The following is a 120,986-nucleotide window of genomic DNA, read 5'->3' as shown; positions in this document are numbered from 1 at the left end:
TGTTGGTCAAAGTGAATCATTTATCCTTCAACCAAACAACAAATTCTGAAGTTTTGGGGCTTATATTAGACTAATGGCGCTTTGAAGGCTTATATTTGCTTCTTTATGTTTGGCAATCAGGTCACACCTAACCGCAGACAATTTGCTCCAAGCAAAGTTCCATCTGGAGTTCCACGAAGGCTTTATACTCTTTTTCCATGGGAATCTGCATCATTATATCAACAGTTAGCAAGGTAATTACTTAGATCAACCTACTTGCACAAATTATAATCATTACTTATCGTATATGGATGAAATGTTTTATCGAAACTGCAGGATATGGGAAAAGTCTCACTGGCTTACGTTTTTGTTGTCATTATAACCCAGACCAGAGAAGAAAAACTACAACTATAATTTCTGTATTTTAGAAAGACTAATAAATAAATCACATATCAATATCTCTATATACGCATTTCATCTAAGAATCCCTTGTCAATGCTCTATTTCTGGTCACCGCTTAGAAGTCTTGTGAAATCTGTTGTTGCAAACATATGATGTATGCTTGGTGTCTTCAACATGATGTCATGCTTTTGTTTGAACCACTTACAATCTAAGTGCCTTGTGAGTACACATATATAAACTTGTGAGAACACATATATCAAAACCTGCACAAATTTGGTTGTTCTTATGTTTCTCAGGGTCTTTATTCAAGTACTATGTAGCCATAGTACCATGCTTTTCTTTATGCCATCGTAACACAGGGACAGTATCTTGTCTATATATGTGAGTTCTTAAGTTATTTTTCATAACAGAGCTAAGTTTACAAGCTCTTCTGATTTGCAGTCAATCATCATGGCATTATCTCATTTCGAAGCCGACATTGCTTTTATGTATTTATTCTCATATCAAAACTGAGCAGCATAATCTATAATCCCTTTAAGCTATATTCTCATAGAAAAACTGAGCAGTATAATATTTAATCCCTTACAGCTATATTCTCAATTTAAGCGAGTTTGTAGTATACTTATCAAGTTAATTTTGGTTAATTGATGTTGAAAACTTATTCTGCTGCATGTGTAAAATTCGCTACGACATATATTGGTTTGTATTAAGTTGTTGAGATGCCCTATATTGGGATGCAAGGGATGTCTTTGGCTTCTTAAACCATCATTACTAAAATAGTTATGTGAGTGATAACTTATATTATGACAAAGAATATGAAGAGTATGATAATATATTTTTATATTTTTATTGAAGAGGTCTTATTTGTAGATCCATAAAGAACTTTATGCATCAATAATGAAGTTTCTATGCTTAGGGCCTGCAGTGGTGTACTATGATTTGACATGGAAAGTGGCGAAAAATGTTGTTAGGTTGTTTCCTTAACTGCAGAGTAAGTTGTTCATCTTTGCAGCTTGTATTATTCATGACTGTTACGCATCCTTAACAGATTATGAATTGTTGTGATTTGATATGTAGGTTCATTGATATCCTGGTTACTTTGGATCTTACACCTTAATGAGAGGCATGGTAGTCTCAAAGCATTTCTTATATGTTTATTTTGGTTTGGCATCAACTCTGTAGTTGTAACATTTCGATTCTTTCCTGTCACATGTTGTCGGAACACCGTCTATTGGTTTTATCGATCAGTTTAGCATGTTGTTTGAACTTACTATACAACTTGTGGATTCTTCAGGTTTTATCTTAGGGTTTGATATTTTTGTACATATATATTCTCTGGATTTTACACAGCTTGTGGTAGTGAACTGTGGTAGTCATTGTGTTGTTGTTGATTTTCTTTGCAGGAAAGACATTCTTTGTCGCATGCGAACCAGGGACACATCACATGGATGCACTACTTGATATCATTTATGAAGTATTGGCTAAGTTCATCGTCATCAAAGAAGCTTATCGTTTTGTTGTTTAACATGTTGTTTTTAGATTATTGTCTATTAGTTTAGCATCTTGTTGTTAGAACTTACTAGTTAGCTAGCTTGGACATGTATTGTCTTGAACCAGAATTTCATCTTTTTTGTGCAATTTTAAACCCAGTGAATGAATGAATGTGGAATTCTCAAGTTTGAGTTTAAATTTGAATTTCAATTTGGATTTAATTTGAGTTCTATTTGACTTGACTTTTTTTGAGTTCCTTTGGCCTTGACTTTGAATTGACTTCCATTTGACTTGACTTGACCTTAATGCAGTCGGATTATTTCAGATTTAGCCATTTAGGCATTTCCGTAAATCTGAATTAATATATTTTAAATCTGAGACTCACGGCCTAGGGTCTGTACCTCGTTACCCTTAAAATCAGACGTTATTTTGAGACACACAGCTAAGGGTCGTACAAAACAGCTACGCTTTATCAGAGACCCCAACAGACACGGTTAGAATTAATCGTATAACTCGTATATATGACTTGTCCTGACGGTCGCGGAACTTCTGTTTTCCACTAGTGGAAGTGATGAATACCATGCCGGAAATGATGAATATCATACAGGAAATGATGAAGACCATGCCGGAAGTGATGAATACCATGCCGGAAACCTGTTTTTTTACATCACCGGAAGTGATGAAGACCATGCCGGAATTGATGAATACCATGCTGGAAAATGGTGTCAGCATGCTTTGTAACTAACATTCAATGACGTAACTAAGATACGGCATGCTCGATAGAAATCTATCAATGCCGGTACTCAAGTGAAAAAAATTCAAGTTTCTAGATACTTTACATCATGTGCCAGCAAAGAAATTCAAGCAACATACCATGCCGGTAGCAGTACCGGCATGCTAGATAATTATGAAACTGTGCCGGAAGTGGACTCAAAACCAGAAAAAAAACTCAAAACGAAACCAGTCAGCGAACCGGCGAAGTTCTCATCCCGAGAATTTCTGCTGGAATTTGTAAACTCTATCCGGTGTCTTAAGTACGCGAACCTAGTCTTCGAACTTGATAAGGTTATATATCTAAAGATGATTTCTGAACTTAATCTTAAAAGACTAAGGAATGCATTTGCAAACCGTGGCTATTAAAGTTCATGAACCGATTCGAGTGAATCAAATCATCTTTGTTTCAATTGTATCTTGTGTAGTTACATAAGATTTCCTTGCAATTGAACAACTCTCTAACTAGTTCATTTGAGTCATTTAAACTAGTTATGGTGAAGAAGAACATGGTTAGTATGAAATGCTCATATGGTTAACCTCTCGGTTAAACTATTGTTGAACCAAAAATGCACACGTTTGGGTACGGTTAACAAACCTAGAAGCGTGCAGTTCATTTGTGTATAACAAGCTAAGTTTTCGATCTAACGGTTAAGAAATATTAGCTTGAATCTCAATCAGGTTTTCATCTAACGATGAATATTGATTTCTTTGTTACCAAGGCAAAACCCCGATTTGAAAGACTATATAAGGGGACATCTAGGAACTCTGCAAAACTAATCCCCACACCTTACGTGTGATACTTGTTTGCGTGCTAGAGTCGATTCTCCTTTAACATTTGGTTTTCTTCTTCTAAAACCAGGTCAATGACTTAAAGACTTCATTGGAATTGTGAAGCCAGACCGATATTACTTTTATCGTAGTTGTGTGATCTGATCTTTCATCTTCTATCGTAATAGTACAATCATATTGATTGGCTTGAGATTGTTTGATTTCTCCGATAGGCAAGATATAAAAAGTAATCACAAACATCTTCATATCATTCTTGTTTCGCTACCATACGATTAAGATTGTTGTGAGGTGATTGATTAATATAGGATGTTCTTCGGGAATATAAGATCGGATTATCAATTGGTTCCTGTTCGCCTTGATTATTATCAAAAGACGGAACAAAAACTTTAGGTTTTTTTTTGTGGGAGACGGATTGATCCTTTGATAGACTTGTCTGTGTGAGACATTTTTGTTTATTGTTAAAGCCTGCGATTTTGGGTCGTAGCAACTCTTAGTTGTGGGTGAGATCAGCTAAGGGAATCAAGTGCGCAGTATCCTGCTGGGATCAGAGGCGTAGGAGTACAAATGTACCTTGGATCAGTGGGAGACTGATTGGGGTTCAACTATAGTCCATTCCGAAGTTATCTTGGGGTAGGATAGTGTGTGTAGCGGCTTAATACAGTGTGTATTCAATCTGGACTAGGTCCCAGGGTTTTCTGCATCTGCGGTTTCCTCGTTAACAAAATTTTCGGTGTCTGTGTTATTTCTGTTTCCGCATTATATGTTTATCTTTATAATTGAAATAATACAGGTTGTGCGTTTGGAACATCAATTAGATTAATCCAACCTTTGGTTGATTATCATTGATTGATCGTTGGACATTGGTCTTTGGTACCGTCCAAGTTATTCCTTGTATTTGATTAGAACTCGCAGGATCTGCTTGAGTAAATCAAATCAAGAGAGAGATATAAACTCGTTGATATACTTTCAATTGATTGACTCTTATTGATTCTCTTGAAAGTATATTTGAGTTTGTCCATACAGATTGCTAAGCAAAATATTGGGTGGTGTTGTTAGACTCCCGCTTTTTCAATTGGTATCAGAGTAGGCAAACACGTTTAAGACCTTACAAGTATGTGTTTGTATCGATCTGACTCTATGTACAGAGGTGTTATCTCTATTAACGTACCACCAGTCTCGATGGCTCTAATTACTTATGGTAGAAAATTGCTATGAGAGCTTTTCTTCAAGCACGTGATTTTCAATCATGGGTATATGTTGTTAATGACTACGATGCTCCCATTGTGGTAGTTGGAGATGTAAACTTTCCCAAACCTATTGGTGAATACATCCCTGCTGAGATAAATGTCGCAAAGCAAAATTCCGACGGTTTGAATGCCATCATACTTACCATTACCCCAAATCTTCATCACCATGTTTCTAATTGCACTCGGTCTAAAGATGCTTGGGATATATTAGAAACCTATTTTCGAAGGAAACTCCAGTGAACAGGAATCTAGGCTTCAAAACCTTAATTCCAATTGGGAGAACATTCGTATGGCAGATGAAGATACATTTGATGAGTTTAATCACAGAGTGTCTGAAATTGTTAATGCATATTTTGCATTGGGTAAGACTATTCTTGAAAAGGACATTGTGATGAAAATTCTCAGATTGTTGCCATACAGATACGAGTCTAAGAACCATGCCATCGTTGAGGGAAATAACCTTGATAATCTTTCCAGAAATACATTGGTTGGAAATCTAAAGATCTTTGATCATGAGAATAAATCGAAAATCGGAAAGGATGTTGCATTTAAAGCACAAAAGAACACTAAATTACTTGATAAGAGTAAAAGTGTTTATGTCTCTGAGGATGATCAGTCTGAGGTTGATTTTTCAGATGATGATTTTGACAAATCAGTCTCCTTGATCACAAGACAATTTAGGGATCTTCTATTGAAGAGAAGTAAATGGTTTTAAAGAGACAAACCTAAGTCATCAGATAAACCTCACAATTGTGTTCCTCCTAAAAACAGGAATGCCGAAGAGGATGATTACGAGGATATGCCACGGTGCTTTAAGTGTAAAGGTTTTGGTCATTTTGCAAACGAGTGCCCAAATCGTTGAAAATACACTGGGAACAAAAGTCTTGCTGTAGCACTTGATGAGATGTCTGAAATCTATGATTCTGATGAAGATAGGAAATCAAGTGTCGGTCTTCTATGTGAAAACATTGATTTTGATAATTGTAGCAATACATATATCAAACTTGATGGTTTCGGTAAAGAAGAGAACCCAATCAAGATGGAAAAATCAATTGACCTATCTTTTGGAAACTCTGTTTGTAATATTTCAGGATCTACCTTGTGTCTAGCTGCTATCACACCACAGATGCCTGATTATTATTCAAGATTGACGTGCTCGTTTTTTTCTCGGAAGGGTCATGAACTTTCAAGATGTTACAATTACAAACATCAAGTGAGGCACGCCAAAAACTTCAACGAAGAGAAAATAAACTAGCAAGGAAGCTTAAACTTGCTCAGAAAACCGTTGAGGTATGTAGGATTTTATCTTCTTCTAAGAAGTTAGTTTCCAAAGACAAGACAAGACCATTTGAGAAGAAAACATGGTCAAATCGTTTTGATAGACAAAGGTCAGAAGATTCCTCTCAAGAGGAAATTGGTGGACAAATTGTTGTTCATCATAGCACAAATTAATTGTGTTGTTTGGGAAATATTGTCTCATGTGCCTGATCAAAAGAGACAAGGTTGTGAACGCACAAGCTTTAAGAAAAGTTTTTTTCTTAGGTTTATTCTTTTTTGTCTATCAAATAAAAGGAAGGGTTATTTTCGACAATTCTACTTTTTATAGGGTTTAGAGTTGGACGTCCTCGAACTTGTATAAAGGTTGCGAACCCTACATTCCTTTTTCCTCTCTGATATCCTTTATATCTTAAGACTGCTTGTTGAGGTTGTGTATTCCACTCACAAAAATCAGTTGTTTATAACTGTTCTCTAAAGCATCATGTCTTTGGATGGAAAGGATGTCAACATGATTGTTAAGCCATCAATTAAGGAAAAAGAGATATCTCTAGTAACTCCGTCCTTGAAAAGAAAAAGGAGGAATACAAGAAAGCCAATGGCTATCCTTTCTAACTCTCAGAAGTTTTACGATGTTCTTGATGAGTTGAAGGAAGTAAGAAAGGAGATTCGTGATATTAAGGCTTGCATTTTAAGATCTTTGGAAATTCAGAAAGCACTGGTTCGAAATCACCAGCCAAGACGGTTTGTTGATATTAACTTCTATCTTCACGAACCTTATGTACCAATGGATGCTGACGACAAGGAGTTCGGAATGATAAAGAATTTCTCAAAGACATTGTAGCCTAGTATGTCTTCTTTTTGGCTTAGTTGGAAGAATAACTAGTGCTTTGAATAGCGATGATTGTGATTACACATAGCTATTATTTTCATCTTCTTGTTTTTAGGTTTTTGGTTTAAATTTTAAAACTATTTGGAGGATGATGTTTTGCAGAATTTAATCTTTATGATTTAATAATATTGCAACTTGTTATGGGATATTGGTGTTTACGTCCGTGAACTATGTTGTCCCATATTTTGTCAAAAGTAAAGTCGTTCATGATCGGTATTCATGTATTGATTTAAGGATGAATATACTTTTGACAAATACAAAGTTAAGCCTATATTGTCAATTTTTGATGGAAGATAGGTTAAAATCTTTTGTATCCAAGGATTATTGCTATTGTATATGCTTGTGCAAATGAATGAATCCTTGTGTTTTCCTAGTATTGATCTTCATTGATCCATATTTTATGTAATATTGTGAGGCTCCGTAATGTATCTTATGTTGAGAACGAAACAACTAAGTTGATTATTTTTTATTAGATTGGTTGGTTGTTCCGTAAGGTACGTTATTTTGAGCGTTTAGAACTAAATTAATCATCTTCTTGGTTATTTAGTTATTGCTCCACAAGTTCTCTTGTGTTGAGTATATGAACGATTAAGCCAATCACTCTCTTGTATGGTTAACTTAGTCGTTGCTCCGTAAGTTTACTTATGTTGAGCACAATCAATTAAATTGGTCACTTTTTTTGTTTAATTTGATTATGTATTCCGATTAAATGAATCATGGAATTACTTGTGGTTAATTTGATTGAGTTTTGGATATAAAAATCATTCATATGGTTTTGGTGTCCAATAAAAATCCTTCTTTTCTCTTGAAATTAAGGTCGCTCGTTGTTGTTCCTTCAGGAATGACATCAAATGGGGGAGAGTTCTTTTGAACTTGTGCTTAATGGTCATATCTTGAGGGGTGTGCGGCTGTGGAATTTTAGAGGGGTTATCTTGTATCTTTAAACTCCTTGATGAATGTTGTTAGCTTCGGCTATATGATTGCATCTAAACAAGATGATGTGTGTTTCTTTCTCTCTGTCATGAAATGTCTCTTACGGAAATTTCATTATGATCTCGTTCTTGTACCTTTGCCAATTTTATTGACAAAAAGAGGGAGAATTAATATGTAGTTCACACTACGAATACATATGGTTTTCGGATAATTGTGTTAGGGGGAGTCGTTTCCATGTGAGATAGAGTATTGACTAAGGGGGAGTGATACATACCACCATAGTATTATTTTTGAAGTTGTGATACAATTGAACTTTGACACTATGTAATAATACTATGACACTGTATAACAATGATCGATATCGATGCTTTCTCATTGTTATAGCTACGGATCTTCAACAACGGTGATGTTAGACTTACAACCTTTGGAATCATTGGAGTACTTGGAAGTGACGAAGATTTCGAGGAATGTTGAAGATTAGACATTTGGTATAGGAGCTACTAAAGTTTCATTATCTTTTTGTATTCCATATGTATTGATAGTTTTGTCGCTAAAATTGACAAAGGGGGAGATTGTTAGAGAACTGCTCGGTTAAACTCGCATGCGTTGCTATCTCAAGCATGTTTGTCAATGTTAGTGATCAAAACTATAAGTCTTGATTTCTAGTCTAGTATAGCTAAATATCGGACTAGGGTAGTAAGTGTAGTTGGGCTCAAGGACTCCATGGCGATTCATCATACAAGACTAAGATCTACTCAAGGAACCGGTGGAACTTCTCGACAAAAAGTTATGTGGAGACTTGAAGTTATCTGTCACTCAAAAGTCTATCTATTTTATCTCCTATTCTTTGAGACAAAAGTCGTATGCTATATATATAAACTATGATTATACACATTTGGTATTTCGAGCCGAGTATACCTCGCCTATCTATATCTCGAAATATGTGTTGGTAAACTTTTCGCTTCGACCAAGTTTATCTTTACCTAGTGACGAAAGTCATGATATGTTTCAATCACTTTGAAAATTGATTTGAAGAGAAGTGGACTCAAAACAAGAAAGAAATTGTGCCGGAAGTGGACTCAAAACCAGAAAAAAAAACTCAAAACGAGTCCAGTCCGCGAACCGGCGAAGTTCTCATCCCGAGAAATTCTGCTGGAGTTTGTAAACTCTATCCGGTGTCTTAAGTCCGCGAACCTAGTCTGCGAACTTGAGAAGGTGATATATCTAAAGATGATTTCTGAACTTAATCTTAAAATACTAAGGAATGCATTTGCAATCCGTGGCTATTAAAGTTCATGAACCGATTCGAGTGAATCAAATCATCTTTGCTTCAATTGTATCTTGTGTAGTTACATAAGATTTCCTTGCAATTGAACAACTCTCTAACTAGTTCATTTGAGTCATTTAAACTAGTTATGGTGAAGAAGAACATGGTTACTATGAAATGCTCATATGGTTAACCTTTCGGTTAAACTATTGTTGAACCAACAATGCACACGTTTGGGTACGGTTAACAAACTTAGAAGCGTGCAGTTCATTTGTGTATAACAAGTTAGGTTTTCGATCTAACGGTTGAGAAATATTAGCTTGAATCTAAATCAGGTTTTCATCTAACGGTGAATATTGATTTCCTTGTTACCAAGGCCAAACCCTGATTTGAAAGACTATATAAGGGGACATCTAGCAACTCTGCAAAACTAATCCCCACACCTTACGTGTAATACTAGTGTGTGTGATAGAGTCGATTCTCCTTTAACCTTTGGTTTTCTTCTTATAAAACCAGGTTAACGACTTAAAGACTTCATTGGGATTGTGAAGCCATACCGATACTACTTTTATCGTAGTTGTGTGATCTGATCTTGCATCTTCTATCGTAACAGTACAATCATATTGATTGGCTTGAGATTGTTTGATTTCTCCGATACGCAAGATATAAAAAGTAATCACAAACATCTTCGTCTCATTGTTTGTGATTCCGCAACATCTTGTTTCGCTACTACACGATTAAGATTGTTGTGAGGTGATTCATTAATCTAGGCTGTTCTTCGGGAATATAAGACCGGATTATCAATTGGTTCCTGTTTGCCTTGATTATTATCAAAAGACGGAACAAAAACTTTAGGGTTTTTCTGTGGGAGACATATTGATCCTTTGATAGACTTGTCTGTGTGAGATAGATTTGTTTAATGTTAAAACCTGCAATTTTGGGTCATAGCAACTCTTAGTTGTGGGTGAGATCATCTAAGGGAATCAAGTGCGCAGTATCCTGCTGGTATCAGAGGCGTAGGAGTACAACTGTACCTTGGATCAGTGGGAGACTGATTGGGGTTCAACTATAGTCTTGTCCGAAGTTAGCTTAGAGTAGGCTAGTGTCTGTAGCGGCTTAATACGGTGTGTATTCAATCTGGACTAAGTCCCGGGGTTTTTCTGCATTTGCGGTTTCCTCGTTAACAAAATTTTCGGTGTCTGTGTTATTTCAGTTTCCGCATTATATTGTTTATCTTTATAATTGAAATAATACAGGTTGTGCTTTTAGATCATAAATTAGATTAATCCAACCTTTGGTTTATTATCATTAATTGATCCTTGGACATTGGTCTTTGGTACCGTCCAAGTTATTCCTTGTATTTGATTAGAACTCGCAGGAGGTGATTGAGTAAATCAAATCAAGAGAGAGATATAAACTCGTTGATATACTTTCAATTGATTGAGTCTTATTGATTCTCTTGAAAGTATATTCGAGTTGTCCATACAGATTGCTAAGAGAAATATTGGGTGGTGTTGTTAGACCCCTTCTTTTTCACATTCCATATATGTTTGTAAGGTAAAGAAAGATATCCATATATATATCTAAAGTAGAATAACAATTCACAACTGAAAATCCTTCGCAGATTTCCACTGCCACTGATCAGGATCTGCAGACAAATATAGCTCACCAATGAGTTGAAGTAACTGCGCGACTTCCCCCACTTTTTCCTCTTTCATATTTCTTGTCAAATCTAAACGCAAAGTTCCATTAGCATTAATCATTTGAGAGACAATAGCATTTTTTTTCTTAGACAACTTTAATAATAGATGGAAACCTAATCTAAAACGTCTGATTACCATTCCACGGGTCTGTCCAGAAAAGAATGCTTTCCCCATTTTTAAATATGAACTTAGTATGTTGCTTAACATGGTTTATAGCTTTTAAGATTCCATCCCATAAACTAGATCCAACAATTTTAGAGGAAGAATTAAGAATCAGTGGATATTCAATATTCGTATCCTTGTCAAGTGTCAACCATATATTGAACTTTGAAGCATCAATAGGTAAATCAATGACACGAGACCTCTTATTCTGGGAGACCGGTACTAAATTTCAATTAAAGTTTGAAACCCACCAAATATTTTCACAGTGGTGTTTTACTTGTGTGAATGGCTTGAGACCGAATTCAAGGCATTCAACATGTGAAGTCAAGAGGTTCAGGACTCACAAAATAGAGAGGTAAAAGTTTATTTTTGTTTTTATTTTTTTGCTCAGAGCTTTTCTTAGTTTCTCTTCATTTTCTTATCTGATTTAAGTTATTCTAGCCATAACAACTAAAAAAGAAATTTAAATTGAGGAGGATGTGAAGATAGTCATAAGGTATAAAAGAGTTTATATACAAGAAAAAATAAAGTGGTGTAAACTGAAAGTAGAACATTGGGTATGAGATATTGATTAAATATATAAGACCGAATAAAAGATAATCACCCAGTGGATATATTTGAAACATAGGAACTTATATTGGTACTGTAATTGATTAGAAAGCCAGATATGATAAGAATCAATATCCATGCCATGAGACATAATGATACCTAGAAATTGATGCACCACTGCAATAAAATTAGGCTAATTGCATACATGCCAACTTTGAAGATGTCTAACTTGAATACTGCCAATTGATATAGTATATGACATAACTGCAACATCGATTGACTAAAAAAGAGATGAAAAACAAAAAAATAAAAAAAAATAAAAATTGATTGACTAAGTCGACTTTTCGCTTGACTTCTTGTTTGACCTTGTCTCCGTGCTAGAAAATCTAAGTTAAAGTGGGCTTGTCAAGTTTTTCCAAAAAAACAAAAACAAAAGACTACCAGAATTTGGCATCCATCTCCCAGAGGAAATTCAAACATTCAACCTAAATGTCAGCAAACCATTACCAATTCCATAGTTAGATACAACTTCTTCTTTTAACACTGCGGACAAAGAAAAGTTGTTATTGGGCAAAGCTGTTTCTCCACCACGTGTAACATTTCCGAAACATATTTGCAACCGCTGTATTTATATTCATAGAAAAATTAATTAGACCTCTTTCGTGTTTCCACCATACATGATCTTCCTATCTCTCTTTTAGGGTTTTTAAGTTTGTTTGTTAGGGCATAACTGGAGGAGATCGATCTTTGTGCTGCAAAACATAGGTGATTCTGTAAATCAATTGCAGCAAAAACTGTAAGTTTAATCTCATACCCACTACAAATCTTGACTCCATGTTTTCTGAAGCTTTATATTATCAAATTTTCGTTCGTACATAATTGTAAGTTAGAACTATTTCTTATTAGAATATATAGCAAGTACAAACAAGTAGCCGAGGTGCAGAAAAGGACCGAGGCAACCGTATGGTGAAGTGAAGATTAAATCAGTAACCGTGTAGTCAGGCATGTGAAGTGAAAGTTAAGTCAAGTGACCGTGATATACATGGCACGTGAAGTGAAGACCATACAATATACAAACTGAAGTCAAAGTTCAGATGAAGTGATCAAGACTCAAGATACCAGAAGATCGACGGAGATTAAACAACACAAAATATCGACGGAGATCAGTTAAGTTTCCAAGAATAAAAAGATCTTGTGTAATTTAGGTAGTTTTCTAGATAAGTCAAATATCTAGCTAATTTAGTTAGTGGTGATACTAAGAACAATAGCAATACCAGTGTTATTTGTCTGATTCCAAGGATGGATAAGTGTATAATTAGTGGTGATAATAAAAATACTTATGTTGTTGTTGATGATGAAGATATAATAAAATGTGAGATACTGAGCCGACTACCTAAAAAGTCACTTATGCGTTTCAAATTTGTTTCTAAAACCTGGCTGTCCTTAATTCAAGAAGATCCATACTTTGCTGATTTACATTTTGAACGGTCTAAAGCACGCCCAACACTCCTTTTGGTAATTCCACTCCCGCATACGTATTCAGATGACCCGTTCAGGATCAACAATGAGTTAGCTTTAACAGCCAGTCTAAGTAGAGATAAAAGCAAAACAGAAATATAAAGTATACTGAACAAAAAATCATTTAGTTGTGCTGAGATTCGTGGACCTGCGAATGATTTGTTCTGTTTTGTTGACATATTAAGGTCTAATGCTCGTGTATACAACATCAACACTAGAGAGGTCACTTGTGTTAGATCAACATTTATGCCAAATGTATGTTTTTCTTTTGGCTGGACCAATTGGTATGGATATGAAATTGGATTTGATCCGGTCAGTAGAAAACACAAGGTATTGTGTGTTTCCCGAAAGAATCAGCAACCAGGTCAGAACCTTGGTGATCAACATATAATTTGCGAGGTCTTGACTGTAGGAGATAATGCATTGAGAAGGATTGATGAGGTCCCGCCTTGCGAGTTTAGCTTCTTTTGTCTTTCTGTTTGCAGGTGTAAATAATCCACAGACCTAGGTGGAGCAATCCCAAGCGAGGTCGTAGCAATGACAAGGAAGGAGCGAGGCACCGAATCATGTTCTTCAAGTATGGCACAAAGAAAGATATACCAGAAGAACCCGTGAACCCAGCACGTGTAAAGGTAAATCTTGGATGTGATGGAAGAAACGTCTGTCGGACGCTAGAGTAATAAATGCTCTGACAAGGTAGCTGGGAAGATAAGAACAATCTGGTCAAAGTAGGACCCTAGGCTAATAACATCGGGCCAGGATAAAGGGCGGCATCAGATCGAACTACACCGAGCAACCAACGTCGGGTATAAGAATATCGGGAGCCACTCTGACCAAGCTCGGTTCAACATCTCGGGAGGAACGACACTCACCACCTGAGAAGAACATCAAGGAGGATACGCTATGACTTACACTGTAACTTGAATGTATCATCATGTACGCCTATAAATAGAGAGCTTTTGTAAAGAGTTAAGGGCACGTAATTCAGTAAGAGGGAGAGAACACTAAGAGCTTTGTGGAGAGAATAGAGAGTTTGTTAGTAAGAACCACCATTTGTAACCTTGAATCAAGTATTAAGATCATCCTTTCACCCCCGTGGACGTAGGTAATCATGCCGAACCACGTATATCTTGTGTTCATGTTCTCTTGTTGTTTACTTTCAATATGTGTGTTTGAGATCTATTGGATGTAGCAGTAGGATTTTCCACATCTACATTCTGGCGCCGACTAAGGGGACCGTATAACATCTTCGGATACCTTTAAATCAGTCGTAAAATAGGGGAATCCACAACTCCTAAATCACCTTGTGTGTTAGTTGAAGCTAAGGGAAGAACTCTTTTGGTTAGACATGCTAGTAGATAGAACTTACGAATTGCTATTATTTACAAAAAAATGGACTTTTTACTTAAACTTTTTGAGTTAGATATAGTAGAACTTCTTTCTCGGTGTTGATTTTTATTTGAGGATATCGTTCTTTTCTATTTGCCTTACTAAGTCGAGTTGTTAAAAAGACTCAAAATCTCCCAGAATAACATCTTTGATGTTGGTAGTAGCTGAAATGAAACTTCATCTTGATGGCTGTTCTTTATATCCTTTTAATCTCGGTATTGAGTTTTGCTTGGTAGTATCGTTCTTTTGTATCTCCTTTGCTAAGACGAGTTGTTAGAAAGAATCAAAAGATCCCAGAATAACATCTTTGATGTTTGGTTGTAGCTGAAGTGAAACTTCATCTCGCTGGATGTTTTCACTTCAAATTGTAGGGTTTACTAAAACTATGAACACAACGATAACACCGGTAGTTCAGCTCAAGATCATTGAGTTAGGATTATCAAAACTATGTACGGACAGGATCTAATGAGCACTTTGGTGACAATCTCGTTCTGATCTCCTGATGAGAGCCTAACAGCGTAGTTAAAACGAAAAATCTAGAACAATCTCAAGGTGGTGACACCAGCAAAACAATTGAAGGAAGTCACCACATCAAAACTTGACCACGAGAGAAACTTTCCGACCAAGATGCAGGGACAGTTAATGAATTCTGGTACAAGGAATGTTAGGAAAAATAATGATTAATGCATGGTGGGAGTACCGAGAGTGACGTAATAATACATTTTTTCAAAAATTGTCCTTTTAGCCAAAAGCCACCAGATTTGCTGAGTTCAGTATAGAAAAGTAAAAGGAATCGTACTTAGTTGAATTTTTCCTGAGTGTTAGAGTTCTTCTTTTTTGTATTTCATCCATAAACCTTTTCGAAAACAGGTCAAAGTGAGGTGTTGTGTGTTTTGCTGACGTAGGTGGGGACGAATCTCGGAAGAAAAGGCATACCCGAGCAAGATCGTCCCGCTTCTTTTCAATATATTTCTTCACACCTTTCTTGATCTTCAGGGAAAGCTAGACATGATGCGTCTCCCTTTCCTCGGTTAGTTGGCGAGTCAATGCAGTAGATGAAGCTTCAAAAACAACAACTCTCTCGTTCAACTGGCCCTCACCCTTTTTCAACTAACGACCTATTTCTCCAGAGCTTGGACCTTACCTTGCTCAACTAAAAAACACGAAAACAAATAAGTATCATGATAGACATCGGATCAAATAATTCTCGGATGGCTCAGAATAACTGTAGAGACCTGATAATGTAGGTAAAACTACGTTTAAAGATTCTTCGGACGTAAAAAGGTCAATCTCGAGTTTGGATATTTTCGAGGTCAGCTCGTTATAGCGTTTTTCATTGAACTCATTAGTAGGACAATACTTCTTGTGACTGCTCCAATCAGCCTTTTTTCGGTTATGCGCCAATTGAAGACCAGACAATTGAGCTTGCGTCCGTTCCAATTCTTGGGACACCCAATTGAATTCCCGAATTTTTTCCCCTAATTCTTGATTGGACCTCGCGGCAGAGTCTTTTTCTTGCAGGAGCCGTTTGTGATCAACATGCAAAACTCTGTTCTGAAGTCTCAACCTGTCACACTGACTTTGCAAGGAATCGGCTAATAATCCCTTGTCGGCGGCAGCACTCTGGGCCGGAGACAAATCAGCCCGAAGATTATATATCTCCTCGGGCACATACTCAAACCTTTGATAACGGAGCAACTCGGCTTGAAGTTGTTCGATTTTGGCGGCCTGACGATCAATCTTATCATCCTTGTTATGAATCTTTTGTTGAAGGGTGGTAACATGGCCTTTTTCAATGTTCAATTTCTTATTCATCCGATGATATTCCGAAGCACCTTCACTATCTAGACTTGACATCTCGGCTAGGAAGACAATACTGAACTCAGGATATTGACACGACACGCTCAATCAATAACAACAAGGTTTTGGTAAAGTACCTTTAGCATCAGAAAGCTGCCTCTCCATCCCTGAAGCCCGCTCCTGCTCTTGCTGCAGATGGATATGAAGGTTCTCAATGGCCTCTAACTCCTTTTGGCGGATGGCAGCCTCCATCAATGACCGATTTGCAATCTAGAGCAGTTCGATCTCAGTCATTAAACAACAACCATGTCATTTTTCACATCGATTATACAATTAAGAAGAAACAACTTACCATGGAACTAAATGTATTCCTCAAACCGGCATAAAGGGCCACAACCGCAATCATCTGGTCAGCAGAATACGAGCTAAAGTATGGAGAAGTAAGAGACCCCAGTGAATTGCAAACAGGGCCTGAGAAGGTGAAAAAAGTATTTCCACCCGAGATCGGAAAAGGGGAAAGATGGGGAATATTCCCCAACACTTCATTCTCAGGGACAACACCCTTTCCACAGGAAGACCCATATGTCTGCTTCCGCTCATCCCCTCCGTCCATGCCATCAATGTCTTCTTCCATACCAAAGATTTCTTCATCGTCAAACATTACTACGACTACCTGAGATCCAGGAAGAACAACTCCCTTTCCAGCAGATGGACCAGTGGATTGCCGGGGCATATTCTTTCTCGAGGAAGCCTCCTCGCCCATTTATTTCTTGCCCTTCCCGTCAGACTTACCACCTATGATAATAGACGAAACATCAAAAGGTATATGGGGCGATCTCCTAAGAAAATGAGATAAGGGTAGCCGATCATCGGGATCCTCACCATCTTTTGCAGACGAACCTTCCAGACCTCCGTCATCGGCCTTGGACCTTTGCACAAATATTCATCGTCAGACCCATTGAAGGCAACAAATAGGGGAAGTACATGTACTGAGGGTAGAGTAGTATATTTGTTACCTTCACTGACTCCTCCTCAATCCTTGTGCTAGTACCTATCTTTCGCGTAGTAGGAACCTTGCCACCATAGGACTTGGGATACAAAAGAAAAAATGGACCGAGCCTAATAATAAATAGCCGAGCAAAACAAATAGAATAACTTACCCGATCAAAATTAACAACCCAGAATGGATAGGGCTTGGCAGGAAAATCGGGAGGTGGAATTTTCCAGTTAGAAGAGGACCACGAATAGCAAGAGGAACCCGATCCCAGGCGGTGTCACTAGTATGAAGGGCGTGCTTGTTAGAGTTCGTTCCTCCCTCGGGGTCCTCATCCAACATCAATTTCTTAAAGCCACTAGTTGGAAACTTATTGCGATGAGGACTAGCAGCAAAGCCGGCGAGATCACTATTGGTAGTAGTCCCGCTTCGATAATTACCAACGAAGCTGGCAGAAGTATACTCACTTGCTCGGGAAGGATCATATGTCGACTAAGGGGTCGGAGAGCACTCACCTCTTCCACGCCTTTCCCACCCAGCCAGGAGACGAAAAGTATTACCATTCCATTGAGCCAAAGCACGAGATAGACAAATCTGAGACACGACCTCATACATGAAAGGGTGACTCGGGTCGTACAATGGGAAGTGCAACCCGAGCTCGAGCTGACCCTTGGTGATGATAGTCGCCTCAGGATAATGAGAGAATCTCTCAACCTCCTCCTTCTTCAAAGTTCCTTTATGGCCCGATACGAGACTAACGTCATAACCATGGAGATTGTAATCTTCCTTCAGTTGATCGATGAACTGCTCATCAGACAAGTCCTTAGCGACTTTCTTGTCATTCCTACATGAAAAGGGAGGAGAATCATTAGAAAAGATAGAGTTAAGAGAACGATGGTCATGATGTGAAGGACTGTCTACAATAAACAAGGAATCAAGGGAAACACCATCCTCATCGGAAAAAGTATAACTCACACACCTTTTTCAGTCATGGAAGAAGTTGATGAAGCCATGAAAAAATTGGAGAAGTGACGGGAAGCGGAAGATGAAGAAAGAAGACGACGAAGATCGAAAGCCACAACAATAACAGTGGAAGTAGCGGAAGCGCGGTATCAAGACCTGAGAAGAACTAGGGTTTTGAAGGAGAAACTTAACGGCGAAATGGACGAATGAAGGGATAACAGAAGAAAAATGAGGGAGACAAGGAAGGAGAGAGTTTTTGATCTTGAAAAAGGATGAATAAATAGTCGAGGGTTTAACTGATGGATTTATATGACAAACAGCGGCCACCGGTTAGACAGATAGCAGGTCAAAAAGGTGAAGTTAGTGGGGAACTGCATGGCGGGAAATGCGGCATGGCCAGTATCGTGGGAGCCGAAGCGGCTTCTTCCCCTCGTGTCGAGCACACGAGTGAAAGAAGGGGCATAAATGTAGATGTAAATAATCCACATACCTAGGTGGAGGAATCCCAAGCGAGGTCGTACCAATAATAAGGAAGGAGTGAGGCAACGAATCATCTTCTTCAAGCCTGGCTCAAAGAAAGAGATACCATAAGAACACGTGAAGGCAACACGTGTAAAGATAAAGCTCGGATGTGATGGAAGAGACGTCTGTCGGATGCGAGAGTAATAAATGCTCTGATAAGGTAGCTGGGAAGATAAGAAGAATCTGGTCAAAGTAGGACCCGAGGCTAATAACATCGGGCCAGGATAAAGGGCGACATCGGATCGAACTATACCGATCAACCAACGTCGGGTAGAACAATATCAGGAGGCACTCTTACCAAGCTCGAGTCAACATCTCGGGAGGAACGACACTCACCACCCAAGAAGAACATCAAGGAGGATACGCTATGACTTACACTGTAACTTGGATGTATCATCATGTACGCCTATAAATAGAGAGCTTTTGTAAAGAGCTGGGGGCATGTAATTCACTGAGAGGGAGAGAACACTAAGAGCTTTGTGGAGAGAATAGAGAGTTTGTTAGTAAGAACCACCATTCGTAACCTTGAATCAAGTAATAAGATCATCCTTTCACCCCGTGGACGTAGGTAATCATGCTGAACCACGTATATCTTGTGTTCATGTTCTTCTCTTGTTGTTTACTTTCAATATATGTGTTTGTGATCTATTGGATAGAGTAGTAGGATTTTCCACATCGACACTGTTTATGTGAATGATTTTATATATTATTGCATGTCTAAGTTTCTGAGTAGCGATTGGGATAATGGTGATGCTGTCTTTGTTGCATTTGATGTCGGTAACGAGAAGTTCAGAATGATTACAATGCCTAATCTCATCCTCAATGGTCTTCTGATCGTTATCAATGTGTCAACCTTTTAGAAGTGGATGGGCATGCAGCTATAGCTAGTAAAGAGAGTGATTACATTGTCAAACTTTGGGTATATAGAGAATATACTGAGTATGATAATAAGTTGAAGAAGACTAAAACTAGAAGTTCTAGTAATCTTGAGCAGAACTGGACTGAAGATACTATCACATTACCTTCTGCTTGGGACTATAATCTACTCTGGGATTTCTATACTGGTGCGGGAATGCACCAATTACTCATACAATCTGTTCAACGGTTAGATAGAGGAATAAACTCCGCCACTCTTTATTCTTACGACCTGAAGAAGAAGACGTTCACCGAAATTGAAGTCAGTGGGATCCCCTCTTCTATTCCAAATGGCCGTTGTATTCAATCGGCTTCAACTTTTGTAGAAAGCCTTTTTCCCAATCAGAAGCGGGGAATCAGCAGTGAGGCTCCTCACTCAAATATTCAACAAGAGACCGAGTGATTCTCTAAAAATCTGACATTGACATTCTGGTAAGCGTTCTTTAAAGTAGATGCAGGGGTGCTGCGGAGCTGATCGGAACCGTGTAAGAATCTGTATTCTTTCTGGTAACTTATTTTCCATAATAATGCATATTGATCATGTTTTGATTTCATTTTCTTGTTGGTAACTCAATGTGACAGAATGATGCTATTAAATGATACCATGCTTGGGGAATGTTTTGTTTATGTTTTTCTTATTTTAACGAATTGATATCTCTCAGTAAACTGTAATAAAGTACATTTTTATCCTGGCATCATCTATCTTTTGGTCTTGACATAATGCCTATATGTGTAGATCGAATGCGTATCAAACTCCTCCATCCAAATCAAGTGTAGAAGTGGTGGGCTTTATCAAGTTTATCTCAAAAGACTACCCGAATGTGGCTTACATCCAACACAAAATTTGAAATGCATTAGCTATGACGTTTGACCTGCTCCAGAAGGACCAGAACCCTAAACTCGGGTTTCCACTAGAATATATGCTGCTGTAGAAATAGAACCAAATGGCACCTCAGTATGAATCAATAAGCACGGCCCTTGTCTGTTAAAATTAGTATATAAAGAGACCCTAATCTCATTTTCTGAAATTGTTTTAGTACCAAATAAGAAAAATAGAAATAAATTCGTTCCTTATAAAGAATCACAAATCTGATTTGACCGCCCAGCTGTTAGAATACGGACATCCAACTCAAAATCAATCGGTAATGAGTGGAGAGGCCGCAGGATCTAAGATTGCCCAACAATGTGGGACTAATAATCTCAACACGCCCCCTCACGTGTAGTCTCTGGTCTAACACGTGGACAATTAAATCGGGTGACGCGGAGTAAACGCGCGGTCAAAGACTCGTCGAAAATAGCCTGTAGTCTCTGGTCTAACACGTGGACAATTAAATCGGGTAACGCGGAGTAAACGCGCGGTCAAAGACTCGTCGAAAATAACATGCTCTGATACCATGTTAGAATACGGACATCCAACTCAAAATCAATTGAGAATGAGTGGAGAGGCCCAAAAAATTATAAACCGCGGGATCTTAGAATGCCCAACAACGTGGGACTAATAACTTCAACACGAGCTAAGCAACGTTAGCTTGTAATCCAAGTGGGGGCTAAAAGACGGTTGGACATTTAATTAAGAGATAGTTGATACCCGGGGAATGACAGTGACAGGACTAGGAAGTAGAGTTATGGAGTGAATCTGGCGGATGCCTTTGGAATCACGTTAGTTCCCGACCCGAAACCCCAGGAAAGGTTCGCCTGCCGTTAATGGCTCTTTGGCGAAGAGTGGCGTATAGTAGTTTAGGCTGGATAACAGCATAGACGAGAATTACATCGCTTCTGAAGCTTGTCCTGGCACATTCACTCTCTGTCTCTGTTGAATTAAACAACCAATCTTTTCTCTATTAAAGAGTGCATACGTAGAGGCTGCACCTTAACCGATAACAAGCACGTCAGTCAGGGTCTCTTTATCACCTTACGCTTACGAATGGAGCATCACAGGATAGGATGTAAGAATCGGTTCATGATAGCTCAGTTGTTGAGAGGATATTCACACTCTGGGGGAGTTGCGTTTATACTCCAATAGTCATATCACCTTATAAATAGGAAGAGGAAAGAAATTTACATCGCCAACCATGTGCTTCAAACTTGTTTATAATGCCTATAGCTATTGAAAATACTCTTTTGCAAAAAATGCCTATAGCTATTGAAAAGGGACTACAGTAGGACATAAGACTCCTCCATTCAGGACCAGAGTGGCCAAAATGCCTATAGCTATTGAAAATACTCAGTTGCACTATTTTAGAATGCAAAATGCACACGTCACTTACCATTTTATCCCTTTCCTTTTTGTCAGTGCTATCTGTTTTTATTAGAACATCTTGCTTGTCTATTCAGTTTAACAATCTCAAAGATTGGTTGTTGTTTTTTCATGGTTTGGGAGACCAAAGTGTAATAAAAAAAGCGCAGTTACTTGTCAAATCTGGAATTGCAGATGTTCTGCACTCTTCGACAATGAAGGCTTGGCTGTTAAGTTTCTGAAATGTGCAGCTCTGACGTTAAAACTAAGGAAAACAAAAAATCACTATCCTATAACCACTGATATTGTTGCCTCTACGCTTTCACTGATGCTTCTTCGCCTCTCGATACTGACGAGTTGGGTATTGTCAATGTTGGATACGGCAGGCAATGTCTATGGAGCATTGACAACTGGCTGGAAGGTGAAACAGAGCAAACAGCTAAAACTATAGCCATTTATGTAGCTCTGCAAAGTTCTCTTTTTTGGGCGACTGTAAAATGACAGATTTTGATAGTATTAAGTCTAATTGGCGATGGAACTCAGTAACGCCTTTTTCGACTGTAAATATGAGGGATCAGTTTCCTAATTAGCATGTAAGTAGATAACCAGTTCTCGCAACAATTTAGGCGACAGAATGACTACAAATGCATCTCTTAGGAGGGGCACAAAAATTTAGATGAATTGATGACCTCTTTGGGCCTTTGGCTGTATACTCATACTCTTTAGGTACCTACTGTTTATTTCCACTTAAAACACCACTTTGACGCCTTTAAGGTTATATCCCAATATTAGACTGACAAATTCTATTTGCTACTGCGATATTGCCAGGATGAGATTTTAGAAATGCAAACTGCAGCAGTATCTAATGCATTGTACATTAATTCATTCCATATGGTTATACTAAGAGAGTATTTGGACACCATAAGAGAGTATTTGGACACCACATTAGAAATAACTTTTCGTAATTTAAAAAGTCAAAAATTAGTTTGAGAATTAAGCTTCGTAATGCCAAACAGGCTACAAGGGAGGAAAAAAAAGGGAACATTATCTATATACCCCTACTGTGAGGTCCATTGTAAAATACCCTTATGAATTTTACAAATATCCCTAAACTTACATTACTAAAATACTCTCTTTTGTATATTGTATACAAACCACTATTCAAAAAATGAAAGAAAATAAATAAAACCTCTACTGTCCACCACTCCAACAACCACCACCACTGTCCACCGCCAACCACCACCATTGTTCACCGCCGCCGCCACTCACCACCACCACCAAAGACCACCACTAGCCACCATCACCGCCACCACTTCCCACCACCACCACCACCACTGTCCACCACCGCCAACAACCACCAACATTGTCCATCACCGCCGCCTCCTACCACCACCGACCACCACCGACGACCACCACCAACATTGTCCATCACCGCCGCCTCCTACCGCCGTCGCCCACCACCGCCAACCATCACCTACGACACCACCACCACTGTCCACCACCACAAACCACCACCACCGCCAACTACCACAACCGCTACCAACCACCACCATCGACACCCACCGCCACCAATTACCACCACCGACAACCACTACTACTACCCACCGTCGCCACCAACCACCACCACTTTCATCCACAGTCGCCGCCAATCACCACCAGCAACCACCAATTCCACCACCACCATGTGAAGTCAACTTGTTGAAGTTGTCTCCAAATCTGGAGGCAACTTGTTGAAGTTGTTACCAAAAACGGAGGCAACTAGCTCAAGTTGTCTCCAATAAATAGTGTGTATGAACAAATTGCAAAACAAAAATGGAGCCAACTAGCTCAAGTTGACTTTAAAGTGAAAGCAACTAGCATAAAATTGTCTCTGAATCTTGAGCCAACTAGCCCGAGTTGTTTCCGTATTTGAAAGCAACTTGTTCAAGTTATCTCCAAATATGAAGGCAACTAGATCAAGTTGTCTCCACATATGGAAATAACTAGGACAAGTTATCTACAAAGGAACCCGACATGAGTCAAACACACATCATCTGACATGGAGTGAGTTGTGCTACCTTTGCACCACAGGTTCGTTAATACAAAATGACATATCAAAATCTACACCTACTCATGTATTAAACTATACAGATATTCATGATATGTAACACATACATACCTAATAGTTAGCACGCATCCAACATAATTTCATATTGTCTCCCCCAGCACAGCTGCAACATCCACTACCATGATAAAAATCTAATTTAGTCAACCAATCATAGTATGCGTATTGGAGGTCATCATCATGACACAGACAATATTCTCCACTTCGTGTATAATCACACTCAAAATGAAGTGACAATACTAATAATTCAAGCAATTAAAAAATAGATCAGATACACGTTACAATTGAGAATTTGACAAAAACCCAATCAAAACGGAAAGAGATTTGATTAATTTGTAGGTGATTAATTTGATCGAGAATTAAGGTTGAAATTGGAGACATACAGACTTACTTGGTTCAATTTTGAACACAAAAGCATCCCAGGAAATCACCACCACCACCACCATCATTTCTATATTCTTCTTCTTTCCAAATATAAACTGGTTAGCTTTCATGATTCTCCTATATAGCTGCAATACACACTGAAAAACAATAAGAACCAAAACAATAACACAAGTCCAATTATTAGTCTCAACTGTGTAGACTACTGTATTCATAATAATTCAACCAGAATGGTGTCAATAGTTGGTTAATAATACCAAGAGCAATCCACCTTCTCGCTTCACCACCAATATTAACAACAAACCATCAGTTCCAAACAGCACCACCACTATCACCATTCCAACACCACTATCATCTGGAACCAATTAATCAACAAATTTCAACATTTCCATCAATACAACATCACCACTACTGCCAACAGTACACAAACCACTGCCATACCCATTAACCAAAATTTTCAGAAACCACAAAAATACCCTAATTTCTCTGTAACTCTTCAATGAAAACCCCGAACTGAACAATCACAAGCCATTATTCTTCATTGAAATTAGCCACTATCAAACCCTAATTTCCATCAACAGCAGCAATCATCTTCCTTGTCTAGTCAAAATAAATTACAAACCAAACCCATTCTTCTCGACTTCAACAGACTCCCATCTAGCTATTTCATTATGTTTCTCTAAAATTGGGATCTCACCTGAATCTTCAACGAAGAAGAAGATGGACCGCTGCTCCTGATGATTTTTATATTCAGATTTCGGGATTTGATTCACAAATAGGTGACAAAAAGGGAGAATTGTTGATGGATCTGGTGAAAGAATTGGTGGATTTTGAGGCGGTGGTGGAATTGCAGGTGGATCGATCGGGGTGTTGTTGTTGGTGGTGGTGATTGCCGGAAAGAAAGAGAAGAGAGATACATGATAACTCACTGAGACGATGGTGGTGCTGGTGGCGTTGGTTGTGGCGGCGACGGAGATGGAGATGGAGATTGCGACGGAGATGGAGATGGAGTTCGGATGGTTTTTCTCGAGTGAGAAACAAAGAAGAAGCTGGAGTATAAGATGTAAAGGTCAAAAATGGGATTAGGTGAATTATTTTGTTGTTTATAATTTCAATTATGTCATTAGGGATATTTGTAAGGACTCTAAGGATACTTACCAATGACGCATGGATAGTAGGGGTGTTTATCCCTGGTCCCACCTCAAGGAAGGCCTTATACTCCGATATAGAAGTAATAGAATATATTTTCCCTTATTTACCGGTCACAGGATATTCTCATTGATTGACCGTAATCATAATAATATATATTGCCTAACATCCCTCTAAGGAGATTAAGGCGTGTTTTACCAAAACCAACATGGTATCATCCTAACTACACGATCCTCTTCTTCCTCTTCCATTTTCTTTTCTTCTTCAACAACATCAATCATGGCAGGAGATAAAAAGACCCTACACCCGGCGTTTACCATCAACAACATCAAAACCCTCATCCCTATTCTCCTAGATATCAAACAGGATGAATACTCTTCTTGGGTTTTTCTGTTCGAGCTCCATCTTCAGGCTCATCGTCTTCTCTTTCTCATTGATGGATCCACACCACCACCGGATGTCGACGCTCCCACCGTGCTTCAACTTGACGCTCTCTTTCGTCAATGGATGTTCTCCACCATGACCAAGGATTTAATGCTCACCGTCCTCAAATCTGGCGAAACTGCTCAAGAGATTTGGGATCATCTCAAGAAACTTTTTCAAGACAACAAAGGTAACCGTGCTGCGACTCTTGAACGTCAGTTTGTTAACCTTAAGTTTGTTGATTGCACTAGTATTGATGATTACTGTGATAAACTTAAATCCCTATCGGATCGATTACGTGATCTTGATTTTCCTATGAATGATAAACGACTTGTGATTCAACTCGTCAACGGCCTTCCGGAGGAATACAACACGGTGGCCTCCTTTATCCAACAAGCTATGCCTACATTCGATGCCGCTCGCTCACAGCTGCGAACCGAAGAGATCCGCCGCTCTCAACAGACCTGTACGTCTTCACCTACAGCACTTGCATCTACAGCCTCGACCACAGATCGTGGTACTCAGCGCCCACAGCGCTCAGGCTCAGCCAAACGCAGTGGCAGTCGATCGTCCTCCTCCACTGCGGCTTCACCACTGCTACCAACTCCACCACTGCTGCCAACTCCACCACATCTTTACCAGCTGTATCGTGCACCACATCCGGCTTACAGCAATCACTGGACACCACAGTGGGCAACGCCACCTTGTCCGTATCCCACAGCACCTCCGGAAACAGCATGGCAGCAACCTTTCGGTCACAGCTCCAACCGAGGCCGTGGACGCGGTGGACAGTCACGCGGTCGACCTTCCAGTATTGGACGTGGACAGGCATATCTCACTCCATCCACGGAATACCTTCATCCCAGTGACATTGCCGAAGCGTACAGTTCCATGAGTTTACACTCTCCTGACGACGCTTTCTATATGGATACCGGTGCCACATCGCATCTCACCGCAGACTCAGGTACCCTAAACACTGTTTTTAATACTAGCAATGTTCGTTCCATCTTAGTTGGCAATGGTAACAGTATTCCAGTCATTGCTTCCGGTACCAAGTTCATCGACATTCCATCTCGCACCCTAAAGCTAAAAGACACTCTTGTTGCTCCTGACATTATAAAAAATTTGGTTTCCGTTCGTAAATTCACCACTGATAATCATGTGTCTGTTGAATTTGACCCATCTGGTTTTTCTGTGAAGGATTTGAGATCGAGGAAGATTCTTCTTCGATGTAATAGTTCCGGGGAGCTCTACCCTATTACTCCTTCTGCCGTGCCACCTTCAACTTCGATCTTGCCTCATCCAATATCCCTTCTCACGTGCTCCTATGATGTTTGGCACAGTCGTCTTGGACACCCAGGGAAAGCTATCTTAGATAATTTACGTGCAAACTCTTCAATTCTATGTAATAAAAATCAGTCTACTAAACTTTGTCATTCCTGTCAAGTTAGTAAACATATTCGTCTGCCATTTTCTGATTCAAACTCTGTCACTTTTGCCCCATTTGATATAATTCATAGCGACTTATGGACATCTCCATTGCATGTCGAGACTGGTTTCAATTACTATCTTATATTGCTAGATGACTTCACAAATTATCTATGGATCTTTCCTCTCAAATTAAAATCCCAGGTTTATACCAAGTTCTTAGAATTTCGCTCTTTCGTTAAAACACAGTTTGAACGTGAAATCAAATCTTTTCAATGTGACATGGGTCGTGAATTCGACAACTCCTCATTTCACGATTTTGCTCACCAAAATGGGTTAGTTTTCCGTTTATCATGTCCTCATACCTCCTCTCAAAACGGCAAGGCTGAGCGAATGATTCGTCGTGTCAATGACATCACTCGCACAATTATGTCTCATGCCTCAATCCCTCCCACCTATTGGGCCGACTCCCTTCATATGGCCGTCTACCTTCACAACATACTCCCTTCCAAAATTCTCGATTACGCTTCTCCAGTTTCAATCCTTTATCAACGACAACCAACGTACTCTCATATTCGTATTTTTGGTTGTCTTTGCTATCCAAACCTATCCGCCACCACTCCTCATAAGCTTTCTCCTCGTTCTACTAGGTGTGTTTTTCTTGGTTTCCCAACACATCATCGTGGCTATCGTTATCTCGACTTAGCCACTCACAAGATCATCTTATCTCGACATGTAACGTTCGATGAAAACGTTTTTCCTTTCAAAGAAAAACTTCCCATCGCATCCCACAGTCCAGAATCTTCGTCCACATCAACTCTCCCTCTTCTTCCCATTCGTCTTCTCTACCCAACAGCTCTTAACCCTCAGACCAGCCTCCCTCCTGCCCTGCCATCTTCCGCAGTTTCTACACAACCTATTTCCGCTGCACAGAAACTACCAGCTACTCAGCACAATCCTGTCACTTCCCCACCAGTTCCTGCTGCACAGGAACTACCATCTACACAGCACAATCCCATCATTTCCCCACCAGATTCCGCTCCACAGCAACTCTATACTCCTCCCCATCGTCGTTCCCCTACAGCTACTCGACTCCACTCCACTGCACACCCAGATCCCAGCCCTGCAGTTTCTGCACACTGCGATCCAGCAGGGTCTGTCACTACCACGACCCCTGCCTGCCCTGCCCGGGCAGATCCACCATCATCTCCCACTCCGTCTGTTCCTGACACTTCAGTCACCTCTTCTCGACCTGTCACCCGCGCCTCTCGTGGCATATTTCGTCCCACCCATCGTCTGAATCTTAATGTGCAAGCACCACAACTTCTATCCAATCTTCCAAAATCTCACCTGTCTGCTCTTCGTGATCCCAACTGGACCAAGGCCATGCTAGATGAGTTCATTGCTATGTTAAAAACACACACTTGGGACCTAGTACCACGACCTATTGGTGCTCATGTTATTCGCTCCATGTGGTTATTTCGTCACAAGTTTAATGCAGATGGTACATTGCAGCGACACAAAGCCCGTCTTGTTGCCAACGGTAAGTCACAACAGGTTGGGGTTGATTGTTTTGAGACTTTTAGTCCGGTTGTTAAGCCAGCCACTATTCGTACCGTTCTCAGCATTGCCACGTCCAGATCCTGGCCGATTCATCAGTTGGATGTCAAGAATGCCTTTCTTCATGGGGACTTGTCCGAGACAGTTTATATGTTTCAACCTCCAGGTTTTGTTGACCCTACTCGCCCTGATTATGTCTGTCGTCTTCGTCGATCCCTTTATGGTCTCAAACAGGCGCCTCGGGCGTGGTTTCAGAGGTTTGCAACTTTCATTACAGGTTGTGGTTTTCGGGGTAGTGTTTGTGATCCATCTCTTTTCATTTACCGGTCCGGTCAGGATACTGCATACTTATTATTGTATGTTGATGATATCATACTCACTGCCTCTACTGATGCTCTACTGTCCCGTTTTATTGACCTGATGAAACGGGAATTTTCTATGACTGATCTTGGCCCGTTGCATCATTTTTTGGGTATTACTGCCACTCGTTCTTCATCAGGGTTGTTTTTATCTCAGTCGCTCTATACAAAGGATATTATTGCTCGTGCATCCATGACAAACTGCAATCCAGTGGCAACTCCGGTTGACACAAATTCTAAGCTGAGCGCTACTTCTGGTCCAGCAATTTCGGATCCTACTTTATACAGAAGTCTGGCCGGGGCGCTACAATACCTTACTTTCACTCGACCGGATATCTCGTATGCAGTCCAGCAGGTATGTTTATTTATGCATGATCCTCGAGAGCCTCACATGCAAGCCATCAAGCGCATTATTCGATATCTTCAGGGCACTATTGATCACGGTTTGTCACTATCGGTTTCGAATATTTCTGCCCTAACCGCCTACTCTGATGCTGATTGGGCGGGTTGTCCTGACTCACGACGCTCAACCTCTGGTTATTGCATATTTCTTGGGGACAATCTTGTATCATGGTCCTCAAAACGTCAAGCAACTGTGTCCCGTTCCAGTGCCGAAGCAGAATACAGAGGTGTCGCTAATGCGGTGGCTGAAACAACCTGGCTACGGAATCTACTTCTTGAGTTACATATACCATTACGGCGTGCTACTATGGTATATTGTGACAATGTGAGTGCTATCTACATGTCTGGTGATCCGGTTCAACATCAACGCACTAAGCATGTAGAGATTGATATCCACTTCGTTCGTGAAAGAGTTCGTATTGGTGACATTCGCGTCTTGCACATCCCTTCAGAAAATCAGTATGCTGATATCTTCACGAAGGGTCTTCCACGTCAGTTGTTTCTTAGTTTTCGTTCTAGTCTTAGCGTTTGTTCCTCTCCCGCTCAGACTAAGGGGGTGTAATAGAATATATTTTCCCTTATTTACCGGTCACAGAATATTCTCATTGATTGACCGTAATCATAATAATATATATTGCCTAACATCCCTCTAAGGAGATTAAGGCGTGTTTTACCAAAACCAACAAGAAGTTCTTCACTTCCTCAAAGTGAACAGCAAACCCTTTTAAATATGAAACTTTTTTCTTGATCTGGATTGCACACATTGTTTGTTAATCAACCCTGCTAATTCCCCTGTAATCTCCAAGGTGGAAGAATGGTGGACATCCCAGTTCCTGCTTCGGTATGAGTCATAAACCCTAGTTTTCATGTTTTCGATTTTGGTTTTTTGTTCTTTTTGTTTTTTGTTTTTGTAGTGTCTTAATACGACGGCATCTCAGTAACTTTTTACCTCCACATGAATCAAACCAAGAAAAACCTCACAGCTGTTAAAACTTAAAGGAGGTTGAATCTCTGTTTCATATTGTTTTTTTTGAGCATAGGAAGAAAAGCCAATAGTGGTTTACATGGGGCATGGACGGTGCAAGAGTGCGAAGACGATTAGAAATAATGATACAATAATATGCGAGATACTAAGCCGACTTCCAGTGAAGTTTCTTATGCGACTCAAGTGCATATGTAAACGCTGACGTTCATTAATTGAAGAGGACGCGTATTTTATAAAATTGCACCTTAACCGATCAAGAGCACGTCCTGCTCTTTTTATCACCTTACGGTTGCACTTAGAGCGTTACATACTAGGATGTGAAAATTGGTCCTTGAAAGCTCAGTTGTTGGATGGCATAGCGGATATACACACAATGAGGGAGTTGGGTTTACACTCTTATGGTCAAGTTCTTAAACCTGTGAATGGTTTGATGTGTGTTGTTGATAAGGATAATAATGCTATATGCGTACGCAATATCACTACTGGTGAAGCAACATCATGGATTCAAACAACTATAGATGTCGAACGGACTGAAGGGTACAAGCTGCTACAGAAATTTAAAATTTATGAATTTGGATGTGATCCGACCACAATGGAACACAAAGTCATATGCATCTTGAGTATGTGTAAAACACAAAGTTGCACTCAGTACGAAGTTTGTGAGGTCTTGACGGTATGCGATAATACGTGGACAAGGATCAATGCTGTTCCCGGCCTACCTTATGATTATAACCTTAAAGAGTCTGTTAATGTGAATGGTGTTATATATTGGTTCACTTGTAAATATCTGGGCAACTCCAACAAGCATGAATATCCATCTTTCATACTGGCATTCGATGTTGGAAAAGAGAAGTTCAGAAAGATTACATTACCTAATTCCTACCTGGATAAGCCGTGTGATCATATCTTGTACTTCTGTTGTTCTACCTTATTACAAGTGGATGGGCATGTTGCCCTAATGCGTAGACAGAGTGATCGAACTGTCAAGTTATGGCTATTAAATGATAAAAACAAGGAGAGTGGAACTAAATCTGGTACTGACACCAATTGGTATGCGGATACTATCACATTACCGTCGGATATAAGTTGGGATGAAAAGAGCAGACCTCAATTTTACAGTGTTGAGGGAACAGACCGTATAATAATAGAGACCAATAAAGATTATTATAGACATGTTTGTCATGCTTCTCTGCATTCTTATAATTGGAAGAAAAGGAGTTTCGGTGAGGTTAAATTCAATGGGATGCCCTACTCAGTTCCATGTTGCTCCAGTATTAATCATTTCAGAACATTCAGCGAAAGCCTTTTGCCTGTTCAGAAGAAGCTAAGACAAAGTACCACCTTGCAACTTGGATAGATGTTTCATTCCGTATCTGGTAATTCTTCACACTCGCTTATCTGTACCATATATTCCAAATTTGATACTCTTTAGACAATGGAGTTGGATAATTTTTACTACAGGTCTCGTAAAAATGCACGTCAAGAATAATTGAAATAAAATAAAAAACTACATAAGTTCTGATTATTGACCAAGCACTTGGAAAGTGAGTGAAACCACATCAAAACAGTAGTATGTAATGCCGAAAAGTTCTGTTCTCATGGCTATAAAGTAAAAATTATATGTTGCACAACATGGTTACGACGATTTTGTGATTGATTAGTAACTGAAACTTAATTTGTTCATGAATTGTTGATTGATTAGTCGGAAGCTGTTTCAAAATACATTAGGAGGGTCATATTGTGCTTTAGGACCCTTAATCTTTCTTTTAAAAGCTTTTCCATTGTTTCTTCTTGTATAGAGTTACGACAAAGTCTGGTCAGGTATATAATGAGTGAAAACATGTCAGTGACAGAGGAATTCACTTTGATACTCCCAATTAAAATAAACAATTTGCTTTTATCATTATCATAATTCATAATAATATTTTGTTGAGTGTCGAAGTTGCTTAACTTTTGGTGTGATGTGAGACAGAACCATAAAAAGTAGATACTGTTTCGTGGAAACAATAAATAAACTCTGCTCGGTTGCCACTTCCATCCACAAACCAGAAGGCTCCAACGTAAAAGCATATGTTGCGTAGGCTTCATGGATCATGGACCTACGTATGTGTATGCACCACATGTGTCCGCTGAACACTGATACCACCATCCACATGTTGTAATTCACGACACGTGGATGGGCCCAGTTCCCAATACACGTTTGCTTAGCAAGAAACTCAGATGTAGTGTAAATAGTAGAAATTAGAAAATTCACAAAAAATTATAGTTGATTATTACGGAGTATATATCAAGGTTCTCTTCTACTACTGACCCAAGCAATCACTATAACTCTAACTTCAATATTCTCATTTTTCCTGCATATATTTTGCAACATTTTTCTCAATCATGCAGATCTCTCTCACTAGTGATGATAATGAGGATACATATGTTTCAGACACTGCTGGTAGTGGTGGTACTACTACTAGTAGTAACAGTACAAGTAGAGGTGTTGTTAATGAGGATGTAATAAAGCGTGAGATACTGAGCCGACTTCCTGTCAAGTCACTTATGCGTTTCAAATGTGTTTCTAAAACCTGGCTGTCTCTCATTGAAGAAGATCCACAGTTTGCTGCTTTGCATTATGCACATGCAAAAGCACGTCCAGGTATCCTTTTCGTGATTCCGCGTGCTCGGCCAACGGATCCAAATAATCCGCACCAGAACAAACATGATCGGTTGATTTTAACAGCCAATCTAATTAAAGATCAAGGAAGCAAAGCAGAAGCTCACAAGATAAGGAAGGTAAAATCGTCTCGTTATAATCAGATTCTTGGACCTGTAAACGGTTTAGTCTGTTTTGTTGACAAACTCAAGTCTGATGTTTGTGTATACAACCTCAGCACTAGAGAGAAAACTCCAGGTATTAGATCGACATTGCTAATGCCAATAGAAGAACAGTGGAGCAATTCTTTTAATAAAATCTATGAGTTCGGATTTGATCCTACTACAAGAAAACACAAAGTACTGTGTATTTGTCATCGTACAACTCAACAACCAGGTGAATTCTACATCGATGGCCCCTATCAAGTTTGCTACGTCTTGACCATAGGAGACAATGCGTGGAGAAGGTTAGATGAGGTCCTGCCTTGTGACATTGACTACATCCTGCCTTCTTCTGTTCATGTGAACGGTACTATCTATTATTGCACTGCTCGGTTTTTGTTTGGCAGTTGGGCTGGTGGTTGGAAAAATGGTGATGCCGTATTGGTTGCATTTGATGTCGGTATTGAGAAGTTTAGAACGATTCTAATTCCTAATGTAATCCTCAGTAGCCCGCCTTCTGATTATTGGTTTAATCAACATGCCTACTTGTTAGAAGTGAATGGGCATGTAGCTATAGCTTGCAGATTTGGTGCTTATATTGCCAAGATTTGGGTATACATAGAAGATACCGAGAATGATAACAACGGAACTTGTGAGGAGAAATGGGCTGAGCATACCATCAAATTTCCTTTCTGTTGGGATAGAAATACATATTGGGGTTTTTATACAGGTGCAGGAATGGACCAAATACTCGTACAATCTGATCGATGGGTTGTTAGTGGAATTGACCCTGCCTGCACTCTTTATTCTTACGATCTGAAGATGAAGACGTTCACCGCAATTGAAGTCAGTGGGATTCCTTCTTCAATTTCAAATGACTGTTCTATTAAATTGGTTTCAAGTTTTTCCGAAAGCCTTTGGGCACCTATTCAAAAGCAGCAGTGAAGCACTTCACTCAAATATTCACAGGAGAATGAGTGAATCTCTTAGAATAGTCTGACATGCATGCTGGTAAGAAAATTCCTTCTAATGTTGATTGGTGAGATTATGGAATTGGCTTATTTTAGAAACCCCAAAGACCTCCTGACATTAATATTTATTTAGCAAATTGGTCAAGTATCATCAAGTTAAAGCATAAAACACATTCTCTCTTTCTAATCAAAAAAAAAAAAAACACTCAAAATGTTGCTTATACGTTTACACTGATACTCATCCTCGCCCTCCCATTACTAATGGGTTTGGAATTGTTATGTTGAATGTGGCAGGCAACATCTAAGGAGCACGGACTCTAGGTGCAAAATATGAAACGACTGAAAGTTCTGCAAATTAGTTCTCTTTTTGGGTGATAGTAAGATGACAATAGATGTTGGTTGCGTTTGATCTGATTTATGTGGGAACCCAGTAACCTCTTGTTGAACTGCGAATGTATGCTAGATAAATTTCCTACTCGGCAATGTAAATTTGGTATTTATAGGAACCACTCTTTGGATAGTATATTATGACTATATAATATATATGCAGCTTATTGGATGCATGTACTCTAAAATTGTAATGAATTTTCCTCTTTGGTTGTACATTGCGAGTCTTTTATTTGCATCCTGTTTAATGCAATTTCACACGAAGAGTCTTGATGTCGATTGAAACTACGGGTTTGAAACTCCTCCTGACATGTCCGTGTCTCAAGTGAAGAAACTGTGGCCTTTATCGCAACAGACTACTTGCAACCCACCAAAAATAAAATAAAATAAATTAATTAAATGCATTTGTCGTAAACTTTGTCCCTCCTGAATTGTAGCTCTGGAACTTATATGGCTCCTGCTGCCAGAATAGCAAAGAGCCAAAATGCAAATTTCCCAAACACCTGATCCGCTGCCAAGACTTCGGTACACTAAAAAATATTAACTCAGAGAAATCAAGGCAGCAAAAAGAGTCAGGTAGAGGAACCATATATATATTAAACCGAATGAGATTCATATTTTCACTGTTACCTTAGCAATTACGATCTATTACCAACCAGAATCATCTTTTTCTTCGATGTAAGATTGCATACAGGATTTGGTGCAACTTAATACCAACAACAGGCTGTTCTTGGGTTTTACCGGGATCAATGAGAGCCTTGGCAGATACCTGGCACACTCATCATCTCTCAATCAGGCAACTACATCTGGAATTTAATCCCAGCAGCCATCGTTCACACAATCTGGAAAGAAAGAAATTGTAGAAGGTTTGAACCTACACACCTCTTCAAAACTGATAATGATCTCATTTTGGAAGTCAAGACTTTAGTTCTAACTTGGGCTCAGGCTGCAGGTCATAGGGTTCATCAAAACTGCTCCTACACGGTTCTGTCTAATTGGGAGGCATTGTTTTTGTAACTTTCTCTTTGTTTGTAGCGTAGCTTGGTTTTTTCTTTTCTTCTTCTACCCCTCGTAGATTTGCATGTACATTCCTCTTCTTTTAATAAATCCTCTCTTTCAATCAAAAAAAAATCTATTACCAACTAACAAACAAAAAACTCCAGCTAGAGTTTTTAGCTCAATTACAGTAAAGGGAAAAAAAAAAATCATTTGGTACAAAAAAATTTTCACGCATCTTGCTAAGAAAAATGCAATGACTTTCTGTTCTCATTTGCTTTAAGAAAAGCCTGAATGATCAGCATTTCGTAAACAACCACTGTCTTTCGTTTCGACGATTAGTTTTTCAGTTTGTGACAGTACTTGCAAATGGACCAAAAGATAACATTTCATTAAACAAACTCGCTGCAGCCATTGGTCTTCCATCTCGCTATAGTCCCGCTAATATATGCCGTAAGTGGCTGTCGTGGGTTTCATTCAGTTTGTTTTATCATTTTGAATATGCGTAATTGTAAGTGGCCGTTGGACACCCAAACTGGAGGGAAATATACCAAAACAAGTTCTGTAAGGGAGAAGCAAATAAAAAAAGAAGCTCTAACTCAGTCCGAGTCACGCTCTGCAACTCGGCGATCAACTCACCAAACTTTTTTCGCCATTAATGTATTTCAGTTAGATTGCATGTTAATTTTTAAAAGAGTTATTGCTTCCTGTTGCTGATTTAAGGGACACCCTTACCCGTAAAACCTTTATTTCAAATTTAAACTTTGATTCCCTCTCCTTTTATCTTCGTCTTTAACTTTTCTCAGTAACTTTTCTTATGGCTTACAGGTTCTGATTCCATTTGTGCTTTCTTGTCTTGTTTAAGACCTTGGAGTTGTTGTTGCAGACGTTTGTCCCAATTCAGAGAGTTTTCTCGCCCCAATGGATACTTTGAAGAATCCGTCATCTCGATTAAAGTCAGGTCAGAATGAAATTGCAGTCTCCTCTTCTTGTTGGATGAAATTTGTCAAAACGGTTATGAATGATGGTACACGTTTCAATCCAATTCAAACACGTAGTAGGATGAGAATCTTAAAACCCCCTATAAATTTCATGAATAACGAACTGATTCTAATCATCAAATACCTCTGCATTTTAAATCTTCTACTTGTCTACTCACTCATGGCTTCAGAAGATGTTAATAACCTTGCAAACCAATTTGATGGTGCTTCAATTGATTCGGGGGAAGACATCAGGCATGTCATCAATATTGCTCAAATTGATCCAAGCCTTGTTCTACAGAGAAATGGTACCAGCATTATTGGCAAATTCATTACCCATGAAACAATCAGCAGAGGTTTCGTTGAAAAACAACTGAAATTGATGTGGGGAAACAATATTGGCAACTATGAGATCGGGAAGAAAAGTAAAAATATTTTCACTGTCACCTTTGAATCCAAGGAAGACTGGAGCTGGGTTCTCTCTGAGGCTCCCTGGTGTATTGATGGGTATCTATGGATCATAAAACCATGGAACCCAACTCAAAACTTCAGGGATATGGCTTTTGACAAACAACAATTCTGGGTTATTTTCAAAGACCTCCATGAAGAGTTTATGAATGTGTATGTGGCTAATGAAATGGGGAAGATGCTTGGAGAAGTCAAAGAGATTGATCCTGAAGATGCTAAGCCAGTTGACTCCAATGATGTAGGAGCCTTGATTGAAATTGACATCTCCAAATCACTCATAAGCACTCAGTGGATAACTTATTATTATCAGAAGCAGCCACATCAACTTTGTCAAGCTTGCTTCTTCATTGATCACAACAAGGATGAGTGCAGAGACAAAGCAAAAGAGGTGAGAGATTTATCTCAAAAAATTGTCAGGTTCCTTGACAGAATTCCTTATGATATGACAAGGAATGAATATTGGAACATTGAGGATGCACCAACAAGAATCTCCCAAATAAAAACAACAAAAACAGAAGAGCTAATATGGTGTTGTTTGTCAGACCTGAAGATGGTCAATACTGTCATACTGTGTACCATGAACCAGAGCAAGTGGATGAGAATTCAAATGTTTCTTTCCAGAGAGACAAAGGTCAAGGAAGTAGGAGTGGAATTTTTAGAAGGTTCAAAAGAACAAGAGAAGGTGAACCTTCAAGGGTTAGGTCCAACCAGATGACTGAAAGATATGAAGAAGGGGATTCTAGCCAGCATCAAATGCATAATGATCCTCAGATGGAAGTTCAAGATGCTGGGGATTGGGACAAATATATCAACAACAACCAAGGTGCTGCAGCAGGACAAGGAATCTTAATGGTAAATTTCCTAAACCATCTTTATTTAAAGTCTCAGATTAATACCCAATTCTTTAGTAAAATCTCCTTCTCTACAAAACCAAATATGAAAATCTTAGCTTGGAACATTCAAGGGCTGGGAAACAAACTCTCTAGAGACCATCTAAAAAATTGCATTTTCAATTACAACCCAGACATAATTTTTCTATCTGAAACAAAGTCAACAATTGAAAAATCTTCATTTATTTTAAAACAAATGAAGTACCCCAATGTTTGGTGCAATGAGGATAGAATTAGAGTGGATGGTCTAGCTTTACTGTGGAAAGATGGCATGAACTTGGAATTTATTGATAGCTCTAAATTTATGGTGAATGTTATTATTACTAATCCTGAAGCTAACAAAAGAATGGTTCTTAACATTTCTTTATAGCTCCACTTATGATAATGATAGATAGGTTCAATGGAGCTTCATACAAGAAATGGGAAGAAATATGAGTATGCCTTGGGTTATCATGGGTGATTTCAACTCAACATTATACATCTATGAAAGACAAAGCTATTCCATTAACCCTATTCAATCCCACCCCATAGTTGTTAACACTATTACTTCTTTAGGTCTCATGGATATACCATTCACAGGATGCCCTTTCACTTGGTCAAACCATAGAGATCAACTGAATCAAGTCAGAACTAGACTGGACAGAACTGTTTGCCTTCCCAACTGGATGTACCTTCACCCAAATTCCACTCTAAAAAATCTCATACCCTCTGGCTCTGATCATGCTCCAATTCTTTTAATCACTAACCCACAATCTGAAAAACTGAGCAAACCTTACAGATTTTATGAACATTCGTTAGCAAACAAAACTTGTAAGGAAGAGATCAAGAGAAAGTGGAGTAGTAATGCACAAGGATCAGAAGCTTTCAAATTCACCAGCAAGGTCAGATCTTTCAAGAAAGGACTCAAAGAGTGGAAAATAAAGGAATATGGAGACACAGATAGGAAGATCAAGGAGGCTCAAGAACAAATTCAACAGTGCTTGAATCAACAAATTAGACAATCAAGAACATCAAAGGCTCCAACAATAGCTGAAGAATTTATATGAAATTAAGAATAAAATAGCTTACCAACAGTCCAGGGAAAGCACCATCAAGTTCCAAGATAGAAATGCTAAAAATTTTCATGCTCAAGATAATTACAGACGAAGGTGCAACCAAATTGAGGCTCTCAAGAACAAGCAAGGGGAATGGAAAAAAACTAGAGAAGAAATTGTTGTCATACTCAAAGCACACTACCAAGAGACAGCTACTTCTAGCTTAATTGAGGATGATAATGAAATTTTAAATCTCATTACTCCATGCATCACTGAAGCTGAGAACAAGGAGTTAACTGCTATCCCAGATGAACAAGAAATTAAGAGCAATGTCTTCCAAATAAGATCTTGGTCAGCACCAGGGCCAGATGGTTTTCAAGCAGGTTTTTACCAGCAAAATTGGGAAGTGGTGGGAGGAGATGTGATAAAAATGGTGAAGGAACTCTTAAAGAATGGTAAACTGCTAAAAGAGCTCAATAATACTTTTCAAACCCTCATACCAAAAAACAATTGTGATCAAAACCCTGCTGACTTCAGGACAATAAGCCTATGCAACATATCTTACAAAATTATATCCAAGATCATGACAAACAGATTGAAACCCATGCTACACAAAATTATCTCCCCTTGGAAAGCAGCATATTTCCCTGGAAGAAATATCATTGACAACACTATCATTGCTCATGAAATAGTTCATTACATGAAAACCACAAAAAATAACAATGGAGCAGTTGCAATAAAGCTAGATATGTCAAAGGCTTTTGACAGAATTGAGTGGAATTTCATCATCAACATCTTCAGAAAACTAGGCTTCTCTGAGAAATGGTGTCAATTGGTCAATCAATGCATATCTACCACAAGCATATCAATTATTCTCAATGGTTCTCCAATTGAAACTATTCATCCTACAAGAGGATTAAGACAGGGTGATAGCCTATCTCCCTATATCTTCATCACTTGCATGGAAGGTCTAAGTAGAATGATTCAAGCTTCAGTGGATAGCAAAAACATTATTCCAATATATCGTGCTAAAGGAAGTCCCCCAATATCTCGCTTGTTATTTGCAGATGACTGCATTCTGTTCTCCTATGCCAAAATGAGCTTCATAAACAATATTAAGGACATCATCAACAAGTTCTGCAAAGCCTCTGGTCAAATGGTGAATCTCAGTAAATCAAGCATACAATTTAATAGAAGGATTGAGGAGGAAAAAAAGAAACAAATCTGCAATACTATGAATATGAATGTTATGCCCTTGGAAGAAAAATATTTGGGAATAAATATGTTCATAGAATGAAAGAAATCTAAGTCTTTCAAAAGCATAAAGGAGAAAATGCAGAGAAGACTGATTCAGTGGCAAGATGGCATCACTAATCAAGCTGGAAGAAGCACACAAATCCAAGCTGTTACAAACTCTATGGCTCAATTTCAGATGAGATGCTTCATATTACCCTAGAAGAATATAAATGATCTTGAAGCAATGCATAGAAGATATTGGTGGAATAGAAAACAAGGAAAAGGAGGATTCTTAAAGTCTTAGGAGAGTGTGAATATACCTAAAATACGGGGAGGGATGGGTTTTAAGAATATGCAAGCTTTCAATGAAGCAATGGTTACTAAACTGGCTTGGAGGATGATACAAGAAATTGGTGGAAGTTCTTAAAGCAAAACATTTTAAAAATGCAGATATTCTTCAAGAAGAGGTTTCAAGTAAAGAGAATGATATCTGGAGAAGTATAAGCACTGGAATCAAATGGGTGAAACAATTTAATATTTGGCAGATTGGGAATGGGAATATAGTTTATGCTTTCAGAGATAATTGGATTGAAGGATACACTGCATCTCAAGTGCAACAAAATTTCTCTAACTATGAGGAATATCCTTACTATATGAAATTCAGTGAGTTAATTGATAGTCATACTCAGAGCTGGAATTTGAATCTTCTTCAACATTACTTTACTCAAGATAAGATAGAGAAAACCAGTCATATAAAACCTTCAATGCAGCAAGAAGATGAAATGGTTTGGTCTCTAACTAGAATTGGCCAATTTACAGTTAACTCCACATACAAGGCAGTTCTCTGTCAGCAAAATCTAAGTCTGGTTAACAAAGAGGAGGAAGCTAAGTTTTGGTTGAGTTTATGGCATCTGCAGATTCCACATAAATGCCAACTTTTTTTATGGAAAGTGGCTCATGATATAGTTCCTGTGAATGAAAGACTTGGCAGATACAATCAAAATCAGCAAATGAATTGCCAAAGATGTAATGAGGAAGAAGAAAATATCAACCACATGCTTCTCAAATGCAATTATGCCAGAGATGTTTGGAATGCTGTTGATCCTCAGATTGGCCAACAAGTTGATAGCATCAATGATATACAACAATGGCTAAGAAGCTAGAGAAACTCGAACAATAATATTTGTTTCAGAAGGAAAACAACAGTTAATCTAATTACTGTTACTATGTGGTTCATCTGGAAATCCAGATGTGAGCTCATTTTTAATACCAGTAGATGTCCCAGCTCAAGCCTAAAATACAGGATTTTAACTTATTGCACTGAGAATAAAATCCACATAAATCAGTCAGAAAGTACAATCCAAGTTGACAGAAGCATGATAGGCAGAAATGAAGCTTGTAGAGACTATAATAGATGGTGTCCCCCTTCTAGAGGAAAATTAAAAATCAACATTGATGCTTCTATTTTACCTAATCATAATATTGTTGGTATTGCTCTAATCATAAGAGATTTTACAGGGAGGATGGTGGAAGCCTGGACGCTGGTAGAAAGAGTCAGAGATGTCACCCAAGCTGAAGCAGTGGCAGTGCTTAAAGCTCTTCAGTGGATTGTTCACTTGCATATTCAGCAGGTCATAGTGGAAGGAGACAACAAAGAAGTCATGGAAAGTGTCAAGGGGCCTCAAATTACTACAAGATGGGAGGATGCCAATATTATCAGAGATTGTCAACATCTAGTTAAGTGTCTAGGGAATGTCCAAGTTTGTTTTATAAATAGGAAGTATAACCAAGTAGCTGATCTTCTTGCTAAGTTTGCCAGAAACAATAATTGTACTAGGAAATGGAGTTCTGAGCTCCCCCAGTGTGTCGAGTCTAGATTAGAAAGTGAAAGAATAGTGATGTAATTCCTTTGGTCGGATTTTGTGCTTAATGAAATTCTTTCCTGTTTTTCTTTCAAAAAAAAAAAAAGTTATGTAAGCCCGTGCAAATGCCCGGGCTAGTTCATTAACGGACCCAAAATATAAGCTTATACACAAAACTGCATCTACATAAAAGTTTCAGACCATTAACATAAACTACCACTTCACGGGAAACTTAACGAATGCACATTTTAAATCATACTTTCAGACCATCAATTCAACATAAAACTATATTCTAGCAAAACCTTAACGAATGCACATTTATTGGTACCACTATTGTGAACTTCTGCTACTTTAAAATCTTTTTATAGCAACCAACTTTGTGGATTTCATGCTTTGTAATGTCAAAGGGTTCCAGAAATGACAGAAACCCACCCTGCCCATAAATGACTAAAGCTTCTTTTGTTTTTGACTTGAAACAGGAGGCACTAACTCTTTGTCAATTCACCAAATCTTTTGCTTCTCTCAAGCAGTCTCACTCATGATTTACAAATAGAACCATCAGCAAATGATAATGGGATTCTTAATTCCAGATGATTATAGTATCGATGCGTCTTACAAATTATACTTTCTCATCAGGGACACTTCATGAAGTGTTGATTCTCATTCCTTTATGCAATCCACATGTTTTCCTTTCTTGGACTGGGACTTCGATCCTGCAATAATCAAACAACTGACTTGTCTTCTTTTACTGATTCTGGAACAAAACTAAATACTTTCTTCCCTTTATGTTCTTGACATCTTTTTCTTCCTAACTGATTTAAACATTACGGCGTATCTTACCGTATTATTAGGTAACCGATTCTTCCTTTTGGAAACCAACAAATATATGTTTTATTTATTAAGGTGTACCTTCTGCCAAATCAATTTTCCATCATGCCCATCACCATTGCTGCAAAATCTCCTCCACCTCAAATAAAATCTCATCCTAGTCTCCTCTTGCCACTTCTATGGGGGTGGTAAATCCAACAATATCAGGGTCCAAATAGAGTACCTAACCAAAAAATTAATGCGTGGCATTCAACTCCCATTACATAAGGTGAGAACCAATGAAAGAAAACCAATTACATACCTCTACTTTGAATTAAAAAAATTGATTTTTTCCATCCCACAAAATGTTGGTATCCTCTCAGTTAGGCAGTACAAAACTTGTTCGAGCAAAATGGCATGTTAAACATAAGCCTGAACAGATTTGAGAACCGATGAAAGAAAACCCATTGCAAACCTCTACTTTGAGAAAAATGGCATGTTAGTTAAGTTGATGCATATTTTGAACATACTGCTTCACAACTTCAATGCAAGAGAATGATAAAAATAAATCCCTTCATTTGTTCAAACAGATTCTTACTGTCGACGTTTTCGTTAAGAAACAACTTTTGGAATGAAAGTACCATATTGTTTATGTCCTTCCAAAGCTTCCAAAATAGCAAAAAGAACCTTGATCCACATCTCTTTATGTCTGCAATTGAGAACGTTCCTATCCCAAGAGTTGAATAATAAATGGTCCGAATATTCAGTATCAACACCGCAAATTGGACAATACGTCTTCCGGAAAACATTGCATATTTTTTCTATTTGAATATACCGCACAACTTCAATGAAAGGGAGAGATAAAAGAAAGAGAAAAAGAAAGATAAAAGTGAATCCCTTAATCTGTGCATTATATAGCAATCCAAACGTTGGATGCATTTGATCTGAAAACAACATTTGGAATGCAACCTTTGGTTTTGAAAGTTAGTGTCGTTCCCAAAGGTTACGTTGACAAAATTCTTAAGGTAAACGTGTCTCTTCATATGAATCGATGAAAGATGCAATTCTTTTGAAGATGCGATTCATTTGAAGAAATTCCTTTCCCCTTAACAAAACACAACCTTTCACGAAGGATTAGTTTCTGTCACATGGAATTTTAGTGTTCTTGCAATCTGTGAGAGTAAATTTGGTAGCGACACATCAGCAAAATTATTCTCCTTTATATAAAAAAGTATTGATACTGGTGTTATACCAAAATATGAAGGATAAACTAGAGCGTGAGCAAGATACCTACATTTAGAAGCCAGAGAAATAACCATGATTGGAATGAGAGAGAGGGACAAAGTTAAGGATATTATGGACTCAGTATGCATGATCACTAATCTTTTTTTGTCGATGTTTATTATAGTCATTATTAATATTAATCTTTTGTAATTATATTTTGAAATCCGCCAATCCACACGCATCCACCCAGCTGATCAGTGGGTATTTTACACGTTGGATGATGGACTAGACGTGGATTAGACACGGGTGGCACCGAATCCGCACCCACCCACCCATTGTTCACCCGTAAGAAAAACCCAAGAAAACTGAAATGTCAACCAATGGGTTTGACTGTGCGATTTTCTTTTTATTTTTTATTTTTTTTTCTATGAGAAAGGTTAAAAGTTTAATAGAAAAAAGAAAAGAAAAGAAAATACAAGGAATGCACTATGACAAGTACAACAAACAAACAAAGTAGCAACAACCACCACACAACTACCAGCAATACACCGCCATAAAGAAAAACAAGGTGATTACACAAACAACTCCGAAACCTTCTATTTCTCTTTTTAGAGGAGTACTTTTTCCCTTACCATGATTTTCATTGTTTGACACCCCTTTCCAACTGATTTTTTCTAGTTCTTTTCCAACTTTGGAATTGGCAAGATTCTCCATGTTTATCTCAGTGTAAATTCTCTTGGCTTCATCTTCCTTAGATCATTTAATCACATCCTTGGACACACCGAAAAGAGTACTCACCTTCAATAAAGGGTCCTCCTATTGAATATTGTTTGAAGGTCTTCTACCAGGGATTTCCTCAAGATCTTTCACCTTCACACTTTTCCTATTCTCTAGTCCCATCGTTTCATTGTCTGTCTCATATTCCGATTCCTCCTCCTCTTCATCAGTCTCTATTGTAACTTCATCACCTTGTTCTTTATCCTTGCCCTCTTCTTCTCTACCATGCTCTTCATTGAAATCAATTGATCCATTAAGCTCCTCAATCGTGACATCTTCAGGATTGGATTCTAGAACTGAAAATGGATTCAAATATTGAATATAGGAAGCCCACCCTGCTTGTTTGTGCGGCTTCTTGGAATGAACAGTCCAAGTTCCTTTTGGGGACTGAATGAATTCAACTTCCTCATTTTCCTTCTCGGCAGAAATTTGTTTTGTCGTCTGATCTACCTCTAACACCACCGTAATTTCCCCCATCCTATCTTCAGTATCAATAACTTCATACGAAGAACTGAGGGACTTACGAAGTCTGTTGAGAGTGGTAGCTCTTTCACTAATCCTAGTAACTGAATATGGAACTGCAACTCCTTCAGTAATCCCCTCTAGTGGATTGTTAGCTACGTTTTCTTTTGGAACCCATTTGGTTTTAGTTTTGGGTGCAAGGTTGCACTTTCCACTTAAGTGGCCAAAACTCTTAGAATGCGAGCATGATAAAGGTTTCCAAGGGTACTCTACCCGTGCCAAATTTTTTCATTGTCAATTCTATAAGGGATCTCAGCAGGAAAGTGCATTCTGCATCCACTTTAAAACAGATTCTGGCATAAGTCGTTTTAGTCTTCAAAGTCGTTTGAGAATCAGTCATTATGGGTTTACCAATTACACTAGTTAATCTTGCAAATCCATTTCATTCCAAAGATGAATTGCAACATCTCTAAGGTTCATCTAGATTGGTACAATGTTAATTGAACCAATCTCTAAGGTTCAATAAAATGAGACCATTGTCTCACAATAAATAACCTATCAACAATGAAAACAGATCCAGATTCCAGAATCCTAGTTCTATCTTCTTCTTAAACAAATTTGAAAAAAAATACATGTTCTCCATGAATAGTCATGTAGAGATCTCCCTTAGGTTTCCATTTTAAAGTAAATTTTTCTATCACAAATTCCATTCAATCTCTTCCCCCAAAATACCCGAGTCGTGATCCTAGGATTTGCCAATCTTGTGGCCTAGAAAGAGTAATTCGGGGAGGAAATAAGAGTAATTCGGGGTCGTCCAGATGCGATCATGTGGCCAGGATCGGTCGATTCTGTTTTGGCTGATTCAGCCCGTATACTATATTATAAGAAAATTAAAAAGATCAGGTTCTTCTTCGTTATTAACTACTACTATCACTTCTGAATTCTTTCAGCAACCTATACGAAACCTAGATAGTAACTCGAACTTCTTAATCGAAAGTCTGGAATTCGAATTCGAGAGCCTACTAACAGCTCAAAACTTAAAGAAACTGAGGACCCCATTACCCGAGTCTCTGTTATTCTAATCTGGATAAACTCTCTAACTCTCAGAATTTTATAATTAGGGGTTTTCTTATTGCATTCCAATTTTTGAAATTTGACAGGGCGAGACGAGACATTATTATTATTATTCCAGGTAAATTCATCGCCTCTCATGCCATTGTTATTATTCCATTTCAGTTAGGCTGTGTTTGATAGGAGTTAATTCCATGGAAATAGTCATCTTTTTATGGAAATAACGTGTATTCCGTTGTTTGGTCAAAAGTTTGTTTCCATGGAATTGTAAAAGAAAACGTGGCCTAAAGTATGTTTTAAACTTAATTCCATGGAATCCCATGAAAAATTTTTCCTTGCATCCCCCAAGAAACTGATTCCATGGAATCACTTTCCATGGAATTGTTTCCTTTCTCTGTTATCAAGCACAGCCTTAGATTATGGGGAGGACTTGACTCTTTTGTTGGGCTGGCTTAAAGGTAAAATTTACTAATGTACTATGGCCCAACTCAAAAAGGGTTATGAAAGAAATGTCTTTTCGTCTTGTTGGGGATGGCTTAAGCAAGCCCTAGTCCAAGGATAGTCCCACCCCTGAGTTTTGTACATGTAATGGTTAGGTTTCTTCGAATTAATCGTACTGAATTTCTGTTTTCAGGGCATCAACTGATGCCTAAAATTTACCGATGTGGGTGGTACTCTGCACAGTTCAGAAAGGAAGGCGCGGCTGTAAACTGGATCCGAATTAGTCATTTGTGAACAACTATTTGAGTCAAGAGAAATCAGGGAAGGAAGAAACCCAATTGAGGCGGCGAAATCAGTGAGAGTGGAAGCAATGTTGAATCAAGAGGAACATAGCAAATGTGGGGATTTTCAGACCAAAAAAGAAAATAAGAGGAAGATTGAACTGATGCGCTACAAGTATGCTACTATAAATGTTAGGTTGAATTTTTATGCGTGTGTTGATCGAAATTCTGCAGGGAAGGAGCTGTGTTCAAGCATAAGAATAAAATTAAATCCATCCCATCATCACCAGCAACGGGCACACAAGCTGTTTGTATAAATGCCTGAATGAGGTTTGAAGCTGCGTGAAAAGTTACTATCGAAGTAGGCTGTTTTGGACCTTTGGTCATTGATGCTATTGTAAAGAAACCCCCAGCCATGGCTGGGAAGGAGAAGAAGAAAGGGAATTTGAAACCCTAGAAAATCGCCAGTCAACGCTTCTAACTCGAATTCCATACTCAGTGTTGTCATATTTAGGGAAGGTTTTCTATTCCGCGACGGACTACTAAGGATAGAAACACTTTCCAGTTCCGCTGCAATTACTACTGGTTTTCTTGAATCTATTCTTGAATACTGAGTTTCTTGAATCTATATAAGTAGGAAGCTAGACCTTGGCATGAGACACACAAGAAGATTATCCTAGCTTAGCTTTCTTTTCAGTTCTAAGTTTCTCTCGATATTCATTCATGGCAGATCTTAAAACCCATTATCAGCCTAATTCTCCTGCTCCTTCTCCAACTTGTAATACCATCCCAACTGAAGATGAAGATGAAGAAGAACAGATAATATATCATGGTGCATCAAATTCAATGTTAAGATCTCCAAGCCAACTCAGTACTCGTAGTTTCACCAATCTTATGAATAATGGTTGGGGTTCTTCATTCGGAGCTAGTTCTTCCAAGAAGCGTTCAATTAGTACTATTCCTAACATGATCAGTCATGGTTATATGAATGGTTTGGGTTCTTCATCCGGAGCTAGTTCTTTTCCTGCTCCTCCTTCCCTCCCAACTGAAGATGAATTGCTCTCTTCTTTTCAAGGATTATTATCAGTTGAAGAACAGAAACTATGTGCTGCATATGGTGCATCAAATTCCATGATAACATCTCCAGGCCAACTCAGTACTCATAGTTTCACCAATGGAACAATGAACTCTAATCTTATGAATAATGGTTGGGGTTCTTCACTCAGAACTAGTTCTTCAAAGTACCCGAGTTTCGAACATTCAACTATCATCAATCAAGGTAATTATGTTGGGAATTCTTTTGCTAATTCTCGACATCATCCTTTCTTCTCTTTGAAGATGCAAGGTTGGAATGATTATCGGATTATGAAAATTGTGAATGATGACCCAAGTCTTCTTGATGAACTGAATGGATACGATATACTCATGTTGGGAAGCCATAAATTAGGTTGCAAGTACTTGATGAAACTTCTATGTAATGAAGGTGAAGCACCGCGACTGACCAGATTACTAGGCAGCAGCTCCGCAGATTTTTTCAAAGCAATCGTATATGTTATCGCCAACGAAGTTAACACTAAATCTGGGTAAATTCACATTCAAACCTTGTTTGTTAATGCTGTTTACTTTTCAACTTCGTTTTCGCTTTCTTTCCGAATCAATGGTGGTTTAACATTGGCAAATTTTTCAGGTCTCGTGCGATGGAAAGTCTCCTGATCAAACTGCTCATGGGAAATCCCACGTTAATCGTTTACGTGTTGCGATTTATGAAGCCTAGCCTATTTCCTCTCATGTTGAACCAGAATGGGAGCCAACTAGTTCAAAAACTTTGCATACATGTGCCAAATATGGTGAGTAAACTATATCCTTTTTGTGAATTCCATGATGTTCATGTTTCGGATGCGGGATGTCTTACAAGAGTTTTTTTTATCTTTGATAGTACTTGGGGGATCTATACGAAATAGCGGTGATAAACTGCGTTAAGCTTTCTACTACAGAACAAGGATGCTTCGCTCTCAAATCTATTATTGATTCCATCGTCGATCCTCTCAAAACTCAGCTGCTATCAATCATCATAGGCGAGGCCGTGTTCCTTTCTGCACACGATTACGGGTACTAAACTCTAAACCTCTATGCAAGAATTTGGGTTGTGTCCTCTGATATCGTAAGTATTTGACGGGTTATTCTTTGGTATTTTGCAGGAATTTTATTGTGCAACATGTTCTAGAGCGCCATCCTTATACTGCAAGCCTTATATGCAATGAGCTTATAAGCAAAAAATACTTATTTCCACTTTCTAAGAATAAGTATGGCAGTAATGTTGTAGAAAAATGTATTGAATCGAATGCAACCGATGTTGTAGTTTCGCAACTCCTCTCTGATTGTAAACAACTTGTTGAACTAGCTCAAGATAAGTTTGGCAACTATGTCGTCCAGAAAGCACTTAAGCTTACAAAGGTAAGAAGTTCTATCTAGCTATTTTTACCGCATTTGTGAAGACATATAACTTTGGGTAGCATTAATCTGAATTTCGAAAATTGTGTTTGACAGGGAAAGGCATTGCGCCAACTAGTTGACGTCCTTCACAAATGTTCGGGCCAGCTCGAGAATCTTCCCAATGGGAGGAATGTGTATAACTTGATTAAAAGATTCAAATTGCACAAGGAATTGGTTGTTGTTACAGGTGATGCAATTGTAATGTGAGGCTCCATCTTAGCTTCTAGAGTCCATCAATTTTGTCTGTTTTCTAGTGTAACTGTAAGTTTGTTAATTTGGGTGTAGTGGATTTCTGTTTTGGCTTATGTAGACATGAGCTTGTAAAACATTTTGATTATGCAGAATGAAATTTTGTTGATGAGTTAACCCCATATTTTGCAAGTAAATCGCTTTTCTAGCTTATTCCTTTTGACTGGTTATGATTGTGCATGGGACTGTGTAAGATATGGTCCAAACTTACTTTGCAGGATTCAACGATCGATGACACTTTACCATACAGAATGCAAGTAAAATACCTTAAGAACTCGAGTTATAGGTATACACTTGCGTGCATTCTGTATGCAATCCGATAACCACCGAACATATATCGGTTCCCTGCTACAAAGGTAACCAAATTCCATAAGAAGTTGTTACCAATCCGATAGATCCATGGAATAGATTGTCTTTGTTTGATATAAATTTGGTAACCCTATGGAATTTGGTTTCGTATAGGCAATCTTGTAGCATACTCCCTTGGCCCGAAGGGCGCCCTGTTAGAGCTGGACTGGGCCCAGGACGTTCGCTAAAGGTGGGCCCATGAGTTACTGGATGGAAGAAATTAATAATAAAAAATTAAGTACTAATTTATCATTTTCCATAATGTAAGAAATTATTTCAATAAACTGACAGAGTTGCACTTGAAAAGGTTGAGATAAAAGAGAGAATCAAAATCAGTATATTACCCCATCAAGGTTGAGACGTTTATCACCGTTTCCCCTGAATTCCTTCATCTCATAAAACCTCTCCTTCTCCCATTCCTCCAACCATTCAATGCATGTCTCAAAACTAGGGACGGGACAGCTGTATTTTCTTTTTTTACTATAGGTATTAGTTGTGCTTTTTTATTATTAGCCCCATGATAATTAAGATTTTTATTATTAGGCCCCTACTCTATTCTTTTTCTTTCCCTTTTATTAGACGATGAATTATTGAGAAGTGGACAACTCTCAGTTCATTTTCTTCTTTCAAAAATATCTACTCAAAACCGTTGATTTGACCTGATTTTCATCAATTTCTACTAAATGTCGTGGTGATTCAATTGATTAAACCATCGTTTTGATCTGGTCAAGGCTAAAGGTATCATGATTAATTTTTACTTGTAATTTTAGGTTTTATTTAAAAGTGTTTCAAATATTAGGGATTTTATTTAAGCTAGAAGATGATATTTGGGTGAAATACTTCCACACTTAATGTGCAGATTTTAGAGTTTTATTTATACTAGAAAGATACTGCAATGCAGTTACATTGTTGTTACACACTTTATCAAAACAAAGACTCTAACAAACTCAAGACTCTGATTTAACTTAGCGTAAAACTAGCTTTAGAAGTCTTCCTTGTTACTCGGTCTTCTGACTCTGTGATAGTGCTTATCTTGATTTTGTTAACAAGGTGCAGCTGAGTCAATGTGCTTACTAACAATTTATTTTGGTGATTCATACGTTTTGAATTTTTTTTTGGATTCTACAAGTCTAGAACTAAATAGGGTTTCATTGATTATCTTCTATTGATGAGTCGATCCATCTTGAGAATGAGGTGTTGGTATAAATATCTTGCAAATTAGATGATTATTCACTATTCAGTGAAAAGGACTTGATTTCATTGTTTGCTACTTTGCAAATTTTAAGTACCAAGTGGTGAATGTTTTTTAATCACTTTGAAAAATGTGGAGTTTGGTATTCACTTTGACTACCATGTAGGTTGCAATTGAATGATTTAGTTTGTGTAATTTTATCTCATTTTGTTTATTTTTTGATTATTTTACTTTAGATTTTGATGCAGTAATCTGCTCATGTTATGCTTGTTATGTTGTTGAATGATTTATGAATGGAAAATAGGGGTTTTGATACTGGTGCCTCACTGCCTGTTAGAAATTCCAATAAATGAAAGATTAGAAGTACTTCGTTGGTGACTTGGTTGTAATGGTGCTTCTGTAAATTCTATCTTTTCTATAAAAAGCCAATTCATATTAATTATTTCTTATGAGCTGTTTTTGTTCACTCCAATTGTTATAGTGAAATCAAATTGTATACTAGGTTTTGGTTGGCAACCAGATTAAATTTTGTTGACTCTACTCAGGTTATAATGTCACTCGACCATCTCCGTCCGCCAGCTAAGAAAGGAAAAACAATACAATCATTCTTCAAGGCGACAGTGGGTGACAAATCAAGATTTGCGTTTCCTTCTACTAACAATGTTGACGTTACTACATCACCACATAATCAACCTAGTACTTCTCAGCAACAAAAAAACAGGACATATGCTCAACCAACTATTTCCAGCTTATCCAAGGAAGTTGCAGTCCAAGAAAATGTCGGTACAGAATCCAGCGGCGTCTCTTATGAGCGTGACCCAGGACTGCGACGTCAAATTTGGGAATATCCAGTGAATCAACAAGACGAGGTGCGCCGAGCTTATCTGAAGTATGAGAGGAGCATGGAATGGGTTGCAGGCATTGTTTCTTAAAGATTGTCCATATGCTTATTATGTCCATTGCTTTGCTCCCAGGTTACAACTAGCATTAGTAGAAGCAGCTACAGATGAGCAAGATGTCTATCTGTTTTTTGAGAAGTCAAAGGTTATAGTCAAGCTTGTCGGGGCTTCTCCTAAGCGTCACAGTCAGTTGAAATCTGCAGCAGTATTAGAGATCGCCACAAAATTAGCTGATGGTGAACTTGAGACTGGTTCTGGAGCCAATCAAATTCATACTTTGAAACGGCCAGCAGATACTCGTTGGAGCTCACATTTTGGTTCTGTGTTCAGTTTGCTTCGTATGTATAATCCAGCTTGCATAGTTCTTCAAAATGTTATGAAAGACGGAAAGACCATTAAGATAAGGGGGATAACTAAGGGTCCTTATCTTGCAATCAGATCTTTTGAGTTTGTTTTTATCTTACACTTGGTAAAAAGTGTCATGGAGATAACCGAAGTGCTATGTCAAGCTCTACAACAGAAAACACAGGATATTGTTAATGCCATGAATCTTGTCAAGTCCACAAAAGTGCTTCTTCAAGAATTGAGAGACACAAATTGGGTTACTTTTTTTGGAAGTGTTAAACGTTTGTGTGATGAACATGACATTGTCCTTCCAGAATTTTCAGATCGATATATGATGGAAACGAGTCGTTCTTGTCAGCAGAAAGACCATATCACTATTGAGCATCACTACCGTGTTGATATATTTAACGCTGTCATAGATTTTCACTTAGCGGAGCTAAGAAATCGATTCACAGAGGAATCAATGGTGCTACTTATGCTTTGTTCAGCTTTCAGTCCGGATGAAAATTATAAATCTTTTGACATTGATTCCCTTTGCAGTCTTGCAGAAAGGTTTTACCCTGAAGATTTCACGGAACAAGAGGTATGTGTTTTAAGAAGCCAACTACAGCATTACAAAATAGACGTTGTTGACAATCCAGATTTTGGAAACATGACTACGGTGGCTGATTTATGTCAGCGGTTGGTTGAAACAGGTAAGTCAAATGCCTACAATTTGATAGATAGATTAATTCGCCTTGTCTTGACTCTTCCCGTTTCAACAGCTAGTGCAGAAAGGGTATTTTCATGTATGAATATTGTGAAAACAGTACCTCGTAACAAGATGGGTAATGAGTTTCTTGGAGATTGTATGGTAGTCCACGCTGAAAGAGAAATTGCGGAAAAAGTGAAATGTGATGATATCATAGATGACTTTGCTTCATTGAAACCACGAAAGGTTCAATTCTCATACACTCAGTATATATAGGTTTCACATCTTTTGTTATAGATAGTCATATATATAATATATTTCGCTGGGCCAAAATCTTCTTATTTATGGTTCAAATGTTATACCTGTATTTACCCACTTGTAAAATCTTATGTATAACAACTTTTTGTTATAAAGTAGTCAATCTTTTGTACTAAAGACTTATGCAAGCTTAATGAGATATAACTTTTTGCTACGAAGTGTGTGTCTGTATGACTTCTTGATTATTAATGTTTTTTATTAATTTTATGGAGCTAACCGCTTGGAATTTTTCAAAGATTTAGGTGGTTTATGTTGCAGCCTTGCAAGTGTTTCTATAAAGCTTAGGAAATGATTATGATTTGGTTGTTGGACAAGTTATGTATGGTATGTTTGCATCAATAAAAAGGTACGAATTCAGAATTTCTTTTGTAGAAACTTAAGAATTTTAGATTATCTCGTTGAATAATTTTTTTTTTTTACATAGGTTTAGCCCCACCCAACTCTAATTCTTGGGTCCGTCCCTGCTCAAAACCATAAACCGAATAATCTACTTTTACGAAAGAGTAAATTAAAATGAAAAAAAAAAACAAAAAAGTAATAAAATTACCAAAAATCATGAAAATCAACATCTAAATTAGATAAATCTTAAACTTTAATGCTGCATTATTAAATATTTTTAAAGTTATTTCTCTTTTTCATCCTGAACGGAACCAGGGTAAAACGAATAATCACATCAGTGGAAAGAGAAAACCCAACAAAACTGAAATGTCAAGCCACGTCACCAACTCACCAGTGGATTTGACGGTAAGATTGAATTTACCGGTTCTTTTCTGGAAAAGGTAAGATGGAATTAAAAAAGAAAGTATCGTGCACAAAAGAGCCGAAAAAAGAGCCTACAACGGACTACTCTCTGAACAATTTACCCAATCGGAAACAAAATCATCAATCTTTATGTTTTAAAACTAATCAACATTAATAGACCAACAATTTACCCAATCGGAAACAAAATCATCGATCTTTATGTTTTAAAACTAATCAACATTAATAGACCATTTAAGTAATAACAACTTGATATCTACCATACGAGAGTTTAACATTTTCCTCCCTTGTTTGCTCGCAATTTGAATGTGATTTTTTTCCAACCACACCGCCCATTAAATAGCAACCCGATGACAATATATATAAAAATAAAGGGCTTCGCTGAAACCTTCAATTTCCATTTCTATAGTAGTTAATTGTTGTAAGAAGAACCCAAGCAAGACTCAACCTAAGATTCTTGTCCCTCCTTTCCCAATGTATATACTTTCCCATTTCTATATCTCCCGAGATCTTTTTCTGTTACTCTGAAATTTAAAAATGACCATGATAGTTTTGTGTGGTTATTTACAGTTGTTTATGGTGCAACAGATCCATTGGATTATGAACAATTTTGGCAAGAGTTGTCTGATATCATAATAATATATTTTGAGCCTTGGTTGTTCAGGGGAGACTGAAATGCTATTCTACATCATTCTCACAGGAATCAAGCAGGTGGTTTTGTGAGGAATATGAAGAACTTCAGAAGATATTTAAATCTTCATAACTTGATGATGGATATTTCAATGTTGGGTGGTTCTTACACTTGGAAAAATTCTCAAAGACAACCAATTTTGAGAAGGTGGGATAGATTTGTGTTCACATCTGATTGGGAGGAGAAATGTATCTCTTTGGTGCAGTTCAGGCTAAGAAGACCATCTCTGATCATGCTCCAATTTTGTTTAATTGCAATGAAGGTACTCATGCCAAACCACCTTTTAGATTTGAAAATTATTTCCCGATTCATCCTGATTTTCTTGCTCAAATGAGAATCTGGTGGTCAAGATTTTAATGGTAGACCAGGTTTTGTTTTAGCCAAAAAGTTGCAAGACAGGTTTTAGATTGAATAGGTTTCTCAACTTGAGAGAACCAAAGAACAATTGTGTTTATATATATGTGTTTACAGACTTGGCGTACAGGAAATATACAATTGCGTTAGGCTTGCCATACAAGACATACCTAATAGAACCCAAACTATAATAGGAAAACATAACTTCAATAGGAAATAACAACTGAGTTTTTAAATCATTTATCAAGCAATGGGGAAGGGAGATGTTTGGTTCTTTGCAGAAGGAAGTTGATAAGCTTGAGACTAAACTTGATGTTTTGGATAGCTTGGAAGGAATTGGTTAATTTATTGTCTCAAGATGATTTCACTGACAGGGAAGTAACAAAAATTGATCACAAAAAAGATTCTTTAAATCTTGCCAGGAAATGGCATGCTAAATCAAAAGGTAAATGGTGAGCAGATGGGAAGAGGAATTCACATTTTTTCATAAGAATGCATCATATAATCAGAAAGTAAACTATATCCATTCTCTTCTAGTTGACGGTGTTGTGTGTCATGAGAAAAATGTGATAAATAATTAATGAAGCCGGGAATTTTATGTTAATCTACTAAAAGAAAAAGAGAAATGTAGACATAGTTTTGATGATTTTGAGTTACCATCTTTGATCTTAAAACATACAATTATGCTGGAAAAAACCTTTGAAGTGGATGAGGTGAAGAAAGTAATATGGAGTTTTGGAAAAAATAAGTCTCCTGGACTAGATGGATTTATAATTGAATTCTTTAAAGTTGTTTGGGACATTATCAAGTTGATCTAATTGCTATTTTTAGGGAATTTGAGCAACTTGGGTGTTTGGACTGGAGGTTAAATTGTACAAATATTATTTTGATTCCAAAGTGTGAGGGTGATGTTTCAATGAATAACTTCAAACAAATTAGTTTGATAGGTGGAGTTTATAAAATCATTTTAAAACTCTTAACTGAAAGACTTAAAGTGGTTTTGCCTACTATTATCTCTGAGTTTCACGGTGCGTTTTTTTTTTACAGTAGGAAAATAACAGATGGTATTCTTATTGCTTACAAACATATTGATTCAAGGGAAAGAGAAGGTATTCCAGGTCTAGTGGCGAAGGTGGATCTAGAAAAAACTTTTGATAGTATCAATTGGAATTGTCTAGATTATACAATGCTTAGGTTTGCCTTTGGCAACAAATGAAGAGGATGGATAAGATGGTGTATATATATCTAATACAAGATTTTCTATGTATATAAATGGTACAACTTCTCATTTATTCATAAGTGGGGAGGGCTAAAGCAGGGTGATCCCATTTCACCTTTTTTGTTTATCATGGTGGTGGAAGTACTCTCTTTAATGATCAAGAGAGCAGCATCTTTGAGTTTGATTGAAGGGTTCAAGCCAGTGTACAATGACACTGCTTGCACTATAAATCATTTGTATTTTGCAGGTGATCTTACTGTTTTCTTAAATGAAGAGGTTGAGCAAGTGGATAATTTTTATTTTTTAAAATGGCTTTTGAGTTAGTTTTTGGACTTAAAGTCAACTTCAGAAAGAATGTTGTTGCTTTTATGGGGAAATCTCAAAATGCAGTACAATGTGCAGCTTGTTTTGGTTACAATCTGACTGCATTTCTTATGAAATATTTAGGGATTCCACTTGGTAGTAAGTCTAAAGCAGTGAGAGCTTCAGATGTCATTCTACAGAGATTTCAAGGGAGTTTGAGTTCTTGGCAGAGATAATACTTATGAAAAGGTGGAAGACTTATGTTGATCAAGAGTGGGTTGTCCAGTATTCTAATTTACTACTATCTTTGTTGCAGATCTCAATTTCAGTGGTGAAGAAGATGGAGGGGATTATGAGGCATTTTTTTACGGGGTTCAACTAATTTAAAGACTAAGAAGAGTTTGGTTGGTTGGAGTTCTCTGAGTTTGCCTAAAGAAGGTGGAGGTGCGGGAATTAAAAACTTAAGAAAGATGAATCAAGCTTTGCATGCCAAATGGATCTGGAGGTATGGGACTGAAAAGAAAGCATTATGGAGAAGAATTGTAAACCAAAAATTTGGAGGTAACTTTGAAGGTTTTTATGCCAGTGACAATATATAAGAAAGTTGTAGGAAAAAGTTTGTGGAATGGAATTCTTAAGAGTACAAGTCATGTGGAAGCCAGTACCAACTTTTAAACCAATAGTGGAGATAGAGTTTTGTTGTGGCAAGATAAGTGGGTAAATGGACATTCTTTGAAGACTTTGTTTACTGCATTATACAAGATTAGTAGGATGAAGGAAGCTACTATTCAAGAATGCCTTATAGAAGATAGGGGGTGGAATATGGGTTTTTGTAGAGCTTTGAATGATGCTTAAGTAGATGAGGTTGCTAAGTTGATGCCAATTTTAACAATTATTAACTCTGAGCTGGAGGATCAAAGAATTTGGCAATATGGTGACAACTTTACCGTAGCAGGGTGTTATAAGTCTTTTGAGAATGAGGGTTTAATCTCATTTCTACATAAATGTTTATGGAATCCTAAAATACCACAAAAAGTTATTTTCTTTGTTTGGACACTGTGTTATAATGCAGCGCCAACAATAACACTTTGAGGAATTCTTTTCAGGTGAAGGGGTGTGCTTCGCAAAAGGAGTGCAAAATCTAATCAACACATCTTCCTACATTATGAGACTACAACTACTATCTGGAATTATTTTCTTGAAGACTATAATTTGCAGCGAGTGTTTCAGGGATAAGTGAGACAGGTTTTGAGGGAGTGGAACGGGAAGAAAGGTAATAACCTTTCCATCAGAAGGAAGATTAGGGACTTAATCCCATTTACTATCTGGTGGAAAATTTGGTTGGAAAGAAATGATAGACATTTCAGTGGAAAGTATAATGAAAAATATGAATTAATAAATCGTCTCTTGATTAGTAGGTGTTTGCGTCTGTGCGTTCATGTCTTATGAAGCTATTTTACTGGGAAAAAAAAATACTGTCACTTGATGAATATTAAATCTGGCCGGTTCTCCATTTCAACTCATGATCACAAATAATTCAAATTGGTTCCACATTATTCCCATCCCCACTTAACACCCACGAGCCCTCTTAAATATACACAAAATATTTCTCAAACTCAATTCTCCCAAAACAAACCACCAAGATCACCACACGTACCCTTCCAAACACCTAAACCAACAATTAATTTGTAGATCTGAAAATAAATAAAATAACAGCAATGCAAATGGACGTGGTTATAGTGTCTCACAAATAATACACATTCAACTAATTAATTACTCAAAAACAAATCTCTTATAATCTCTTACGCCTGTTCTCATTTCCAGACTCATAAACAAACGAAACCCTCCACGTTTCTTAAAGAATTTCAAGAAAACCCTAAAGAACCCATAACAGATTTGTCAAAAAAAAGCAAGAAAATAATGAAGTATAGGAATGTGATACCAGGGAAATTATGGTTTATATTATTGGGTTTAGCAGGAGTAATTGCAGGGTCAATTATAATCACAACATTCAACAGCAGTTCTACATACAATACATCGTCAAATGTATGTACAAGATTGTTGATTCAAATCCAACAATAAATCAATTAAATGCGATACTTCACTACGCGACATCAAAAACCAGACCACAACAATCAAAGCAGGAAATCACAGTATCGTTTGATGTTCTTAAACTTCTATCTCCATGTAATTTCTTAGTATTTGGTCTTGGTTTTGATTCACAAATGTGGGCAGCTTTTAATCCAAGAGGTACAACGTTATTTCTAGAAGAAGATCCAGAATGGGTACAGACTGTATTAAAAGATGCATCTTTTTTACATGCTCATACGGTCACTTATCGTACACAATTACGTGAAGCCGATGATCTAATCAAATCTTATAAGAATGTGCCGAGTTGTTTACCAGTGAACGCTTACGTTAACGGCAATACGGAGTGTAAATTAGCACTTACTAATTTACCTGATGAAGTTTATGATAAAGAGTGGGATTTAATTATGATCGATGCACCGAAAGGTTATTTTCCGGAAGCACCCGGTCGAATGGGAGCTATTTGGACAGCTGCTGTTATGGCTAGGAACCGGAAAGGACCAGGTGTGACTCGTGTTTTTACATGATGTGAATCGGAAAGTTGAGAAAATGTTGGCAATGGAGTTTTTGTGTGAGAAGTATTTGGTTAAGTCTGTTGGTAGACTTTGGCATTTTGAAATTCCTTCTATGGCGAATGCTAGCAGCTCGGCGATCAGCCAGAATAGCTTCTGCTAAAATGATCGACCAATGGGGTTGCCTTTGTTTTTATGTTTCTAATACTTGGCTATTTCATCTGAACTGGTGGTAGATCTTAAGTTGATTTTTTTTTTCTTAATTTTCTAGTACTTATAAAAATTCAGTCGTGGAATTATATGCTGTTTTTGCACCGATAATTAATCTTGAGTGGGTTATGGAGTGAAGAATCTGGCGAGAGACTGTTGTCTTGCTGACCCCTTTAGATTCGATTCGATCTAAAAACCGATTATGAGTATCTCACGGGACGAATCGCTCGGAGTGTCCCCCACGGGATGAATCAGTCGGTGAACTCGTAAGGGTGTATAACAGTTTAGGCTGTCTCAGCTTAGACCAAAGGTTACATCGCTTCTCTAAAGCAACTACCACCACCTTGGATTCCATGCAACATTCACCATCTGTCTGTTGAACAACCAATCTTATTTATTTATTTATTTAATCGTACGTAAACTAGCTAGACCAATAACAAGCTGAGCAACAACAATTACCTAACAGGCCCTTCCCTTATAACATACTGCTCAATTGTAGTTATCGGCATTGTCTTTTTCAGCACATGTGGGATTCGGTTTATCAAGCATATTTCTATTTTTTTTTTTAAGCATATTTTCTAGTTACTTAGGGTTTGATCTTGGATAAGGTAATTGTTGCGCCAAAGCCTGCGGAAGCGTTAGATTTCACTGCTACAACGGTACCTCGGTATTGCCAAGAACACAATCACATACACAAGAAGAACAAGTATTTAACGAGGTTGAATCCTCGGGAAGGAATAAAAATTTTATATATCACCGTATAGGTTGGAATATACAAAGCTCAAGCAGAGAAGAAGAGAACTCTTACTAGTTCTGGTGTGTTTTCTCTAGTTCTCTCAATGGCTATTTATACACATCAATAGGACTTGACACATTCCTTAACAAGGATTACTTTCCTACAAGTATAGGGTTTCCTAACTTAGCTCTAAGAGACAAACCTCTTAAGCTGCTATACTTAGGACACTAGGAATTGGTTTCCTTAACCAACTAGATTTTCTAATCTAGTCCTTGGCCGACCTACCAACAGTTCTCCACCTCGGATCATGCATTCATGCATGGGACGATCAATAGATAAAATCACCTCCATCTTCCAACGTCGATTGGACCATCACTGTCTGCCTACGTATCCTCAATAGGAATCAAACCCGACCGTAGTTCTCTGAAATGGCCTTGCTAGAAGGCCTCCACCAGGTTCCTAAGAACCTCTACCCCAAAAGGGTCTCTTACCAAACTGGAAGGATGTGGATCAATTTCGAACAATGTCGAAACTTGATCCCAGATACTACTTTAGTCAACATATCAGCTGGATTGTATTTGGTATCGATCTTCACAAGTAGAATGTCTTCTTCTTCAAGAATTTCTCTCACAAAGTGAAAACGTACGTCTATATATTTGGTTCTAGCATGATGCACTTAATTCTTAGCCAAATAAATAACACTTAGACTATCACAATGCACAGGCAGTTGGTCTGGAAAAACTCCTAAATCATCTAGCAAACCTTGTAACCATATAGCCTCCTTAAATGCTTCTGTCACTACCATATACTCCGCTTTCGTAGTTGAAAACGCCGCAGTAGACTGCAAGATTGATCTCCAATTAACTGGTGCTCCTGCTATGGTAAATACATACCCTGTAGTTGAACGTCTCTTGTCCAAATCACCAGCATAGTCAGAATCCACATACCCAACACACAACTGATTGTTACTTCTATCCTTCACAAACTCCAAGCCAACATCAACCGTACCATAAAGATACCTAAAAATCAATTTCACAGCTTTCCAATGTCCCTTACCAGGAAAATGCATATAACGGCTGACCATACTAACTACATGTGAAATGTCCGGCCTTGTACATACCATCATATACATCAAGCTACCAACAACCTCAGCATATGGGACTTGGACCATATACCTTCGCTCTTCTTTGGTAATGGGAGACATACGAGCATTCAACTTAAAATGAGCAGCAAGGGGAGTACTTATAGATTTAGTTCCTTCGTAGACACCAAACTTCTGTAACACTTTCTTCAAATATGCCTTTTGAGACAAACAAACCTTACCCTTCTCTCTATCACATTGAATCTCCATACCAAGAATCTTCTTAGCCTCTCCCAGATCTTTCATCTCAAACTCAGATGACAACTTGCACTTCTAATTATCGATCTCTTTCGTGTTATTCGATGCAATCAGCATATCATCGACATACAATAGAAAATATATGAAAGACCCATCACGTAGCTTCTTGAAGTATACACAATGGTCATAGTGACTTCTTGTGTATGCTTGTACCATTGTCTTGGAGAGTGCTTCAGCCCGTACAACGATCTCTTCAGTTTACATACACAATTTTCTTTTCCAGCAACCTTGAATCCACTCGGCTGAGTTATATAGATCTGCTCTTCTAGATCACCATGTAAGAACGACGTCTTAGCATCTAGCAGAACTAGGTCTAAATCATATTGTGCTACCAAGGCCAACAAAATACGGATTGATGAGTGTTTTACCACCGGAGAGAACACCTCATTGTAGCCAATCCCTTCTCTTTGGGCATAACCTTTTGCAACTAACCTTTCCTTGTAGCTTACTTGATTCACCAAAAATCCTTCTTTCTTAGCATAGACCCACTTGCACCCTATGGCCTTCTTACCGTTCGAAAGCTTCATAAGAATCCATGTGCCATTCTTGTAAAGAGACTCCATCTCATCCTGCATTGCTCCTTCCCATTCTTTACACTCTGCACTGCATACATCTTCTAAATAGGAAGTAGGAGTACCATCTTCAATAACTGGTAATGCATAAGCAACAAAATCATTCATCCAACCAGGTTTCCTGGTTAATCTTCTCGGTTTGGTGGTTGCTATGGTCTCCATGACGGTAGCTTTTGTATCTTCTACTGACTCTTGTTCCTTTTCCTCAACAGTGTCACTATCATTTGGAACTTCAGTAATTACCTCTCTTGCAGATCCAATGTCTTCAGAAGTATTCTGAACAGATACAGACTTAACTGGAATTGGTGGAGTTGCATCAATCTCCACCTGCTGCAAAGGCTCACTAGTACTGGTGCTTCTGTCCTCCACCTTCCGATAACCCCAAGAATTTACCATAGACATCTCATCGAACGTGACATCTCTACTCATGGCTACCTTCTTTTCAACTAGATTCCAAATCTTGAACCCTTCCACTCCACTCTTTCTACCCACAAAGATTCCTTTCACGACACGGCTATCAAGCTTATTTTCACTAACATGATACCACGCAGGACAACTAAAGATATGAATTGAGTCATAGTCATAAGCTGGTTTACCAAACCATTTCTCTATAGGAGTTTTACCTTCTAATGCAGCTGACGGAAACCTATTAATGAGGAAGCACGCATACGTAACTGCCTCAGACCAAAACGCTTTACCTAATCCAGCATTAGATAACATACATCGTGCCTTCTCCAGCAAAGTACGATTCATGCGTTCAGCTACCCCATTCTATTGCTGTGTCTTAACTGTGAAGTGTCTCTTTATCCCCTCATCATGACATACTTGCAAGAACGGATCACTCTTGTACTCTCCACCATTGTCCGAATGTAGTACTTTGATCTTTCTGCCAGTTTGAGTCTCAGTTGCCTTTTTCCACCTCACAAAGATTTCTAGGACTGCATCCTTATGCCTCATGGTGTACACCCATACGCGCCTAAAATAATCATCAATGAAGGACACAAACCAATGTTTCCCTCCCAATGATGTATTCTTGGAAGGACCCCAAACATCTGAGTGAACATAGTCAGGAACTCCACTAGTATTGTGGATAGTTGTGCCAAAAGCTTGTTCTTGTTTTCTTGCCCTTAACACAATGTTTACAAAATGCTAACTTGCAGGCAATAGTACCTTTCAAAAAGTCTTGTTGAATCAACCTATGCAACGACTTCTCACCTGGATGTGCAAGTCTCATGTGCCATAGCTTTGTCTTCTCGGTAGCTGCACTCTCGATGTGTTCAGAAATAAACACATCCCATGTTCTCAATCAAGTAGTACAAGTCATGATGACGTGTTCCCTTCATGATTACCATAGATCCAGAGATTACCTTTAGAACACCATTTTCAGCGACTATCTTATAGCCCTTAGCTTCCAAAGTTCCGAGTGAAATCAGATTCTTCTTTATGGCAGGTACAAATCTTACCTCTTTCAGCTCTCTAACCATATCATCATGCATCTTGATACGAACACTACTGTTGGAACATTGCTGAAAATAGCCTGCAAAACAATCATAAACCAAACAAATAAAAATTGTTACGGCTGAGTCACGACCAGGTCGCTCTCTTTAGACGTTTCGCGACTCTGTCCAAGATTGTGAAAGCAGTTCTTCCATGTCGCGTCGTCCCCAGGATAAAACAGCCGAGTAAATCTCTTTCACAATCACTCTTGCACTTTGAGAGTACGTGATACTTGTACACTTCTATTCTTGCTCTTAATCAAAATTCTAGAAAACAAGTGATGATGATACACTGGTTTTTTTTCTCTCAAAATTCTTTTTCTTTTAAACTCAAAAAACATTAAGAAAAACTCTCTTATTGTTTTCCTACCAAAATCTGATTTTTGTACTCAAAATTTCAATAATTAATGACACTTAATTATCACAACATTAACATCATTAACTTTTCTAAATAAAAACGGTCAAGGGATTAATAACATAATAAATTTCTTTAATTAATACAATTATGACCATTAAAAATAATTTTAATAAGAATGATAAATGGAAATAAAATATTGTTTTAAATAATACATTTCCAACAACAACCAATCCCAATCACCCTGCAGGTATGATTGTTTCCCATACGTACTTCTCCATCAAGATCTTCAAAACTTGAGAACCAGTCCCGATATGGACATATATGATACGTTTCTCTAGTATCTAATACCCATGTACCATCTGTAATAGTTCAAGCTAATGGTGTCACAGTCAGCGAGAAATCAGAAGCATCATCTGATTCTTCATTACCTTTAGCAATGTTCACCTCGGTATTACTATTATCTCTTTCTCTTGCCTTACGCTTGATACAATCCTTAGCCCAATGACCAAAGTCATGGCACAAAGAGCACTCATCTTTCTGCAGCCGTGTTCTACTCTTAGAACGTCCTCTACCTTTACCATAAAACCAGTCTTCTTTCTCCTGTCTGTTGAACGACCTCTTGCAAGAAGCAAGTCATTGTTAGCTTCACTTGCAAGGTCTTCACGATCCATCTTCTTAAACTCCTCACTACGCAATGCTGTAGTGACCTCTGCGTATGTCATCTTGTCCTTGCCGTGCATTAATGCTTTAATCACGGGTTCATACTTTTCAGGAAGAGAGTTTATCAGACACAAAGCTTGTTCCTCGTCGTTGATCTTCTCATCGTAGTTAACCAACTCATCAAGAAGTTTATTATATGAATCTAGGTGCTCGGTTAGGGTTGCACCTCTCTTCATGTTATAGCGATACAAATTCCTTTTAAGATGTATCCCATTGGACACGTTCTTCACAAGGTATTCCTTCTCTAGCTTTTCCCAGAGATTCTTAGTTGAAGTCTCGTGCTGATAATTAACTCTTACTGCAGTTGCTAAACGCCCTCGTATAGAAGCAAGACATAATTTATTCATCTTGTTCCATTGCTTTTCAGACATCTCCACTGGCTGACCTTCTAGAGCTTCTTCTAGGTCAAGATGAACAAGAGCATCCATTACGTCCGTTCTCCATAAACCAAAGTTATTGGTTCCTGTAAACTTTTCTACCTTGAGTTGTGATCTATGTGAATGAAGTATTTCTTCTTTTGTTTCTTTACCTTTATTTGTGGTCTCCGAATGTTCTCCTAAAGATTTTTTTCGGATCAACTGTTTCGTCCCCGTCAACCATTGTTCACAAACAACCAAATATAGATAAAAACAGAACCTTTGAGATTTCTATTACCTCAAGCAATCTTCAGAAAAATACCTTCACTTCAACTGCAATTCGAGTACCCGTATCCAAGAGCGTGTCCTTGCTCTGATACTAATTGTTGCGCCAAAGCCTGCGGAAGCGTTAGGTTTCACTGCTACAACGGTACCTCGGTACTGCCAAGAACACAATCACACACACAAGAAAAACAAGTATTTAACGAGGTTGAATCCTCGGAATGAATAGCAATTTTATATATCACCGTATAGGTTGGAATATACAAAGCTCAAGCAGAGAAGAAGAGAACTCTTACTAGTTCTGGTGTGTTTTCTCTAGTTCTCTCTATGGCTATTTATACATATCAATATGACTGGACACATTCCTTAACAAGGATTACTTTCCTACAAGTATAAGGTTTCCTAACTTAGCTCTAAGAGACAAACTTCTTAAGCTGCTATACTTAGGACACTAGTAATTGGTTTCCTTAACCAACTAGATTTCCTAATCTAGTCCTTGACCGACCTACCAACAATTCTCCACCTCGGATCATGCGTTCATACATGGGACGATCAATAGATAAAATTTATTAGGGTTGCTTCATAAGTTTATAATCAAGCCTGTTCTCTGCGCGCATGTGTAGACTATATAATTTATTAGGGTTGCTTCATAAGTTTGCCCTTATCATATCATCCATTAGATGATGTTCTTTGAGACTTCCTTTCACTTTCGGCCTTTGATATACTGGCATGGTACCACATTTGGATAAGAGAAATCGGAATCGGTCATTGTGAAGAATTACAAATCCGATTTGGACCACCGAGCTAAGCAAACGGTAGCTTGTAACCCAAGTGGGGGAAAATAGATGGTTGGCCAGTTATAGAGACTGATTGAGTGCCTTGGGGACAAGCCGTAGGAAGTAGATCCAGAGTGAATCTGGTCTGGCGTCGGAGCCTGTGGATGGATCACTCTAAAAATTCTGAGCTGAGCAAATTCTACTCACTTGGGAGGTGTATATATACACCGCTTCTGAAGCCTTACCCCGCGGCACGTTCATTCTCTGTTGAACAACCTATCTTTTTCTCTCATTGGGGCTTCTTTATTAGATGCTATTGACCTTCATTACTATATCATGACGTTTGATTTCATTAGGATCATCTGATCCAGCATACAACAAAATATCTGGAGAACTCATAGAGATTAGTCGTCGTGAACTTGCTTTTATTTAACTTGATGTTCTTCTTTTGATTAAATCTACACTTTTGTGGAAATGCATTGCAACAAGGATATGCTTGCGCCATCGACCAGGAGTGAAGCTGGAAGAAGTTCATTATGCATGCAGAATTCATGACCGTCGACTAAGGAAAGAAAACCTCGCTTGGATAGAGCATTGGAATTAGCAGAGGATTTTTGTAGATGCACTTTGATGATGTTCTCTGAGTCTTACCTTTACTTTCGGCCATTGATACACCTAGAGGTGTAAAACGTGCCGACCCAGCACAACACAACGCACGAAATCACGTGCTTAGCGTGCTATGTGCCGTGCTGTGTTGTGCCGGAGATTATGACGTGTCGTGTTGTGCCGTGCTAGAAGGCGTGTTGTGCTGGGCTGTGCCAGAAAAATAAACGTGTTGTGTCGTGCTGTGCTGTGCGGTGCCGTGCACATTTATTTTATATTTTTCAATATAAATGTTTTCCGAATATTTAGGTAGTATATGTGTTGTTATGAAAATAAGTCAACATAACGATAATAAAATGTCAATAATTGACGAAAATAAAGACTTTTTTTGTGAAATATACACAACATGTGATGTATTGTGCTATGTTTTGTAGTATTTTGTACCTATTATGACGTGCTTTCTTAACGTGTTGTGTTGTGCCGTGTCATGTGCTGGGCTACCCAACACGTCACATTTAACTAACGTGTCGTGTCGTGCTGGGTTAAGTCACGTGCTGGACTGAATTGTGCTCAAGTTTTAGCGTATTGTGCTGGGTTGTGCTCGTGCTGGCACAACCCAGTTTACACCTCTAGATACACCACATTATAAATAAAAGAACGTATATGAGTATTAATGTTTTTAGTACCATCTCGGGAAAACAAAACAAAAATCGTTTCTTATAACGAATTACAAATCCGATTTGACCGTCAAGCTAAGCAACGTTAGCTTGTAATCCAAGTGGGGGCTAAAAGATGGTTGGACAATAGAGATTGATTTGAAATGAAAGTCCATTGGGACATATATAAGGCTTTTGTTAACTTGTATACCCGTATACATGTTAAGGTTTAATAAAGAGTTATTTTATTTCATCGGAAATTGTGTTTTTTTATCTTATTTTATTAGAAATTGGTTTTTCTTGCACGAAAAACAACAAATCTTTTTTCCAATGCAAAGAATCATTGTTTTCAATGCAATAAAACAAACAAATCTTGTTTCCAATGCAAAAAATAGTTGTTTTAATGAACCTTAATCTTAAAAGAATCCACTTTTATGTTCAGATTTCATCAAACAGACTAGGCCAGGATTTGAGTCGAGTATTTTTTGATCACTAGGTCGATATGTGAGCAATATATGACCAAATGAACAAAGGAAAGGGAAGGGATGTACATCATCGATACACCGGCTGGATTTTGCTAATTCTTTTGGTCATTGCAGAAATTTATATACCCAGAAATAAGAACCTCATCAACCTTGTAAACGAAAATTCAAAAACATAACTAAATGTCTAAGATGCTTTTAATTTGTTCAGAATTTTGTCGGGTTAGATTATATTGCTGTCGAAAAAATACAACCATTTACTGTATGGCGCTTTTTTTCCAAGTCCGGTATGAATTAATAAGGCCCGCCTTTTATCTGTTGGGACCGGAATAGTGGTTATAAAGAAGTTTTAGGACCACGTCGGAAAAACAGAAATAAAAATCGATCCCTGTAAAGAATTAGAAATCGAATTGGACCGCCGAGCTAAGCAACGTTAGCTTGTAACCTAAGTGGGGGCAAAAAGATGGCTGGACAACGACAAGAGATAGAGAGATTGAAATGCCTGCCTTCGGACAAGCAAGAGGAAGGTTAGAGTATAAAAATCAATCCCTGAACTGCGCCAATTTCAGAATTGGTCACTCGAAGTGAGTTTGCATCGCACCGCTTCTGAAGCTTGCCCCATGACACATTCATCCTCTGTTTCTGTCTGTTGAACACCCAATCTTTTTTCTCGGTGCTGTTAAAATAACTCTGTTTCTGTCTGTTGAACAACCAAATTTTTTTTTCGGTGCTGTTAAAATACCGTCAAAAGAAAAATAGGAGAATACATTTTATATAGATTAAATACTTCGCCAACTCCTTTTAGGACAGTCTTGGTTCGGTTCCGGGTAACCAAAATGGTTACATTGATGGTTAGCTGCTCGGTAATTAGTCACAATAGCTTCTACTAAAATGATCCATCCATGGGGTTCTCTTTGTTTTTTTTTTGTTTTTTAGTACTTGCCTGTTTCATCTGAACTGGTGGTAGTTTTTGAAGTTGAACATTTTTGTGTGTACATATTTCATCATCAAACACGTGTATGTAGGAAGACACGTGGAGAGCATGCGGACCAAGTCATCAAAACATGATGACACACGCCCACAACCAAGAAGCCCATCCCGTCGACGTCGGATCTTTGCCCGAACAAATCCAAGAGAAGAAGTTAAAAGATGTACCAAAAGCACGGTGTACTGCGGAGCACCAAATAACTCCCGAAGAGTTACTTTATCTCATCCCCAAAAGAAGCCAAGATCAACGGTGAAGAGAAGGTTGATTGACATGGACGTGACAGGGGCAGAAGACACTTGTCTGACACGAGCATGCGTCTCAACTACCCGCATTAAACACTCTGAGCAGTGTACGTGTCCATCAACCCGTGGAACGAACGAGGATGACTCTGCGTAATCAAGCAATGAACGAAGACCTCTGCGTGATGGACACAAAGCCCAAGAAGATAAGGTTCCAACGGCCCTCAGAAACGGGTCCCACAATCTAACCCTATAAATACCCCCTCTCCACCAAGAGAGAGGGGATCGAAAAAGAGAGAAAGGTTTAGAGAGAAGTCGAGAGAGAAGAATTGTGAGTGTAAGTTTACCTTTTACAATTCGCAAACCTATGTAAACTCCAAAGTCATTCGACTACCTCTGTAATCATCAAATGCATAGTGAAAACGACAACCCCGTGGATGTAGGCCTTAATGCTGAACCACGTAAATCCCAGTCTTATTTACATTTCAGCACTTTACATTCATTTCATGCTCCACGAGTTTTACTTTTACACTTCGTTTTTCTTATCTTCCTCTATGTGAAGGCCTCTGGTGATGATATTAGATGAGGCTATGATAAACCCGAAGGTTTTGAGCCAAGGAGTCAATGCAATTGTCTCATCAGTGCGAGCATGTGTATGGAGTGCGAACGTTGTTTGTGAGCATATAGATGCCTTCGTGATTTACATGTTCAAAATTTGGCGCTAGAAACAGGGACTTCGTCCCGGTAAAAGATTTATCTTATCCTGTGATTTCATCTTAAACTAGCATATGATTGCTCTGCTTCATTAGCTCTAGCAGTATTTATCTTTTGTTAACTTTACTATATTCAAAAACACACCCATTATATTCAATAGCTCCGGCAGTATCTCTCGAAGCAGTTTAAATTGGTTAAAAGATTTATCGCTTAGATCCATGGATTTACATTTTTTAGATCTCGTACGGACCTGTCTTTTCGGTGGGTTTTCGTACATTTTCAAAGGATATACATGCATCTTCCAAGGGATCTTCACGCGTTTTCACGTATTTTCAATGAATCCTCACTTTTAATAAGACCTTAACCCATGATTTTAACTCATATGTTTTAATCAAATGAGCCTCCCTAAAGTTTTCTCTGTGGTCCTCGGGCAGTTTTTCCCCATCTTGGAGTAAGGTATTTCGCAAACTAACCCGATCCGCACGGACATTTCTGTTTCTCGCTATTTGAAATTCCCTTGTGCAGAAAGAAAGCAACAAAAGGACCCAAGATGGAAAAGACGCAGGAAGCAGGAAAACCCAAAGCCTCGTCAAAGGAAGCACCAAGGACAACCCCGGTCATCACCCGAAGCAAGCAGATAGGAGACAAAGCCAAAATGACTAGTCAGAGGCAGGATACTGCGGAAATCACTTCTCCTATGAACGCTAACTCCGTTACAGCCGCGGCCCTCAGAGCAGCGACGACAAAGTACAATACGGCTGCGGCAGCCCCGAAGGATGCAGAAACCAGCAAAACTTTTGCTATGAATCAATTTCATCAACCAAAAGAAAGGGTGGATGAATCCAGAACACATCAACCCGCGCACCCTCCAACCTTCGGAATGCCATCAACAAACGATCAGAATCAAACTGTGTCGGCGGCTCTAACACCGCAGATGGGCACTCAGCCTGATTTGTAAATGCCAACAATCGAAGATGAACCTCTACCACCTTTAGTGAAAACCGTAGAAGAAGGCGGCACCATGGCCATAGTAGCACGAGCTGGGACTCCTAATCAGGGGTCAAACCAATCACATCGATTGATGGCTAAGATTGAAGAATTGAAGAAGAGCCAGCAGGTTTACGCAGATGCTGTAGCATTGCTGGCCAGAGAAAATCAATATTTAAAAGAACGGATTGCCCTAAGCTCGAAGACCAGCCAACAACTTGATGAAGCAAATTCAAACGCACCAGAACCTAATCGAGACCGAAGAGTCATCGTAGCAGCTAATGAAGACGCGGCTAGGGGAAGTAGCGCATCCGACCCTGATTATAATGACGGAAAGTCAGACTATCACGAGCAGAAGAGCGTAGGGCACCATCGCGCGATGGAAGAGCTGCGTGATGAAATGATGGCTGAGATCAGGCAGTTAAAAACTAGACAAGGCGGGGGAAGGTTAGAAGAGGTCATGAGAGAGGATAACTCCACGCCCCTAACTCATCGCCTGGCCAACACCCCTATTCCGCTGAAGTGCCCTGTCCCGACCTTCGAATGCTATGACGGATCCAGTGATCCCGCTGCACATATTCGATATTATAACCGTGTCTTATACAGATGGAGTCAGGACGACGCCGTACTCTGTAGATACTTCCCATCAAGCCTGAAGGGATCGACATTGTCTTGGTTTGATAATTTGCCGCCTGACTCCATCAACTCCTACGATCAACTCGCATAAAAGTTCTTAAGAACTTACATGTACAACAAGGTTGTTAACACCGGAATGGATAAGCTCTTTTCGCTGGCAATTGGCTACAAGAAAACACGAGGGAATACACTAACAGATGGCACAAGATCTGCCAAGCCATAGGAAGTGTGGACCCAGTGGTAAGTATCAACTGCTACAAGTGGGGATTAGACCGAATGAGTCCACTATTTGTTGAGATTCATGGAAGCGTGCCTAAGACAGAAGGAGATCTTCGAATAATTATTGAAAAGCACGCTCGTCTTGAAGAAATCCAGCGTGAAAACCCGAGGACATACCCGCAGAGGTCTCACCGTACCAATTCCGCAGAACAAACCAATGGGGCCAAAAGGAATAGCTCAGTGGAACGGCCTCACGAAGATAGGAAGGAACGAAGGGATGAACGACGAAAAGACGATCGACAATTCGAAGATCAAGTTTACACGAAGCTCAATGCTAGCTATGCTCGGATCTTGCGAGAGATCAAAGGAAGGGAAAATTTGGAGTGGCCGTGGTCTAAGGGAAAACATCCCCCAAGAACCGAGAAGTCTAAATATTACTGTGAATATCACTGCTTCAATGGACATCAAACCGAGAAATGCAAAAACCTCAAAATAATGATCCAAAAACTGATTGATGCTGGCGAACTCCAACATTACGTACGAAAGGAGGTCGCCGAGGATAGATCCAAACGGACCAAGCCAGTCCAACTTCCAGAGGGGAACCGCAAAATCAACACCATCTCGTGTTCTGAAGCCGCAGGGCCCTCACTAACAGCACAGATAGGAAAGAGGCTACAGAAGCAGTTCGAGGACCACTGCGAATTATATAAAATTGATGGTGTAGAGGTGGACGAGCACGAAGAGTGGATGGAATCACCTATTATCTTTGATGCTGAAGATATCGAAGAAGATATGGAAGATCATAACGATCCCTTGGTCCTAACACTACCAGTGGCTGGATGTAACCTCAAAAAGATCCTCATAGACGGGGGAAGCTCAGTAAACGTTCTATTCTACTACGCATTCAAACGAATTAAGCTCCATGAAGAACAGCTAATGACCTCTTATTACACCATCTACGGATTCAATGGAGCACCCACGAAGCCATTGGGAGACATCGTGTTGAAGGTTAACGTCGGACCCATGAAAGTAGAAATACGATTCAGCGTGGTTGACGCCCCATCCCCCTACAATGCCATTATTGGACGAAAGTGGTTACATAAACTCAAGGGAGTGGCTACAACTTACTACCAATATCTCAGATTCCCTACACCTGAGGGAGTGATGGAAATCAAGGGAGATCGGGTCTCTGCAAGAGAGTGCCAAACCACTCAGGATCGTATCAACAACGAACAAGAAGAGCAGCGAAAAACCCGAAGAATTAAAAATAAAGAAGCCGCGAAAGAAAAGGCCATAGACATGTTCCTCAAGGAAACCACAGAGAGGTGTTTGACAAAGGATGATAATGTCCTAAACACAGAAACAGGTACTTCAGCAGCCAACGAAGGACAAAAACATACCAAATAGCAATCAAAGAACGTCCCAGTCCTCGGGGAACCGAAGCCGGTGTTCACACCAGTAGAGCCCGTAAAAGAAATCAACATCGGAACGGAAGAAAACCCGAAGATGATCAAAGTAGGGACCATAATGGACGAAAGAAGAGAATATTCCTTAACCAAATTACTTAAAGAATACGCGGATGTATTCGCCTGGAAGCTAAGAAAAATCCCGGGGATTGACCCGAAAATAATCCAACACGAGCTGCGCATCAAACCAGGCACGCCACCTTTCAGGAAGAAAATAAGAAAAGTTGCACCGGAGTATCATAAGGAAGTGGAAAAAGAACTTCGGAAACTACTAGAAGCAGGGTTCATCAAGGAAGTCAAGTACCCTACATGGATCTCCAACATGGTCGTCGTTCCTAAGAAAAATGGAGGGGTTAGGATATGCATCGATTTTACTGACCTCAACAAGGCATGTCCAAAGGACAGCTATCCCCTGCCAAGCATAGATCAGCTGGTTGAAGCAGTAGAAGGATACGAAGAGCTGTCATTCATGGATTGATATTCTGGCTACAACCAAGTATCCCTGGAAGAAGAAGATCAACTACACACACATTCTACACCCCACATGGCCTTTATTGCTACACTAGAATGCCCTTTGGACTTCGAAACGCAGGGGCAACGTACCAAAGAATGGTCGATGCTATCTTCAGGCCATGGATTGGTAGTACCTTAGAAGTCTACGTTGATGACATGCTCGTCAAAAGTAAGCTGCGCAAAGATCACCACCAGGATCTGAGAGATATCTTCGAAGCAATGAGGAAACATCACATGAAAGTAAATCCAGAGAAATGCACTTTCGGTGTCACCTCAGGGAAATTCCTCGGATATCTGGTAACAAAAAGGGGCATTGAGGTAGACCCAGCGAAGATTCAGGCCATAGTAGAAATGCCATCCCCGAAGAATTTAAAAGAAGTGCAGAAGCTCAATGGGTCCATAGCAGCCTTGGGCAGATTTATTGCCCGATCCTCGGACAAATGCAAACATTTTTTCAATATTCTCAAAAAAGGGAGTAAGTTTGAATGGACCGCAGAATGCGAAGAAGCCTTCCAAAAATCAAAGAACACCTGGCTTCAATTCCAATCCTGCAGAAGCCTGATCCTGATGAGGTTTTGGCATTGTACATAGCAGCGACAGAAGACGCAGTTAGCGCAGTGTTGGTCAAAACCAATACGAAGATAGAACACCTATCTATTATGTCAGTAAGACCCTCAATTCTGGAAAGGAACTACACGAAGATCGAACAACTTATCCTGGCATTGGTATGGGCTACTCAAAAGCTGAGAACCTATTTCCTAACTCACTTCATCCGCGTCCCATGCAAAGCACCACTGGAAGCAGTCCTCAAAAGCGCGGGAAAAGTAGGCAGAATAGCCAAGTGGAACACCCACCTGGACCAATTCAACATCATTCATGAAATTCAACATTCCCAAAAATCCCAAGTTTTGGCGGATTTCTTAGCAGACCTCCCCCTGGACAACGACGAAGAGATTAAGGGAATACCAGAAGCCGAGAGAAGAAAGCAAGGATCCAATGGATATCCTCGAACCCGCGAGTCAAAGACAATGGGAAGTCTTCGTCGATGGTTCCAAAAATAAGGAAGGAGCAGGAATAGGCATTGTCATCCACCCCAAGGAGAAAGGATCGTACAGGCACTCAGGTTAGAATTCAAAGAGCATACTAACAACATCGTCGAATACGAGGCAGTCGTACATGCCCTCCGCTTAATAATAGAGATGGGGGTAACCGATGTAAGACTGACAAGTGATTCGCAGCTTGTCATACGGAAAATAGGGCTCGAGTACAATGTGTACGACGACACCCTCTCAGCTTACATGGCCTTGGTCCAAACATTGGCATCACAAATTCCGAACATCAAGTTCCGGCACTTATGCAGAAGGGATCTCAGGCACGCGGATGCCCTAGCATATATATCATCCATGCTGAAGGACAAAAGCGTCGAAGCTATTAAAATAACAAGGGTATACGAGCCTTCAATTGCATCGCAATTCTCCTTCGCTACCAATCAAGATACAGTGGAAGAAAATATCGAAGACCAGGTAGGAGAAGACATCCATAACGATTTTGACGAAGAAGATATCCTGTCAAGAGCAAATCAAGACGAAGATTTCAGCAACGAAGATGATTGGAGAATGGTGATCCATGCGTTTCTCGAAGGGAACCTTACCCGCGGATCATAAACAAGCCAGGAAAATACTCTCCAAAGTAGGAAGATATGATCTTCGGGATGGGGTCCTGTACAAGAAATCCTTCCTCGGACCGTTACTACGTTGCTTGTCCAGAAAAGAGGGGCATCGAATTCTAAACGACATCCATTATGGTGACGCAGGGAATCATAGCGGCATGAGATCACTAGCCGACAAAGCAAAAATGCAAGGATATTACTGGCCCACAATGATACAGGATGCCGCAAGAATGTCCCGACGATGTGAAGAATGTCAGCGTTTCGCCAAAAAGATACACGCGCCAGCAACAACGTTAAATTCTGTATAGCCCGTGGCCATTTGCAAAATGGGGCATAGATATCGTCGGGCCTTTCATCGAAGGATCAGGGAAAAGACGATTTTTGATAGTAGCCACGGACTACTTCAGTAAATGGGTGGAAGCTAAAGCCTTAGCCAGGATCAGAGACGTGGATGTGTTTACTTTCATATTCCAAACATCATTTGCAGGTTCGGCATACCAGCGGAAATCGTGTCCGATAATGGTAAGCAATTACAGGGGAAAAATATAGACATGCTCTTCGATACTTTCAAAATAAGGAAGAACAAATCCACCCCCATATACCCTCAAAGCAACGGACAAGCGGAAGCCACTAACAAGACCCTCGCCCTTATCCTCAAAAAGCAATTAGACGAACATAAGGGGCGATGGTGTGAACAGCTGCACAATGTGTTATGGGCATACAGGACAACACGAAGATCTGCCACTGGGGAATCCCCGTTTCTCCTCACTTATGGAGCTGAAGCAGTCATCCCAACAGAGATCCTCATGCCAACCACAAAGACCGAAGCATGGGAGAAAAATCTCACAACAGACATGATGTTAGAGAGATTGGACGACCTGGAAGGAAGAAGGGAAGCAGCATTGCAGAAGATGGAAAATTATCAACGAAGACTAGCAAGGGAGTACAACAAAAAGGTAAAGCTTCGAAATTTTGTAGAGGGGCAGTATGTGCTAAGAACAATCCCACAGTATCAACGAGAAAGAAATGGGGAAAGTTAGCACCTACATGGGGAGGACCTTTATAATACACGACATTGCGGGAAACGGTTCCTACTATCTTCGCAATCTGAAAGGCGAGGTCCTCCGGCATCCTTGGAATGCTAAGTGGCTCAAACCGTACTACCCATAGGAGCAACGCAGCTTTGCATCTGCGTGAAGAATACCAGAAGAAGAAGGCAGCGTAACCGCTTTACATGTTTCTATCTCTGGACGAGGAGTAGCAGGCCTCAACCTATCAATCAAACAAGCTTTCTGAAACCTTCAAGTAAACAAAACTTATCAAAAATATTGGGGAAAGTAGTTAATCTACAATCTCTCAAGGCTCCCCCATCAGTGTCCATGAGTGTAAGACCAGGGGGAAGGCACCCAGCAGAAAGAGATACCCAACCAATCTTAAGGCAACGGGTCGACGGAATGGGTGTATGTAAATATTTTAACCCCATATCCTAGAACGTTGCCTCGGCCCCCACCGTCTGGGAATCCTCTGGCCCAGGGTTCGCCAGCGGGGTGACAGGTCTCAAGACGATCACGAAGGTACCTCCCTTCAGTATCGCACCCAAACACTTAAAACATTCTTCTTTTGTTTTTAATGTCCTTCCTCACAATGCTTAAAATAAAAAACAAACTGATATTGCAGGTATACCAAAAGAAGGATCCATTTCATAAAGGTTGGTTACAAAAAGCGGCAAGGCCAATTCAAGGAAAAAAAAACACATCAAAAACATTCTTTTTACAAAATACTAGCAAAATCTAACTGAAGGCTAATGCCGTGGTTTCTACTTGGAAGATGCCGCCCCATCAGCAGGGTTGTTCCGAAGAGTTGAAGGGACGCTCCCACCAGAAGAGGGTCCCGAGGAGCCAGGCAAGGAGGCAGGTACAGGACGACGCGGATAGTTGTTGACGAGGCCATGCTCGGTCTTAAGGCCAAGCTCAATCTTCTCCAGCATCTTGTTTGTCTCCTCCGCCAATTGACACCGAGCCTTATGCATAATAACTGTCGTTCGCTGGTGGGATTGAGATAACAACGAGGATAGACGATTCACTTCTTTAGAAGCAGCACCAACGGCCTCCTCGCGGGATGCTGCCAGACTCTTAAAATAATTAGTCTGTCCTTCCTGCTGCGCTAAGGAAGATTGAGCCTTTTCAAATTTTTCATTTGCAGCGGGGAGTTGTCCCTCGAGCTCTGAAAAATACAACACAAGGGAGTTAGCACAGAAAAGACACAATCACACTCGACGAAATGAGGTTATACCTTCGACACACACTGAAGCCTTTTCTTACTCGTTAACAACCACGTCTCGCGCTTCATCAAGATAGTCATATTCCTCGGATAATTTCTTATAATCTAGTTGAAGGTTGGTGAGAGTAAATTGACTTGCATCTAATTCTACCTGCTTCATCGAATCCATGTGACGAAGGTGGTTGACTTCATTGTTTATCTCTGTTACCCCTTTGCTAAGTTTGTACATACATACTTCGAGATTTCTCTCAGACTCAGCCTGGCGGGCTATTTCAGCACGAGACGCAGCAAGGGCTTTGCTGAGAGCCCCAACCTCGGCTCTGGCATCGTCCCTTTCTCTGGTAAGACACATCATACTCTCCTTAATTCCCGGCAAAGGAAGGGATCGAGCCTTTCGTAATTCCTCTTCCAGAAGATGTATTCTAGCCTCTAACAACGAAGTACGCACACGGAATTCCCGCAGATTCTCATGTGTCCACAGCAGCGTACCAATGAACAAAATACGGTCATGGTTATACAAATTCTGCATATCAACCATCTGAACATGCCTTGCGCGCCATCCCTCATCCCGAGTGTCTCACTTTTTGGCTTCGCTCTTAATTTTTTCGACCAACTCTTTGATACGAGATTTTTGCCGTGCCCTTTCATTCCGAAGCCATATCAGCTCGGGGACTCCACCCACTGAAGATAGGGTGGGGAGACTCAGACAGAACAACAAAGTAGTAGAAAGGAATTTCGAGGGATAAAAGATGGAGAAGAACTAAACCTGTGAAAGCTGAAACTTTGCCGCGAGTTTTCTCTAACTCAGCGCGAACGGTGGCAAGCTCTGAACGAAGACCAGCCTCCGCTTCACCCAGCCTTTCTTTCTCTTTAAGTATATTCTTCAGTTCTTCTATCTCCTCCTCATCCGCAGATAATGCCTTTTCCCTGTGACGAAGCTTAGCCTCCATCTTCAAAGATTTCGCTTTAAAAAATTGATACGGCACATGGTTACAATGCTCACTCCTCATCATCTACACATCAAACGGAAAACATTATTACACCGAAGGATTCGAGTGTCACGAAGAGATATGTACGAGGACTTACCTCCAAGACACGCTGCTGGGGAAAACCATATTGGTACCCATCGGCTATGGCCATCATTTCAACAACAGAAGATGGAGGGTCCACTACGAGGGTAGCCTCTGGAACACTCAATTTTTTCCCCCACATCTCGGCAACACGCTCCTTGGAAGATAGCTCCATCACCCGACGAGTATAAGCATCAGAATCTTTCTCGCCAGCAACCACCGGAGCAGGATGGGGAACAAAAAGAAGACTCTTTTTCTTGAGCCAATCCATTATGGCATCCTCACCCTTAAACATCAGCGAGTGAGGGAAATCCTCGGAAGGTGAGTCAACCACAGACTTCCCCTTTGCTGTCATTTTCCCATCAGCACAAGTCTCGGCACCACCACGCGCAATAGGATCATCCGCGCCCTCACTCTGAACAACAGCATTTTCCTTACCAAAATCCCCGAGCACATCCCAATTATCATTGGGGGAAAGTAAAGAAAAATATTCGGGAAAACCGAGGGCATCATCAAAGAGTTCCCTTGCGGAATATATCCTGTCAAAGGAGAACCCTTGAGAAATGGTGGGGAGAGTTTCCGCAGCCTCACCTCCTCCGATAAATTCCGGATTACCAGGGTTATCACCAGCAGGAGCAGAAATTTCCGCGGTAACACTTCCCTCGGCCACTGCGGTATTATTCCCCCCATCAACACCATCACAACCCGCACCAACCTCTTCCTCGAAAACAGGAGGGGAAGTATCAGTGCGTTCTTCCCCATCAGAAATTTCCTCATCCTCTGCAAACTCTTCGTTCACCGGACTGGTAACCTCTTCATGAACCTCAGCCTCACCCGTCACAATGGTAGAAGACTGCTTGGGCCCAATATTTTTCTTTTTCGACACCTACAAACCAATACACGTCCCAAAAAAAGAGTTATTTCCTCATACACGTGTTTGATTTTCAAAAAAGGAGGGGCACGACCAGAATCTGCAATAACCATACCTTGGTAGTAGCGGCACTCTTCGGTGGAAGTATATCACCAGAACCCGCTTCCTCGTCTCCATCAACAACGTCGAGAGCATAAGGAAAGTTCATGCCCTCTAAGTTTAAACGCCAGGGACAGAAATCTCCTACGAGCAGGAGGAGAATCACGAGGCCTGCTACTCTCAGAAGGACGCCAACTGCGCGGACCGGGAATCAAACCATACGCCCAAGGACCAACAATTTCAATGACAGTGGCATGCCACTCATAATCATGGTCACGCTTGATCCTTTCACGAGCAGGAAAAAGTTTCCGCTGAGCCGACCCCTCGGTGCCTGGAACGTATTTCAGTTTGGCATCGCTCACCTCACTTAAGAGACGAATTTCGCCCCGAGGAGCAGCGAGGTTACGAAGACTAACGCTCCACGGTTTACGGTTCCTACTATTGACATAATCCCCAAAGGAGTTGTTGAAGTTTTCAGGAGTATACCACTCCCTCTCAGCGGGATCTGGAACGTAACATGTCATCGTCGTCTCCCCCTTACTCCGCAGATAACATTCCCTCAGTGCACGGAGATAGTTCTCCGACAATTGCGACACGGAACGACTATGAGTATTGGTGGAAGAGCCTTCGCGACCATCCAACACGTCATAATAAAAGGAATCACCAGACTTATACAACGATAGCATAAGACCTGCCTCGAAGGCTCCAACTGTAGTTAACAGGTGAAACTCACCAAACTGATACTTCGAGATGAGCTCGTAAGTAATATCATCCTCAGGGGCATAGAAACGAACCTCGAAGGCTTGAAGCTCATTCTTTTCCTTGAAAACTTCAAGGTCAATGTGCTTAAACGTTACTTTCTTCTTGCTAACCGAAACGCTGCGTATCACCGGGACAACCTCCTCTTCTTCCGCGGGATCGGACGAACCAACAAAAGCTTCGGAAGCTTTTCTTTTGAAAGGAGGATTTATAGATGATTCAGCTCTCGGCACACCACCTTTGGAGTTCTTCCCTTTGAAAGAAAGTACTGGAGGCGGCGGCAGAGGGTTCTGCACGGGCACTATAGAACGAAGAGGGGGAATATCGAAGGTGTCACCGCGAGGAGGTGTCTGCGTACACATGGAGTCATCACGAGGACGAGAAGGAGCACGACTGGCAGCGTGTCGAGACCCGGAAGGACCCTTCGATGGATCCCCCTTCCTAGGAGGAGAAGCCTTCGTCCCAGAAGAATACGAAACTTTACTACCGCGGGGATCCATTTGCGACAATTTAGAGAGATCTCCCCCATGTGGAGATGTATCAGACTCTCTACGCGGAGGGGATCTCGGCAGACTGTAAGCCGGAGTTTGATAAGGAAACCGCGGACGGTCAGACATGGATGCGAGGAGGTACAAAAAACAAGTTAGAAGCAAACACGAGGGAATCACCAAAGATCAAAAAACCACAAAATTAACAGTTCATCTCAACCTAGCCCAGAAACCCTAAAACTAGCATACATGCATACATGCATGTATACCCTAAAACCCTAAAACCCTAACCTTAACAGTTCAATCAATACAATTGAAACAATGGCCTCCTCGACTTGAGAAGAAGAACAGGGAAAACTAGCATACATGCATCAAAAGATGTTCTTCATCACAAACAAGGTACGACATCAGCAGGAAATTTACAATCAACACAATCAACACAACTTAAAACAACAGAAACGAAGAAAAGAAACCTTACCACCACAAACAAAATCCCAAAAGAAGACAAATGAGAGAACAAACCAGAAACAAAGAAGAAACGAGCGTGATTAAAGCTAGGGCAGAGAGAATTTAATGGTTGAAGAACAAAGGATGAAGTCTGACAAGGAGAATGAAATTAATTTTCAAGGAGAATGAAATTAATTTTTTCTCCTCTCCTTAATATACTCTAAATAAAGACAATGAAGTTAATGGAGGAATGGGAAACGTGCCCATTAAATGAGCAGTTAATGCACGAGTAAGAAACGTGCCCAAGTATCTAGGAGAAGTTATTAGGAGAGAGGAGGAATATGTAACGTCTGTTTTCTTCAATGCTCCCACTAAACACTCAAGCCCGAAGAAAAGGGGCAAATTGTGTGTACATATTTCATCATCAAACACGTGTATGTAGGAAGACACGTGGAGAGCATGCGGACCAAGTCATCAAAACATGATGACACACGCCCACAGCCAAGAAGCCCATCCCGTCGACGTCGGATCTTTGCCCGAACAAATGTAAGGGCATAAGTTAAAAGATGTACCAAAAGCACGGTGTACTGCGGAGCACCAAATAACTCCCGAAGAGTAACTTTATCTCATCCCCAAAAGAAGCCAAGATCAACGGTGAAGAGAAGGTAGACTGACATGGACGTGACAGGGGCAGAAGACACTTGTCTGACACGAGCATGCATATCAACTACCCGCATTAAACACTCTGAGCAGTGTACGTGTCGATCAACCCGTGGAACGAACGAGGATGACTCTGCGTGATCAAGCAATGAACGAAGACCTCTGCGTGATCAAGCAATGAACGAAGACCTCTGCGTGATGGACACAAAGCACTAGAAGATAAGGTTCCAACGGTCCTCAGAAACGGGTCCCACAATCTAACCCTACATTCATTTCATACTCCACGAGTTTTACTTTTACACTTCGTTTTCTTTATCTTCCTCTATGTGAACGCCTCTGGTGATGATATTAGATGGGGCTATGATAAACCCGAAGGTTTTGAGCCAAGGAATCAATGCAATTGTCTCATCAGTGCGAGCATGTGTATAGAGTGTGAACGTTGTTTGTGAACATATAGATGCCTTCGTGATTTACGTGTTCACGATTTTTCTTGATTATCCGACGTAAAAAGCAGCAAAATTTGTATATCCAATGTTCTCTTTCAACACCTTTATTTATCAAAGTTTGTTATTTTTTTTGTTAAATTAAGCTAAGATCCAAATTTAGTTGCTAGAGTTTAATGTGTGTTAGGCTTAAGTCGTATTTTAAACTATAGAGTCAGATATCATTCTCCCCTACATAGTACGAGGAGGGATCCCCTCACACTTTTATTATCACATTATCTCACACGTTGGGCCTCATTTTTACGAATTAAAACCAAATTCTAACGGGTTTGAAGATAATATTTTGAGGATATGTTCCTTTTACCAAGTTCTACATGCCTGCCAAAAATGAGCGTATTCCGAGACGTATAACATCTTCATCTACTACTTTGAAAATGAATCGTTGAAAATCTGCGGATTTCTGGCCGTCGTAATTCAGACCGGTAGAATGTGAGGTTTTATATTTCATAATGTGCTCATTTTAGGTAGGTATGTAGCACTTGGTAAGAGGAACATATCCTCAAAATATTATCTTTAAATCCATTACGGTTTGGTTTTTATTCATAAAAATGACATCCAACGTGTGAGATAGTGTGATAATAAAAGTGTGAAGGGATCTTCCTCGGTACGGATTTGCAACAAAATGAACAATGATTTTCTCACATAACTTATGATCAAACTCCTTTACTTCCTCGGAGATAGGCCTTTTAAAGTAAGAGCTAGAAAAATCTATGTGGAGTTATCTGATCAGGTACGTTTTACATAATATTAACATAAACATGTCAGTCATACCACTTTGATGCTAATCAAATGGACTAGTCAGGGCGAATAACTAAAAGTTCAAGACAGGGTATTTATGGGAGCACGACATGGCAAAAGAATAAGGGGAAGGGAAGGAGTGTGTACATTGACCGGCTGGACTTTCGCTAATTCTTTTGATTAAGGCAGAAACTTATCTAGAAATATGAACCATCAAAAACACTTCTTTTTTTTGTAGTAGGCAATGAATAAGATGTTTTTACATCGTTTTTTGTGTCGCTTGATATATTTCTTCGTCGTTTTGGGGCGATTTTTCTTCGCCATTGTGGGGCGAGTTCTTCAAATTTTAATGGCTGGTTCGTGGCTTGTTTATCTCGATTCAAAAACATCGACGCTTCATCACTACATCGCTTTCAATCAGCATATGTGTTTGTGTGGATCAATAAATTCATGGGCAAATTACTCCTTTATTTTAGGAGCATCTCTTATCGAAGAAGAATACAATCTGATAAAATGGTCGGAAAGCATTTCCGGATATACAATCATCTCTCCCTTATACATAAGAATAAATTGGATATCTTTGCAGTTTATTGCTCTTTCTCTTCGCGATCTACTTGTAATTGATGTCCTTATTTGTATTAGGGTTTTGATTATCTTTTATTTTGATGTTTTTGTTATTTTTGAAAGCGAACATATAATCACTGTTTTGATTTGAATGAACTTAAATATGAAATATGTTGATTGTCAAAAAAAAAACAACAAAGAAAAGCACTTTTTTTGAATCTCTTGATACTTATAATTTGTTAAAAATTTAATCGTGGAACTATATGCTGCTTTTGGACCGATTATTAATTTATCAGTCTTGTGTTGTTGCATAATGCAACATATACCACTTATTTTTCGAAGACGAATTAAATAGGCCCGCATCTGTTGGGACTATAATAGTGGTTATAAAGACACTCAAATCTCATTATTGATTGAAAGATATAGAGCAATCTATTTTATTTTAGTACCACAACGGAAAAATAGAAATAAAAATTTGTCCTCATAAAGACTTAAAAATCGGATCGGACCGCCGAACTAAGCAAACTGTTGGAACAATGGTCGATTTCACACCTGCAAAACAACGATTAAACGAAAAACACAAAGTGACGGCTGAACGACCAGGTCGTTCTTTTTAAGACGTTTTGTGGCTCTGCCTTGAGTTTTGTGCAAGCAGTCTCTCTTTGTCACAACGTCCCCAGGATAAAACAGCCGAGAAAAACTTCCGTCGATCTCTCACGCACACAGTAAGAAATCGATCACTATCATTCTTTCAATCTTTCTAAGATAAACTGGTCTTTTGATTCACAAAAACAGTAGAAAGAAAACTCATACCATTTTGGCTCTCAAAACTGGCTTATTATAGCCTCCGCAATTAAGACAAAATTAATGGGAATGAATTTTGGTTTTCATTGTCACCATAAAATCATGTGTAAAAGTCCAAAAACGGTCAAGTAATTTATGTCAGAATAAATACAATTAAATTCGTGATTAAACCTGTGAAAACGTTTTTAAATTTTCTTTTTTAAAAACAACAAAAAATCCGTAATTAAACCCGAGAGGTCACTCATCTCTAGCTTGCTCACGCCGGAGCACGTTTTACTGTAGATTATTCTGCCAACTCTAAAGCCAATTGTGCTGAAAATTCCTCGGTATAATGTAAACTTTCCCCGCCTAATGTGAGAAGAGTATTTGACATAAACTACCAACATATGCACCCACCCGATCACAAGTGAACGATACCTTGTTGTATCCCAACTAACACTGATATTGTTCCTACTTCCAACTGTGGTTATCCAGCAGTGTAGGATTTTTAACAGAGCTACTGCGTCATCTAGCAGCAATTTCCCAAATGGTCACCCATCCTGTTATTACTCTCGTCCGAGCGCGCTTAGATGAGATTTTTTTCCCACAACTCAGTCTAGTATACATATCAGGTCTCCGATGTTCCCTTCCCCTCATGATACAAGCACATGGGCTAACTTTGTCCAGCATACCTTCTCATCCTCGGTAGATGAACGGTCGTAAGCTCTGATACCATTTGTAATGACCCGACCATCCACCGATAATGTCCCACGTAACCACTGCGGTTATCTGGAAGTGTTGGGTTTTTAACGGGCATCACTGCGATTATCCAGCAGCAACTTCCCGAGAGGTAACCCATCCTTGGATTACTCCCGCCCGAGGACTCTTAAGTATAGATTTTTCTGGCAACTATGGATACAATTGTGCTTAAAAGGCCTTGGTATAATGTAAATGTTCGGTGCCTCTTGTGAAAACATTATTTGTCATAACCGACCAGCATGCGCACCTACCTGAGCACAAGTGAACAATTCCTACTTGTATTCCGACTAATATCGATATTGTTCCTACTTACCCACTGCGGTTATCAAAGGGTATATGATTTTTAACGGTACTACTGCAGTCATCTAGCAGCAACTTCTCGAGTGGTTACCGATCCTTTGATACTCTCGACCGAGCACATTTAACTGAGAATTTTTTTTCCCATAGATCAGTCAAGTGTACCCATCAGGCCTGGGTGTTAGGAAAGGAAAAACCATTACCTATATTATGTTGGGTTAACCCTACTTTCCGAACCATGGTATTACACATGAGACTCTTAAAATGTATCGAGGCAGTTTCCGGGCTTCAGGGAAGTCAAGTGTACCCATCAGGCAGTTTCGGGGAAGTGTCAAAGCTTATCAAAGTAGGTCTGGGGATGTTCCTGAGATTAAACAATGGGCCAAAAGCCTAGGGTGTCTCACGGAAAAACTTCCTTTCTTATATCTAGGAATACCTCTTAGGGGAAAAGCAATTCAAAACCCTTATGGGATCCTATTGTGAAAAATTTTGAACACAACTTGGGTCCTTGGAAAAAATTTAGCTCACAAAGGTCGTCCAAGCCATAATAGTTAAATAAGTACTCTCCGGCCTAATCATTTATTATTTCTAAGTATATCAAACCCCAGTTTCAGCCATAAAATTGCTTTTCAGACTGATGTGAAACTTCATTCGGGATGGTGGTGGGACGAATTCTCACCTAGTCAGATGGGATCAAATATACGTACCTTTTAAAGAGGGTGTGTTGGACATAAAAAATTTAAGGCTTATGAATCAAGTTTTACTCGTAAAATAAGGCTGGAGATTTAAGACTGAAGCTGACTCGTAATGGCACTCAATCATCACAACTAAATATGGAGCATACTAATCAATGTGGGATCCTAAAATTTCTTCTATTGCATATGGGTGCTTGGTTTTCAAACATTTGCATATTTAAGCAATCACAAATAGTAACCAATCAGTCTACCTTACACATTGGCAACAGAGAAACTATATCGTTTTATATGGACTGGTGCATCATGCATGAATAGGAGAATCGAGATTTCATTTTATATTTAATGCTTTATTTCGCATAGTAAATGTGATGGACCGGAAAATTACATCTGGGAGCGTAGGCCAGCAATCCCCTGATGCGCCATAATAATTCTATAAACCGGGCCTTAACACTAGGCAAATGTACGTCCATTTACCTTGCAAGCATGCTGGTGGAGCATGATGCAGCTAACTTAGCTTCCACACCGTTCCAACTTACCATAGAACAAAGGTATAAAACCTTGCCTCAACGTAGGAAGTTCATCACTTAATTTCATATCTAGCTGAATAACCGTCATACTGCCGAGTAATTTCTAGGCATAAGGCGTGCCTTGGGCTTACGCATAGTCCATTGCAGGCCTAATACCCCCTCTTCACTTAGCTTAGGCATTGCTGAAAGGATGCACTTGTCTTGCTCGTTACAAGGGTGCATCAATCAGGCTTATGCAAGCCCCGCTAACTTGCATATCAATGTAGCTTACATTCGAGGCCATGCGAATGCGCCATTGGTTCATGCCTAAGTCGAATGGCTTGATAAGAAGTATGAGCATCCAAGGAATTGAATGCAACTTGACCCATCAAGTTTGTCCACAATCATATCTTGCGTCAAGCCACCGAGACAGATGATATGAGTGACAAACTACTGGATCGGCAATGCTGCAAATCATTGCGGCTTCCTACGTACCCTTTCTTAATCTAAAGGGATCAAGCATAGACCGTAGTTCATCCTTGAAGGGACAAGCAACTTAGGAAAACTCATTTTCAAGTCCGCGACCTAGCAATAATGGTAATGGCCTAGTCCGCATAGGCTGTTCCGTCAAAATGCAAAAAGGTTGTGAATTATCGAGTCTGCGACATGGTATAGTCCGCATACGCAGCTATGAAGCTTACTTGGTGCATAGTCCACATATCCACCTTTGACCAACTATCCCTCCCTATATATGTTAACTTACCATTTCTACAACTTAGGAAAGGGGAGACTATGACATGCTTGCTTCATTATTCATGGTCGTTGCCATGTACCCCTGAATAACCAACAATGATTGCTGAGTTATGTTATGTGATGCATAATGATTGTGCACCGCTCGTTCTGAATATTGCACAATGATTGCGCAACATTCACTCTGCGTATTGCACAATGATTATGAAATATTCACTTAGCCACCCCTCTCTGGCTTGATGCACAAAGATTGTGCAATATTCACCCGGTGAGCCCTCTCTGGCTTGATGCACAATGATTGCAATATAGGCTCTAGGACAATCGTCCGCATAATGCACAATTTTTACGCTGCGTCGTCCAAGGACATCTACCTAACTGGCCTAATACATCATGATAATGCAACATTGGCCCTTGGCGAATATGCCTTCGAAATGTGCCATACTTGGCGTTATATTGTCTCTAGGCCAATGTTCCTCTTAACGCAATAGAAACTTGAGATGAAACTTCATCTCATGCCATGGCGCATTTTTGCATATGCTGCATGCTAAAAATTCACGGTGTTACATCATTCACCCTTTTAAATAATTTCTTCCCCGAAATTCAATATACAAAAACTATTTTGGACAATCTCTTCGGTTTGGATGCCTGAGCAAAAGTCCCATACCAGATGCTCAGAAATCACAAGGTTTCATCAGTTTTTCATGTAACATCAATTAGGACCTTCTGAGAAAACGTCTCATACCGCATACTCAGGAATCCAAAAAGAGTCCACAACGTTACCAAGAATCTCAATTGGCCAGTTTCGAAAAGGATATATCAACAAGGTATCTTAGATGGCATCCCATACCACCACCCAGGAATCCCTAAGATTCAAAAAGTCGAAGATGTCATCAAAAATGACAAGATCGCAGCGCAGTACTGTATGGAACATAATCCAGTCGCTCACCGTCCCTGACGGTCATCTAGGTTACCACTCGTAAGTGGGATGCTAGCCGGCCCGATAACGCACACCGTTGGCCAGTTTCCAACGTGTGGGGATGATCAGTCCCATTGTCTTCCTACCGTTCCGAACGGTCTTCCGAATTTCCACTCGTAAGTGGGTGCCACTTAGGCCACGCAAACTCACAGTACTTAAAACAAGCTCGACTCGATTCGCAAAGTAACTGTCCTGGCAGTTACTAACTCTTTTCCGCGCAAAAGTTGGCCTACTCTCCAACTTTATTTCCTTTTTGAAGGAAAAATACTCGTTGACGAGTCCGCTCGGTACAATCCCTAGAGTTATCTCGGAACTTGCTTTGATACCAACTGTGACGGACCGGAAAATTACGCGTAGGCCATAACTCCCCCAATGCTCCATAATGATGTTACAAATCGGTACTTAACACTAGGAAAATTCATATTCATTGCCCTTGCAAGCATGCTCGTGGAGCATGAAGCGGCTAACTTAGCTTCCACACCATTCCAACTTACCATAGAACCAGGGCATAAAGACTTTCCTCAATGTAGAAAGTTCATCACTGAATTTCCTATCTAGCTGAGTAATCGTCATACTGCCGAGTCTTGTCCAGTAATAAAACATGCCTTGGGATTACGCATAGGTCATTGCCGGCCTAATACCCCTCTTCACTTAGCTTAGGAATTGTTGAAAGCATTCACTTGTCTTGCTCGTTCCAAGGGTGCATCAATCAGGCTCATGACGTATGTCCCTTAGGCTTATGCAAGTTTCGCTAACTTGCATATTAATGTATCTTACTTTCGAGGCAATGCCCAATGCGACATTGGTACATTCCCAATTCGAACGACTTGATAGGAAGTATGAGCATCCTAGGAGTGTAATGCAACTTGCCTTATGAAGTTTGGCCACAATCATCTCTTGCGTCGAGCTACCGAGCTATATGATATGAGAGGCCCGTATGCCACAATCATCTCGCAATTAGATGATATGACAAGCAACTTAAGGAAAACTCATTTGCAAGGCCGCGACCTAGCAATAATCGTAATGGCCTAGTCCGCATAGACCGTTCCGTCAAAATGCACAAAGGTTGCGTATTATCGAGTCTGCGACATGGCATAGTGATGCCTTCACATCATATGCTCCATTAGCAAGGATACAGCTATAAGCATCATTTATATCGTTTCGGCTAAGCTATGAAGCTTACTTAGTGCATAGTCCGCATATGCATCTTTAACCAACTACCCATCCTTATATATGTTACCTTATACCACTTCTACAACTTAGAAAGGGGGAGAGGATTGAAATGTGTGCTTCACTATTCATGGTCGTGTCATGTATCCCTGAATAACCGGCAATGATTGCTGAGTTCTGTTCTGTGAGGCACAATGATTGTGCGCCACTCAATCTAGCTATTGCATAATGATTGCCTAATACTCGTTCTGGCTATTGCAGAATTTTTGCGCAACACTCACTCTGGCGTATTGCACAATCATTGTGCAATATTCACTTGGTCAGTCCTCTCTGGACTGATGCACAATGATTGTGCAATATTCACTCGACGAGCCATCTCTGGTTTGATGCATAATGATTCCGCAATATTGGTCATAAGCCAATCGTACGCATAATGCGCGATTTTTGCGCTGCATCTTCCAAGGCCATCTACCCAACTGGCCTAATGCATCATGATGATGCAACATTGGCCCTTGGCCAAATGCGTCATACTTGACGCTATATTGATTTTAGGCTAATGTTCCTTTTAACGCAACAGAAACTTGAGATGAAGCTTCATCTCATGCCATGACGCATCTTTGCGTATGCGCCATGCTAAAAATTCGGGATGTTACGGTAGATCTCAAGAACGACTCAATTAATGAATATATCTCTCACGAGGGACTAAGTTGGACCTTTCAATGCAAGCGAAATCTCAAAGAGTCCAAAGTTCTGTAGGTGATCTGATTATTGGATATATTCTTCCCACCACTCCTGCCAGTCTATCTAACACTGTAGATTCGTTATCTTGCCACTCTCAAGTTTGGGTATCTTCTCTATAAAGTCAGCCTGCACCATTTTATCTACCGCACATGTAGATCCTGTTGTGCCCACCACAAACTTCCCATATAAGCATATATGGAACTCCCACCAACTTATCAAAGTAAGTTTTTTCTATTGGCGTGTTGTTCTCAGTAAAATTTCCATGCAAGACTCCTTACAGAGAAGCAACTTCAAGCGTGCTAGCAGATGTCCCATGTCCCTTAATAGTTGTGAATCCACCACCCATCTGGTCCTCAGCTGCCCATTTGCCACACACATTTGGAAATCACTTACTCCAAACTATTACACTTGGGTTCCTCCACCATCCATCTGCAGCTGACCAAAAGTTGGTCTTCAAGAAACATTCATGGGGCTGCAAAGAATATATAGGATTTGCTTTCAGCAATTATACTTTAGATGATTTGGTAAGAGCATAATCAGAAAATATTTCAAGGTTTGAATCCATCTTCATCTCAGGTTATCATCGAAATAAATGTTAGTATCATAGTTTGGAGTTCTGCCTTTCTAAGAGACTTTAACTATAACCTTGACTGGTGCATCGTCTCATGGGAAAGTATTTTCCCTTAACAAGTTTTGTTTACATAGGTTTAGTTAATTCCTAGGTTTTCTTGCAAATCTCATATAACTTACATCTTTGTTTGACTCTTTGTAACTATGTACATGTCATTTCTCTCTCAGTAAAGTCTTCTTTTCTCGATAAAATAAAAAAAATCTTTAATCCTTATTACTAAATAAATGTAATATACAGAGTATTCAATCTCTATAAAGTCAGTCCTCCTCTTCTTATTTGGCCGAATAGGAGTCAGAGTCAAGTTTCGTTTACATAGGTTTAGTTAATTCCTGGATTTTCTTGCCGTTCTCATGTAACTTGCTTCTTTTTGACTCTTTGTAATTGTGTACATATCATTTCTCTCCCAATAAAATCTTCTTTTTCTCGATAACAAAAGAAAAGAAAAATATCTTTAATCCTTATTACTTAATTGCTCATGCACAGAGCGGAGGCAGTGTGAAGCAAAAATTGCACACCCTTAAATTCAAGATTTGTCTATTGGGTATTGGATTTTCAAGCCCAAATCAGTTATCAATTGAATTTTGCACACCCTAAAAATGTAGAAGTGATAGCCCAAGACTTCAAACCCAGTTCCTAGTCTTAACTTTCATTTCTCACTCATGTACTGGTCATATTTACACTATGTTTGGTTACTCCTGACTCATCTGAGTCGTCTGGATCTGAGTCATCTGGATCTGAGTGAAATCACCTGACTCATCTGGATCTGACTCAATATGTTTGTTTTGAGTCAGATCTGACTCAAAAAACGTGAGTCAGTGGTTTGGTCCCGTGAATCTGGGATATTTTGTTACCTGACTCAAATGGGTCGGAGTCAGGGGTTATGTCTGAGTCATGGATCGAGTCAGATCTGACTCAAAATGCAAAACAAACGGTCTGACTGCTGACTCGGCCCGAGTCAGAAGTTGACTCAGATCCAGACGCCGAGTCAGCTGCAAATAAACAAGATGTTACTCATTGAAATTGACACGGTAGTGGCAACCAAGAACAACAATAACAAAGGGATTCACTAACACTTTGATTCTTTGGAGAATTCAAAGAGAATTGCACTAGATTGCATCTCATTGTACCGATGTTACTTGTTGTAAAAATCATGAGGTGCTGTAGTACACTATTTCAAAATCTTAGCTGCGCCCCTGATCCTGCTTAAAAGGGAATGGTAACCATCTTTATCACATTTTTAAAACAAGACTTATATCTCTGTTTAAATAACAGTTGATAACGGTGTTTTAGTGTTTTAACACCGACGAGAAAAAAGATTGGTTGTTCAACAGAGGATGAATGAAGGTACCATGGGGCAAGCGTCGGAATCCAATTCTGAGTTTGATCTTCTCTGTGAGTTTCTCTTCTCTTCTTCTCCGGGGGGACTTGGTTTGTTACGACTTATTAAAACATTGATTTTCCAAGGAATTGATGATTTTTCAGAGTGAAGTGATCCAAGGCATAAGCCAGAGAAAATTACTCCCAACTCTACTTCCTGCGCTCCCTTGCCCCAAGGGGGCACTTATTAATTCACAATCTCTAATAAATCGTCCAACCATCCTTTGGCCCCCACTTGGGTTACAAGCTAACGTCGCTCAGCTCGGCGGTCAAATCGGATTTTTAATTCTTCATAAGCAACGATGTTTAGTTTTGTTTTTCCGAGATGGTACTAAGAAAATTAATACTCATATACGTTCTTCATTTTATAATGTGGTGTATGAACGGCCGAAAGTAAAAGTAAGAGCATCATCTAATGGGTGATGTGATACCGAAAATTATGAATGCACGTACCCCCTATAAAACTATCAGCCTATACGTTCGGATGACTTTACACATAACAAGCTTAATTGTAACCTTCCCAAGCTATACAAACTCCCTCGCCATCTACAGATAATTATTACTTTCGAACTTTATAATGCTTTCTCAGCCAAATCTCAACCTAACCATGTAATGGGTGGCGTGGTAATAGGTCGATATTCCGATGGTTACCATTGATTACCCGACTCCTTCTCGGCCAAATAATTAAGAAGAAGAGGAGATTACATTTAGTATAGATTAAATACTTCGACAACTCCTTTTAGCCAGCCCTGTTCGGTTCGGGGTAACCGATACTAATATGACACTAGCATTTGATGGTTACAATTTCCTTACGTAGGATTGGTCAACTGACTCTTTTTTTAGCACTTCGTATCAAGATATTTTGCAAAAGTACATTTTATTTCAAATTACAGGATTCAATACTAAATCTTACACATCACATTAGGCCTCCAATCAATCTATGGATGAGATAAGATGAATGACAACCTTTCACTGAAAGGCTATCTTAACGATAAGGTTTTCATTTCATGTGGTAATCAAAGTAAATCTCATCTGTCTCCTGAATCCAACGGCACAGAAATCATAAGATAAAATTTTAACGGATGGATTTATAAAAGAAAAGGTAGTTTGCATTGAGTCCATTCATTACAGTTATACATGGATAAGGTAGTTGAGGAATGCCTATTAATTCCTTGGAAATCTTCTTGGCTAAACACACAGAAGTGAAAAGAAAAAAGAAATGGCTTCTTCAATGATTTCCTCTGCTGCAGTCGCCTCCGTAAGGAGCTCCGCTCCCGCTCAAGCTAGCATGGTTGCACCATTCAGCGGCTTGAAATCCGTCTCCGCATTCCCAGTTACCCGCAAATCAAACGATATCACCTCCGTTGCCAGCAACGGTGGAAGAGTTAACTGCATGCAGGTATCCCTTTTATAATTTCAATCTTCAAATATCCGGCCAGTTTAAAGTATTTATGACTCTGATCTATTATCTAGATTGCTGATGATATTTGAATTTTTGCACAAACAGGTGTGGCCACCAACTGGTTTGAAGAAGTTTGAGACCCTCTCATACCTTCCCCCATTGACTGTCGAGCAACTATCAAAGGAAGTCGACTACCTTCTCCGTAATGGATGGGTTCCCTGTTTGGAATTCGACGCCAGAGGATTCGTCTACAGAGAACACGGTAACACCCCTGGATATTATGATGGTCGTTACTGGACAATGTGGAAGCTACCCATGTTCGGTTGTACCGACGCTTCCCAGGTTATCAAGGAGCTAGAAGAGGCCAAGGCTGCATACCCTGGATCTTTCATCAGAATCATCGGATTCGACAACGTTCGTCAAGTACAATGTGTTAGTTTCATCGCATACAAGCCCGAGAGCACCAGCTACGAACAGTAAAAGATGAAGCTTAATCAAGGGACATAATCCAATTCATTTCTGTGTCTTTTTATTTTGTTTTAATTTGTTTCTAATTCGGTTTTAGCGAGTTATATTATTCGTATCTTTAAATGGATTCGAGTGTATGAGCAACGATAATAATAATATCGTCTAATCCGATTGTTTTTATTTGTTTATCACAATATATATGATGCATAAGATAATGATGATAATAATTAAGGATTGCTTTTGTATTTAAGCTGCGGTGACATTCCACCCAATTCATTTTCTCAGTTATTTGAAATCTGTAAGAGGAAAAGAGAACGTACCATGGGAACAACCATAGGCTTAGTATGGAGTCTATGGAAGACTACCATTACAACCATTTATTTCATAGTAGTAATGGTGGTGAATTTTTAAGCCAAATTAGTAGCAGTGTAAGATTTAGGTGCAAGGGCCATGGTGGTGGTGATTTCAGAGCCGAATGTAGTATTATAGAATTTCGGTGTAAGAGCCAAAATAGAGTTGTATCAATTTACCAAAGCTTTTGTTCTGTAATGTATGTAGGCACCCGTATGTGTTCCGGTAATCTTAAAGTGAGTGCCTTCATGATTTTTAGCCTTAGAGTGTGTTTGTTTTCTAATGACTCAGCATCTGAATCCGACTCGGTCACTGACTCGACTCGAGTTAGATGTCAGATTATTTGCTTTTTATTTTGGATCACATCTGACTCGTGATCTAACCCAGACTTAATCCCTGACTCGGACCCATTTGAGTGAGGAATTAAAATGCACCTGACTCATGGGACCAAGCACTAGCTCACATCTTTGAGTCAGGTGAGTCAGATCTGACTCAAAAAGCAAACATATTCAATCGGATCCACACGAATCAAGTGGTATCAATCAGATCCGGATGAGTCAGATGAGTCGGGAAAAAACAATCAAGGTGTTAGTGTCTGAATCTGGCAAAGGCCTTGGATCACACTATTTTCAGGAGCATAGGAAGTTACAACCACAGACTGAACTAGAAGGGGTATAGAAAGTTGGAGCTGTCGGCCTTTCATTGGTGTCGGCGGCATCCACAGGAACCGCACACCCCAGATTTGGTTTCAGTTCAGAGGTGCACTCCAAAGGGTGTTTTAGAGTCTGAGCTGCACACAGCTGAAAAGATAGGGGTTACATCGCTTGCTGCCTTGCTGGTGACATTTGTTCTGTGTGGAACAACCAACCTTTTTACTTTGCTCATTGTGGCTAATTTTATTTTTCAGTACACATAAGAAAGCACACTTGTAACAAATTGAGCAAGGTTTCTTGTTGTATTTATGACATTCAGGCAATACCTGGTATTTCAGCGATTTTTATTTTGAGATGAATAGTTGAAACAATGGAAATGACATTAACTTTTTGAAAAAAATGATTCTATTTCTGTTTATTGTATACTTATACAACTATTGTTTATAACAAGAGCCTGGCCCTGTAGGGGATTCTCGACCAAGCCCAGCCAACGGTGCAGCAGCGACACCTCTTTGATTCAGCAAACATCTAAATCTCGAAAGTCTTCCTGTAACTTTCCTAGGATCACTTGCTAGCTTATCAACCGGTGTCCACATCCGCTCTTTGTCACCAAGAAAGAAAAAACAGAATGTCAGTCAACGTCAATACTAGAGAGCTTTGCACGGTTTAACCTTAAGAAGTTACAGAAATAAAAAATACCTGCAGCTGCTGCAGCTCGTGGCCATATGGTCTGCTCGATATCTGACGAATCAATAGTCTCACCCCACATGCACACTTCACCCCCAAGCACTAATTTTTGGTGCTTTGGGTTTGTAATATTTGTTAAAGGTTCATTCATATAAAAATGCTCCCATGTTGTATCCAGGTGATCCAAATACCAGTTTTCCTGGTTACTAACAATGCATCTCAGCCCTGCAGCCACCACTTTTTGAACAACACCACCTCCTACCCTGTCTAGCCTGTCAAAAATAATGTGTTAGAGAACAGAATGAATGTGCAGTTTTTGAAATTGCCAGGGAAGCTAAGATAATGTTCATGTTTTTTTTTATGGAACATTATCAATCAAATCCACAAGGTTTAGATCCTACAATATTCTGACATTTTACGATGACTTGTTGAGGGGCTTACCAGTTGTGCACCACTGTTTTAGGGTTCAATTTGCTTCCGAAGTTGTTGAACGTCTCTTCCCTGCAAACAATAAATTCTAAGGTGAACTTCAATAAATAACACAGAAAATGAAGATATTTGCAAACATTAGGAACCTTATTTAACGTATTGGATACTTTACCAATTAACAATTTCATATCCATGGGATAATGCTATCTTCTGTGCTCTTAAGACAAAGTACTGATACGCTTCAGATTCATTCAGCTTATGCTTATTTAACCTGCCATGATATTTGACATTCAATTAGCTCTGTTAAACTTAAAGTAGTGCCTCCGCGCAGACAGTAACGCTTTTACCTCTGTCCAACAGTCCAAGTGTCTTAGTGAAGCAGTAATAATATCAATAATAATAAACACTCATAGTGAAGGGTGAGTTTTCAGGATTATTACCAGTTCTTGATATGAGGTGTAAACGACCAGCAACCTGGAAACATGAAAGACATTTGAAAATGAGTTCTGGAAATTTAAAACTTTATGACCCCACAATAACACGACAACTCTGGCATGAATTGTTTTCTTAGGTAAGTAATATATGTTTAACTTTAATGTGCAATGAATAAAAACATATGTAACAGTCTGTGTAGACAAACGTACTTCCGTCAACTTCATCACCTCCCAAGTGAACAAATTTGAAATTGAAAACCTTGCTGAAGTCTGAAAGAAGGCAAAGGAGGACCAGAATGTAATCAATTCATTTTTTTCCAAAATAGCATCAGATGGATGAAATTCCAGAATTGAATAACATGCCTACCTGAAAGAATTCCATCTATTACTTTGAAGGTAAACTCATTGCTCACGTCAAGTGGCTCCGGACAACCTGAAGATGGCCAAAGCTGAGGATAGCCGACTCCCCTAGATATAGAGAACATTCATCTTGAATAATTTTAATATATGGTTTGGCGGCTGAATATACTCAGATTTTTACGAAAATGAAATAGACAACTTAGATTACCATGATTGAGCATGCCCTGGTACATCAATCTCAGCCAATACATTAATCCCTCGTCTTCGAGCATAACTAAAAAGTTCAACATCACCCATCTTAGAGAGTGAATTGTTAAGGATGCAAATATGGCAAAATATACTGGGGAAACAAATAAACCACTTACTCAACGATTTCTGCGGCATCAGCCATTGTATACCGCTCTGCACCACTGTAAGCACCATTCCACAGTTTTGGATACGATGGTATCTCTAATGGGAATGATTGTGTATCTACAATATGCCAGTGTAGAACATTCTGTGTAACCAAGAAATGGCTTTATAACTAAATGCTGATATAGCAATAATATCAACAATCCAGAAACATAGATAAATTATAGCGTCGAGTTATTGCAAAGTGTACCAATTTTGTGTATGCCATAGCATCAATAACATTATTTATTGTAGGTAGAGGCAAATAATGTCGGGATGTATCTGCAGCAATTTAATTCATAAGAACATAAACATCGAATAATAATGTTGAGATCCTAAGAACATAACCATTGTATAATAATACAGAGGAAAATGTTTAACCAGTTGTCCATAAAATTAGAAAGCATCTCACCAATTAGAAGTCCTCGAAAAGAGAACCTTGGCTCATCAGAAATGCTCCATGGGGCATGATGAACTTCAATTGTTCTGGTTTTAAAATTGAACTGACACAATTGGCTAAAAGTCTGCGAAATGTGATGCCAAATAATATTGTAAGAATCAATTTGTTAATAAGCAACATTTTAACCTCATGGCTGTAACGGCAGTTAGTGATAGTACAGAGTAATCCAAATTTTAATATTTTAGATTTTCAATGAAGATTCTCAAGAAAAATTAATGTCATGAAGATCAGAAAGTAACCTGCAATCCATGGAGAGCCCCGTATACTGTTTGTGCCTACATAAATACAAGATGAATGATGTATATCAGCTAGCTATGGAAGATAACCCGTCACCACCTAGAACACATTGTTACCCATGACAAACCTTTAAATACGGCGTGTAAAGAGAGATTGTAAAAATTAGCATCAAATTAACTACAAGTTGACCTCTGCTGACCTATCCATTACGACTTTGATGTACTGTTTACCTGGCCTATCCAACTACTATCCTTCATAAACGACATAGTTAATACCACTTTCAATACTTCGCCATTTCTTGAAATTTTCGGTTCGGAATTTGGATGGTGATTTTATTATACCATAATATGTCTTGGTATTCATCATGTATGACTATGAAATTTATGAAAACATTTTGTCTAAAGAGATTATAAAGTAAAAACTTTAGGTGCAACTGCATAAGTGGGATTATTTCCTCATGAAATATGTTTCACTGGAAACGTTAAATGGTGAGTCTATCCTATTCCAGTGTAGCAGGTATACCATGTGCTCCTATATACTTTCTTATAGGTAAACCACCTTTTAGGTGTAACTAAGTATATAAACCCGATTTAGCAGGTCTTTGACAGAAAAGAAAAGTGTGACTATAAAAAGGCTAACAAACATTAAAGTCTGAAACTACCGCACTAACCAAAAGAACAACAGGAAAAACAAAACAACAAATAATCATGGTGAAGTTAGCTCAAACACACCTGGATATGTGCATAAACTGATTTCCCATTTGAAGGTATATACAAATTATACGACTCGTCAATCCCGTATTGTAACTGCAAGCACATTACAAATTGTGTAAGTATTCCATCAGAAAGCAATGCAAAACCAAAATTGTATGTCAAAATTCTCCCTAAAGCAATTCCATTCATCAATTCAAGTAGTTCTATTTCACACAAGAATCTAATTTCTAACCAACACGGAACCAATAAACTAGCATCTGCATTATCAAACCCTCATCAACTCTAAAAGTACTAAAAGAATTACATGGTTGAACACATATGGTAGGGTAACATACCGTATCATCCGGCGAGGAAATAACAATGTGCAATCCCTTAAGAAGACCAGCATTGTTCTTACTAGCATCAATCGCATGAGACACTTCCACTAAATCGAGTAATCTCGAAAACCCATCTTTCAGTATCCCCAAACGATCAGTGAAATTGGTCCCTGATGTTACGAGTCCGAAATCTTTACTCAACTGAAGTGTTGCTCCTCCATATTTCACTGATTTAGGCATTGGCCATATATTGACATCAACATCACCAGAAACACATCCAGATAGCAACACCACCACCAAGAATAACCCTCCAATCAAATTCCTCCCTTTCTCTCCCATTAGAAATAAACCTACAAAAACCCAATTTCACAAATACAACTACGATTAAGCAGATTCAGTAAACAAATCTGAGATGTTAAAGCAACCAATTTAGAACAAAATTTAGCAAATTATCTACATTTTGAAACCTCATTAACCCAATTCACTCTCAATGAATCTTATTTTTACAACAATGAAGCTAAACCAACCAATTAACAGCCCCATTAGCATATAATCTTCAATTTCAAAGCTGATTAACCCAGTTCAATCTCAATGAATCTAAATTTTTACAAGAAACTTCTGCGACACAAATTTCACCACTAAAATTGACCGATTTGGGTAAATACAGAGTGTTCCTGATGAAATTTGATTATAACAGAGATTTCATCTACATTGTCAAACCCTGAAAGAAAGACTGGAAAGAAGAGATTGCATACCCTAAGAAAACAGAGATTTAGCTCCTTAGTTAATCCCCTGTTTTTTTTATTTTACAAATAGTACAAGAATTCATGAAACCACATCAACATCACATTAAATTAAATAGACCCCGAGAGTAATGATAATCAAGATGTACCACTAGAGAAGAAGATGTTGAGAGATGTTAGTTGAGAGGAAAAGAGTGTAAAGCTAAAGTAATGTAAAATGTACTAACCTTTCTATAAACAGAGACACCGAAAAGGAGAGTTTAGTTTAGAGGGGGGGATCCTAGTTAGCAATTCGGGATTCGGAAAACGTACGGAACGGCAAACGTACGAGTATTATACGGTTTTGTAAAATCCAGATTCGGTCCAAAATTCGGTCAACGGGACGTGATTCGTCATTAATTCGGAACGGCATACGTACGTGTATAATTCGATTTATAAATGTGAGTTCGGCTCTGAAAATTCGGTATCTATATATAACAAATAATTTGTATTTATAAGGTCATAGACCAATTTTTATGCATATGTGTGAGTTATTTAAGGAAAAAATAAACTCAATATGATGATATTAATAATATATACAATATTAGTTATCCAAAAGGACGTCGTATAGTGGTTTAGATGCTTGGTTAGTGAGTTTGAGATCTCTCTCACCTTCACCTTCACCTTCAAATCTCTTCAGTCGTTTTTGTTTCATAAAAATTACAACACGTCTAATATTCGGTCGTGTATGTTATGGAGGCAGTAAAGCCCAAAAAGTGGAGTCTTTGAAAAGTAAAAGCTAAAGAATTTATGGCGAATTAAGCGGACGTATCATTCGGGATACGTAAAATTCGTGAACGATTCGCGAATAATCCGGGAATGCCACATAATACGCGACTTGGGTTCAGAGTTGCAAACGTACGCGAATAAGACGGTAAAATTCGTGATACGGAAAAATTCGCGAATGATTCGCGAATCATTCGGGAACTTACTAACTAGGGGGGGATCCAGAAATAGAATCCATTGTGAAGATGAAAACATGGGAAAGAAAAAAAGAAATAATTCCAAAATTTGGGTTTTTGATTTTCTACTTTAGTCTTTATTGGGAAAATGCCCATTTCTTGGTTCTGTAACTCCTCTCTCCTCAATTATTTAATTCGATAAAGGGGAGTTCAACTACTTCCCGCCAAATCTTAACTGTTATGTAAATTGTAATTGTATTTCGAAAAATGACGAGAATACCCATACAGGCGTATGTATATACGTAGCTGTATGTATAAACTGACACAAAATTGTTTGGATACCAAAAGTAAAGTAGAACTCAATCCATAAGTCAAAATTGTTTGCTTCATAGAATGTTACCATTTTCTCATTTAAAAATCATTTTAAAATTAATGAACAAATTAACTTTTGTGTTTTTGTTATGTTTTTGAAAGTCAACGTCTTCCAAATAGGATGTTATTGTGTTGTTTATCACGTGGATCATTTGTAACATTTAGCTTCTTAAATTTGTTTATCAAATTTTTAGTATCGCAATTTCAATGTTTATCTAAATTGTATTTTCCTGATGACATGGTTAAAGATTCATGTACTTTTTCTTACTATATATAGATAGATATAGATATTTTTATTTTTTTGCTTGATAATGATAAAACTGTATAAATGGAGAATTCACAAATGTACAATCCAAAACTCGAAGGACGCAGGGAGACCTAGATACATAATCAAACAAAGAGATTCTCCCAACAAATCAAAACAAAAAACTACAACGACTCATGTATAAAAATTCATGTATACAACTTAACAAGCTATTGTCATATTAGCAGTAAATGTATATTAACAGTTCGTTTTGCTTAGTGTCACTCGATTAGGATAACTTCATCATTAGACTACTATACGGTATCGTCGTATAAATATCAGTGGGTATTTTGGGCAGTATTCCTACGTTGGTAACTCATACAACCGACCATATCCTCATCACAGAAACAACGCAGGTTGTTTGTCATCTCAGATTTTTCTAATGTAGAATGACAAAAGTATTTCACGTGCAATTCTCGCTCACATGGAAAAGTCATGATCCTTTATCTCGTCCGTGAAATCTTGAGATTTGACGACAAAAAATATGATGCCAATAAATATATTGTTTATTACGGAAAGTGAATTAGTGAGTGGGAGTGGAATTATCCTTATATATATAAAAGAATGATAAGGAAGAACGGAAGATGAATATGTGCGAATAGCGGTTGTGTGTAAATTTACAAATTTGTGAGATGTGGTCCAAAAATGTTAGAGAAAAAACAAAACAAAGAAAAGCCACAAGACGCATGGACGGAAAACAATTTTTTTTCATAAAATTGATTAAAAAGATCAAAATCAATCAACAATTTCTCGGTGAAATGGACAGTTAGATTTTGATACTGTTTAAATGGACAAAAATGTAAAAATAAGGAGGATGTAATCAGTTTCATCGTGCCCATTTTCAAATATTCTTTTTTATTTTTAATTTACACAAGATGTGTCCAGTTTCATCTTTGCTATTTTTTAAATTTAAACTAGGATACTATTTTTTATTTTTTGGCCAATTCAGCCAAACTAGTTTTTACTCGTCCATTTGAACCGTGATTTAAAGATATTTGGACAAATGACCCATTTTTCGTTTTTTTTTTTGGATCACTAAATACTACTAACAATTACAAGATCCAGAAATAGAACGGTTATCTTCTCCAAGAAAGGGAGCATGAAAACAAAGAAAAACCATTAGACATATGGACCGAAAACGTCCGAAAGAGGAGAGGAAGAGTACAGGATGATGGATATGTCATATTTCAGTAAGGGTTCTGTAATTAAGCTAGTGAGTTTTAAGTAACACTACCCTGTGAAAGAATGGCCAGGTGCAATCACAAATTCGAGAAAGCAAATATTAAGATTAATCAATGTAAAAAAAAAAAAAATCATAGACAAATTAATCTACATACCAAGATAAAATAGAAGAAGAGATCGATGTGGTTTCACCAATTTGATCTATGCCCGCACACAAAACCTGCAGGGTGAATATGCAGAGGTAATTCGATTGAGATGATTACAATTACATTGAGAATCTCTCTGTATATATGGAGTGAAGGGCAAAATAATTAAGATATACTACTATAAAGTATCCTAATTAATTAAAAAAATACTTGACAAGATATACTCTATTAAAGGGAAATTAACAAGATACTTGATTTATTTAGGAAACTATCTTAAGTACATAAGATATTTTATTTTTGGAAACTACTCATCCCCGGCTGATCTTTTAGATTGCTTGATCTTGACCTTGGCTTCATCTCGATTTTGACTTTTATCTTTTAACCATGATTGGTCTATATATTCTAACACTACTGTAAACTTCATTTGCTGCTTAATTAGATAGTGGAACACCATGTGAATGAGTGAATGTATCTATGTGAGGCGCGAGATTATTAATGATCCAAGTAACTTATCCGATGTAATTAACGAACCGATCCGAAGTTAACAAAAGGATAAAGGTTATATGCAATATTGCTACTAAAGAGTCCTCAAATTACATGATCTGATGAAAAATAAATTATACATTATGAAACAAATTAATTTGCGAAAACATGTCAGTCATGGAAATGAACTGTTCCAGGGTTTGAGTCTTTATTTGTTTGGTTAATGTTGTTGGCACTTGGTAGCAGGGACGGACCCAGGAAGTATAAATTTTCTTTTAAGGTCCGGGCTAGAAGCTTGGTCGAGCAAAAAAAAAAAAAAAATTAAGCTTGTGGACTAGCAAGATCACCCGGATTTTAGCCCCCTTTAGCCCAGGGGTAGGTCCGTCCCTGCTTGGCAGGAACATTGTTGAGTAAGGGAAGAAGAGGGGTAGAGGTGTAAATTGTATTGTGCCAGCACTAGCACATCCCAGTACAACACGTTAAAATTTGAGCACAGTCTAGCCCAGCACGTGACTTAGCCCAGCATGGCACAACACGCTAGTTTCATGGGACGGGCTGGGTTTGATCGACACAGTAGCCCAGCACAACATGCGGTATGAGTAAGCACGTGGCACGGCACATCACAGCACATTAAGAAAGCACGTCATAATATGTATAAAATACTACACAACATGGTACAATACATCATATTTTGTGTATATTTCACAAAATGACCTCTGTTCTAGCCAATTATTTACATTTTATTATCGTTATGTTGACTTATTTTCATAATAATACATATAATACATAAATATATGGAAAACTTTATATTGGAAAATATAAAATAAATGTGCCCGGCACATCACCGCACGTTTATGTTTCAGGCACAGCCCAGCACAACACGCCTTCTAGCACGGCACAGCACGACACGTCATAATCTACGACACAACACAGTACGACACATAGCACGCTAAGCACGTGATTTCGTGGGATGGGTTGTGCTGGGCCGTCACGTTTTACACCTCTAAAGAGGGGTTTTTTGGTTTTGTACATCTGCTGTCGATAACAGCCCAGTTGTTAGCGGAAACATTATTCCAACAACAAGAAGCGTTTACGGAGCAGCTGGATCAAATGGGTGCAGATTCAGACGATGAGAGATCCAGAACCAGCGCCATGCTGCTATTATACACCGGGAAAGTTCCACGATATCCAAAACGAGGAGTTGTTGTTCAGAAGATATACGTGAAGATTTAGAGAGGGAAGGTCATGGACAAATGATACGTGATTATTTTCTTAATAGCAGTGTCTACCCTGATCAAGATTTTCAACACCGCTAGAGGATGCCACAACACTTAGTCATACGAATTATTGTAGAGCATTGTCGGATAAACCCTAAATTCGGCTATCAACTTGATGCACGAAACATACGAGGGAATAATCCTGAACAAAAGGTGACTGCAGCCCTTATGATTCTGGGTTATAGTTTTCCCGCGGATGTCTGTGATGAGTACATTCGCATGTCCAAAATAACATCATAAAAATATGAAAATATTTTGCGAAAATGTATTCAACTATTTTGGTCCACGTTTTTTACGGCAACCCACGCAAGATGATGTCAATCTGAAGACTGCAACAACCAGTGGGTCTCTGGGAAAGACAATTTATCTAATATGCTCATCAATCATTTCTCCGGTAATTTCAAAAAGGACCCTCAAGATCACTTGTTTGCTGTCAACTTCACATTTGATACTCAAATTACGACTGATGAAAACAAATCAATCAGCGGCATCCTTACGCAAGAAGAGATCTGGAACGTTCTTAAGAAAATGGGGTCTTTAAAATCTCCGGGACCAGACTGACTGCCACCTATATTCTTCAAAAATTGCTGGGAAAAAGTGGAAAATGAGGTAACTACTCTTATCAACCACTATTTTGCTTCCTCTAGTCTCCCCGGCGGTCTGAATCATATTAACATAGTCTTAATTCCTAAAGTTAAAAATCCTTCGTGACCGATAGATTACAGACCAATATCTCTGTGCAATTGCATCTATAAAATTGTAGTCAAAATTATTGCTCAGATACTCAAACCTATGCTAGATAATCTAGTGGATAAAGCGCAATCTGCATTTGTGCCGGGAAGATTAATTTTGGATAACATCCTTACTGCTAAAGAGTTAATCCATTCGATGAACCAATATACTTCTTCTGTCTTAGGAGATTTTGCTCTAAAAATTGATATTAGTAAAGCTTATGATAGAGTGTCAAGGATTTTCCTAGGACAGTGTCTTAGAGCTTATGGTATAACTAGTGACACTTATAAGCTCATAATGAATTGTGTTGCCACAGCTTCTTTATCCATTATTGTACGGAACTCCGAAAAGACATTTTATAAGTGGGAGAGGTCTGAGACAGGGATGCCCTCTCTCACCTTACCTGTTTATTTTATATGCTCAGGGACTCTCATGGATGATTCGCATAATGGAAGCCAATAGCCTCTACAAAGGTTATAGAGTAAACAGATGGGCCCCGTCAATAACTCACTTAATGTTCGCAGGCGATCTTTTCTTCTTTGGATCCCTAGATAACAGAACTATCCAAAGTCTGCAAGACATCCTAACCATTTATGCCAACTGGTCAGGCCAGCAAGCGAATTTAGAGAAATCTGTTATTATGTTCAACAAGGGGGTTAATGAGGAAAGAAGAACACATGTGGCTGAGCTTTTGGGTGTTAACCAAATGAGTGGCAATGATAAATATCTGGGATTGCAACTTCTGAAATCAGCTTTTAGAATTGATCCCTTTGACTTCTTATTCGAGAAGATAGAGAATAAACTTTTTTTTTTTGAAAGTTACGTGCATTTCAGACCAACTAACTTTGGGAGTTAGTAAACCTTACATTGGTAAGAGTAAAGCCATCTAATGTCAGGGGATTAACTGCCACCCTAACATTTGATTATCTACTTCTAGTGCATTGATAATACAAAAGGGTGGATTCTTCCTCCAAATGAGGATATCCCTAAAAGACTTGGCTTCCTTTGCCAAAATATCTGCCACATTGTTTGCAGTTCTAGGAACAAAATGAAATCCCAAAAAATTATAACATAAATTAAAGGTTCTTTTGACTTCATCCAAGATTGATTATGCCATTCCAATTGAGAAGCTTTCCCATTCAAGTAGTCAAATAGGTTCTTGCAGTCGCCCTCCACTGTGAAATCTGTTAGTCATTCTTCCACTGCCCATTGCGCTCCTTGAAGTAATCCTAAGGATTTCGCTTCTTCAGGGGTAGTTGCTGATATTGGTCCTTCCTTGACAAGTGCAAACTCTCTTGCAACATTCCTAAAAATTAAAGAAAAACCTGCAGGCAAGTTCAGGGAAACCCAAGCTGCATCTATATTGAGTTTATACTGAGATTTCCTAGGTAGATTCCATTTATGTAAGTTATTTTCATCCAAAGGTGAACTTCTAGATGGGATACTGTCCTTATACCAAAAGTCAAGGAATCTTTTTATTGCTAAACTTGTTTGTGTACTAGATTGTTGTTTCTGTTGAAAATCTCTATTACATCTTTCTTACCAAATAAACCAAGCCTTTGTCAGCATGATTTTTATAGGAAGTTTAGGGTTTTTATTCCTCATCCCTTCCTGCAAAATGTCTAAAAAAGATGTTGTACTATTAAAGTTCAAAGTAACAGGAGATGGCTCTTGAGCCCATACTGTCTTTGCATAAGGACATGAAATAAATAGGTGTTCTACAGACTCAGCAGCATTACATCCAAAAGAGTAGTTGGGTTGGATGTCGTCCATAAACTTAGACGGTTTCAAATTTGTTGAAAGAGCTCCTTTTAAACACTTCCAAGCAAAGATTTTAATTCTTTGTGACACATTAAGATTCCGTAAGCTATTCCAAAAAGAGTTTGGCTTCCCTAAATTGTAGTGGTTCACAGTTCTCTCAGTTAACTTGGTGTACATAGATTTCACTGAGTAAATACCAGATTTAGTAAGAAACCATCTAAGGGTGTCAGGTTTATCTTTAGCTATTCTAGTGTTAGTAATCTTCTTAGCTATTAGCTCAGTAAATAAATCAAAAACTAAAGTAGAGTTCCACTTCTTCGTGATTGGATCGATCAGATCCTTCACAAGTGTTAAATGAGAGTTAGTAGTGTTTCTAAGACTACTAAGGTTGTGTTCCAATGCAGTAATCCATCTGTCATCCCAAATATTGGTACTATGCCCATCTCATATTTCCCAAATACTATTTTGGTCCACCAAATGTGTACCTTACTTATACATTTCCAAATCCAAAAACTTGTAGTTGGGGTTTTGGCTTTGAAAACAGAGCTATTTCTGAAGTATCTAGGCTTTAGTTGAGTATCCCATAGAGCAGTAGGCTAAATTAGGAGTCTCCAAGCCGACTTAGTTATCATAGCTAAGTTAAAACAAATGAGCATTTCTAAACCCTAGTCCTCCCTTACTTTTTGGCTTGCAAAGACAGGAATAAGATATAGGGTAATAACCCTTATAATCTGTTTTCTTCCCCCACCAAAAATCTCTTTGTAAAGAGTCAATCTTTTTTGTGATTTTATTTGGTAGAACGAAGCTTCTCATTTGAAAGCTGGCCATACTAGCCAAAGTAGACTTATTGAGTATCAGTTTACTGGTTTGGGCTAAAACTTTGCCCATCCATCCTTGAATTTTATGTTCCATTTTTTCCACTAATCCTTCAAAGAGCTTAATTTTGGCCTTACTAATAAAAAGAGGGGTTCCTAGGTAGGTATCCTAAGGATTAATATTCCTAATTTTTAAAATTTTACTAATCATTCTCTGATGTTTTGGTTCAACTTTCTTACTAAAAAAGATTCCAGATTTCTTAAAGTTAATGACCTGTCCTGAGGCTTTTCCAAATGAATCAATAAGAGCAAGGATATTATGACATTCTCTAAAATCAGCTCTAATAAAAAAGAAGGAAATCATCAGTAAAAAAGAGATGTGAAATTGGACTATTCTTAGGTGCAATTTTGATTCCATTAATAAGTTTATCCTCTTCACTAGATAGAATAAGTCTAGAAAATATTTTCATGCAAATAATGAATAAGTAAGGAGAAAGAGGGTCTCCTTGTCTAAGGCCTCTGATGGTTTAAAGTAATTACCAGGACAACTATTAAGTAAGACAGCAATAGAGGAGGTTGAGATACATTGGTGGATGAGGTTACAAAAATTATTATCAAAACCAAAAGCTTTCATGGCAGAAATTAAAAAGTCCCAATCTACTATATAAAAAGACTTTGACATATCAATCTTGATGCCCATCCCAGCATGTTGCACTTTCTTTTTCTTAAAGGAGTGAATTATCTCTTGAGCAATTATAACATTGTCAGAGATTTGCCTTTTAGAAAGGAAAGCTGTCTGGAACGGGGAGATGATATTGTTAAGAAGAGGCTTTATCCTATTTGATAAGATTTTTGCTATGATTTTGTATATGGTGTTACATAATCCAATTGGCCTAAAGCCACTAGGATCAGTGGGGTGTCTACTCTTAGGAATGAGGAATAACAAGGTTTTATTAAAATCAGGGTGCAACTCACCTGATTCAAAAAAATGTTTAATGGAAGCAACTACTTGTTCTCCAACAGTTTCCCAATTTAGTTTAAAGAAGCTGGCAGAGAATCCATCAGGCCCTGGTGATTTATTTGGTTTTAGCGTTTTAACAACTGATCAAATTTCATCAGGAGATGGAATAGATCTAAGAGATAGATTCTCAGCAGAGGAAATGCAAGGCAAAATGTTTTGGAAAAGAAAAGGGATAGGAGGAGGGGGAGGAGAAGGAGCAGAAAAAAGGTTAAGAAAGAAATCAAAGAGAGATTTTTGCATTTCCTCTATATTAAAAGTTAATGTATCATCACATCTTTTTAAACATTCAATATGGTTCCATTTTCTGAAAGAAACAAAATTTCTGGTTTGTCACTAGTTATGAATTGGTTAAGATGGTTTTGGGTATAGGGGTTACCACCCCCCTTGAAGGTTCCAAGCTATGATTTTCATATTTAACAACTTCTAATTAGCATTAGTAATTGGCAAGCATGCAAAGCAAGATTTTAGACAAAGGGCATTCAGTTTCTAAACAAATAAAGCAGTCAAACATGCAAGCAATAATTGAAGCAGACAAGCAGTGTAATTTAATCAGAGAAAATTAAAGAGAAAAAATTAGGTTTTTAAAGGTACCTGAATTTCGACCATTTGCACAGATGGGATTCAATAAGGAAGGGAACTGGTGAATGGGTATATGTAGCTTGATTCGATTCTTTGAAATTTGAGCCATATTTATCAATAGGAAGCAGATTATCTAAATCTGAAACCAAGATTCTTAGGCCTTCAGAAGATGAGGGTGATTGAAAATCTGGAATTGATAACTTGAATGCAGATTTAGGATGAGCAATAGATGATGCAGGTGATGTATGCAATGCATTTTTAACATGTTGAAATGAGCTATCATGAGAAGCAAAGATTGAATTAGTAGTTGATTCAGCAGAGATTGGGGATGCAAGGTTCTCTAAGGCATCTTCAAAAGGCGAAAAAGAAAATGATAATCTCATATTCACTAATACTGGTTCCGTCTCAGTATTAGGATTAGTTTGAACCGGTCCAACTCCCTTTCTTGTTCCATAACATTATCAATTGGAACCATTGAGCTTAGAACCCTTCTAGTTTCCGAGTTACCAGACTCACCCGATTCAGAACCCTCACCATGGATCGGTATAAAGTTTTCTGGAAGATTAAACGGGTAAGTTCTTTTTCCCAGGATAGTATTAGAAGCTTCCGACATATCTTCATCATAAGTGACTGGCCCTAAGACTTTATAGTTGTGATTAGAATTCAATGGCACATCATTAGTTGGTTCAGCAGCAGGATGAGATTCACCAAAGAGCTCAAAAAGGGTTTCCCTATTTCCCGGTATAGCCAAGAAGGGTTCTACAGGTTGCATATTTCCATGAGCATCTATGTTGTCTTGTGGGTTCCATATCTGAGTGGGAGTGTTATCTAGCCAGAAGATATCATCAGCAGGACCAGGGGAATGCATTGAGATATCGTAAATATCTTCTAAGGGACGGTTTTGCCGAATATCACAGTTGGAGATTTTGTGACCTAAACGAAAGCAGTGGGTACAAAAATTTGATGGTAGGTTATGATAGGTGAAAGTGAGCTCTCGAACGGGAAAGTGCTTCACCTTTACCAGAAGTTTCATGACCAATGTTTACCCAAACCAAGATTCTTGGTTCGCCAAAGATAGAGAATAAACTTGCTGGGTGGGAAAGAATATATTTGTCTCACGTTGGGAAGATCATCCTTATAAAGCATGTACTCGGGTTGATTCCTCTGTATTACATGGCTACTTCCATTCTTCAAAGGCTGTAATTGCAAGATCATATATAAAGGATTATTCGTAACTTCTGGTGGGGTCATAATTATACATCTAGGAAGATCCACTTTATTGATTATAGTAAATTCACAGATGAAAAGGTGAATGGGGGGCTTGGTATTAGATCTTTGACACATCTCAATAGAGCTCGGATTGCAAAGTTGGACTGGAAACTCCTTGACGACGAAGATTGTGTATGGGGTGCTATCATGAAAGCGAAGTATTTCAGAAATAAGTCTTTTGGGAAGCTACAACAACCTCAAGAAGTTTATCAACTTGGAAGGCCATAATTGATTGTAAAGTTGAGATCAAAGAAGGTTATATCTGGAGTGTGGGTGACGGTCAACGAATTAAAGTCATAGAAGACCCGTGGCTCATTAATCATATCAATTGCATGTCAAAGCTCAAAGATAATGTTTCTTTAGGGAACATACACAAAGTCTCAGATCTCATCCTTCAAGACCCTACCATATGGAACGCTAAACTCGTTCACCAACTATTCCAAGACCAGTCAGCAGCTCAAATCCCGGATACTTATATTCCTGATGCAAAAGAAGAGATTGAAGACAAGCTTATCTGGAAGCATCACCCTAATGGTACGTTTTATTGCAAGTCTTTTATAAAAATTCTCAAAGACAACAAACCAAGTGCCTCAACAAGCACCGATGATAATTTTCCCTGGAAATATTTCTGGGATGTTAAAGACATTGCCCCTAAAATCCACATATTTATTTGGCGAGTTCTGCATAACGGGCTAGCGCTGTTTAAAAATCTAGGAAAGCATGTTAAAGGTATCAATCAGGAATGTAGGATGTGCAATGCTTCTATTGAAGACATCAAACACATATTCTTCCATTGTCCGGTGGCTGTTATGGTTTTATTTGGCTCACCTCTTGGGTGCAAAACTGAGCAATACAGAGGATTAAGCAGTAAACAAATTATTTTTGGCTGGCTAGCAGAGAAAGGCAACTATGAAGGTTTTAAGATGGCTCGCTGTGTGATGTGGGCTTTATGGAAAAACAGGAATGAGAAAGTTTTCAACAATAAGGAGCAAAGCATTCAGTGTATAATCAAGGAGGATCTGTTCTGGTATAACTATATTACTCCTACATTACCAGAGGAAGAGCATCGTGTTACGTCTGTTCACAAAAAGAAAGAGGCTAACAAGTGGAGTCCGCCTGAGACTGCATGGACTAAACTTAATACTGATGTTGCATATAAGGACTTTAACGGTGGATGGGCATGGTGGCTAGGAATGCGGATATTGATTTTTGCAAGATGTGGTACAATGTCACATAAGGTGTTGAGTCCTATTAAGGCTGAAACAAGAGCAGTGCTTCTTGCTGCTGATTTTGCTGTGATGTCTCATCTGCAGAAGGTGATTATTGAATGCGATGCCGAAATAGTGGTGAACATGCCGACTAAAAACAATTGTCACATTCGTTGGAGGGTTGCACCAGCTCATATTTCAAATTCGAGACCAACTAAAGAAGGTGGCTGAAGTCAAGATTGAGTTTAACAAAAGAGGTGGGAACAATGTTGCCCATGCTCTGGCTAAGTATGCTTTAACCCATCACTCTAATATCTGGTGGTTCTCCCCCAAACCCCCTATCTGTACCGAGTCTTATTTGCAAGACAACCTTGATGCTCTGTAAGTTTTCTTTTCCGTTGTGTAGCTAAAAAAAAATAAAAAAAATAAAAAATAAAAAATAAATGTAGAAAAGAATACTTCACTTGTCTATTTTAAAAATTGGAAATGCTTTATGTATGTTTAGCCTTTATATGGAAGCAGATGAGATGAAAGGCTGCAAGTGGATATATAGCTAAGCTGTCATGTGAGTGTATATATGGTGGGACAAATCCACTAATGAGAATGCTTGGATTTATTATTGTATTGTTTGTAGGGTACTTGTGATACACCACCACATCATCGTAGATCCACAAGGAAGATGTGATAAGGTGTTTGAAAATAGATCTAAAACAGCTAGAAACCTAGCATTAGAAACTCAGAGACACTTAGATTTTTGATCAACAAGGAAAAGGAAAAATCCTAAACCTAAGGGAATGCAAAAGAAGAAGCAAATGCAGACATGTAAGGAGCCTAACAAAGACACCCTAAAGATAAACGTAAATGTAGCTCGGGTCTCTGATTTATTAGCATCCAGTGATGCTTTAATTTTAGGAAATGATGCAGGAAAGTGTGAAGGTGGAAGACCATGACAATCCACAAGTACAGATCCATAAGAACCAGAAGCTATAGGAGTTTTGCAAGCGGCAATTTGGGCAAAGGAAAAGCAAATTCAAAGTTTCAACATCGAAGGTGATTGTGAAAGCATTTTCAACTACTTACATGGGGACTCTCCGGATATCTCCTGACGTGCTAAAGATTGTCTTGATGAAGCCAATAGAATAGCACAACTCTGCCATAATTTTTTGGGTTTCATTTTGTTCGTAGACTAGGTAACCAACTAGCGGATGTTTTAGCAAAAATTGTTACGCCTTTACATTCTGTTATCGAATGGGAGTCTTCTCCTCCCCTATATAGCTTAAAACATCTTTTAGTAGATAAATCTAATGTTGGAAAATCTCAAACTCCCAGATTAGATGGCAATACTCCTATTATGCCGATGACTCTGGCCTTTATATGGAAGCAGATGAGATGAATGGCTGCAAGTGTATGTCTAGCTAAGCTGTCATGTGAGTGTATATATATGGTGGGACAAATCCACTAATGAGAATGCTCGGTTTATTATTGTTTTGTTTGTAGGGTACTAGTGATACACCACATCATCATAGATCCATGATGGAACCTTATAATTGGAGATCAGGGTCACCGCAAATTGCAACTTATATTTTGTTAAAAATCTAAAACACTCAAATTACATATCAAATGTGGTGGAGAAGCAATAATTGCGACCTTTTTGATGTGTGGAGTGTGGTCCATAATATTTGGCAAATAGTGCAGCAAATTGACACCAGACGTATGGACACTGACTGAGAGACAAGGAAAGGTTGGGGCTCTGAAATAACGTTGTTCGGTTTTCTTTGGCTGCACCCTAGTTAGTAAGTTCCCGAATGATTCGCGAATCATTCGCGAATTTTTCCGTATCACGAATTTTACCGTCTTATTCGCGTACGTTTGCAACTCTGAACCCAAGTCGCGTATTATGTGGCATTCCCGGATTATTCGCGAATCGTTCACGAATTTTACGTATCCCGAATGATACGTCCGCTTAATTCGCCATAAATTCTTTAGCTTTTACTTTTCAAAGACTCCACTTTTTGGGCTTTACTGCCTCCATAACATACACGACCGAATATTAGACGTGTTGTAATTTTTATGAAACAAAAACGACTGAAGAGATTTGAAGGTGAAGGTGAGAGAAATCTCAAACTCACTAACCAAGCATCTAAACCACTATACGACGTCCTTTTGGATAACTAATATTGTATATATTATTAATATCATCATATTGAGTTTATTTTTTCCTTAAATAACTCACACATATGCATAAAAATTGGTCTATGACCTTATAAATACAAATTATTTGTTATATATAGATACCGAATTTTCAGAGCCGAACTCACATTTATAAATCGAATTATACACGTACGTATGCCGTTCCGAATTAATGACGAATCACGTCCCGTTGACCGAATTTTGGACCGAATCTGGATTTTACAAAACCGTATAATACTCGTACGTTTGCCGTTCCGTACGTTTTCCGAATCCCGAATTGCTAACTAGGGGCTGCACCGCTGTAGCCTGTAGTACAACTTTGGCGCAGTGAGGCTTTATATTATGGATGCTAAAATCTCAAAAATGCTAGTTACCGAAGGTTTATCTTAATAGAATCCTACATGAAACAAAATCTCACTTTGGTTCATTACCTATCTTAATAATAGAATCAGTTACCAGGTACCAACCATTATTGGATTTTCACTCTGAGATATTTTTCAACATTTTACTTAGTCAGTCTAGAATTACTCTTATTTTTGCTCAAAGTTGATTATCAAACAAGGACTTAAAAAAGGTTGAAATTGCGTCATTAACTATCTTTATGGTGGCAAAAATGGTGGCTATTGTTCATCCCATATTTACTGGCATATCATTCATCAAGAAATAAAAAGATAATCTTAAAAATATTCAAGGAATAAAATCCATCCCATGTTTTCTGGCATATAAATATAAATTTTATGGTGGAAACCAAAAAATAAAAAGATAACCTTAAAAATATTCGAGGAATAAAATTATAAATTTTGAGAAAGTTTTGGAGTGCATCGGCAAATGAGGGCATCTAATTACACCATTTGTTAACTTACAAGACCCAACTCCCAAGAATGCGCAACTGAATTAAAAAAGGTACTGCAACCTTTCATTAGTGTATACTGGATCGCTAAAGACCTTGTGCTAATGAAGAATCTCAATATGACAGTACTCCCGATGGTACATTTCCTGCCATTTTCGTCCTATAACTTCACTGATTAGAAGTTCTCGACTTCGGAAATAACAAGTTTATATGTTTTAAAAAGGACAGCTGCCTAGCAGTGCCTACAAATAACAAATCCGAGAAAAGAAAAGTTGACGGTGTTATTATGATGACTTTTATTTACTCTCTTTTCTTTTACTATCAAGTGCAATGATGTCAAAACCATTAATCTTATGCCCATCACATTATGAGACCTCCAATCAGTGGATGAGATAAGATGAATGACGACCAATCACTGGAAGGCCATCTTAACGATAAGGTTTTCATGTGGTTGAATCAAAGTAAATCTCGTCCATTCATAACAGTTACAGACCAGATAAGGTAGCTTAGAGGAACGCCTATTAATTCTACAGAAATCTTCCTCCCCAAACTCACAAGAGAAGGAAAGAAAAAGTAGAGTGAAAAGAAAGAAAAAAAAGTAATGGCTTCTTCAGTGATCTCCTCTGCTGCAGTCGCCTCCGTAAGGAGCGCTGCCCCAGCTCAAGCTAGCATGGTTGCACCATTCAGCGGTTTGAAATCCGTAGCTGCATTCCCAGTTACACGCAAATCAAATGACATCACCTCTGTTGCCAGCAACGGTGGAAGAGTTAACTGCATGCAGGTATCCATTTAGTAACTCAAAGTTTAAACTCTATAGGGATTTATGATTTTCATCCCTCATTTAGATTGTTGACATTAATGTTTGAATTTGTGCACAAACAGGTATGGCCACCAACTGGTTTGAAGAAGTTTGAGACCCTCTCATACCTTCCCCCATTGACCGTCGAACAACTATCAAAGGAAGTTGACTACCTTCTCCGTAATGGATGGGTTCCCTGTTTGGAATTCGATGCCAGAGGATTCGTATACAGAGAACACGGTAACACCCCTGGATACTATGATGGTCGTTACTGGACAATGTGGAAGCTACCCATGTTCGGTTGTACCGACGCTTCCCAGGTCATCAAGGAGCTAGAAGAGGCCAAGGCTGCATACCCTGGATCTTTCATCAGAATCATCGGATTCGACAACGTTCGTCAAGTGCAATGTGTTAGTTTCATCGCATACAAGCCCGAGAGCACCAGCTACGAACAGTAAAAGATGAAGCGATGCACACTTTAATCAAGGAACATAATCCTATCAATATATTGTCTTTTTTTTTATATTTTCCTTAATTTGGTTTTGGCGAATTATGTTATTCGTATCTTTAATTGGATTCGAGTGTACGAGCAATGATTTTAATAATATCGTCTAATTTGTTACTAGGGCATAACCTATGTTCCTTACATTAGCTTTTCGTAATGCATCCAGTGGTTGTTGTGGTGGATTTATATGAAAACAACCAGTAAACTTGATCGTCAGATAGATGTTATATGTGGGGAACTAAAGGAATCATATATAAAAATGATTCAGAAGTATTCATCCCCTTAAAAGTGTGAATTACTTCACAATAAATGTAAATCACAAAGTATTCGGCATTGACATATCAACCACGACAGTGATGCAGGGCATATTATCCATCCACCGCAGATATAATCTGTCAAAGTAAGATAATTATCACACCCGGGAGCTTCTGGTACATGAGCAGCTGGATCATCGACAGTTTTAATACGCTAACCTGAAGATTGTATCAAAAGTACGTACTGGCAGGAAATAACAAGCCTGGATCAACTGAGTAGCGTGAATGGAGGAATGGCTTTTATATCGATGTTAAATCACCTTTTGGAGGACGTTCAAGCAGCAGAAACTACTCAACAGTGATGAATAATTATCGGAGGTGTAGGTAATTTCTACTTCTTAGCGGGAGCTTCGCCAAAATCTATCAAGCAATGTACAGAACTCATTGGTCTCCCTGCACGGATGCCATACTGGTCCTTCAGATTTCACCAGTCCCGATACGGATATCTAGATTTTGCCAATCTCGATACAGATATCTAGATCTTGCCAGTCTGGATACGGATATCAAAACATGTCTGTCCTTGAAGAAGTGGTTGCTGGGTATATATGCAATGCTAGTGATGTTATGTGGACAGACATCAATTACATGGATAAATTTACCTTTCACTCTTGATCCCGTACTTTTTCCACGTAACATCTAATCAACAGTTACGTCGATAAACTTCACAAAAGTGGCTCGACATGAATGTGAGTTTTCGCTTATCCTACTCAAGTATTTGTTTAAGATCCTCACATTTTGGAGTTGAACAGGAATAGTGGAATTGATGAGACATATGGAACATATATACGAGGAATTAAAGATACTCCTACGTAAAAAGAGAGGTAAACCTTATCAAAGGAAGGTCTAGCCTTGAGATGCCTATTTCCCTGCAGACTTCTTTAACACAAACAAGACCTCACTGGACAAATGAAATTGCATTGTTCATGGAGACACTCCCTGTTAACGGCATTTGTCTTGACATGAATGAAACCGCGCTAAAATCCAAATTCTACTCGGTGAAGGTGGTGTATCCGCCAGTAATGAAGCAAGGAGGTTGATGTTGTTTTCCCAACATAAAATTTGTTTGATCTGTTCGAATACTCAAATTTAGTCAGAGCTGCGCGCGACAAGACAGATTATTAAAATTGATGAACCAGGATAATAACAAGATCATATAAACGTTCCGGTTCGTTTAGGGAATATATTTTACAATGCAGGGTCGACGGTCAAGCAATATATCAACACAGGAAGCAAGGAAACACATGGTTAAAACTAATGTTAAGAGAGTTTTCTTCTTCTGCAAATATTAACACCCTAAAATTTTAAAGCGACGAGGCTTGATAAATTTTATGCCGTTAGGATGAGTTCTTGCTTATCTCAATGAATAGGATTTTCTCAACAAGAACCAAAAACAAATTAAACAAAAAGACAAATTCCTAGTGCCTACTAATAATAACAAATTCGAGAAAAGAAAATTTGAGGCCGTTAAGAAATTATGATGACACTATGTACTCTCTTTTCTTTTATCTACTTAACTAGAGCATCAAATTCTTTAGTCCTGAAATTTTAGCCATCACATTAGGCCTCAAATCTATGGATGAGATAAGATGAATGACAACCTTTCACTGAAAGGCCAATCTTAGTGATAAGGTTTCATGTGGTAACCAAAGTAAGTCTCATCTAACTCCTAAATCTGACGGCTCAGACTCTCAGAGGGTACCAGAAATCATAAGATAAGGTAGTAGAGAAATGCCTATTAATTCTTCAGAAATCTTCTTCCCAAAACTCACACACGAAAGAGAAAAAAAATAGAAATGGCTTCTTCAGTGATTTCCTCTGCTGCAGTCGCCTCCGTGAGGAGCTCTGCTCCCGCTCAAGCTAACATGGTTGCACCATTCAGTGGCTTGAAATCCGTTGCTGCATTCCCAGTTACCCGCAAATCAAACGACATCACCTCCGTTGCCAGCAACGGTGGAAGAGTTAACTGCATGCAGGTATCCATATTGTAACTCAAAATTTATATAACTAGCTACTTTAAACTTAATAGGGATTAATGATTCTCATCGATCAGATTATTTGTGGATAACGTACACAGGTATGGCCACCAACTGGTTTGAAGAAGTTTGAGACCCTCTCATACCTTCCCCCATTGACCGTCGAGCAACTATCAAAGGAAGTTGACTACCTTCTCCGTAATGGATGGGTTCCCTGTTTGGAATTCGACGCCAGAGGATTCGTCTACAGAGAACACGGTAACACCCCTGGATACTACGATGGTCGTTACTGGACAATGTGGAAGCTACCCATGTTCGGTTGTACCGACGCTTCCCAGGTTATCAAGGAGCTAGAAGAGGCCAAGGCTGCATACCCAGGCTCTTTCATCAGAATCATCGGATTCGACAACGTTCGTCAAGTACAATGTGTTAGTTTCATCGCATACAAGCCCGAGAGTACCAGCTACGAACAGTAAAAGATGAAGCCACGCACACTTTAATCTGTGTCTTTTTATTTTTTGTTTTGTTTTAATTTCTTCCCTAATTCGGTTTTAGCGTATTATATTATTCGTATCTTTAAATGGATTCGAGTGTATGTATGAGCAACGATGATAATAATATCGTTTAATCCGATTGTTTTTTCTTTGTTCGATAATAGCAATATTCATCTGTTTTAATTTTTTTGATAATAACAATATCCGCTCATCCAATTATACTAATTTGTTTTCTACTAACTACTGAGGCCAAAGTTGGGTGATTCAAGCGTACATCCTGCTGGAGAATTGCGTACCTAAAGAAGCCAGTTCGCCATCTAATGGAGAGATAGCCGGTTTGATTGAAAGCGGAAATAGATAGATAACCCAAGATCAGAATTTAAAATAGCCTATTTTAATATGTAAATACAGAGAATCCGATAGCTACACCGGATGAGATGATAATAACAAAAAGCCTAAGTCATGAGGATCGACTTTGACATTAATGAGATTATACACCACTTGGCACTAGTATGATCTTTTTCAAACACTTTGTATTGAATATATGAAGTTCTTACCACCTCAAATCACCACCGCCACCTCTATATATAACTTAATTTACATCATTGACAAAACAAAATCAAAATCAAAATTATAACAAACCTATTATTTTTCATTCGTTTTCCGTTGAAAAAACGAGAAGTAATCATCAAAATGAGTTGAAAATTGAAGTTACAGAGAGAAGTTCGGCTAGAAATTATGTGAAACAGTTTGTCGAACTAGCCGAAATCAGCTTTAGTGGAGTTTTTTCTTTTAGAGAAAAGTTCAGTTACTTCGCAAATTTTTTTCCTAGCCGAACTTTTAGTTCGGTTACGTCGCAACTTCTTTTTCCTTTTTTCTCCTAGCCGAACTTTTAGTTCGGTTACGTCGCAATTTTTTTCTCCTAACCGAACTTTTCTCTGAAAACATATATATTGAGTTCGGTTTCGTCGAATTATTTTTTTCCCAGCCGAACATATGGTTCGGTTACGTCGCAACTTTTTTTTCCTAGCCGAACTTTTTCTGAAAGCAAAACTCCATTAAAGCTGAGTTCGGCTACCTGTGTTTTCAGAACTATTAGCCGAACTACACTTGCATATGAGTTCGGCTACCTGTTCTTCAAATGT

The 120,986-nt window shown here is 38.8% G+C and overlaps 10 protein-coding genes, 1 long non-coding RNA gene and 1 pseudogene across 21 annotated transcripts; 10 read left to right on the top strand and 2 right to left on the bottom strand.

Annotated features, from left to right (window-relative positions):
- Nucleotides 1–23,227: 23,227 nt before the first annotated feature.
- Nucleotides 23,228–25,491, bottom strand: LOC113338504. Of its 2 annotated transcripts, none has more exons than XR_003354787.1 (3): nt 24,543–25,491; nt 24,296–24,425; nt 23,228–24,022 (listed from the first exon to the last, which is right to left on the bottom strand). It is a non-coding gene; the product is annotated as an uncharacterized LOC113338504 (long non-coding RNA). The 2 variants fall into 2 exon arrangements; XR_003354786.1 differs by having other exon boundaries at nt 24,296–24,413; nt 24,543–25,490.
- Nucleotides 25,492–30,964: 5,473 nt separating this feature from the next.
- On the top strand, nt 30,965–31,948 carry LOC113272148 (putative F-box protein At1g32420). The gene has a single exon (XM_026522043.1). It carries the CDS (start codon nt 30,965–30,967, stop codon nt 31,946–31,948), a length of 984 nt encoding a protein of 327 aa, XP_026377828.1.
- A 1,028-nt stretch (nt 31,949–32,976) lies between these two features.
- Nucleotides 32,977–34,338, top strand: LOC113272141 (putative F-box protein At1g32420). Its single transcript, XM_026522037.1, has one exon. The coding sequence runs from the start codon at nt 32,977–32,979 to the stop codon at nt 34,336–34,338; it is 1,362 nt and encodes a 453-aa protein (XP_026377822.1).
- Nucleotides 34,339–41,731: 7,393 nt separating this feature from the next.
- LOC113272132 lies at nt 41,732–42,259 on the top strand. The gene has a single exon (XM_026522032.1). It carries the CDS (start codon nt 41,732–41,734, stop codon nt 42,257–42,259), a length of 528 nt encoding a protein of 175 aa, XP_026377817.1.
- A 4,928-nt stretch (nt 42,260–47,187) lies between these two features.
- LOC113338493 (putative pumilio homolog 13) lies at nt 47,188–50,135 on the top strand. Its single transcript, XM_026583906.1, has 5 exons — nt 47,188–48,863; nt 48,968–49,127; nt 49,217–49,389; nt 49,479–49,734; nt 49,828–50,135. The coding sequence occupies exons 1-5, from the start codon at nt 48,004–48,006 to the stop codon at nt 49,978–49,980; spliced, it is 1,602 nt and encodes a 533-aa protein (XP_026439691.1). The 5' UTR covers nt 47,188–48,003; the 3' UTR covers nt 49,981–50,135.
- A 662-nt stretch (nt 50,136–50,797) lies between these two features.
- LOC113318911 lies at nt 50,798–58,540 on the top strand. Of its 8 annotated transcripts, none has more exons than XM_026567240.1 (6): nt 50,798–51,108; nt 52,108–53,501; nt 53,571–53,743; nt 54,058–54,559; nt 55,275–55,527; nt 57,458–58,540. In XM_026567240.1, exons 2-4 carry the CDS (start codon nt 52,454–52,456, stop codon nt 54,091–54,093), a joined length of 1,257 nt encoding a protein of 418 aa, XP_026423025.1. In that variant the 5' UTR covers nt 50,798–51,108; nt 52,108–52,453; the 3' UTR covers nt 54,094–54,559; nt 55,275–55,527; nt 57,458–58,540. The 8 variants fall into 8 exon arrangements, with proteins under 8 accessions (XP_026423025.1, XP_026422990.1, XP_026422983.1 ...); XM_026567205.1 differs by having other exon boundaries at nt 50,801–51,108; nt 52,108–53,743; nt 54,058–54,161; nt 54,470–54,559; XM_026567198.1 differs by having other exon boundaries at nt 50,801–51,108; nt 52,108–53,743; nt 54,058–54,161.
- A 521-nt stretch (nt 58,541–59,061) lies between these two features.
- On the top strand, nt 59,062–59,904 carry LOC113272123 (annotated as a pseudogene).
- Nucleotides 59,905–94,126: 34,222 nt separating this feature from the next.
- Nucleotides 94,127–95,046, top strand: LOC113318903 (ribulose bisphosphate carboxylase small chain 1, chloroplastic-like). Its single transcript, XM_026567186.1, has 2 exons — nt 94,127–94,381; nt 94,490–95,046. The coding sequence occupies exons 1-2, from the start codon at nt 94,202–94,204 to the stop codon at nt 94,862–94,864; spliced, it is 555 nt and encodes a 184-aa protein (XP_026422971.1). The 5' UTR covers nt 94,127–94,201; the 3' UTR covers nt 94,865–95,046.
- Nucleotides 95,047–96,181: 1,135 nt separating this feature from the next.
- On the bottom strand, nt 96,182–100,907 carry LOC113318879 (beta-hexosaminidase 3-like). 3 transcript variants are annotated; one of them, XM_026567177.1, is made up of 15 exons: nt 100,854–100,907; nt 99,902–100,233; nt 99,585–99,659; nt 98,856–98,891; nt 98,569–98,680; nt 98,368–98,438; nt 98,132–98,262; nt 97,975–98,040; nt 97,774–97,874; nt 97,617–97,676; nt 97,413–97,446; nt 97,145–97,243; nt 96,985–97,044; nt 96,556–96,815; nt 96,182–96,457 (listed from the first exon to the last, which is right to left on the bottom strand). In XM_026567177.1, exons 2-15 carry the CDS (start codon nt 100,220–100,222, stop codon nt 96,291–96,293), a joined length of 1,593 nt encoding a protein of 530 aa, XP_026422962.1. In that variant the 5' UTR covers nt 100,223–100,233; nt 100,854–100,907; the 3' UTR covers nt 96,182–96,290. The 3 variants fall into 3 exon arrangements, with proteins under 3 accessions (XP_026422962.1, XP_026422954.1, XP_026422949.1); XM_026567169.1 differs by lacking the exon at nt 100,854–100,907 and adding an exon at nt 100,639–100,828; XM_026567164.1 differs by lacking the exon at nt 100,854–100,907 and adding an exon at nt 100,411–100,627.
- Nucleotides 100,908–106,123: 5,216 nt separating this feature from the next.
- On the top strand, nt 106,124–106,525 carry LOC113272114. Its single transcript, XM_026522021.1, has one exon. It carries the CDS (start codon nt 106,124–106,126, stop codon nt 106,523–106,525), a length of 402 nt encoding a protein of 133 aa, XP_026377806.1.
- A 9,757-nt stretch (nt 106,526–116,282) lies between these two features.
- LOC113318875 (ribulose bisphosphate carboxylase small chain 1, chloroplastic-like) lies at nt 116,283–117,193 on the top strand. Its single transcript, XM_026567155.1, has 2 exons — nt 116,283–116,537; nt 116,639–117,193. Exons 1-2 carry the CDS (start codon nt 116,358–116,360, stop codon nt 117,011–117,013), a joined length of 555 nt encoding a protein of 184 aa, XP_026422940.1. The 5' UTR covers nt 116,283–116,357; the 3' UTR covers nt 117,014–117,193.
- A 1,921-nt stretch (nt 117,194–119,114) lies between these two features.
- Nucleotides 119,115–120,002, top strand: LOC113318867 (ribulose bisphosphate carboxylase small chain 1, chloroplastic-like). Its single transcript, XM_026567148.1, has 2 exons — nt 119,115–119,347; nt 119,449–120,002. The coding sequence occupies exons 1-2, from the start codon at nt 119,168–119,170 to the stop codon at nt 119,821–119,823; spliced, it is 555 nt and encodes a 184-aa protein (XP_026422933.1). The 5' UTR covers nt 119,115–119,167; the 3' UTR covers nt 119,824–120,002.
- Nucleotides 120,003–120,986: the final 984 nt, after the last annotated feature.

The sequence above is a fragment of the Papaver somniferum genome, chromosome 1 (genome assembly GCF_003573695.1).
Source record: "Papaver somniferum cultivar HN1 chromosome 1, ASM357369v1, whole genome shotgun sequence".
Taxonomy (NCBI): domain Eukaryota; kingdom Viridiplantae; phylum Streptophyta; class Magnoliopsida; order Ranunculales; family Papaveraceae; genus Papaver; species Papaver somniferum.
This window is presented reverse-complemented; position numbering and strand designations above follow the sequence as displayed.

What these genes read in the sequence shown, in the direction of transcription:
- LOC113318911 (XM_026567198.1), top strand. Translation starts at nt 52,454, where the DNA reads ATGAGAGGAGCATGGAATGGGTTGCAGGCATTGTTTCTTAAAGATTGT. An exon ending in CTTCATTGAAACCACGAAAG is followed by an intron (nt 53,744 to 54,057) that starts GTTCAATTCTCA and finishes TCAAAGATTTAG; the next exon opens with GTGGTTTATGTTGCAGCCTT.
- LOC113338493 (XM_026583906.1), top strand. Translation starts at nt 48,004, where the DNA reads ATGGCAGATCTTAAAACCCATTATCAGCCTAATTCTCCTGCTCCTTCT. An exon ending in GAAGTTAACACTAAATCTGG is followed by an intron (nt 48,864 to 48,967) that starts GTAAATTCACAT and finishes CAAATTTTTCAG; the next exon opens with GTCTCGTGCGATGGAAAGTC. An exon ending in CTTTCTGCACACGATTACGG is followed by an intron (nt 49,390 to 49,478) that starts GTACTAAACTCT and finishes GGTATTTTGCAG; the next exon opens with GAATTTTATTGTGCAACATG.
- LOC113318879 (XM_026567164.1), bottom strand. Translation starts at nt 100,432, where the DNA reads ATGCTAATGGGGCTGTTAATTG. An exon ending in TTTCCTCGCCGGATGATACG is followed by an intron (nt 99,660 to 99,901) that starts GTATGTTACCCT and finishes ATGTGCTTGCAG; the next exon opens with TTACAATACGGGATTGACGA. An exon ending in CTATGGCATACACAAAATTG is followed by an intron (nt 98,263 to 98,367) that starts GTACACTTTGCA and finishes TTGGTTACACAG; the next exon opens with AATGTTCTACACTGGCATAT.
- LOC113272148 (XM_026522043.1), top strand. Translation starts at nt 30,965, where the DNA reads ATGAGGGAGTTGGGTTTACACTCTTATGGTCAAGTTCTTAAACCTGTG.
- LOC113318903 (XM_026567186.1), top strand. Translation starts at nt 94,202, where the DNA reads ATGGCTTCTTCAATGATTTCCTCTGCTGCAGTCGCCTCCGTAAGGAGC. An exon ending in GAAGAGTTAACTGCATGCAG is followed by an intron (nt 94,382 to 94,489) that starts GTATCCCTTTTA and finishes TTGCACAAACAG; the next exon opens with GTGTGGCCACCAACTGGTTT.
- LOC113272132 (XM_026522032.1), top strand. Translation starts at nt 41,732, where the DNA reads ATGATAGGCAGAAATGAAGCTTGTAGAGACTATAATAGATGGTGTCCC.
- LOC113272114 (XM_026522021.1), top strand. Translation starts at nt 106,124, where the DNA reads ATGCTAGATAATCTAGTGGATAAAGCGCAATCTGCATTTGTGCCGGGA.
- LOC113272141 (XM_026522037.1), top strand. Translation starts at nt 32,977, where the DNA reads ATGCAGATCTCTCTCACTAGTGATGATAATGAGGATACATATGTTTCA.
- LOC113318867 (XM_026567148.1), top strand. Translation starts at nt 119,168, where the DNA reads ATGGCTTCTTCAGTGATTTCCTCTGCTGCAGTCGCCTCCGTGAGGAGC. An exon ending in GAAGAGTTAACTGCATGCAG is followed by an intron (nt 119,348 to 119,448) that starts GTATCCATATTG and finishes TAACGTACACAG; the next exon opens with GTATGGCCACCAACTGGTTT.
- LOC113318875 (XM_026567155.1), top strand. Translation starts at nt 116,358, where the DNA reads ATGGCTTCTTCAGTGATCTCCTCTGCTGCAGTCGCCTCCGTAAGGAGC. An exon ending in GAAGAGTTAACTGCATGCAG is followed by an intron (nt 116,538 to 116,638) that starts GTATCCATTTAG and finishes GTGCACAAACAG; the next exon opens with GTATGGCCACCAACTGGTTT.